The sequence below is a fragment of the Lutra lutra genome, chromosome 8 (genome assembly GCF_902655055.1).
Source record: "Lutra lutra chromosome 8, mLutLut1.2, whole genome shotgun sequence".
Taxonomy (NCBI): domain Eukaryota; kingdom Metazoa; phylum Chordata; class Mammalia; order Carnivora; family Mustelidae; genus Lutra; species Lutra lutra.
Window position 1 is genome coordinate 10154463 of NC_062285.1, and position 121896 is coordinate 10276358.

General features: G+C 48.9%; 1 protein-coding gene and 1 long non-coding RNA gene across 14 annotated transcripts in view; one reads left to right on the top strand and one right to left on the bottom strand.

The window, feature by feature from the left end:
- CELF2 (CUGBP Elav-like family member 2) overlaps positions 1-25648 on the top strand; it is a 508648-nt gene extending 483000 nt beyond the window's left edge. For 4 of the 12 annotated variants that reach the window (XM_047741384.1, XM_047741375.1, XM_047741378.1 and 1 more), the window contains 5 exons: positions 7979-8110; positions 13391-13588; positions 18271-18414; positions 21607-21778; positions 23173-25648. In XM_047741384.1, the coding sequence (XP_047597340.1) occupies positions 7979-8110; positions 13391-13588; positions 18271-18414; positions 21607-21734 (602 nt within the window). In that variant the 3' untranslated portion in view covers positions 21735-21778; positions 23173-25648. The other 8 variants (XM_047741377.1, XM_047741380.1, XM_047741376.1 and 5 more) reach the window with 6 other exon arrangements.
- Positions 25649-59387: 33739 nt separating this feature from the next.
- LOC125107867 (uncharacterized) lies at positions 59388-116086 on the bottom strand. 2 transcript variants are annotated; one of them, XR_007129678.1, is made up of 5 exons: positions 114855-115132; positions 114171-114263; positions 80268-80460; positions 67741-68244; positions 59388-60131 (listed from the first exon to the last, which is right to left on the bottom strand). It is a non-coding gene; the product is annotated as an uncharacterized LOC125107867 (long non-coding RNA). The 2 variants fall into 2 exon arrangements; XR_007129679.1 differs by lacking the exons at positions 59388-60131; positions 67741-68244; positions 114855-115132 and adding an exon at positions 116053-116086 and having other exon boundaries at positions 78797-80460.
- Between the last annotated feature and the right edge of the window lie 5810 nt (positions 116087-121896).

Here is a 121896-nt window from a genome sequence, read left to right on the forward strand (position 1 = left end):
GTCATGTCACCTGACATAGTCACAGATGCCTAGAATTAGGACACAGACATCTTTGGGGGGAACCATAGAGCACGGAGTGGTAATTCTGGTCCTCTCCCCAGACATAGCTCTAGGACCCAAATAAACTTAACTGGCCTCCCAGTGATGTAGAAATTCGAATGAACAGGAAGAGGAGAGAGAATAGGAAGGCCTTCGTCAGGCACCTGCTGATGTCTTGTGTTTTCATTCAGTGGTTCCGTGGAGGTCAGGTCCTTACCAACCTCTCCAGCCGCGTTAGGTGCCCTGCCTCCCGTTGGGAGGTCAAGGCTGGTGGGGACTGGAAGGGTAGAGTCCCGTTTATCCATACAGCAGAGAGAGGGGGATTTCTTCCTGGAAAGAGAAGTGGGGTGCAGGGTGGGGGCTTCGTGTCTCTGCCGTCCACGTCTGGGGTCTCTGTTGTGTGTCTGCTGGATATTTGGTTTTAAAGCACATGATTGAGATCGGTTGTGTGAGGAATTTGAGGTTTTTTGCTCGAAGTGGGTACTCTGCTGGAGTTCAGCAGGTCCTCAGCGGCGGCCAGAGAGGCAGCGGAGATATCTTTTCCAGCTGAGGCCTGATCAGGGTGAATTTTCAGATTCTGCCCAAAGCCGAGGGCACCTGGCCTCCAGGCCTGGCCGCAGCCGCGCGGAGCCGCCCAGCCTCCCTGTATCCGTGGTCCCGGGCTTGAGTAATAGCAACCAGACCTGGAGGCCGCCGCTGTGCCTACTGCCGGTTGCCGGTGACGAAGCGGCCTCCTGGATTCCCAGGCCCCCTCCCCGCCCGTGCCCACCCACCCACACCTCCACTGGGCGCACGTGTCTGTGTGTCTGTCTGTCTACAAAGCCCGCTCTCCAGGTTGCCGTTCGTCGTCGTAATTGGGAATTAGCCACACCAAGCGGAGTGTGGCCTCCCCCACCTCCTCCTCCAGCCCGTCTTCGAGAGGTGGGGGCGGGGCAGGTCACCCACGAGACACGGGGCGAGCCCATTCTATGGCGGGCTCCTTGCTCCCCCCCACCCCGCCACCACGGGAAGCTCCCGCGAGAAGCGGGTGCGGGCGCGGCTCCCCGCTGCTGCTCCGGGTGCCGTGGGCGAGCGCAAGCAGGCGGGCCCGCGGCCGCCGAGGCACACGCCGTCCTCCGCGCCCCGCCGGGAGGAAGGACAGGGTCACCCCGTGGCGGTCCAGGCGTCGGGAACGGAAGCCTAGTGGACAGCTCGCCTCCCTTCTCGTCGTGGTGGAGGTACCCGCCGCAGGTGCGTCCCCTCCGCCGCTCCGCAGCCGGCAAGCGACGATGGTCCGGGTCCCGGCATGGTTCCAGGCACCGCGCCCAACCCGTTCTGTACGTCCGTGACCCGGTCCTCCGTGACCCGGTCCTCCCGGCCTTCTCGGTCGGGCGTGGCATTTGGTTTTGTCTTTTCTGCTTACAAATGATGACACAGAAGCCGGGGGAGAGGAGGAACCGACTGCACCGCGGCCGCAGGCTCAGCTCCAGGCCGGCTGCCTCGGGTTGTCTGTCGGAACAAGGGGGTGAGGAGATGTCGCGGTTTTACTCAGAGGGCGAGCCTCGCCTCGCAGCCGCCGCGGCCCGGCTGGCAGCGTCCTCCGGTCCCGCTCAGGGACGCCCGCGCTAAGCGACCTGCGTGCCCGCTGCTGCCGCCCCGCCGGGGATGCAGGGTGGCCGCCCAGGGGGCCGCGGAAGGGACTAGAGGCTGAGGAGGCCTGTGCTATAGACAGCTCTGAAGGCCTTGCCCCGTGACTCCCCCGGCGATGACGAGGACCCCCCGCCGCGCGGGGACGGCCGCCCAAGTCTTTCGGGAACGTGCGGGCGACCCTGGCTGCGCGCCCTCCAGGCGGCCGACCGCGAGCTCGGGCACCGCCGGTCCTCAGTGGTGGGAGCAGCCGCCGAGCCTGCGGCCCTTCCGGCAGGAGCGGCTTGTGCTTCCCGCGGGAGTGCGAGAACCTTCTGAGCCAGGCACTCCGCCGACCTGACCCCGCCGCAGCCTAGCCCCGTCTGCTTCGCACCCGCGTCCCGCGCCGCAGGACCGTCCTGCGTCCCGCCGCTCCTTCATGATCTCTTGGATGGGAATGAGGAGTCCCAGGGCGTGGAAAAAACACAAACAGCGCTGACAAGGGTTTCTGACCGTCCGCACACGCGGGCGCCGGAGGTCTCTTACGAGCTGTCCCATGGGGTCGAAGACCGGTTTTCACCGAGGGCCGTCCGGTCCCGCGCGCGAGCAGCTGGCGCGGCCTCGACCCCGCTCGGGCTGCGGGAAGCCTCGGTCTTGCGCCCGCTCGGCCGGTCGGGCCCCGGGGTGCGCGCGCGCGGCCTGCGCCTTGACTCCGAAGTGTGTCTGCGGTACACGGCACCGGGGATCCGGGTTTTGTGGGTTTGTCCTTATTTTGCTAACGCGGTCTGACAGCCGCGGCTTCCGATCGGTCCGTTCGTCCACACCGAGTGCCCTTCTAGGGCCGCCCGTGGGTGGGACATGGTGCCTCCTGTTCCAGCGGGTTTGCTTGGTTTTGTTTCTCCTTGACGGCTTGATTTTGCATCAAGTGAATATTTCCTAGTATAACCTTTGAACTTCTTCAGGGACCTTCCTCCATATTTTAAAGTGTGTTTTCCTGGTGGCGGCTGCCCGGCTTTCCGCGCGTCCTGTCTTCCCGGAATCAGCGGCTGAGCGCCGGTGGGACACACAGCCCGTCCTCCCCTTTGTGCTGTTACATACGTAGTGTGTCTACGTGGGTCACAAACCTAGTATGTAGTTTTAATTACTTTCTCTATTTTAAATAAAGAGAAAAGGAGAGCAGGCATATATCTGTAGAGTCTGTCTGTAACCTTCTTATTTACCATCTCTGGTTCTCTCCGCCTCTGGTTCTCTGGTTACTACCTGGTATAGTGTCCCGGATGCAGCGCAACTCTGACTCCCCCACCCACTTCCTTCGTGTTTTTACTGTCAAATGTATTTCTAGATGGTAGAGGACCAAGAGCACAGTTATATACACGCTGCTTTCTGCAGTTGATTTTTCAGTCAATTAAGAGAAAAAAAGAAAAATGCTATTTTACTGTCTTTTCTAAGTATCCACATAATTACCTTTCTTGGTGTTGTGTGTGTGTGTGTATTTATATTATTTTGGGGGTATTGATTTCAGCCTGAATAACTTCAGTATTTTTTGTAACACAGGGACTGCTGGCAACAAATTCCTTCAGTTTTTGTTCATCAAGGAATGTCTCTCCTTCAGTCTGAAGCATAGCCAACCGAACCCAGTTTAGTGAGGTCTATTGGTTACAAAAAAAAAAAAAAAAGTCTGAGCTTTTACATGACAATCACTTCTTTATTTTGTCCTAATTTGTGAAGTATATTTTTGTTGGATATTCTAAGTGGACAGTTAGTTTCTCTCCGCACCTCTAGCCTGTCTTACATCATTACTGTTGAGATGCCAGGTAGTGAGGTGTCTGTCACCTCAGTGACATTGAAGGCATTTTTTCTGGCTGGTTGTTTTTAAGATCTTCTCCTTTGGTATTCTACATTTTTGTTTGTTTGGTTTGGTTTTTTTTTGCCGTGGTGCATCTAATTATGTGTTTTTATTTTTCCTGAATAGAATTCATTGGAATCCCTATACGCATGGATTTTGGAGAGGGGCAGGGCACCTTACCAGTTTTGGAAAATTCTCAGTCATTAACTCTTCCCATACTGCCTTCTCCCCATTTTTCTCTTTTCCTCCTGAATTTCACCTAGCCATGTTAGATCTCTTGTGCGGTATTTTAACATCTCATGTTGGCTCAATTTATCAGTTACATATAACTCCTCAAAACTGTCTTCAAGCTCCCTAAATTCTCTCTTCTACTGTCTCTAATATACTATTAAACCTATGTATCCAATGAATTCTGTATTTTATTATACTTTTCATGTCTAGGACGTTTTTAAGATTTCACTTTAGAGAAAGAACATGAGCAGGGGGAGGGGTGGATGGAAGAAGATGGAGAGAATCTCAAGCAGACTCTGCACTAAGCACGAAGCCTGACACAGGGCTTGATCTCACGACCCTGAGATCATGACCTGAGCTGAAACCAAGAATCAGACACTTAACCAACTGAGCCACCCAGGTGCCCCTCTGGGATTTTCATTTAGTTATCAGTGTACTTGGTCAGTTTTTATAATAATCTGCTTTTTTCACTTTTCAGAACCTTTTAAGTTTTTGCAAACATTTTAAATGCACTTCCTATTGTGTGCTAACAAATCCAATATCTGAAATCTTGGTAGATCTAAATAAGGTATCTGACTCTGTGTCTACTCCTGCTTATTCTTGGTACTTGGTTTAGTTGTATATTGTGGTTTTTTTGTTTTTTGTTTTTTGCTTTTTTACTGTCAGCTTAACTATCTTGGACTTTATTTCTGGGAATTCTTTGGGGGTGAAAATAGGTCCTTTCAAGGATGAGTTCTATTTGATTCTGAAGATGCTAGAAGTATAAGGCTGGGATCACACTAAGTTCTAGACATTGAGCTTTGGACCACTCAGATGAAATAAAGTTGGGTTGCAAACCCACGTGAGGGCTTGATTAGTGTTAAACATTATCAGAGAAATTGCCCTCATCCTACTTAGCACTGAGTTTTGAAACAAGCAGTTTGCCCTATAGTCTGCGAAGGGGGAGTATTCCTCGTTCATCCTAGATTGCTTGTCTTAGCTTTTGGGGTTCCAGACTTACGTGGGGGTGGTGTCAGTCTACATGTGACAGCCCTCACCACACTGTTGTACCAGGGAGTGAGGAGTAAAAACTATCCGTAATGCATGTTCTGATTCTGAACGGGTAATAAAAGCCTGAAGAATTTTCACACAGTTTTAGGTGACACCGGGGAACTACTTCTAGAACAGAAATATGAGGATATCTGTGAACTGCTTCCCCAGTGAAACCACCGTAACTGGTGAAAATTATAAAAGTCGACCACTTAAAATCTCTAGATGTTGTCCTAAAAACATACACAGATGGAGAGGCATTCTGACAAATGTTCTGGCAAAGGAAAAAAGACAATGATTACCTTTGATTTTTATAAGTTACATTTGACTGTTAAAAATGTTAAAGTAGCATATAAAAGAATAGAAATAGTATATATTACCTTCAGAGTAGTAGAGGAGAAAATGGAATGTGAACAGAGTAATAATAATAGTCCTAAAGGAAGGCAAGAAGAGGGAAAATGACAGGACATACTGCACACTTAAAATGTGTGTGCTGAAATACTGAAAGACTATTAAATTGTTAGGCTATAGTTTTTGAAACCTGTGTATATATTCATTATAAGAGATACAGCTGAAATACAGACAGAAAAAAGCAAAACCATAACAAAAGAGACATTTTAAATAACCAAATCCGGTGCTTTTCTTTTTTTAACATCATACAAAAGACTTGAAGGTAAAGTAGAAATAAGAAGATCACCACACAAAGTTTATTGTACCAGAAAATAGAATAATTTACAAACGTCTATGCAAGTAGAAACAAAGCTAGCTTCAAGGTATATTCCAAAACATTTCCACATTTACCTGGAGAAACTGATTTTACCATAGTGGAAGATTTTCACAGGCTTCTCTCAGTAACGGACAGCTCAGGCAAACCAAAAAAAAAAAAAAAAAAAAACCACCTTAAAGGTAAATGTTCCTGATTTTAAAATTTTATTAAGAGCATATTATGAATAATTTTATGCACCTATAAATCGGATAAGTATACATGTTCCTAGAAAGCTATGACTTAATAAAACTGGTTAAAGCAGTTGAACAATCCTATTTATTAAAGAAATGTAATCTGTATTTTAGAACCATCCCATGAAGAAATATCAAGTCCACATCATTGTTACTGGCATATTTTCCCAGACATATAAGTTATAAGTAATATCAAACTTGCACAATTTATTCCAGAAAATGCAGAGATAAAGGCACTCTCTGAGTCCTTTTATGAGGTTAGCAAAAGCTTATTAGCACAACTAAAGACAGCACAAGAAGAGAAAATAAATGCCCATCTTACTCATGTTCATAGGTAAAAAAAATCCTGAACAAGATATTATCACATAGTAAAGCCAAGGAGCCACTGTTCTTTTTGTGGGGTGTAATAATGGTTTGGAGACTTTAAAGACAACATCCACAATTCTTAAGAGTTGCGTACTGAAGTATATAGAGGTGAGACAACATACGGTGTGAAATTATGCCTTAAAATAGAGGAAACTGCTTCTCAGATATTGTATAGACCCAAGTTTACAGGAGTCTGTCATGTTATTGTCTCTCGTGTGTTTTTGAAATGTTTTCTAATACAAAAGGATGAAAACATTGGATTATATATCATTTTCTTTTTAATAAAAAGAAAGAAACCACATTATGAGGTGTCAGAAGCTAATGCCATGTGTGGACGGAAATGTGACAAGGCGGGGAATTCATTTTTTAGGCATTTGATCTGGCCTCATCCAGAAGGGATCCCAAGCAGGGTGCATTTCAAGCAATGCTCTGTATGTGGCTTCTGAAGGCAGAACAGGGATGAGCTCCAGCTGAGCCGGAACATTCCAGAAGGATGGATAAAGTTCCGGGCCATCCTAGATTTCACAGCCAGAAATGGACCAGGTGCTGCTTTTAGCATTGGCTGAAGTTCAGTTTAGCTCTTACCCTCCGTCGTCAGGATGAAGGGAAGTGATATCCATGGAAAAAGTCGGCGGAGTGTAAAGCAAACAACTGTACACCAACGTAAGATACTTGAAATACTATTTGCAGAAGCCGTTGTAAGTGTAGCAGGGACAGGGAGTGCGGCTGCTCCAGAGAACAGTCTGGCAGTTCCTCAAAAGGTCAAGCATAACTTCATCCTATGGCCCCGCAATCCCCCTCCTGGGTGTGTGTAGAGATAAAGATCCAGATACACACACTCAGGAGCAAAGACAACATACGGCTACAGACAGGACCGCTCGTTCGCGGGTGCTCCCAGCGTCATCGTTCATAGGGACCCAAAGTCGACACGTACACTCTCCGCCCGATGAGCGGGTCGCCGGTAACAGCGTTTCTGTCCGGCGGAGTGTTACTCAGCAGTCAGAACGGGGCCCAAGCTCCGCGACTCGCGCCGCGCGGACGGACCTTGGGAACGTTCTGCTGTGAAGGAAGCAGTCACAAAAGCTCACGATTTGTATGATTCCCGTTATGTGAAGTTATCCAGGCGAAGCAAACCCAGAAACAGGGAGAGACGAGTGGGGGCCCGTGTCGGCAGGGGGGAATGGGGAATGCGTGCTAAGGGGGTTGGGTTTCTTTGGGGGTAGGAACATTCTGCTAGGTGGTGGCGCTGGCCACATACCCCTGCGGACAGATGAAAACCCATGAACTGTGCACTGGAACAGGATAAATAAGTGCTCACCTAAAAGGTGGGGGGAGGGTGGGTAGTTAAGAGAGAGACAGTTTGGGGCAAAGTGGTTTCGTCTCCTACCCCTCCTCACCCTGTCACCACCACCACCTGGGCCCTAAAGTCTTCTGTCAAACTCAGGAAGATGTAGGATTTTTTTTTTTTTTTCCGAAATTTCACTGAGGAAGGAAAAAGCTGAGTCTGAAGCAAAAACAGTGAGAAAGCCAAGAAGTGTCACTTACCACCCCCCCCCCCCCCGTGCCCCCACCCCATGTGCTGGTCCCTGGTGAACCTGGGTAAGTCCCCAGCCTGGAGGACGGAGGCTCCTCCTGCAGCTAATGGGGCTTGCCCCAGAAGACAGCCGCCGCCTCACAGACTCACCGGGCCCACAAGCGTGGAGCTCACCCACCGACGGGCCAGAGCTGTGACGGCCTCTTCTAATCACCAAACCTCAGGGCTGGAGCAGCCACGAGCGCGGTCCCGCACGTCTTTCATGGCAGTGCTCCGTCCGTGACGGTGAGGGTGATCACCTTCCAGGCCGGCTGGCTTCCACTCACCTTGTGCTTTCTCTCCCCGTTTCCCTGTCTTGTGTTGTGTTTCAGTGGCGGCTTCAACCCCCAACTCCACTGCTGGTGCAGCCATGAATTCTCTGACCTCTCTTGGGACTCTGCAAGGACTGGCAGGAGCCACTGTCGGACTGAATAATATTAATGCACTAGCAGGTACCATAAACAGTGAGTATTTGCTGCTCTGGTGGACAGCCTTCCCCCAAATTCTCCCCAGCAAATGGTCAGCCAGTAATGACCTGCAAAGGAGAGGGAACGGGGAGAACTAAAACTTGGGATGGAGGAGCAAGCGCATGCCGTTCCAGGCAAATGCTGACTGTGCTCACTTTGCCTCCAAAACCAGCCCCCCTCCCCGCCTGGTCTCCCAGTGTGGATCCATCCATAGGCGCCTGGGGCTGACAGAGAGGTGCAGGTTTCACAGCAGGGTGGTTTGGGTTTTGCTGTGGTCTCTTCTTCTGAGAGGCAGTGTGTTTTATTAGAAAAATGAACTAGAAGTCAGGACGCATGGGTCCAGTTCCCAAAACTGCAAAACTCCTGAGCAAACACCGGCCACCCACCCCAGGTTTCAGAGTCCCACTTGAAAACTGAAAGTTCTGGATTAGATGATCTCCTTGGTGTCCTCTTGCTCTAAAGATCTATGACATATATAGAGAAGGAAAAACGAGGCCCTGGAAAGAAGGAAATAGAGCAGAGTGTGGAGCCCCGCCGGCCACACCCCCAGACAGGAATCCCTCCACAGCACCTCCCTCTCTGAAGAGAATGTCACCATAGCATGGCAGAGCCGGGCAGCTGACGTACAGAATCCCTTCAGCCTGAAAGCTAGGGACTCAGTGAGGAACTCCAGGTTCTGTCCTGCACAGCTTGCCCATTTCTGCCATTTTGGATCTTAGGAGGGTTTAGGGGGTGGGTCGGAATAGGCCCCAGACAGAGAATAAGTCCTATTTTAGCCTTGTGCTTGGCACTGGCTCCTACAGTGGGGGAAAGTGATCCTCTGCCCACAGAGAGGGACTTTTGCCTTTCCCTCAGTTCAGTCCTGAGTCGGGAGTAGCCCAGCCTAGGAGAGCCCAAAGAGATTCTGATTTGGGGGCCCAGTGACTTACCATGCAGCCCGGGCAACCCAATGGCTGCCCACTTTCAGCTTTCAGAAAGGGGTCACCGTCTTTCAGAAAGGGGTCCTTGGCAAGTTGGTTTCAGCCATGATCCAAGCAGGGAACAGTTTTTAAGAAGTGATCAGATGGTACACTTTCTTAAAAACAAAAAAATCCCAATGATTATATACTTTAAAATCTCAAAAAGAATGCCTTGTAGTTTATTGAAAAAAAAAATCTAGAACTTAACAAATTTTCAAGTTTTATTAAACTCTTTTATTCAGATGCTCTGAGAAAAACAGAAAGTGGGATTGAGTTTTATCAGCCCATAGGCCAAAAAAAAGAAAAAGATAATTCCTTCCAGATGGGACAGTCTTGATTAGCAAATAGTACATGAAGTGGGAACCATGTGACAACAGAATGTTCTATTCCAGTAAAACTGCCTCCAGCTCCCCAGTTTCCATCGGCCCAGGAGGAGCCCTCACTGCCTTGACTCCTGTTTCTGACCTTGTTCTGCAGACGCTCCAACCCACTTCCTTCCCCTCGGTTGCAGACAAGTGTGTTTGCCCACATCCCTTCATGCTGCTTCTCTTGCCCCAGGACCTAGTTCCCCTAAAACAAGGACTTTGATTTGATCGCCTGCCTGTCCTGTCCTTGGTCTGCAAAGTAACAGGCCAGTGGGAATGGCTGTCCTCCTCAGCACGTGCTCATGACTGCTGTGTGCTGTCCTCCTGTCTGTGTGGTCCTGTCTCTCTCCATCCCAGTCTCTGGTGCTTTGCTGGTGTTTCCCATCGGTGCCATGAGGGACTAGAGAGGGGCTCTGTTGAAAGGCTGAGAAACCAGGACTAGTTCTCGCGTGGGCTCTACATCACACCAGTTTTGCTTCTGGCAAGGACAACGGGCTTAAATTTTGTTTTCTAAATTTTTTGCGATTGGGGCACAGTAAGTACGGAGAGCTGACGGGGAATGGAGACGGTGTCTCATTTCAGATAGCCCCTACGGGAGGGTGTGACCCCAGAAAATGTTTAATTGCTCATTTACGAAAATCACAAACAAAACGACATTCCTTCTGATTTGGTAAATGTTACTAGCACAGAGCTGTTTAACAAGCCCAACATTGGCTTGGAGCTGGTATTTATTTTCTCAACTACCAAGAGGAATCCGAAATACACAGAGGATCCTCTTTCAGGCCGTTCTGCCTGAACGCAATCATGCTGTCGGTCCCACTGGATGATTCTCAAGGTACTCGAGAGGTCACCGGAACAGAGGCAGCTCCTAAAATAGTTGGCCACAGCTTCCATATCACTGCTATTTCCTACCCTACTCCATCCCAGGAACAATGACTCGCTACTGAGAGAAATCTCTGGTTGTCCGAATAGAGCCATCTCTTTCCCATGGACAAAGGAGCCAGGAAGAATGTAGGTAGATGGAATCCAATTAATTCCCAATTAGCTCATCTTTATGTAAATGTTACTACGCTCTTCACTGCCAAAGGGCCCCTCTCCTCCTCCCAAAATAAAGTTTTAGCTAGAAGACAAGTAACTCAGTTAAACTCAAATTCGATATCCCATTTCTCCCCTTATATATTCATGAATGGAGGGGCTAAAAAAAAGTAGAGTGGAAGCCTAAAGCTAAAAGCAAAAGTTGTCAAGATCAGAAGTAAGGCATATGGGTGACTCCCTAACACAGCTTTCAGTTCTGGATTATCTGAGGGTTCCCCAGACATGCTCTGTATCTAAGACATGTTTTGTACATCTGAACTAAGACAAAATATTTTTTGCAGGTATGTCCACTCAAGAGTCCGTATCTAACTTTATGTGTTGAAATACAGGTCAGGTGATGTACTTGTTTTTCCTTGTTCAGATCACATCGTTTTTCCAAATGGCTTACCATATAGTGCTTAAAATTAGGACTGTCAGAATATAACCAGCACTTGGTGAATAGTGCTCATGGAAATAGAGTTGACCTTGAACAACACAGGTTTGAACTGTGCAGCTCCACTGATAGGCAGATTTTTTTTTTTTTTCCAGTTAAAAAGGTGGACAGAAAATTCACCTGACCTGGATGATTTAAAAAGGGGCGGGGGGAGTACTGGAGAGGAAGGGAGTCAGGGGCCCCAGTGACCTCTTCAATGAAACACCAGCCATGTGTCTGGTCTCCAGTGAAGCTGCAAAGCCCAGGGAGGCACACTCCTAAGGCTCCTACGTGGCAGGGGCTGCCAAGAGCCAGGCCCTTAGCCGACAAGGTTCTAGAGACATGGAGCTCCATTCCGTGCTGGCGGCCGAGCGCCCATCTTCAGCGGTGCCCCGAGCAGCTCCGTAGGCTGCGATGCACACCTAGGCTCTCACGCCGTGGGGTATAAGTAGAGTGGCAAGGCCCCACTCACTCTCCCGCTAGAAGTCCTTCCTGCGCAGGGATCCGGCTTCCCATCGCCGAGCCCCATGGCGTGCTGGTCTGTGTCCCCAGCACCTGCGCACAGCCCAGCGGTAACGAAACCAACAGCACTGAACTGTGCCGGGCTCTCCAGACTCACCGTACACCCTCCCCTCCCCTTCCTAGAAAAGAACAAGGCTGTTTCTTTGCATTCACACAAATACTGGGAGATGAGGCTAAGACTGAAAGGAGAAAAGCGAAGTTACTCCCCACCCTTCAGCAGCCCTAAGAACACCAGGCTGGAGGAGGAGAGAGGCCTGAGCGGGGTAAATGGGATTAGCTGGTGTCTGGGGGACTGTTTAATTAGGACACACTGGGTCAAGCTCTTTAAGGGCATTTATTGGGGTGAGCGCAGACTCCTTCGCAGTTAAGAAACGTGAAGCAGCGTCCCCAGGACCTCTGCCGGCCGGCACCTCGTCAGTTTATTGTGTGTCTGCTAGATCTGCCCGCAGGGATTTCGGGTTTCAAGAGGCCCGTCCTTCCTTTCTCCTGTCCTTCAGCCGCTCACCCCCGGGGCCGCGCAGGGTAACTTCATCCAGTGCCCACTCCTGTCCCCGCAAGCCCCCAGGAAGAAAACCGGGCCTGAGGCCCGACGTGTTTCCTCTGCTCTTAGGCCTCTTGTATGTATGTAGTCCTTCCAGCCTGAGGGAGGTCGGTCTCCGAGCGACAGAGGGACGCTGAGAGGAAGCAGAACCCCCACCGGCTCCAGGGTCTGGGGCGGGTGCCCAGGTGACCCGGGTTGGATTCCTCCGATCATTTCTAAGCGAGCTCATCTGGTTCCTCGACCCTCGTCAGGCTTCTGGCCGGTTTTGTTTTTCACTTAGTCGGTTTTGTGTTTCCCTTAGTCATCTTTGCTATCTTAATAGCCCTAATCAGTTGCCCTAATCCATTCAAGAGTTTCCTTCATGTTTTCAGTGAGTTCTTCCCAGAATCGGATCTCTCTTTTGGAAATGTTTCAATCGTAAGGGCAACTGAAGGCAATGATGTCCCCGCTTCCATTTGTTGAGCTCCTCGGAAGGTTCGCACTCTGTAAAGCGATGCTGGTTCTGACCCCGACTCGGGGCACCATCAGCAACCATTCTAGAGCCAGAGAGCAGCCAGGCGACAGGAAAAAAACCAAAGCGTGCTGGCCAGCGGCTCCCCTGCGGGAATGGCCGCGAGCCCGCCCACAGCCGGGCATCACTGCAGTTACGTGGAACACACGGTCGGAGCGCTGTCGGAGCGCTGTCGTGGCCGCGCCACCGGGGCACGGGCTGATACTGGCACGTGTCTGCTGCTGCTGCCCTTGGCCCCATGCTGTTTTGAGCCTCTCCTGCAGTTAGGGTCCGGTCCCCATTTTGTCCTGTGCCTTCACGGCTTCGGCTAGACGATGCTTCCGAAGGGCCTAGTCTCAGGCGCCCTCCCTCGGCTGTTTGAGGGCCGGCGGGGCAGTGGCCGCACACGGGCTCACTGGGGACAGAGCTGCCTCCGGGACCCTCTCATCCGCCTGCTGAGAGAGCGGTTCTGTCCCTTTCTCCGCGAAGCCCCGAGCCGTCCCATGGCTCCTCCAAGCGCCCGTCCCGCACGTCCTCATCCACGCAGGGGCACGACCCCGAGAGACCTTCCTTTGAGAAGGACGCGCGTTCTTGCCAGTAGCAGCGTGCATGGAACCGCCGTGTGCCGTCTCGCTGTCGCGCCTCGTGCCGTCTGCTCGCCGGCCTCGGGAGGGGCGGCGTCCGCGCGCAGGGGGTTTCTCGGGTCCTGTCGTGTGTTCTCCGTTGTGACGACCCCTCACGTCGCAGTCGCGTCTTCACGTCGCGTCGGGCTGTCGCTGTGCTGGCTGCATGCACTTGCTGTTGTACTTGTGTCAAATGACTCTCTGACTTCCTTCGGAAAGCACTAATGAAAAGTGCTATTTCTCTTCTCTATTGTTGGGTTTTTTGTAAAGTTGCTCAAATGCTCTCAGGTATGGCGGCTCTGAATGGAGGACTTGGCGCCACGGGCTTGACGAATGGCACGGCGGGCACCATGGACGCCCTCACGCAGGCCTACTCAGGGATCCAGCAGTACGCGGCCGCGGCGCTGCCCACGCTGTACAGCCAGAGCCTGCTGCAGCAGCAGAGCGCCGCGGGCAGCCAGAAGGAAGGTAGGTGCCTGCCCGGCCCGGGGGGCGGAGGAGCCTCGCGCGGGCCCCGCGAGGCCGAAGAGGAAGCCAGTGGCTCAGTCCCGCTCTTCACGGGCTGGGTCCTCCTGGTTTGTTTCTGTTGACCCAACACGGCTAAGCCTGCGGTCGGCGTCGCCTCCTCTCCTCGGACTTGAACTTGTTTGATCTCGCCACGGTTCACGAGTCTCTTAATTTACCTCCTCAGACGTGTTTCTCCCGCACTGCGAGCTTCCGTGCAGTTACTAGTGGCCGCTGCCCCTAAAGCCTGCCGGGAGCCCCCGCCCGGGTCAGCAGGGCCCGTCCCTGACGCCTCCCCTGCCGCATCCAGCCGGGGTCTTCCCAGGCATGTCGCAGGCAGCTCGGCGTCCCCACGCCCTGCCCCTGGCTGGCTGGCCTCTCGGTAGGCGACGGCGGCGGGGTAAGGACGGACTCCCCCGGCAGGATCAGGGGGGGTCTGTGGAATCGGGGGTCTCCTGAGGAAGGGAGTGCGTGACTGATGGGCTTCTCTGCCTATGAGGCAGAGTGAGTCTCAGGAGGTTAAGGCTAAGAATAAATTCAAGCTAATTATAAAACAGTTAATGAGCCAGTCCAAAGAGGGAGAGCATGTCTTTCCCTTTCTTGCTTTTGGTCTCTTCTCCTTAGTAGAAATTGTGTTAAAGCAAACTCTGCCACATGGTATTTTTTCTCTTCCGCACCTGCTGGGAGTGTGGCAGAAGAGGCTAGAATAGGAAGTACGGCTGAGGAGGTTTTTACAAATTTCTTTCCCTTCTTTACCTTCACCTTACACTTCCAAAATGTTCTTGTCTGCATACTTTAAATACGGTGTTCTAGAAGAATAGAATATTTTAAGTTGTGAACTTTAAAAGGGACAAGAGCTCTAAAGATACTCTTGTAAAGCAAAAAAGTCTTGCTTCCATTTGTAAATAAGGGATCGTTAAAAATGAAAGATACATGAAATTCTAAATTCTTCACTATTTCAACTTTCTCTTTACTCCTCGCTGTGACGGCTACTGTAGATTTTTTAAAACCCTGTATAGATCCTCAGGCAACTGTGTTTCCCTAAGCATGTGAGACCCTAAGTCCTAAATCCCATGCCTTCCCGAGGGAACACCTGCACGGAGGTCCCTCCGTCTGGGGTCTGACTACCGTGGTGACTGTGGCAGGAGGGGGATCTGTGACAGGATATTCTTGAGAGAGAGCATAAATGCCAGTTCCCTACAGGATTCTTAAAGAATGCTGGCCACTCCTCCACTGTCCAGCAGAGCCTGGGCACAGGCAACGTGACTGTCACCGAGAAACACCAGCCACCAGCGGAGTCGCCATGCACTGGTGCAAGGATGAAGTGTGGGCCCTGAGACGACTTTTCTCTGCTGCTTCACCGCAGCCCACCGCCCCACATTTCCATGCCCTGACTTTGGGGGATTGCCTGTGCAGGAGCTAACCCTCTAGGATTCATGTGAATAACGGCACCAGCCCGGGATCACTGACATTTAAGTATTGGGGCTACCAGCAGCATGGTTTAGTTTTGATTTTTTGTGTGTGTGTGGTGGTGGTATTTTTGGTTTGTTTAGCAATTTTAATCATCTCCCACCTTCTCATACCTGTCTTCTGATCACCTTTCACCCAGTTGTGTGCTCAAGAAATTTAAACTTAGTATCAGTTAACCACAATACAATTTTCAAAGCAGGTTATACTGGGAAGGGGGGAAAAAAATGAATTCCACAGCTAAACAGATTTTTAGATTTTCTGCTCCACAGTTTTATCCTTTAGTTAAGAGAGCTGAAAGTCAGGTTGATGCACTTAGTCATGTACCCTAATATATATTTTCCCACAGGAAAATGAGCCGGGCTGGCTTTGGTGGTGGTATTTTAAAGCAGCTTTGATACGTTCCCCAGCTAAAGGGTTATGGCATCCCTATTGACCTCAATCCAGAAAAGCTGACCACCTTTCCTGTCACTCCTGAATAGCCTCTGATCTCTAATTGATTTGCGGGAGGCAGTCACACACACACACAAGTAGGCAGAGCCTCAGGAAGGCCACCAAGCAGTGGGGGTGCAGGGGGGGGGGTGCTGGCCATTGGCCACAGATACGCCAGTACTCTATGCTAGACCTGGTGCCCTATGAAAAATAGGAAATGGGAGCACCCAGCCAGCTGGGACCAACACTCTAACAGAGAACTCCAGTAAGTTAAAATGACAGGTACTGGGAGAGATCCGAGGAATGCATATTTGTCAGCAGGTTCTTACTAAAGGGAAGGCTGAGGCGGACACATAGGTGGACCCCTCAAAAACGTGTTCTTGTGTTTCTACCCTTGGTGTCTGTTGCAGCAGCCGCCTTCATTGCACAGAAGAGAGGTTCTCCACATCGAGTCACCTTTTTCTCATTTTAGTGTTCACAACTTTGGCAGTTTGCAAAATCATACTCTTTCTGTGTGATGAAAACTGGGGGGGGTCTAAGCTAGGAGATGCTGGTGGCACTTTTACCTGAGAAAATGGTGAACAGAGGACAGAGTCTCCTTAGATTGACCTTTTCCCTATTTTCTTGGCCCCCCTATGTGGCACAGATACAATCGGAACGTACGGCATTCCAGAATGCGAGGACTATCCAGGTGTAGCCAGTAATCTGACAGAGTGCATTAAATTGCATTTTCTCCCCAGGCTGCAGGAGTTGAGATTGGGTCCCATAAATCCTCATTTGTACATGTGGATCTTTTATTGAGAAGGAACACGCAATCTGGATGGTGCCAGATTTGCCCGGTACATACTGCGGAAGCCGGGCCTGGCCCAGTGGGGCTCTGTACAACCCTTTCCGGTGTTTTGGTTTTGCACCTGTTCATATTAAGTGTTGATTTTTTAAGTTTTTTTTTTTTTTTAAAGATTTTTTTATTTATTTATTTGACAGAGAGAAATCACAAGTAGGCAGAGAGGCAGGCAGAGAGAGGAGGAAGCAGGCTCCCCACTGAGCAGAAAGCCCGATGTGGGGCTCGAACCCAGGACCTGGGATCATGACCTGAGCCGAAGGCAGCGGCTTAACCCACTGAGCCACCCAGGCGCCCCAAGAATTTTTTTTAAAGAGTTTATTTTTGACAGACAGAGATCACAAGTAGGCAGAGAGGCAGGCAGAGAGAGAGGAGGAAGCAGGCTCCCTACTGAGCAGAGAGCCCAACGTGGGGCTCGATCCCAGGACCCTGAGATCATGACCTGAGCCGAAGGCAGAGGCTTTAACCCACTGAGCCACCCAGGTGCCCCTTAAGAATTTTTTTAAACCAGGAAACATTTGGGGACCTAAGACCTGCAATTGTGTCCCTTGAATTACAGACTGCCTCCTTGGCACTAGAATGTGGGTATGTCCATGGGAATTGTGAGCAACACACAAAGTTAAAGTGGTCAGGTTGACCGAGAAATGCTTCATTTCCGTGGCTTCAGAAGCTTGCTGCCAGAAGACCTCCTCAGGAAAAGTCCCACACGTTTGTGGGGAGAAACTTGGTTTGACTCTTGTTTACAAAGATGCTTCCTCTCTTTTATTTTTACAAAGTTATTCTTACCCTAGCTTTACTCTTCTTAGACCCAAATATTAGCCACCACACTCAGCCCTGCAGGAATGCAGTGCAGGTGTTCCCTGGGCTGCCCTGGCTCCTCCCCCGGAGGCCAGTTAAGGGTGCAGGAGTCCACTGCCAAGGTTGCTTCACCAGTTTCGGGAGCCCCCTTCCCTCCCAGAACTCTGAACATCCAAGAGACATCCAGCCCTGGGGCCTCCCCAGGCAGCCTTGGACCTGGCAAGTTGGATGATCACCTTGCATCAGGTCATTCAGATTCCCTCCTTTTCACGTTGAGATGGCTCCGTTCAGGTGGCTAGAGAGAGGGGAATGAGATGGGCAGACGAGGAGGAGAGCTAACCTCTCTAACCAGTGTAGCTAAGAGGACCTTCCGTACTCTGCCCTTTCTTCCTCTTTCTCTGGAAGGTGATGGCTGAGCGTGAAGAGCATGGCTGAGCCTGGTCTCTGACTAGCTTCTGTACCTCATGCGTTCATTTCCAAGGCTAATCCCCAGGGGTATAATTCCTATCACAGCTGTGAAACTCTAACGACCTATTTTTTCCTGCCTTGACTCACTGCCAGTCATTTCTAATAAAAATGATTATTAGACTGTGTGTTAAGAGATTTGGCAAATCAAAACTGGATGGATAATTAGGTAAATGATTGAGAAATCCAAGCAACATTACTGCTATACCCATTATTCTAAATTGCTACAGTTTGCTAGAATACGCAGGATACTCTCAGCTCCAAGAGGTCGTATATACACATACCACAAAACACAGCCACCCGGGAAAAACCCAGTCCTGCATTCTCCTTCCCACCTCTACCCCACGGGGGCCACCCTCACCCCCATGAAGAAGACACTGGACACTAAGCAAATGTGAGCCACAGAAGATGATCCCTGAAAAGACCCTGTTGCCGACCAGTGTCTTTGGAAATCAGGAACATCTGAGGGATGATTCCTGTCTTGAAAGACATCCCAGCACTTGACATTTACCCATCTATCTCCTTCCCTTCTAGTATGAGAAAGGCAATGCTTAGCCTGTCTGATATTAAAGCAGTCCTAAGAAGAGGCCTTGGGAACTAAGAAGCGAAGAATACCTTACTCTGATTTTTTTTTCCTCTTTAGGTCCAGAGGGTGCAAACCTCTTTATTTACCACCTTCCACAGGAGTTTGGAGACCAGGACATTCTGCAGATGTTCATGCCTTTTGGAAATGTTATCTCTGCTAAAGTCTTCATTGACAAACAGACCAATCTGAGCAAGTGCTTTGGTATGCAAAAGAAACCAAGCCAGAATGTTACAGTAAATTGCCACGTGAGGAGGCATGGGAAGGAAAACGTAAATGGCAAATATTCGAGAAGTCCAGATAGGGCCTTCCCTGGGTGGTGCTGTTCCTTGGCTTTTTGGATCCATGTGAGCAGATCGGGCAAAGTCATTTAATCCAAAGCAGAGGAAGGGGCTATATAAAGGAAGCATCTGGGAAACGACAGTAAATGCCCGCATGTTAGGTAACGTTGTGCGCTGTGCTACTAGTGTCAGACTACGCGCATCCAGTTCTCTCTCACTAGAGAGCAGCGGTGGTTTCTTCAGGCCCCACAGCTGGAACCACAAACCTGAGCAGGTGGAAATACAGCCAACAGATGGAGGTGGTTTGGGCTGCCTGCTACAGGGCGGCACTGTAGACACTTTGCCACGGATGCCGTAGCCTTCTAGGTTCGGGAGGCGTCGGGCATTTGTGGAATCAGGTAGCACGTTGTATGGGGAGGCTGCCCGCACTCTCACAAACCTTCAGTGAGACCCCGTCCCTTCACAGCAGGGGTGTAGCCAGGCCACCCTCAGCACTGCAGATACCCCCCTACCCGGAGCACAGGACAGGGAGCTGGTGTCTGTCACGGTCCCGTGGAATGCTGTGTTATGCTGATTCGGGAGCCGGGATTTGGGCTGATGGGCTCTGCACAGCCTGCCCGAGTGGACGCAGAGCCCAGGAAATGCAGGCATTCAGAGAACGCTGGAAAAACCCAGCTCCTCCGTGGCCTAGGCTGTCATGCCCTCTCTCCTCACACAGCCCGGACTCTGCCTCCTGAGGCAGTCTGTGCTCCCCGGGAAGGCACACTCTCCGCCTGCCCTCATGTTTTAGAAGCAGGCGCACAGAGCATTCGTTAAATCTATTTCTTGTTTTGCATTTTGAACCCCTTTAGTCTCCAAAGTGGTTTAGAGGCTAGACTGTTCAGATTATAGATTACCTGCCTGGCAAGTTCTGGGCCAGTCTGAGATCGAACATTTGCCTTCCTCCTTCCTCCAATCTAGTAATTCATGTAGGTGGTAGGCCGTAACAGCACGAAACAGTGCAACAGATGTGGACCGGAGGAAGGACAAAGAGAACTAAATGCGGTGGAGAAAAACATCAAAGGTGGTAGGAATGGTACTCAAACATAGCATCTGGCTACTGGTAATGGGCACTGGGTGTAAAGAGAATGTTTTGGCTTCTAAAACCCCGTTATCGTCATGTCTTTCTAATCTCTGTGCCATCACCCAGGAAGGTCTGAGGCCTCTATTGTTAGGGGAATTAGTATGTCCGCCACTGAAAGTCACTGTTTTTACCCAACTGGAAAGGCTGTCTCCACTGTCACTGCTATGACAAGTGCATACTCCCCTCCCCCGTGATGGTTCACCAACGAGTGAAATGGAAAGGGAGCTGTTCCCCTGGGGGTGGGGGTGTTGTGCACTCGGTGGGAGCTTACCATGCCGAGCTGCCCTGCACAAGGTTCTGGGCCAGACTTTTACTCCTCATCACTAAGCAATGCCCTGGGCTTATCTGGAGATTGGAAAGGGGCTGTGCTTCAGGGTCTGATTTTGAGAAAAATAGTGCCTTGAAAAGAGATATCGGTCCACACACCACTCCTCCAAGTGTAATAATGCAGGCTGCACCCAGGACTGTCGGCAACTGTATTTCGTACTCTGAGCTGTTTTCCGTTTTTATCAAAAGCTGCAGCATCCCAACCTACATTTCTCAGTGAGCCGGCCTAATCTGGTGGGGGGGGTCCCCAGATTTGCTAGTCTTAGGTAGCCCATTCCTTCATGCTCACCTCTTGGCCAGGTTTCGTTATCCATTTCACCCTTGACCCATTTCCATTCTTTCATCATCTTGCTGCTCCTGGATAAAGACCTAGAAGGAAAGGAGAAAATCAGAGCCAAAATCTTGGATTCGAGAGCACACACACTGGGAATTAGATTTAGTAAAAATCTGTTCCACCGTTTTGCAGTTCAGCCTGCCGACGGAAAGCTTTTCTGCATTATACCATATGCTCATTTTTATCAGCTGAGAACTCTGCTAAAGATATACTGATGTCCTTCTCTTCCTCTAGTTTGTAAAGGATTTGCTCTTTAGCAGATAGGTGAAGAAGCTTAGTATAGAACCTTCTGAACAGCTGATGTTGAGAAGGGAAATTCACCCAGTGTAATCGCTTCCTTTCAACACCAGAAGTAGGGACAGCACAAGCTCAACCCCTAAACATGGGCATTAACTGCAGAAAAGCTGTGTGTCCCCTCCCACCCCCACCCCCGGGTTAGAGCAGACTCTGCGATCAGAATTCTGTTTCTGGGTCTTTGCAGACCGTCACTGCTCTTTCTCAAAAGCATGCGCTCCCTGCCATTTTGGTGGTGTCAGTACAGAGAAAGGTACTGGGAAGTCTGTGAGGATGGCTCTTAATCCCTAAGCTGTTCAGACTCTTTATTCTAAGGGGGTATAAAGGCAGTTTCCAGTCTGCTGAATGCAGTGGCACTTTGAAAATGGAAGTTGATATCATGAGAAAGGGCCAGCATTTCCCTTGGGTCCCTAGGTCCCTCTCAGAATTCCACAATGTTAAAAATCAAGTACAAATACCCTAGAGTTAATTCACTAGCGGACCCCATCCGACAGTCGAGCAGGTGTGGGCTGTGTGGGTGCAGGTGGAGAACTGGAATGAAAGTCAGCATCTCTGCAGTGGGCGGTTACCAGCCCTGCATTTAAACTGCACCTGATTGGGACACGCGAGCCCCTGGGGACCCTGCGAGCCCCAGAGTATCTATGCCTCCGCCTCTGGGAACACTTACTTAGGCACCAGGGGTTTTGTCAGAAGGATTCCAACACAAACAGACCTGACTGAGATCAGTAAACAGACCAGGAGTCTGAGAGTCTGAGATTTCGCGTTTCACAGAGGAGGGGTTTGCTCTCGTGATCCCCAATTCCCGGTCCGACCAGCTTTGTTCACCGCTTCTCAGTGGACGTACCCAGGGTGGCCGTAAAACACCCCCGCCCGTCCACAGCCGGCACCCCCAGAGAACTGAGCATGCTCCGAGCCCACGCTACCCCCCACGTACAGTCACACTCTCCAGCCACCCCCCCAACGATGTCCTGCTTCTTCCCGTCTACTCCCCTGCCTCTCCCTGGTGACCGCCGTGTCCTTCCCCTTGTGTCTTCCAGGCTTTGTTAGCTACGACAATCCGGTGTCCGCACAAGCTGCTATCCAGGCTATGAACGGCTTTCAGATTGGCATGAAACGCTTGAAGGTCCAGCTGAAGCGCTCCAAGAACGACAGCAAACCTTACTGATCCCAACCCCAGAGGCTCCCTGCTCTTATTTTAGCTTTCTTAGGGTAAGTCCCACAAGCCAGCCTGTTCTCAACAGGAAAGGCAGAGGAGGACCACATTGCCAACTTTTACCAAGAGAGACGGTTATTTTTACAATAAGGCCTCCATGTCCCCTCCCCATGCCCCCACCCAGTTCGCCATAATTAAAAACTTGGGCTACCTTGTTTCTATCGAGTAAAACTCCTCTTCCAGTTGTGCCACTGTATTTTCCTTTGTTTTGCAATTTGAATCTCCTTTTACCTTTTCTGTTTTGTTCTCATTTTTTGGCTTTTTTTTCTTTTTTTTAAAGAAAAACACACATGAATAAATGACATCTTGAGAGTTTAAAAAAGGCAAACAAAGGCTAACGTGCAATTCTAACTCTGAGACCCCTGGTGCCCCAGAGCACTGCCTGGAGAATTCACCCCTCCTGTCCGCGCCCACCCCCTAGGAGGGCGCCAACCGTTTAGAGGTTAAGGTGGTGGCATAGCACGAGAGAGAAGCCAGGAGAAGCACTTAAAACAATACAAACGTCTTTCCACTACATTTGGTTTGTTTTAACAAGTAGGATATTATTTTAGGGTTCAAAGAAACATGACATTTATCGGTCAGATTATTACACTGGTTGTCTATTTTGTTATTGTTTTATTTTAGTTTTTAGAAAGGATTAATGTAAAAAAAGATTTAGAGATCTGTTTCTTAAAGCTACAGGGTTTAAAAATAAAATAAAAATGAGTGAAAATACTTGATGTTTCTTGAAAGATAAATTTAATAATAAATAAATAATACATAAATACATAAAAAAGAAAGCCACAGGCCTGTAAATTTTATTTGTAAAAAAAGCATTTCTATTTTTGTACAAAATTTTTACTGCCTCAGAAATAATGGAAGTTATTTATTGCCTATTGTTAACTTATTGGGTACCTAAAGAGCAGTTCTCTGTGCTAGCTAGAGCCTTTTGAAGTAGTCTCTAGAGGAATCGTTCTAGGAATGGGCTTTTTTTCACCGTTGAACCCTAGGCCTACAGTTCATGCTTTTCCCTCTTGTTGTTTGTATCTGTCTGACGATTTTGTTCGTAGCTTCCATGATCTATCTAGTTTATAGTTCGGTCGTCTGACTCTCCCCCATATGTCACATCCGTTGAAACTGGATCCTCCCCTCCCCCCCCCCGCCTTGTCCCTCCCCAGCCCCCACCCCAAAACTCCCGGAATCCATCCCCTCTCCTCCTCCGGATGGATTCTCTTGGGGTTCCATTGTGCTGTGGATAAATATCGTAAGAAATGCAAATTACGGGAATGGCTCGTAGACTCCCTGATGACCTAAGATTTGCATTAGTTTTTCTCCTGCACCCTTAAGAGTGATTTTGTTGCTGCTGCGTAGATTCTGTGTAACTTTTTACTCTCCCTTGTTTTCTCCCTAGACATCTTCATGCCCGTTAGTTCACCGTTTGCCTAGCATGTCCCTGTGGCGTCTCAAAAAAAAGTTTCATCGTCCCGTCATTGTTTCTGATGTCTTTCTGACCTCACATCACATTTGGTTCTCCTACTGACCTTTGATCTAGTTTGACCTTTGAAATTTGCATGTGACCTCATCTAGCTATGAATTCTGGGAAGTCAATGTGAAAAACATTGCTGCATTCATGCAAGACTGAAATTTATTATTAGACAAATTAATTATAGAAAAAAAAACCTGTGGCAAAAACGTTTCTTTCTTATTTTTTTTTCTTTTCATAAAACAGACTTGAAAGTATTATACAGGGATTGGCATTCTTCCCGGTCACTGGTAACAATAGCAATATGTGTCCAGGGACACAGAATGTTGGTTTCTAACAGACTACTTCCAAAAACAGTTTGAGAAAAAAACTGTCTGATTTTAAGTCTCTAGAGGTCTGTAATAGTTTTTACATTTTTCAGGCAGTGTAAAGTTTTTTGATAAGGCCATTTTAGGTGGCTCACTTTCTCATTAAGATATATATATAGAACCACTTTTTGTAGATTAGTATAAGAAAAATATTTACCCTGTTTTGGGGCAAATGCTACCTATTTGTGTCACCTTTTGCTGAACTGACTCACAGTTAGACAATCCATGGTTTAATGCACATGAAATTACCTATATTTTATACTGTTTCAATGTACAGGAGAAAGGTTACTGTAAACTGTGTTATGTTGGTGCTTCTGTGAATTAAGTTGTGGTTTCAATCATGAGTCTTATGGTCTTAATGTTCTCTGTTGATAAGACAAGTTTAGAATTGGTTTACTTAAAGAATTTCAAAAAAAAAAGTTTGCTTAAAAAAAAAATTTCATGTGAGGGAAAAAAAAAAAACCCTATTCCAGAATAAGTTTTGTGTTGGCTTGTAAAGCATTGATGTCATTTTTTTTTTTATTGTGGACTATTTAGATGTGTTTGTGTTCAGCAAAATGTGATTTTTTTCTTTTAAAGAAAAAAAGTGAAAATATATAGTGCCAAATTCCAAAGGTACTTCCTTCCTAGAGCTTCAGTGTGTTTCTTGTGAGAAGTAATTTGATAACATGGGTATTTTATTATGTGTTTTGTATAAATCCCTAATATTTAAAAAACAAAAAACAAAAAAAAAAAAGAGGTTAAAAAGTTTGTTAACTTGCTACCCTGTGGTCTTGTTGCCTGAAATTGTTATTGTTTGTTATTTCTCTATGATGTTTTTTGTAAGACATTGTATAAGTGCCCATGTCTCACTTTTTTAACCGCTCTGCACATCAATGCTGTGACGGCAACCTCACGATGTATTTCCTTCATAATATATGGAAACCTCTAAGGTGAGAAAGTTTTGAACTTCTAACCCTTTCTACCCAGAGCTGTCTGGAGCGTTGGTAACTTTTTATACCATTGTCATTTTTGTTTGTTCCAGGGTGTTTCTAATTTGGATCCCTCTCCCCTCCCCCCCCCATACATCTTTGAGGTTTTGGGGTTTTTGGGGGGGGGTTGTTTTTGTTTTTGTTTTCTTTCTTACCTTTTTTACCTATTGGTTGAGATCCAAAAGAAACAAAACTCCACAAAGCAAATCCGAAGGGAAAAAAATATATTTTCACCATCTCTGTTTTTGGGGTTTTTTTCTCCCTACACCACTTTTTTTTCTTTTAGTTTTGATTATTTCTGGTCATTTAAAAAAAAAAACAAAAACGAATGTGCTGTTGAAATTCCTTCTCTGGTTTTAATTAAAAACAGTTGATTGAATAAAACTTCTAAGGGGGACATTAGGTAGATTCAGCACCTACATTAACCTTAAATTCTATATGCTTTTGAGATCAGGTGTAGGGGTATGTTCTAGTTCAGAGTATTTTCATATACCTTCCAGTTAAAAGACTTTGTGATGAAGTAGTGTTTTGAGGGATTTTGTTTCTTAAATACTCTCAGTTAATGATGTTTCTAATCAGCCACTGTGCTGGGCATTCTCTGATCCCAGGAGATACTTCTGATTAAGCAAGGTGTCTGGGGTTAGAAGATGATAGTCCTTTCTTTTCCTGCCTTTTTATTAACTTTATTAATTGAAATCACTGAAAGGGGCCTGACCATCTAAGTCCAACTCTGTTCTTTGTCACAGTTACTGACCAAATACCTAGCACTAGCACCAGATCCTGCTGCCACTCTGTGAAGTGCCATATTACTTTGACTTCGACTTCACGTTGAACAGATCTCTTGCTGTCTTGACAAACCCCAGTGTCATCCCGGAAGCCCCAACACAAACTCCTGCCTTCTTGAAAGCAGGCCCTGGAAGCTTCTTTATCTCTAAAGGAGTTCAGAAACTGCTGGCTCCCTTTCCTTCCTCCTCCTCCCACTCACTACTCTGTTCAGTAATAAGTGTATGGATGCGATAGCCCTGGGATGGAAAGGACTAGCCTCTAATGATGCAAAAAAAAACACACACACAAAAAAAAAAAACACAAAAAAAAATAAAAATTTTAAAAAAAGACACAAAAACTAAACACAAAACAAGTTTCCTTCTTATAGCACATGCACTTACAATGAAATGATTTGTATTATCCTCACACGTGTTTACTACTGCTGGGGCCTTCCTTCATCCTTTGAGGGCTATTTTGTACTTCCTGCAGCCATCCGCTTAATGCCAGGAGTCCACGCACATCTCTCTCTCACACACAGCATAGGGTGGTTTGTGGACGCGCAGCACACAAGAAAACACCATCTGAATTTCCAGCTGTCCTCCTCTCACTCACCCGCATCTCCCCAAGAGGAGCCTGAGTGCCGGTGACAAGAGGCTCAGGATGGGCATTTCACATTGGGTGTTTCTTATTTTGCAGGTGACCAAAACAGTACATGTTGGGGGGAAAGTCGGGGTTTTTGTTGGTTTTTTTTTTTTTTTGGCATGTTTGCATTGTTTAAAAGCTGACCCTCCTCAGAGACAAATTGTCCTTTTACTCACTTTATCTTTTATTATCAAAAGGAAAAAAAGCTGCAAGAGTGCAAAGGGCCTGTGCCAGAAGGAAAAACACACAGGGAAACTGCTTTTTTTTAAATCAAGTGTAGAGAATAGTCGTTTTTACACTAAATTAGAGAATTGTGATAAAATGGCAGTCCTCAAAGGCGTAACAAGTTCATCTTTCTTTCACCATAGGGGTTATAGTTCTTTGGCTTGTGCTACTCTGGACTCATTTTACTGTTTGTTTTTATTATCTTAAGTGCTAATTAACAAGAAGAAATAAAATTTTAAAAAAACCTGTAGTTTCATTACCTTTTTGAATAATGTCATACAAAAAATGTATTTGTGTTTTTTTGTGCTGTGAGAATTGTTGTTTGTAGATTAATAATATCATTTTGTTTAGAAATTACAAAATAGTTTTTAAATATTGTCTGAGAAAAGCCAAAGTTAATGCAACCTAGTGGAAACTGTAAGACCATTTGAGTATTGTTTGTTTTATTGATGCATTTGGATTTTGTTGTTTGATGGAATTTGAGCCAAAAAAAAAAAAAAAAAAAAAAAACGCAGGCTTTCCTATTTCTACAACTGATTGTACTTACGCATTTTGTACCAGTGGAACTTTTTATACTGGAGATTAAAAAAAAAAATGGAAATTTTTGTGGCTTACTCTAGTGGGCCCCCTGACAATGACTGATTTCAAGTTTGATTTCTGACTGATAGAAAGAAAGTTGCTTTTCTTTTGAGAATTAAAAACTTTGGCTTGATTTCTTTTTTCCCTTTGCTTATATCTAGCATTAGAATTTTGTCTTAAAATACAGCGGTAAGTTTCACTTTTTATTCTGTATTGTGCAGTTACACAATAAGGTAATTAGATTTAGAAGTACTCAGTCACTTTAAGTGAATAAATGTATTAGTTACAACTTTAGGGGTTTGCTTTTTTGCTGTTTAGATCAAAGTTTTTTCTGATTCTTCTGTCCTCATTGTGAACATAACCGTGTAGTTGAGACAGTCAAACTTATTTTTGTAACGTATGTTATTGTGTGATGCAGTTTTTTGCTTCTGTCTCCAATATTAAACCATTTTCCTAATACTTGTTTCTCTCTCTGCGTGTTGTATTGTTGGTAGTCATTATGTGTTGGTGATACATCTACACACCTCACTGTTTCACGTATCTGTTTTTTTTCTCTATGTTGTGTAAAAAGATACAGTCGATTCCACCTAAGTGAATATCTGATTTGGGGAAGGGGGAGCCTGCACACCAGCCACCTCTGATTTCCGGACAACAGCCCGTTTTGGCCGCTGCTTCCAAGGCCGCTGCTTATTTCTCTCATTCACCTAAGTAACCGCCTGCAGAGTTGGACTTGCCAAGGCCTCTTCTGGTCTTCTGACCCCACTGGGACTGGGCACCCTCCCTCCCCTCTCCCTCCCGTGGGTGGGTGGGTGCAATCCCGAACGCTCGCCCACAGCGGCCGCTGCTTTGCTGCATCCCTTTAAGAAATGTAAGAGGAGCAGCAGCAGAGCTGGGGTTCCTTCTACCTCCCCACAAGTCTAAAGGCATATCGTTACCAACTCTTCCAAAAACGAACCACGTTTTTTAAAGAGGTGAGCTCGGAGGGAAGAAACGAGACACTGACCCAGTCAACCGAGATGCGAAAGGGTTAAACTGAAGTTTACACATTCCTATCCATCACTACCTACTTATAGAAAAGTAATTTAAAGTATTTCTTTTTTAGAGCTGATTGAATCCAGGGTCAGCTTTAATTATTGAAAATAACAAAGGGACTATTTCCAAGTGCTCAAAAGGAAGCTCTTACTCGGTGAGGTGGGAGGGGAAGGAGGTGAAGGTTCTCACGCTCATGTCTTCACGATACATCATCCCTTTCTAAACGAAAGCCAAGAATGCCATAAGCACCCACACGACTCCCTCCTGAGTCAACACCTTGTCCCTCACTATCACCCCAACCTCAGTTACCAAAAGAGAACTAAAGCCCTCTGAAACCGAAGCTCCAGGCCCCCTCCCTTCTCGGCCCATCTCTTACGCTCAGGAATCTGACTGCTCTCCAAGTGCTCTTAAAAGATTCCATTGATGTCTGCTCCCTCTGTCTTAGCTCTCCTTCCAACTTTTCAGCCGCACAAACTCGGTCTGACTCAGGCCACCCAGCACCGGGCAGCCTTCCTCCCGCTGCCCATGAGATTGTCCCCGCAGGTGCTCAAGCCCTTCACACTCTGGTGTCAGCGGCCCCTCTGACCCCTAGATTGTCTTTTCCAGTCGGCTCAACCACAGAGGGACCTGGTGAGGTGGAGAAAAGGAGGCTCTTTCTCCCATAGGCTGAACACCTCAGTGAAGTGACTTCCACCAGCTCCAAACCTGCAGAGATGGGAGCTGACTTCCTGCCAATACTTCTGCTTTAAATCTCACAGCCTCCATCAGATTGCCTCTGAAAACCCACTGCTTACCTTAGTGGGGCAAGACGGCTAAGGGTGTGATTTCTTTTTTCTTTTTTCTTTTTTTTTGATGGGAGGGGTGTGAGGGAGGGAGAAGGGGGAGAAGAGGGTGATCAGTTCTTTCCAAGATGCAAGTGTTTATTTTTAAAATCTGTACATAAGAATGAATGAAAAAATATATATATATATATATCTCTACAGAGATATATATATATCTCTCTCTACCATTTGGCACAAGGCAAAATACTCATGCTAAGTAAAAGAAGGGAAAGACAAAGCCAGTTTTTTGTTGTTATTTTTTTAGAAAAACAACGAAAACACTAATTCTCCAAAGAAGGGGACAAAACTGCTAGTTCCCTTAAGCATTCATGACTGTACAGTTGGTCCCTGCTTAAATTCATACTTATCATTTTGATTCTGTACACCACCACTGCAGTGTTAGTTAGCAAGGTGTATGTTTGCCACCCACGGATCACCTGGGGAATGACGGGACTGTCAACGTTTACAGCGCTGACAGCAGCCACGCCTCTGCCCAGCCCACGACACTTCCCAACAAGCCTCGGGCCGGGCCTCTCAGCTGGCAGGCTAGGAAACACAGTGAACATCAATGTACTGTGAATCGTTCCTGATAAGTGAATAAAACATTGTGGCCAAACAATCAGCTTATTCACTTATCAGGAATCGGCTGTTCCGCTAATTTGCTGTTTTTGTTTCTCATCTCTGTTGTAGCTCACTATTTTTGCTGTGTTCTGTTTTCTCCTCTCGTGCTTGGGCAAAAATCACTGGGAATATTACATGTGACCATAAAACGTTTATATCGAGTGAAATGATATCTTAACAAAATCTATGCACTTGCTATCAGGAACACAATACTGGATGTGTCTTATATATATTGAACTATATAGTACTCGATTTCTTAAATAAAGCTTAAGAAAGGACTCTGTTGTGTGTACAGTTAATGTGATTATTTTTCAAGGCAGTGTTTCTAAGGGGTATTTTTGTTCTTTTAAGTCTTGAGTGATACAGGATATTTTTCATTAAAATTATATCACTGGCTTTATGACTTAATATTCAATAAATTTTCTTTGGAAACAAAATGGAGTGGGGGGAAGTTCTTCTGAGCACATTTTAGCAACAGACATCTGGAAAACCATCCCCTCCCCGGTGACCATGGCAAACCTCTACCCAGGGCACGATGGGTGGCAGGAGAGAGCAATCCCTTCACAACAGCCCAAGGCCCCTGGAAAGCGTCTAGAATCTGCCCTAAACTAAAAAACCCAACTGCCTTTCTGAATGTGATCCCTTCAGGCTCAGAAGAAAGGAGACAAAAAAAAAGAAAGGTCCGGGAATAATGCTGACTTGCCCTCAATGCTTTGTGGGCACCAAATGTGACACCAAAAACTCTCTCTAGGCCGCTGGAGCGCAATGGCCGCTCTATTCAGGACCGCAAAATGGGAGAGAGCAAGAGAGGGTGTTTGATCATTCAGGATAAGAAGGGAAAAATTTCAAAGCCATATGTGAGGGAGACATCCTACAACAGCTGCGGTGCTTAAATGGGAGTCCTGCTGCTTAGCCCCTTGAAGAAATACTTTTGAAAAATTTCCTACAGGCCATAAGTCTGAACAGAATGGAGCGTTCTCTTGGATCTTTTTGCTTTGGGGTTTTATGGTAGATTTGTTTTTCTTGACTGATGTTTGATTCTAGGAAAAACTCCTAAACTTCTACTTGCAAAACAGCACAGACATCCTAATCCTTTATAAAACAAATCTTAGTAATCCCTGATAACGATGGACGCACTCTCTGCGGCTAATGGAAATCCACAGAGGATGGGAAATTCTTCAGTCGGTCTCTGCCTCCTCCCACCCCAAACCTCCTACTCATCAATTGGGCACCAGAACAAAACAACTTCTAGTGACAGTGAAGGATCAGAGAAATAGCCAAGGGTAGTTAAATCAAGGGGTCTAGATAGACTTTGCTGGCTGGAGCCACGTAGTTCGGGGTTAGAGGAAAGAGGTTCTCTTTAAAAAATTAAAAAATAAAAAAAAATTAACGTTTTGAGAACCACTGCTCTGAACGACCCAGGCTCCCGCATTGCAGAGCAGGCTCCGTGAGGAGGTGCCGGAGGAGAGAACTTTCCTCATACATACATCCAAGGTAATAACGGCAAGAGAGCTCTGAGGCTCAGTCAGGTAAGAAGGGACAGCAACAGATGCCCTCTCCATCCGAGCCCCAATGCAGTGGCCCCCCGCCATGGACCTGGCACCCAGGGGCTGTGCGCTGGCAGACGTGGCCCCGAGTGACGCTTGAGGGTCAGGTGCTTTATGGAAAGGCCACATTTCTTTTCCCCTTGTTCTGTGGGGCAGCAAAGGCTGGTACCGACTCATACCTGCCCACACCTGTAGGATGTTTTTAAAAATAAAAAATACACAAATACAGAGATAATCAATATATAAATCTAAAAGACCGGTCAATTATAGTTAAAGCCCCAAATAAAAGTCCCCTATTTGGAGACTGCATGAACTTTCTACCACAAAGCTGGTGTTAAAGGAAGAGGAAACACTTGGGAGCACTCCCTGGTGACTACTGCCTCAGTCTGAGTGCCAGCTCTACCACTAATTATCCACGTAACCTCTCTGTGCCTTAACGTCATTAGCAAAATCGGGGTTAAAAAAATACCTTCCACATGGGGTTATGATGAGGATTAATTAAGCCGATACACAGAAAACACTCAGAGCAGGGTCTGTCACAGTGCCGATATTCAGGAAGGTCAACCAGTTAGCAGCAGTGGGAGAAACTACCGACCATCAGCCCCGCTCTGCCGGCCTGGCCTATTACTCTCTCCTACCATGCGTCCCCTCCGCCAACCCCAGAGGGCCCCCCAGCTCTCCCTGGGCTCTTGGGACAAATATGGACAAGGTGCAACCAGATGCCACTGCTCCTCAAGTAGAGCTCTCCACACAAACACGCCTCGGAAGAGGACTTCTCCTCGTGAGAAACTATATTAGACGCTCGCCCACCCTTCCTCGTGGGGTAACACACCCACACAGCCCTGCCCTAAGTCCTGAGGACCGAGAACTAACTCCATTCTCAAAAGGGGCGACTGACCCCTCATTCGGATACACCCCTTCCTACCTCTAAGTATTATATTTAGGTCTCTCTTCCCCACACGAGAAGCCCAGCTATCCAGTTTGGGTCCTAAATGGGTGTCAAAATCACCCAGAGATTTGTCTGTAACTCCTATAGGTTCTACGCCCTTCCATGGCAAAGGTGTGTCCTCAACAAAAACCAGAATCAAAACAATTTGGACCACCTGGGAAGAGCAGAGGGCAGGGTTCCGAAGGCTGGATGCGGCCGGGCAGAGGTCTTTCTAGACCGTCACCCCCATCTCTACCCGACCCCCAATTTAATCAAAGGCTCTCTGCTTTTGCTTGCTTTATTTATTGGTTGTTTCATGTAAAATTTTGTTGAGGAAAAAAAATTTTTTTTCATAAAAGCAAAAAAAACCCAAAAATTTTAACACGGCTTCAGAAGAAGGTAATTCTGAAAGAGGCTTATCAGTACTTAAGCCTTATGACAAACAATCACTGCTTTGGAGTTACTCTCTCCTTCTTTCTTCTTTCTTCATCTCTCTACCCCTCCTATCTGCTCATAGTTCTTTGTCCACAATGCATCGTTACATTCACTATTGTGCGCTGTTTGCCCGTTGCTTATGTGTCTCCTGAAGCTAGAACTTGAGCTCTTAGCCGTAGGAGCCTGTCTCTCATTCATCACCATATCCCTAGCGCCTCACACAGTCCCTGCCATACAGTCAGTGTTCAAAAATGCTGGATGGAGGGACGGCTGACTAGGGAGACGAGTAGGAGAGGGGTGGATGGAGGGATGGGGAGGCAGCTGGGTAGAAGGGTCAAAGAGTAGGGGGGTGGATACATAGATCGATGGATCAGTGTAGCAGGTGATCTTGCTGGGGCCGGGGAGGAGCATTCCTTACTAAACAGACAACTCAGGAAATCCGCTTGGACAGGGAGAGGTCTCATTATGGTATGGGGTGAGGATGGTGGAAACTGGAGGCCTCTGGGCAAAAGTCAGGAGCCACTATGGGAGGCCTGGGACACAGGCAGGACAAAGAACACTCATCTGTTTGTGGGTCCCAAATATGCAGGCTTTTCCTTGTTGTCACAGGGCTAATCAGCCACCAGGGCCTGAATGAAAGGACACTGCTACCATTAAGCCATGCCACCTGCAGCATACTGTCATTTTTTTAGGTCAAATTTTGCACCCTCTCCAAAATATTTTAGGGCTGTTCCTAGAAAGGTTTTTAACATCTAAGGGACCAGAAAAGCTACAGAACGGAGTACAAATCAATAAGAAAACAACTACAAGTACAGGCATATGACCCCAAGGCATTCCTGAGCAGCAGGTCAACTGCCACTTGCAGCCACTGTCCCTTCGGCCAGCTGAGTACCTCGAGCAGGATGGGGCCTGGACCAGCCCACGGGCAGCATGGTACGACTAAGTCACAAGAACAGCTTTGAAAAGGCAAAAAGTTGATGCTGCTACTGGGATGCCACTCAGCCCCGGCATCCAGGAAACGTATCCAGTAATGCGTCCCAACTTGTCAGTAACTACCACAGCAATAGTGCAAAATCAATTAATCGCTCATTTATCTAAAACCTATGTATTAGGCAGCTACTCCTCGTGAGGCCCTCTAGGAGGGGGAGGGACCGCAAGGAGAAGTACAGGATCCCGCCTCTGGGAAACTGCCGTAATCAGCATATGTGCCAGGTAAAGAGAAACCCTTCAAATGCGAAAGAGTAGATGGGCCAGACAAAAACATGGTCTCTGCACAGCACACGGTATACCCCACAGTGCCTGCATGGGATTATGTACTGAAGATCCACAAAAAGATGGCAGCTCTTCCAGGTTTTTCACGCCTTGGCAGAGCTCAGCACTTATCAGACACAATGTCTCCCTGGCTAGGGCTTAAAGGTTTGTCCAGAAAGACAATGATTAAAATGGGGGATTGGGGGCGCCTGGGTGGCTGTGGGTTAAGCCGCTGCCTTCGGCTCAGGTCATGATCTCAGGGTCCTGGGATCGAGCCCCGCATCGGGCTCTCTGCTCAGCAGGGAGCCTGCTTCCTCCTCTCTCTCTGCCTGCCTCTCTGCCTGTGATCTCTCTCTGTCAAATAAATGAATAAAAAAAAAATCTTTAAAAAAAAAATAATAAAAATAAAATGGGGGATGGAGGTGGAGGAGCCGGCCCTAAAGTCTTCCATTAACCTAAGTCCCTACAAAGGGCAGAGCTGAACCAAGTGGTTGTGTGGGCTCAAGTGTCACAACTCCGAACCAGCAAGCCATGGCACATTCCCACCAGTCCACAGAACCAGTTCCAGCCACTAACTCCATCTCTTTAAAAACTCTGACCAGACACAAACGAGAACCTTCCCATTAAAAAGTATGATGAGACTGGGAGGGGACCGGTAGAGACAGAGCCTTGGCAGGAATGATGGACGAGGCCATGGCACGAGATGTCGTGCAGAGCTGACGGCGCAGTCACCATCCACCTGTACGCAGTTCCAAGGTGCACAAGTTCGCTGTCCACCCAGATCTGACTCTGCCCCCCTTCCCAGCCCCCTGTGAGTGTGTGCCCACCACCCAGGAGCGTCCTTCAGCTCTCCGACAGCACTAGCTGCACCCCCGTTCCTAGGAGCAACTTCAGCCCAGCACTGTCAGATGCTGCCGGCACAGGCCAGCTTCCCCTGGTCCCCACCCTCTGCAGAGCGGGCTTGGGAGAGAAAGGGCTTTCCAGCTCAACTCGACTTCCCGCTCCTGCAGTGAACGGTGAGCAAGGCGGCCCCTCGCGCTGGCTAGAACAAGCCAAACAAGGAAACACTGGGGACTCTGCCACTAAGGAACGAGCCAAGGCTGCTCTCACTAAGGCTGTTTAGGTTGTTCCAGACTCCACTTCCCCTCACAAGAACCACTAACAACTACTCACGGACAGGACAGCACTGAGAGAATCCTAGAACTCGGGCGTGAGGACAAAGCACTCCCCAGCAGCACAGAGCGCAAGAGAGACCACACGGGAAGGGCAAGAGGAACACCACGCACTGCCCACACCGGCCCGGCCCCAGGCCGGCGCACACAATGCCTCCACGTCTGCTCTGAGCTTATGCTTCCTCCAGCGGGAAAACAGAGCCCAGGGTTTCTCCTTCCCCAACCCTGCCCCCGATTCTGTGGGTGGCTTTGTGGGAGCCCCTACTCTGGTTTTGCTCCATGGGGTACCCAAGAGATTCTGTGGGGCTTGATCCCGGAGAATGTGACTGTAACAGAGAAGCCGGGAAAGGTGTGCAACAACTATCACTCAGGTCTCGGGAGACTAAGTTCGCCCTGCAGAGCCTGAGCAGCACCACGAATCAGCGGATCTGCTCATCTGCAGAACCAAGTCGGCGACACAGTCTGACCAGGAAACGCAGCTGCGTGTGCATCTGCAGGACTCGGGTCCTCAAACAGAGGGTTCTGCTGGCCCTGGAGCCTGGACTACCCAGGTCTAGACAGAAGAGCTGAGTCAACCTCTGCTACTACAAAGGATGGCTCCCAGCCCCTCCCAACCAGAAAGCCCGTTAGGGAAAATTGAGACGTTGCCCTCCCAATGCCACCCAAGCAGAAGAGCTGAGCCACAGCCCCATCTGCAGCTGAGTATGGCCCCCCCGCGCCATCTGACAGAGCGCATGGAACATCTCGAAGCTGCTGCATAACTCAGCAATGCTCCAGCCAGGAGGGAGGTGGGCAGAGCTGATGACCTCCAGAGCAAAGCCAGGGGTCTTGCTTGGCCAACGAACCTGGGCACAGGTCAGCTTGAGCTAAGCCCACAAAGAGCCTCAGAGGCCTTGGAGCTGCTCCTCCGGCTATGCTTGAGCAGGAAAACGAATTCATAACTCTACCTGCTGCTGAATACAGCCTTCAGTTGGCCCGACGAGAGACCCTCACCAGGAAGCGCAGCCTACGGCTCTCCCCGTCTGCGGAGCAAAACCAATGGCCTCACCTAACCAGGGTATTCCGTGGACACTCGTGGTTCCCAAACAACAGAAAGCTAACTCGTAGTCCCACCTATTGCTGAGCATAGGACCCGATGCAGAGCAACCAGTGAGCCTGACCGAAGACTCCAGGCAACCAAGGAACCCAGCCTACATCCTCACTTTGGCAGGAAACCAAGATAACAGTCCTACCCAGCTCTTCTCAGCAAATGGCCCAACCCTCCACTCTGACCTCAGAACTCACAGTTCCTTCCCCCAAAAACAAACCCTAAAAGCAGGCCCCACCAGCCCAAGGACATTACTAACAGACACATCCAGAAACCCAAACTGAACTAATGCATGAAAACTACCTCTGCGAAAGCAAACTGGCAAAAACTTAGAGGAGACACTTACTCAGATGTTCAGATACCAGTGGAAGGTAGCAAAGATCACAAAAAAAAAATTTTCAGGTAAATTTGACACCACCAAAAGAAATTAGTGGATCTCTAGTAACTGACCCTTAAAAAAGACATCTATGAACTCTCAAAAATTCAGAATAATCACCTGAAAGAAGTTTTGTGAACAACAAAAAAAACACAGAAATATTAGGAAAAGGAAATATTAGGAAAAGCAATGCATGAACAAATGAGGACCCCAGAAAGAAACAAAAACAGTAAAAAAAAATTCTAGAGCTAAAACATACAATACTGAACAAATGAATTCAAATCAGAGCCTTACAAGTGGATTCGACCAAACAGAATAAACAATCAGTGACCTAGGAAATAGGACATTTGAAATTATTCAGTCATTAGAACAAAAACTTAAAAAGAATGGAAAACAGTGATAAAAGCATATCAGATTTATGGGACAGAATGAAAAAAAAATATTCATATTATAGGAATCCAGGAGAAAGGAAACAGAGAAGAAAAGTATATTTTTTGTATAGATTTTATTTATCATTTGCCAGAGAGAGAGAGAGCGAACACAAGCAGGGAGAGGAGCAGGCAGAGTGAGAAGGACAAGCAGGCTCCCCACCAAGCAGGGAGCCAACATGGGACTCAGTCCCAGGACCCTGGGATCATGACCTGAGCCAAAGGCAGACGCTTCAACCACAGAGCCAAGCAGGCATCCTAAGAAAGCATATTTAAAGCAATGACTGAGGGGTTCCTGGGTGGCTCAGTGGGTTAAAGCCTCTGCCTTCAGCTCAGGTCATGATCCCAGGCTCCTGGGATCAGGCCCTGCATCCGGATCTCTGCTCAGCAGGGAGCCTGCTTCCCCCTCTCTCACTCTGCCTGCCTTTCTGCCTCCTTATCATCTCTGTCAAATAAATAATAAAATCTTAAAAAAAAAAATTTAAAGCAATGACTGAAAACTTCCCCAACCTAGCAGAAAAAGAAGACCTCCAGATCCAAGGAGCCCAAAGGGTCCCAAAAAGGGTGAACCACAACATGGTGAACCACAACAGGTCTACACAGGCACACACTATGATTAATATGTCATAAGTCAAAGGAAGAAGAAAGAATTTTTAAAACAGCAAGAGAAAAGAGAGAAGTTACATACAGAGTAATGCCCATAAGACTAGCCACAGATTTCTCAATAGAAACTTTTTAGGCCCAAAGGGATGATATAAGAGGGTGGGAGGTTGGGGGAACCAGGTGGGGGGTATTAGAGAGGGCATGGATTGCATGGAGCACTGGGTGTGGTGCAAAAACAATGAATATTGTTACGCTGAAAAGAAATAAAAAATTTAAAATAAATAAATAAATAAATAAAACAAATATATTAAAAAAAAAAAAACTCAACTAAGCATGCCAAACCCAGTGAAACTGTCCTTCAGAAATTAAGGAGGGATAAAGCCTTTCCCAGATAAACAAAAGCAGAAGAAATTCACTAGATCTGCCTTACAAGAAATGCTCAAGGGACTTGTTTGAGTGGAAACAAAAGGATATTAGATAACATCATAAAAACATAACAAGGCAGGGGCGCCTGGGTGGCTCAGTCTGTTAAGCCTCTGACTTTGGCTCAGGTCATGATCTCAGGGTCCTGGGATTGAGCCCCATGTCTGGCTCCCTGCTCAGCGGGAAGTCTGCTTCTCCCACTCCCTCTTCTCCTCTTCCTGCTCATTCTTTCTCTCTCTCAAATAAAAAAAAAAAAAAAAGAAAGAAAGAAAAGAAAAACATAACAAGGCAGTGTAAAACTCACTGGTAATGGTAAGTATACAATCAAAATTAGATTCTGTAATACAATAATGGTAGTATGTAATTCACTTCCAACTCTAGTTTAAAAGTTAAAAAAGTAGAAAAAATCCCATAACTACAAAAATTATTAGTTATATAATATAAAAAATTTGAAGATGTTACACCAATCCCTAGAATGTAAAAGGGAGAAAAAACAAAGTATAAGGCATAGAAATTATATGAAAGGTAATTTATTGGTAGTTTAAAATAGGGTTCAGAGCTTTAAGATACTTTATGTAAGCCTCATGGTAACAAGGGAAAAACCTGTATAAATTACACCAAAGAACATGATAGAGAAGTCAAAGCATATGGACACCAGAAGACATGAAAAAAAACACACAAAAAAAGGCACCACAGTAAGAAATAAGGAATAAGATCTACAAAACAATTAAAAAAAAAAACATTTTGCAAAATGCCAATAGTAAGTCCTTACCTATCAGTAATTAATTACATGTAAATGGATTAAATTCTCCAATCAAAAGATACAGAATGCCTGAATGGATAAAAAGACAAGATCCAACAATATGTTGCCTACAAGAGATTCACTTTAGCCTTACAGATAAACACAGTCTGAGAGTGAAGAGATGGAAAAAAATATTTCGAGCAAATGGTAACCAAAAGCAAAAACTGGGCTAGCTATACTTCCATCAGGCAACACAGATGTTCAATTAAAAATGGCTCAAAAAGGGAAAAGGTCATTATATATGATAAAGGGATCAATACAACAAGAAACCATAACTGCTTTAAATATTTATGCACCCCGTATTAGAGCAACTATATACATAAAGCAAAAACTAATAGAGCTAAAGGAAAAATAAAAAGCACTTCAATAAGAGTTGGGAACTTTAATATCCCACTCTCAACAATGACAAATGAACTAGGTAGAGAATAAATAAACCATGGATTCAAACAATGATAAAGACCAAATTGTCCTACAGACATAATAGAACATTCAATCCAACAAAACAACACACATTCTTCTCAACCGCACTTGGAACAATTTCTAGGATGGACCATATGTTAGCCACAACACAAATCTCAAAAAATTCAAGACTGAAATAATATCAAGCATCTTCTCTGACCACCGTGAGATGAAACTGGAATTCAATAACTAGAGTAAAACTGGAAAATTTACAAATACATAAAAATTAAACCACACTCTCCTGAACAAACAATGAATTAGAGAAGAAATTAAGGAAAAATTAAAAAAATATTTTGAGAAACAAAAATGAAACCACAGCATACCAGAACTTGTTGGATGGAGCAAAAGAAGTTCTAAGAAGGAACTTCGTAACTAAACAGGCATACCTTGTCTCCCAGCACTTCATCTGTGCCTCACAGATAGTGGGTGTTCTACAAATCAAAGGTCTGTGACAACTGCACATCAAGAAAGTCTGTCAGTGCCATTTTTCCACCACCATTTGTTCACTTCATCTCTTTGTGTCATATTTCGGTAATTCTCACAAAGTCTCAAACTCTTTCATTATTATATTTGCTGTGCTCATCAGTGATCTTTGGTGTTATTATTGTAATTGTTCTGGGGCACCACAAACCACACCCACACAAGATGGCACACTTAACTGACACGAGTTATGTGAGTTCTGACTGCTCCACCAACCAGCTGTTCCTCCATCTCTCTCCCTCTAGTTAGGCCTCCCTATTCTGAGACACAACAATACTGAAATTCGGCCAACTGATAACCCTACACTGGCCTCTAAGTGTTCAAGTGAACTCTCTCACTTTAAATCAAAAGCTAGATATGAGTCAACTTAGTGAGGAAGGCATGTCAAAAGCAGGGACAGACTGAAATCTGGGTCTCTTGTGTCAAACAGTTAACCAAATTATAAATGCAAAGGAAAAGTTCTTGAAGAAAACTAAAAGTGCTACTCCATGAACAAACAAATATTAAGAAAGCAAAACACCCTTATGGTTGATACGAAATTTTAGTGGTCTGGATAGATCAAACCAGACACAACAATCCCTTAGGCCAAATCCTCATCCAAAGCAAGTCCTGAATTCTCATCTACCCTATGAAGTTTGAGAGAAATGAAGAAGCTGTAGAAGAAAAGTGTGAAGCTGGCAGAGGTAGGTTCATGAGGTTTAAGGAAGACAACACCTCCACCACATTAGAGTATAAGGTGAAGCAGCAAGTGCGGATGCAGAAGCTGTACCAAGTTCTCTAGGAGATCTACCTGAGCTAATTAAGGAAAGTGGCTACATGAAACCAGAGACTTTCAACGTAGATGAAACAGCCTTCTGTTGGAAAACAATGCCCCATCAAGGACTGTGATAGCTAGAGAGGAGAAGTCAATGCCTGGCTTCAAAGCTTTAAGGACAAGCTGACTCTTTTTAAAAGCTAATGCAGCTGGTGACTTTAAATTGAAGCCAAGGGTCACTGACCATTCCAAAAACCATAGGGCCCTTAAGGATTATGCTAATTCTACTCTATGTTCTAAAAATGGAACAAGAAAGCTTGGATAACAGTGCATATGTTTACAGCATGGTTTATTAGATATTATAAGCCTACTGTTGAGACCTACTGTGTACGGGGGGTGGGGGGGACTCTTTTCTCAAAATATGACTGCTCATTGGCAATGTACCTGGTCACTCAAGAATTCTGCTGGAGATGTGCAATGAGATTAGTGTTGATTTCATGTCAGCTAAGACAGCAGCCATTCTGCAGTCCCTGATCAAGGAGATATTTCAACTTTCAAGTCTTACTATTTAAGAAACACATTTCACAAAGCGTACCTACCACAGATAGTGATTCCTCTGATGGACCTGAGCAAAGTATACTGAAAACCTTCTAGAAAGGATTCACCATTCTAGATGCCATTAAGAACATTCATGATTCACAGAAGAGTTCAAAATATCAACACTCACAGGAATACGGAAGAAGTTGGTTCCAACCTACATGGGTGACTTCGAGGGGATCAAGACTTTGTGAAGCAAGTAACTACAGATGGGGTAGAAAGAGTAGAAGAACCAGAATTAGAAAGGGAGCCTGAGGGCATGACTGAATCACTGCAATCTTATGCTAAAAATTTTAACAGATAAGGGGTAGCTTCCTATGAATGAACAAAGAAAGTGTTTCTTGAGATGGAATCTACTCCTGGTGAATATGCTAAGAATATGTTGAAATGACAACAAAGGATTTGGAATATAACATGAATTTAGTTGATAAAGCGTGGCAGGGTTTGAAAGGAATGACTCCAATTTTGAAAGAAACTCCACTGGGGAAAATTGCTATCAAACAGTATTGCATGCTACAGAGAAATCATTCATCAAAGAAAAAGTCCATCTATGCAGGAAAATTCACTGCTGTTTTATTTTAAGAAACTGCCTAACCACACAGAACAAGCAGGTGGTTACTAGCAGGGGATGGGCAGGAGAATGGGTGAACTAGGTGAAGGGGATTAAGAGTAGACTTAATCTTACTGAGCACTGGGTAATACAGAATTGTAGAATCACTACACTGTACACCTGAAACTAATAAAACACTGTATGTTAACTACACTGGAACTAAAAATTTTTAATGAAGTTAAAAAATTAAATAAGAAATAGAGACAACCCAGCCTTTAGCAGCCACCACCCCAAAGAGTCAGCAACCATCAACATCAAGGCAAGACTCTCCACCAGCAAAAAGATTGTGACTTGCTGAAAGCTGAGATGGTGCTTAGCACTGTGAGCAACAAATTATTTTTTAATTAAAATAACAAAATTTTGATTACATTTTTAAACATAATGCCACTGATTGTACTACACAACAGTGTAAACATAATTTGGATATGCTCTGGGAAAGCAAAAAATGAATCTGAATAACTTTATTGAGATATGCACTTTACTGTGGTGGCCCAAAATCAAACCTGTAATTTCTCCAAGGTATGACTGTAAACACCTACAGTGAGAAGCAAGAAAGATCCCAAATAAACCACCTAACTCTACATCTTAAGGAAATAAACAAAGAAAAACAAATTGAGCCCAAAGTAAGCAAAAGGAAGAAAATGATAAAGATGAGAGCAGAAATTAACAAAATAGAGAACAGGAAAGCAAGAGAAAAGATTAACGAAAGTAGAAGTTGGTCCTTTGAAAAGATGAGCAAAATTGACAAAACGTGAGATAGACTAACCATGAAAAAGAGAGCGAGGACCTGAATTAAGAAAATTATAAATGAAAAAGGAGACATTACAAGCGATAACAGATATGCGAAGAATCATAAGAGGCTACTATGAACAACTATAGGCCAACGAACTGGACAACCTAGAAGAAACTGAAAAATTCCTAGGAATATACAAACTAATGAGATAGAATCAGGAAGAAACATGAAGTCTGATCAGACCAGTACTAATAAAGAGATTACATCAATAAACAAAACTCTGACCCCTCCAACAAAAAAAAAAAACAACAAAAACCACCCAGGACCAGATGGTAAATTTTACCACACATTTAAAGAAGAATCGGTGTCATTCCTTCACAAGCTCTTCCAAAAAACTAAGAGGAGGAAACTCCCAAATTCACGTCACAAGGCCAGTATTACCCTGATACCAAACCCAGAAAAGGACACTACCAGAAGAGAAAGCTAATGACCAATGTCTCAGATAAACACCGATGGAAAAATTCTCAATAAAATACTAGCAAACAGAATTCAGAAACACATCAAAAGGATCACTCCCCATGATCAGCTGGGATTTTCACTTGAGATACAAGGGTGATTCAGCATATGCAAATCAACTGATGTGCTCTGTCACATTAACGGGACAAAAGAAAAAGTCAGATGATCATTTCGATAGATGCAGAAAAAGCATCCGACAAAATTCAGTGCCGCTTGTGGTGAGAACTGTGAACAAAGTAGGTACAGGGACACCTGGGCGGCTCCGTTGGTTGGACGACTGCCTTCAGCTCAGGTCATGATCCCGGAGTCCCGGGATCGAGTCCCGCCTCGGGCTCCCAGCTCCACGGGGAGTCTGCTTCTCCCTCTGACCTTCTCCTCGCTCATGCTCTCTCTCACTGTCTCTCTCTCTCAAATAAATAAATAAAATGTTTTTTTAAAATTAGGTACAGGGCGCCTGGGTGGCTCAGTGGGTTAAGCCGCTGCTTTCGGCTCAGGTCATGATCTCGGAGTCCTGGGATCGAGTCCCGCATCAGGCTCTCTGCTCAGCAGGGAGCCTGCTTCCTCCTGTCTCTCTGCCTGCCTCTCTGCCTGCTTGTGATCTCTGTCAAATAAATAAATAAAATCTTTAAAAAAAAAATTAGGTACAGAAGGAACATACCTCGATGTAATAAATATCATATATGATTTAGTTAACAACAAACTCAACAGTGAAGAGGTTGAAAGTGTTTCCTCCAAGAGAGGAACAAGAGAAGGATGCCCATTCTCACCAGTCCTATTCAATATAGTATTAAAAGTCTTTACCAGAACAATCAGACAAGAAATAAAAGGCACCAAAACTGGAAAGGAAGAAGTAAAACTGTCTCTGTTTGCAGGCAACACCCAAAGCACAAGCCATGCAATAAAACATAGACATATGGGACTGCATCCAATTCTAAATTTAGGGGACGCCTGGGTGGCTCAGTGGGTTAAGTAAGCCTCTGCCTTCGGCTCAGGTCATGATCTCAGGGTCCTGGGATGGAGCCCCACATCGGGCTCCCGGCTGAGCAGGGAGCCTGCTTCCCCCTCTCTCCCTGCCTGCCTCTCTGCCTACTTGTGATCTCTCTGTCAAACAAATAATAAAATCTTAAAAAAAAAAAAAAGAAAAGAAATTCTGAATTTAGTTTCTGCACAGAAAAATAATCAACAAAGTAAAAGGGCAATCTACAGAATGGGAAAAAATATTTGCAAATCATGTATCTGGTAAGGGTCTAATATTCAAAATATGTAAATAATGCATACAATCCAGCAACAATAATAATAACCTGATTAAAAAGAGGGCAGAAGACAAGAGAGAGTAAAGAATGCAGAGCAGGAGGATCCTGAGCTTACCACCTCCCTCCCAGACCACCAAGGCAACAACTAAATGTATTACAACTAACTTTGAAAACAACCTGAAGAGTGGCAGATCAGATCTCCCTAAAGTTGTAAAGAGAAATCCACATTGAATAGAACAGGAAAAACAAATATGGTCAGGAACTAAAACACCAACCGGGCTACCCACAGGTGGAAGGGATAGCACACACGCAGGAGCAAGGGGACCAGGCCCCACGCCAGCCCTGAGGCGGTGCACTGAGATGATGAGGCCCCATGACATCTGGTTTTGAAAATCAGTAGGTACTCACTCCTGCAGCTTTAAAAATCCACAGGGCTTAACTCCAGGAGAGCTGGAGAGCTACAGGAAACCAAGTCTCTGCTCTTGAAGAGCCAGCATATAGTGTCACTCAGCATGAGACCCAGCACGGAAGTAGCAATTTGAAAAGTGCATAGGTTATACATAAAGAACATTTACTGACGAATTTTAGGACATGTGCCAGAGGGGAAGGGAACTGCAGGAATGGTCTTTAAAAACAGAAGTACTGGTGGGCACCATTTTTCTTACCCTCCTGCATCCTAGATAGCTAGACATTTGCAGGAACCAGTTTTCATGCTCTCCATCTACCTTGTTAACAACCACTTGTCAGGGCCCAGCATTCCCCTGTGGACTGCCCACACCAAGAGCCCACCCAGACAGGTGACCCTCCAACGTGGCTCCCATGCCATGACACCCAATGGACAGCCTGCCTCAGGACTGACGACCCCCACAAAGCAACTGCCACCCCACACAACCTAGTGGGCAGACCAAGCAAAAACAAGTTGCCGTCCCAATCAACTCCTGCCTTGAGGAGTGGAGGAGCTCACCCCACACACAAGCATGCCAGGATTAGCTACAGCCAGGCCTCTCAGCCAGGTGTGGCACAAGCAGACACTGCCCAGCAGGAACCCCACGGTAGCTACAAAGAGAGCTGGTTTCCCAGACACCTATGGAGGGGACAGGCACTGCCCAGCAGTGCCCCCACAACCAGAGAGGCAGATCACTACAGACAGCCAGGCTGACAATCAGCCTTGCCCCCCAGCATACCCACAGAAGCTGCAGCAAGACTTCTCGGCTAGCCACAGGGGGAAAAAACCCCGCCCACCAGTGGGCCTACAGCAGCCACAGCTCAGCCACAACAGGAAGGCATACACAGCTCACACAGGGGACACACCGGGAGCACCTGGTTCTAGTGGTCTGAGAAGACGGCAACACCTTCCACAGAAGGCCACTACTATCAAGACCAGGAGGTGGAGCTGACCTACCTAATACATACGGGAAAATGGAGAGTCAGACAAAATGAGAAGACGGAGGAATTTGTTCCAACCAAAGAACAAGATAAATGCACAGGAAAAGGGGACGCCTGGGTGGCTCAGTTCGTTAAGCAGCTGCCTTCGGCTCAGGTCATGATCCCAAGGTCCATGAGTCTCCCATCTGGCTCCTGGCTCAGCAGAGAGCTTGCTTCTCCCTCCCACTCTGCCTGCTGCTCTCCCTGCTTGTACTCTCCCTTTCTGTTAAATGAATAAATAAAACCTTAAAAAAAAATCCTTTAAAAGAAAAAAAAAAGCACAGGAAAAAAAAAGCTCAGTGGAATGGAGACACACAAAACACCTGATAAAGAGTTGAAAGTAACATTCATAAAGTTACTCACCACACTTGAGAGAGGAGTGGATGAACTCAGTGAAAATTTCAACAAGGACACAGAAAATATAAAAAAAGACCAGTCAGAAATGAAGAATACAATTATTGAAATGAAAAACACACTAGAGAGAATCAACAGTAGATTAGAGGAGACAGAAGAAGGGATCAGCAATCTGACAGACAGGGTAGTGGAAAGCACCCAAGCCGAACAGCAAATATAAAAAACAATTTAAAAAATTAGGACAGGGGTGCCTGGGTGGCTCAGTGGGTTAAAGCCTCTGCCGTCGGCTTGGGTCATGACCTCAGGGTCCTGGGATTGAGCCACGCATCAGGCTCTCTGCTCAGCAAGGAGCCTGCTTCCCTTCCTCTCTCTCTGCCTGCCTCTCTGCCTACTTGTGATCTCTGTCAAGTGAATAAATAAAATCTTTAAAAAAAAATTAGGATAGGTTAAGGGACCTCTGTGATGACATCAAGCATAATCACATTATAAGGATCCCAGAAGAAGAAAAAAGGGGGAAGAAAACTTATTTGAAGAAATAATACCTGAAAACTTCCCTAACCTGGAGTAGGAAACAGACATTCATGTCCAGGAAGCACAAAAAGTCCCTAACAAGAAGAACCCAAGGAGATCCACATCAAGACCCATAATAATTTAAAAAGCAAAGGTAATGACAAAGAGAAAATTTTTAAAGAAGCAAGAAAAAAAAGAAAACAATTACATATGAAGAAAGCCCATAGGCCATTCGCTCATTTTTCAGCAGAAACTTTATAAGCCAAAAGGAGTTACATGATACATTCAAACTGCTGAGAGAAAAACTACAAGAAAAATCTACCCAGAAAGATTATCATTCAGAAATGGAGAGACAAAGAATTTCTCAGCTAAATAAAATTTAAAGGAGTTCATCACCACCAAACCAGCCTTACAAGACATATTAAGGAAGTTCTTTAAGTAGAAAGAAAAGGCCATTAATTAGAAAAAATAAGAAAGAAATTTGACAGATAAAAGCAATCATTCTATAAATGTAGTAAATTAATTACTTATAAAATCAGTGTGGAGATTAAGACACATAAACAGTAAATTCAATTTCATCTGCAAAAATTGGTGGAGGTATATGCAAAACAAAAAGATATAAAATATAACTTCATATACATAAAACATGGAGGGGAGAGTAAAATTTAGTGCTTTCAGAATGGGTCTGAACTCAAGTAATCATCAACTTAATATAGACTGCTATATTCATAGGATATTACATACAAACTCAATGGTAATCAAAAATCAAAAACCTGCAGTAGATGTACAAAAAATAAAAAGAAGAAATCCAAGCATAATACTACAGCAAGCCATCAAACCACAAGCAAAGAGACCAAGAGAAGAACAGAGAAAAAAACCACAAAAAGAACCAGAAAACAATTTTTAAAATGGCAAATAAGGGTATCCCTATTGATAATTTCTTTAAATGTAAATGGACTAAGGGCTTCAAACAAAAGACACAGGATGACTGAGTGGATAAAAAAAAAACAACAACAACAAGATGCATCTGTATGCTGCCTACAAGAGACTCACTTCAGACCCAAAGACATATACGTATAGACTGAAAGTGAAGGAATGGAAAAAAGAAAAAAAAAAAATCCATGCAAACAGAAGCAGAAAAAAGCCAGGGTAGCAATACTTACATCAGACAAAACAGACTTTTATGAAATACTGTAGCAAGGACAAAAAGGGATATTAAATAATGGTTGAAGTATCAATCCAAGAAGAGGATATAACAATTGTAAATATCTATGCATCCACAATAGGAGCACCTAAATACAGAAAGCAAATGTTAACAGACATGACAAGAGAAACTGACAGTAACAGAGTAGCAGTAGGGGATTTAATACCCCACTTTAGATTGATGGGTAGATCATCCAGACAGAAAATGAACAAGGAGACGATGACTTTGAACAACACATTCGACCAGGTGAAACTAACAGAAACAAACAGAACATTCCGTCTAAAAACGCAGAATATATATTCAAGTGCACGCAGAACATTCTACTTGACGGATCCCGTGTTAGGCCAAAAAACAAGTCTTGATACATTAAGAAGACTGAAATCAGGGGCACCTGGGTGGCTCAGTCAGTCGAACATCCAGCTCTTTGTTTCAGTTCAGGTCATGATCTCAGTATCACCGGATTGAGCCCCACAACAGGCTCCATGCTGGGAGCAGAGTGTGCTTAAGATTCTCTCCCTCGGGGCGCCTGGGTGGCTCAGTGGGTTAAAGCCTCTGCCTTTGGCTCAGGTCATGATCCCAGGGTCCTGGGATGGAGCCCCATGTCCGGCTCTCTGCTCAGCAGGGAGCCTGCTTCCCTCTCTCTGTCTCTGCCTGCCTCTCTGCCTACTTGTGGCCTCTGTCTGTCAAATAAATAAATAATCTTTAAGATTCTCTCTCTCCCTCTCTCTGCCCCTCCCCTCTGCTCTTGCACACATGCTCTCAAATAAATAAAATCTTAAAAAAAAAAAAAAAGAAGACTGAAAGCAGATCAAACATCTCTCTCACCACAATGGTATGAAATTAGAAATAAATTACAAGAAAAAAATACTGGAAAAAAAACACAAACACATCAAGGCTAAACAACTACTAAACAACTAATGAGCCAACCAAAAAATCAAAGAAGAAATTTTAAAAAAATACATGGAGACAAATGAAAACGCACTGATCCATAATCTCTGAGATACAGTGCAAGCAGTTCTAAGAGGGAAGTTTATGGTGATATAGGCCGACCTCAGGAAACAAAAAAAGTTTCAAAGAATCTAACCTTCAAATAAAGGAACTAAAAAAAGTACAAACAAGGCCTGAAGTTGGTAGAAGAAAGGAAATAATAAAGATCAGAGCAGGAAAAAATGAAATAGAGACTAAAAAGATAATGAAAGAGATCAATGAAACCAAGAGCTGCTTCTCTGAAAAAAATAAAAGCACTGGCAAACCATTAGCCAGTCTTTTGACAAGAAAAAAAGAGACAGGACTCAAATATATAAAATCAGAAAAGAAGAAGGAGATAACAAATGACACCACAAAAACACAGAGTTATAATACCAAAAAAAAAAAGTTTATGTCAACAAATTGGACGACCTACCAAAAAAATGGATAAATTCCTAGAAACACAGAATCTTCCAAGACTGAATCAAGAAGAAATAAAAAATCTGAACAGACCAATTACTAATTAACAAAGTTTAACTGATAATCAAAAAACTCCCAACAAACTAAAGTCTAGGACCACGTAACTTCACGGATGAGTTTTACCAAACACTGAAAAAAATTAATAATCACTCTTCTCAAACTATTCCAAAAAAATAGAAGAGAAAGGAAAAATCCAAATTCATTCTATGAGGCCAGCATTACTCTGGATACCAAAACCAGACAAAGACATGACAAAATAAGAGAATCACAAGCCAATATCCCTAATGAACACAGATGCAAAAAATCCTCACCAAAATATTAGTGTAGTGAGGTATTCAACAATGTGTATTAAAAGGCTCATCCACCACCAGTGGGATTTATTCCATGATGCAAGGTGGTTCAATATTTGCAAATCAATGTGATACATCATATTAACAAGAGGAAGGATAAAAATCATATGATCGTCTCCACAGATACACAAAAAGCATTTGAAAAACTACAACATCCATTCTTGATAAAAACTCTCAACAGTGGGTTCATAGAGAACATACTTCAATATAATAAAGGGACTGTATGAAAACCCACAGTTAACATCATATACTCATTGATGAAAAACTGTAAGTGCTTCCTCTAAGATCAGTAACCAGACCAGGATGCCCTGATCCAACATAGTGCTGGAAGTCCCGGCTGCGGCAATCAGACAAGAAATAAAAGGCAGCCAAATCAGTAAGGAAAAAATCAAACTGTGACCTCCTGAGGATTACAACTAGATAGAGAGAACCTTAAAGACCCCACCAAAAAAACTATTAGAATAAATGAACTTAGTAAACTTGGAGGATACAAAATCAATATATAGAAATTGTTGCATTTCTATACGTGACTAATGAAATAGCAAAAAGAAAAATTAAGAAAACAATCCCATCTATAATTGCACCAAAGAGATTAAATACCTAGGAACAAACAACCAAGAAGGTGAAATGCCCCTACTGTGAAAACTATAAGACACTGATAAAAGAAACTGAAGATGACACAAACAAATGGAAAGACGTAACAGTGCTCACAGCTTGGAGGAATTAATATCATTACAATGTCCATACTACTCAAAGCAATCTACAGATTCAATGCAATCCCTATCAAAATAACAATACCATTTTTCACAGTAGTAGAACAAATAATCCTAAAATTCATTTGGAACCACAGAAGACTTCAGATAGCCAAAGCAATCTTGAAAAAGAACAACAAAGCTGGAGACAGCACAATCTCACATTTCAAGTTACATTACAAAGCAGGAGAAATCAAAACAGTGGAGTAACTGGCCAAAAACAAAACAAAACAAAACAAAAAAAACAGACACACATATCAGTAGGAACAGGACGCAGAGCTCAGAAATAAGCTCACACTTACATGGTCAGTTAATCCACAACCAAGGCAAGAACACACAATGGAAAGAGACAAGTCTTGGGCTCAGTTGGTAAATCAACTGTGTTTGGCTCAGGTCATGATCCTGGACTCCTAGGATCATGTCCCGCATCGGGCTCCCAGCTCCAGGGGAGTCTACTTCTCCCTCTGACCATCTCCCCTCTCATGCTCTCTCTCACTCTCTTTCTCTCAAATAAATAAATAAAATCTTAAAAAAAAAAAAAAAAAAGGGAAAAAGACAAGTCTTTTCAATAAATGGTGTTGGGAAAACAGGACAACTACAGGTAAAGGAATGAAACTGGGACACTTTCTTATATTATATACAAAAATAAACAGAAAATGTATGAAAGATGTAAATGTGAGATCTTAAGCCCTAAAACTTCTACAGAGGCAGTCATCTTTTGGACATCAGCCTTAGCAACATACTTATGGATATAGTTTCCTGAGGAAAAGGTAAGCAAAAGCAAAAATAAACTATTGGGACGGTCACAAAATAAAAAGCTTTTGCACAGTGTAGGAAACCATAAACAAAATGAAAAGGTAACCTACTGAATGGGAGAAGGTATTTGTAAATGATATATTCAACAAGTGGTTAATATTCAAAATATACAAAAACTTATACAACTCAAGGCCAAAAATACAGACAACCAAAAAAATCTGCAAAAAAGGTGCCTGGGTGGCTCAGTGGGTTAAGCCTCTGCCTTCAGCTCAGGTCATGATCTCAGGGTCCTGGAATCAAGCCCTGAATCGGGCTCTCTGCTTAGCGGGGAGCCTGCTTCCCCCTCTCTCTCTGCCTGCCTCCCTGCCTACTTGTGATCTTTCTCTGTCAAATAAAAAATAAAATCTTTAAAAAAAATCTGCAAAATGGGCAGAAGACCCGAACAGACGTTTTTCCAAAGAAGACATATAGATGGCCAAGAGACACGTGAAAAGATACTCAACACCATTCATCATCCTGGAAATACAAATCAAAACCACAATGAGATCTCCTCACACCAGTGAGAATGAGTAGTCTCAAAAAGATAAGAAATAAAAGTGTTGGTGAGGATGTGAAGCAAAGAGAACCCTTGTGCACTGTTGGAGGCTCCTCAAAAAATTAAAAATAGAAATACCACAGGATTCAGTAATTCCACTTCTGTGTAATTACCCAAAGAAAACATAAACACTAATTTGAAAAGATATATGCACCCCTATGTTTACTACAGCATTCTTTACAATAGCCAAGATAGGGAAGCAACGCAAGTGACCATGAACAGATGAATGGATAAGGAAGATGTGGTGTATACATATATGACAGAACATCACCCAGCCATAAAAAAAATGAATTCTTGCCATTTATGACAACATAGACAGACATAGAGGGTACTAGGCCAAGTGAAATAAATCAGACAAATACCACATGATTTCACTTTTTCATGTGGAATCTAAAAAAACAAAACAACCAACCAACCACAAAAATATAAAAACAGACTCATAAATATATTGAACAAAACTGGCGATTGCCAGAGGGGGTGGGTGGGAAGATAGGCAAAACAAGGGAAGGGGATTAAGAGGTACAGACTATCAGTTATAAAATAAGTATGTCACAGGGCTTAAAAGTACAGCATAAGATATATATACATATTCGATAATATTGAACAATTCCGTATGGTGACAGATGGTAACTACACTTAATGTGGCAAGCATTTCATGTTTGTAATTGCCAAATCATTATGTTGTACACCTGGAACTAGAGTTGTATGTCAACTATTCTTCAATTACTTAAAAAAAAAAAAGTGGGCAACAGAATAGACATTTTTCCAAAGGCGATATACAAATGGCTAGCAGGTACATGAAAAGATGCTCGACATCACTATCGTTAGGGAAATGCAAATCAAAACCACAATAAGATATCACCTCACACCTGTCTGGATGTCTGTCATCAAGGAGATACTGAGGATGTGGAGCAAAGGGAACTCTTGGGCACTGCACTTGAGATTGAAAACTAGCACAGCCGCAATGCAAAACAGTATGGAGAAGCCTCAAAAGATTAAAAACTGAACTAATCTTTGATCCAACAACCCACCTCTGGGAATACAGCTGCCTCTTGAACATGGGTGTGAACCAGGTGAGTCCACTTGTATGTGGATTTGTTTCAATAAATACATGCACAGGACTGTAAATGTATTTTCTCTTATGATTTCCCTAACATTTTCTTCTCTCTAGCTTACTTTATTGTAAAACTACAGCATAAAATACACATAACATGTAAAATATATGTTAATCAACTGTTTATATTAACAGTAAGGCTTCTGGTCAACAGGAGACTATTAGTAGTTAAGTTTCAGGGGAGTCAAAACTTATACACACACTTTTAACTGTGCAAGGGGTTGGTATTATTCAAGAGTTAATTGTATACACAAAGAAAAGGAAAATGCTAACTCAGAAAGACAGCTGCCTCCTTACATCACAGAAGCATTATTTATAAGAGGCAAGACGTGGAAATAACCTAAGCATCCACCAATGAATGAATGGATAAGGAAGTTGCAGTGTACATATATAATAGAATATTACTCACCATAAAAAAAAAAAAAAAAACTAGAAAATCCTGTCTTAAGTGACAACCTGATTGGACCTTGAGGACATTATGCTAAGTGAACTAAGTCAGGCAGATAGTCAAATACTATCTGATCTTACTTATGTGTAGAATCAAAAAAAAAACAAAAAAACAAAAAACCAAAGTGACAGATAAATCGTGGTTACCTGAGGGTTGGGCATAGGGACTGGGAGAATTGGAGGAGGACAGTCAAAACATACAAACTTCCAGTTATAAGAAAAATAAGCACTAGGAATGTACTGTACAACATGATGACTAGAGCTTACACTGCTGTATAATACATAGTAAAATTTTTATGAGAGTAAAGCCTGAGTTCTCATCACAAATGAAAAGATTTTTTTTTTTTTAGCTTTTTCTTTTTACTATATCTAAATGAGATGATGGATGATAACTAAACCTACTGTGGTCATTTCACAATAAATGTAAGTCAAACCATGATGCTGTACGCTTGTAAATGATACATGTCAATTTTATCTCAATACACTGAGGGTGGGGGAGGGGAGAAAGTGATAAGTATATAATACACATACACAATTACAACTGTCCAGTTTAAAATTTGGATAATTTATTAATTACAATGTGCTATGAATTTGGAAACACTGATCTAAAGCAACGTTTTCCAAATTATATTCCACAGACACTGACGTGCAAGATAAACTAGTGCAAGATAAGCTACCGTGGGCGGGGGATAAAGTTTGATAACCAAGAATGGGTAAGGAATGCTGTTAATTCTATACTCCCTTTGAAAATTCACAACGTGCATTAACGTACAAAAAGCACTGAGAAGTCTCTGTACCCTGCAGCAAAGATCCACCTATATGACTTGGTTTAATCTGGTGTTTATTAAATTGGGCATTCCTTCCTGAAACTCTGTATCACATAATCCCTATTTATCTGAGAGGCAATATGCCTGCAGCCTGATGGAGAAGACAACGCTGCCTGTGCCTGTCTCTGAACCCCGATGGCTCTGCCATTTCGTAGCCAGTGTTTTCTTCATCAACACAATGGATATGGTAATAACAATACCTACCTACGTGCAAAGTATTTATAACGCCATGAGTGGCTTATAAGTGTTGATTAACAGCAGAACCAGTGTTCTGAGACACACTTTGGGAAACACTGGCAGAGAAACTAACCCGTTAGTGTTCTGGGGGCTCCTGTCTAAGAGATAATCACAGACTAGTTAGAGGTATGTAATTATGACACAATCCGGGGAACCTGGGTGACACAGTCCATTAGTGTCCAACCCTTGGTTTCAGCTCAGGTCATGATCTTGGGTCACGGATCAAGCCCACATCTGGCTCAATGCTCAGCATGGAGTCTGTTTGGGTTCTCTCTCCCTCTGCCCCTCCTCCTCGACAGAGCCGGTGCTCTGTCTCAAACAAATTAAAAAAAAAAAAAAAAGACTAGGCTCAAGGATATTGCAATAGTTCAGCTAAACAGAGAAAAAAGGAGCAGTCAACACAAGAGAAAAGAAAAACAGGTTTAAAGGTACTTCAAACATAGCTAGATATCAGGTGTGACATTTACAGAAAGTTCAGGCATGGCAAAAAGGGGAAAAAAAAAAAAGGACATTAGGTGTGTGGGATGAGAAAGCCAAAGGTGGCAGCAAATACCCTTGAGATGAACACAAGAGAAGCAGAAGCATATTCTGCGAGGGGACTTGGGTAGTTAAATCTCTCTTGATCTCAGGAGGTGGGGGCCAGAAACTGCTCTGGGAGACTTGAGTAATGGGTAGCCTTTAGAGTTAGTTACAGGAATGGTTGGGTTCACCCTTGGAGAGAGTCAACAGGAGGGAAAAAGGCCTGTACTAAGATGCAGGATGGGGTTTTCTCTCTCCCCTTCCCAAAAGATCAGTGTGGGGACTCCGGGAAAGTCAGGCTGTGACACGGCAGGCTCCATTCCATTCAAAACCCTATTTGCTCCCTCAGCCTTCCTCCTCTCCCCACTGGATGACAGAAGCCTGGGATTTCTATCAGGTAGGAAGGTTTTAGTCGCTTCTCCCTCTTCCGTGCTGGCCAGAGGACTGCCGAGCTCCACACTCATCCATGAGACTATGAAATGGCTGCGTGACACAGGAAAATCTTTCATAGCTATATTTATAAACCCCTACATTTTCATTTTCAACATTCATTATGCTCAAAAGCCCTCACCCTATCCCTGATGCCCTTCACATCCTCATCCCATTCTTGGCTTAAGCGCACCCCTGAGCTTCCCTCACGGGTAAGAATGAAGTTCAGGACGGGTTAAAGGCCAGAATGTGTGAATATGCAGACTGCTCACTGCTCGGTAGTAAAGAACCCTTTTTTTTTTCTTTCTTGCTATGCCCATGTCAAAGTGACTGCCTCAAAACCACCACAACAAAATTTCCTACATGGAGCAACGACTCTGTCGGCTGAAATCCCCAGGTCCTGTTACCTCCTCGAATTAGCTGCCTTCTCTCTCCTGCAGCTGACCACGGAACCAGATACACATCAGCCATGTCCCTCCCTAGGCGAAGGCCTTCTCTTCCTGCTGACTTTCCGCTTTCAGCCTAACTGTCCCAACCCAGAAGAGACATCCGCGGCAGTGTGACCCTGAAAGCCCCCAGAGTCACAGCTTGCAGTTTAGCCCCCAGGCATCTCCCAGCCAGCTGCCGGACACACAGGCGCGTCACCGTTTGCCAGGACCAGGGCCCAGCCCAGGGCCCAGCATTTGGACACCCTCTTCCTCTCATGCTGCGCCCCCCATCTACTACGATTTCCACAGCAGGGGAAGGCTCCCTGCTCCAAAAACTCCTCCCTTAACAAGCTTCACTCAGAAAATGAAGCCGCGCTTCCCACAATTAGATAAAAGGCAAAAAGGCAATGATCCTGAAGACGGTAAACAACGTCTTCTCACCTGGAAGCTTGAACGGCCCTTCGCTGAGACGTGATTGTAAACCAACAGGGCAGACGGCCTAAAGAGCCTGGAGGGAGGAGAGAGGGGGCAGTCAGGGGGCTGCCCAAAGACAAACTGCTTCTACCCCCACGAAAGCGACCTCCGGCACCTTGGCTATGTGCCAGGCACTGCACTGTGCTGGCTCTATAGACATCATGGCCTTTCAGACTCACAAGTGACCCAGTGAAGGGGCATTACATTTACCCATTACAGAGACGCCAGCTGAGTTTCAGGTGTTTGCCTGAGACCACACCGCCCACAAAACAGCACGGGTTTCCCGTGGTTTCCCTGATAACCATGGCGGCGCACAGGTGCTAGGAGCCTGGCTCAGGAGGGCAAGTGTGGCTCGTTCCCACCGCCCACTGGACGTGCCCTGGCGGCCATGGCAGCGACGCAACAGTGCGCTGATATATTGGGGGGCAGAAGGACACGCTCCCACAGGGGAGAGGCGAAGGGCCAGCCCCACGTACCTGCGGAGCCCATCTGGGACACAGGTCTCCCCTCCGGAATGCGGAGTGGATCTGTAGAGCCGCAAGGAACCCCGGGAAGTTCCTTGCGCACTGCACTCTGGAACGGGGCGGGGCTTCTCTAAGCCACGCCCACACCCTGTTCCCTGGGCAGGGTGCCCCAGGGTGCCTCAGGGTAGTCTGGGGAATGTATTGTCTTGTGCAGAGAGAAGAGAAGCCTGGGCAACAGCTACGCTAACCACTGCGTCTTTCTTTTCTGGCTCCAGCCTCTTCCCTTTCCCCACGCCGGAATTGTTTTCTTCTCATGCAGAAAAATAAAACTACCCTGCAAGTAGTCTTCCTGGTATTTTTATTTTACACGAACCCCACAGTTTTTAAACTTAAAAGCCAAGCATTTGTTAATTCGGGTTCTTGATTTCACCCAACTTCGGGGTAGGGCTGCCAGAGAAAATCCGAGTCATTTGAATTTCAGGTAAATGACAAATATTTTTTTAGTATACGTCCCCAGAACTGCAGAGGGTGTAAGTATGCTAAAAGTGCTATGTCCTTGATCTGATTCTTCGGATTGAGCTGAGCATCCAGTATATTTATGTGCTAAGTCTGGCCAGCCGCACGCTGGGAACGCAGGGGCCTGTTTTCTGATCTCCTCAAGCAGGGTAGTGTCAAGGGGGGAAATGTGTGTGTCCCTGCGAGATGGGAGACTACGTTAATATTTCACATCATCTTCCCCCACACACAAAAATATGCACACATTTCCTAAATGTTTTTAAAGGAAGCATAATAGGGGCATTTTATCTGCACAATTCGTGGAGTTGGATACTGTCAGGAATTGATTTGGAACAAATGAAACTGTCATATATTGTGTAAGGTGGGAAGCACACATTTCTGTAAGAACGGTTACTACAAGCCTCTCTCTCGTAACTGTGTTTCAGTCACTGACATTCAGACCATGTAGACACCAGGGAATTCAACCAAAGAAAATTCAGCAAAGCTCCAGTGGTCCCTCGTCACACACAGACACGCTGGCGCTTGTTCAAGCAAGCAGAATGGCGCAGTGCTCTGAAGGGAGGTACCCCCTCTTTGTGTGAACCTGGACAAGTTACTTCACGCCTCTACACCTCAGTGAAGGATCTGGCACGAAAATAAACACACCGTGATATGAACTCTTTTGGTCATAATTGGTGACTGAACTGAGTGGCGGATGTGACAGTTTCTAAGCAGTTTAGATCTACAGGGACAGGTCTGGCCTCTGCAGCACACCGACTAGATCCACTGAGACAAAGGAATCGGCTACTCCCCCTTCTGAGACAGACATGCCTGAGTGAGAACATGGGACCGCAGAGGAGCATTTCCAACAGGTTATTCATAAAAGCAAAAGGGCCATGTTTGGGAACGACTGCGCCTTGCCTCATGTATGTCGTTAGCCCCGTTCTAGAGACGTTTCTGCCCTAGACTCAGGAGGGCACCCAGGCAGAAGAGCAGGGCCCACTGCAAACAAGGAGATCTAAACTGTGTGACAGCTTTTCCCAAAGATGCACCAGAGCCAGCCTTACCCAAACGTCTGGGACCTCCCGCCTCTCCCATCCCTTCCCTAAGCATCTTCCCTGCCCCCGAGCTGATTAATATTCCTTCCATTTTGCACTTCTCCCTCGGGATCGAAGTTGCCATAGTCACAGCAGCTGCCTCCCGCGTGATAATACTGTGACCGCTCCCGTGCTGACCTGGACCTCCAAACCCATTTTCATTCTCTTTATCCTTTCTTTTTAAGTGTGTGTTTGTGTGTGTGTGTGTGTGTGTGTGCGCGCACGCGCATGCACATGCACACCCAAGTACAAGAATCTAAGACGGAAAGTAACTTTAGCCTTGAGAGAAACGTTGATTTTTCTTAGAACTAATGGGCTCTTTTTCTCCTGTCTCACCAACACAATCAGGGCCCATTCTAAGTTTGCCTCTATTGTGCTCAAAGAGAGATTCACCCAGGAAAGAGCCTTTAGGCCTGATTCAAGGTCCCCCGGACAGTAAAGGACAATAATAGGACATTTTTTAAAATCTGTCATCAACTAGGGCCTCTCTGGCGCCCACTTTCCTGCACAGTGTCCAGGTGGGGGTTCCCACGTGGCCCCCTCTGCCCACGTTCTACCCCAACAAAGAAGAAAATAGACAAAGATCCTCTGAAGGACTGACTCTTCTTTTTTTTTTTTTTAAGACTTTATTTATTTATTTGTCAGAGAGAGAGAGAGAACACAGGCAGACAGAGTGGCAAGGAGAGGCAGAGGGAGAAGCAGTCTTCCTGCAAGGAGCCCGATGTGGGACTCAATCCCAGGACGCTGGGATCATGACCCGAGCTGAAGGCAGCCACTTAACCTACTGAGCCACCCAGGTGTCCCTGGACTGACTCTTCTAAGAAGGGTCAGAGATATCCCCTTGCATTCTATCGTCCCTAGAGCCGCAGGTCCTCTAAGGTGGGCATCACACACCAAGATCACATCACGCACATGTTTAAACGAGCCTCCCGCAGGACCAGCATATCTTTAGATGTGTTACAGTGACCCAAACAAGCAACAAACAAAGTTCCAAAGTCTCTCGCGTGCACCCTACATTTGTCTAGGAATTGTAGGCGGATACAAGGAGCAGGTCAGCCTCCGCCTTCAAAGAGCTGATAACACTAGACAGTCCCCAGTGGGCCTCCGGGTGGGTAAGTTTATCTAGTTTGTGGGGAAGAGGGATTTCCCACCATGTCGGCTTCACCATGGTGGCCACCCTGTGACCCAGCAGACTGCAGCCTGTGTCAGCTGGAGGGGAAGGACCTCAGTCAGAGAAGGCTCTCCACAGTTGAGTATTTAACCTTGGGAATCTCAGGGGACCGGCACCCCTGATTCGCCACTTGTAGTCCTGATTTCCACGCCACCTCTGAGAGGCATAAATTCCTCCAGGTCTCCTTTTCTCAGTTCCTCAGTTTCTCTTCATCCCTGTTCCTGGAGAGCTGGGCCTCCTATTCGGGTGCAGAGGACAGGAATGCGGCAAAGAAAGGAGGACAGCTGACTCCGGGTCCTGCTTTGTTTGTAACCAAGACTCCTGGCTTAACCATTGCTCTCGGGACTGGGGAGAAAAGGGAAGGAATAAACGTAAGGAGTCACGACGTCAGGCATCTGACCCCAACTCCCTCTTCCTTCCTGCTCAGAGCTATAGAAAGAGTCAAGGTCAAAAGCAAAACCAGGTTGGAAGGGCGAGCAGAAGAAAACATCAGGCAAAAACCAGAAACAGTTAACCCTCCTTCAGCAAATGTTAAATACACTTATTATAGCAATAAATAACAACGCGGACGGAGTGTACATGGTATAAACACCTTTAATACAATTCTAATTTTGTCTTTGCTTCAAGAGCCACCGATTGTTATGGCAACAAAACAGAAAAACAGATCACGGTATTAATTTCATATCTGGGCTTCATTTGCTCCACATTTGCAACACAACACACGCATAACAAAGAGGCCGGGCCCAGCCAAAGCAGGGAAAACACTCCTGCCACACAAGGGCACGACAGAGCACCCTCTCGGCCTTGAGTTCTGTTCAGCAAAAAATAAATAATAATTGTCTACCAGGAATAGACGTTTGGCGGCCCACACAATTCACCATTTGGTTGCTAACACTTGAGCGACGTATGGTTCTGTCCTTGCCAGCCCGATGATACGAGGCACAATGGGAACAGGCAGCCGAGCCTCTCCCCCAGAAAGTTGTCCGCAAGTTTTTTAACTGAGGAACCTTAAACTTGGCTGACCTGGCTCCTGGCTCCCATGTGCCTGGGCCCCCATTGCAGCCCCCAACCCCCACCCAGCTCACTTTTTTGTACTTCACGCCCAGAGTGATCTTTTCAGAACAAAAATCGGTAGAATCTTCCTTGGATAGAAACTTGACAAGATCTAGCAAAGCGGAACATTCTCAGGTCCTGTGACCCAGGCACGCCCTTCTTGACTATGGAACTTTTGCTCGTGTCTCCAACGAGGTACGTCTGAAACTCATCCTTCCCATATTGTTTACAGCAGAAAAAAATTTAGAAGCCATCTACTTTTCTATCAACAAGAGAAAAGATGGATTATGAGTATTAGAAGTTCTACTTTGTGTATCTTACCATAATTTTTTTACAGTAAATAAATTGAAAGGACAACCCAGGAGTCCCTGTGGTGCTGGGACTGTTCTGCATCTTGACTTCATCAGTGTCAGAATTCTGGGTGTGACCTTGTGCCATAATTTTGTACAATTTAGGAAAATAATCCATGAAGAGGAATAAGTCCGGGAACAGGGGTGAGTGGGGGCAATTAGATCAATCAGAACACAGGGACATCGAGCAGCCTTCCATGTTATACATTCTTGACTTGACGCCTGGCACTTCCTGTTCAGTGATTACTGGATCCTTGGGGTGGTGGTCCCCTACAGATGTCTGGGTCCTAATCCCTGGAAACTGCCAATATGATATATCACATAGCAAAGGGGAATTAAGGTTGCAAACGGAATTAAGGTTGATCATCAACTGACCTTACTTACATAAGGAGATAACCTTGAATTATTTGGGCAGGCCCTGTGAAGTCACGGGGTCCTTAAATGTGGAAGAGGAAGGCAGAGAAGTCAGTGTCAGAGATGTGCAATGTGAGACCGACCGCCATTGCTGGTTCTGAGGATGGAAGGCGGCCATAAGCCAGGGAACGTGCACCTTCTAGAAATTAGGGAAGGCAAGAAAAAGATCCTCCCCAAGAACCTTCACAAAGGAATACAACTCTGCCAACAGAGTTTAGCCCAGTGAGCCCTATTTTGGGCTTTTTACCTCAAAACTTAATGTTAACAGTTTCGTGTTCTTTAAGCCACTGAATTCGTGGTAATTTATTACAGCAACAATAGGAAACTAGTAGAATCTTTAATGGGTAGTAGGGCCACTGGTTTGGGAAGGAGCTGGGCCAAGTCCCTGTCAAGTCCCAAGTCTCTCACTGAGGAAGGGAAGGCCAGATGGGTCATAAGGAAATTAACGCAAAACTAGAACTAAAAAACAAATCAGAGAGTAAGCCTATCCCCACCCCACTATCAACATCAGACAACAGGAAGCAGTAGAAACCTCCCTTACAGGGAAACATAGCAACTGGACACCAGGAATGTTGGGCAAACTATTGTCTTCTCTGGCCTCACATACTGAACGACTCCACCCACGGCCCAAGATAGACAGGCCTGAGGCCCTCCCTCTTCGTGGGTTGCCTCAGTAGGGCCTCACTTTGGGAAAAGAGATCTGACCATCCCAAGAATTCCCTGAAGATGGAAGTCCAAGCTATTTCTTTCACAACAAAGATAGCATTTGGTATCGCCATGTATTTTCGCATTGTGTGCCCAGGTAGCATTCAGTGAAGGCCTGCTGGTTGGATAGATCTTAGTGTGCTTGTCGTAGAGGGAGAGAACACCAATTTCCCATCTCTACACATTTCTTTAGGACCCACCATGGTATATATCCCATATTCATGCCCAGATTGGATCTAGAGGCCGTCCATGTCTGGGGAAAGGGGACAGAAGTGGGAAACCAACACTTAGAATATGGTAAATCCATAGATCACAGAGTTTTGAAAGGTCTGGACTCAGTCTCAAAGTGGTTGGCTCCAAAACTAGGAGATCAGAGATTAGCGTTCTGGGTGTAGGTCAAAGAAGCTTGGGTGATCTGTTCCTCCGAACGTCCTAGTTTATGAGAACCATCATAAATGCTGGAACAAGAGAACAAAAACCAGGAGTGGATGAGAAAGAAGAAACAAAGGCAAAGACAAATGAGTAGAGATAAAATATCAGCGGAAATGAGATGAGAACCCCAAATTCAATTCTACACACTCTGAGCTATGGAGAAGCCAATGGGAGAAGGGACACTTACCCAGATCAAATCAGCCACTCAGTAAAAAATAATTAGACACTATTCAAGGATAAAACAAAGAAATCCTCACAAGAGAAAAACCTACCGATCAATGTCCTCAAAAGCTTCCTTCTAGGACACAGTAATGAGCTCCTTTGGACTTAGTATAAGCTGGTGGCTTCACACCAATATGAAATTTGGCCACTCAAGAGCCACAATGCACTGGCCTTCTGGTATGCAGTTTCTAGTGGCTCTGGCTAAATTCTAAGAACTATTTTAGCTCATTTAGATGTATGGAAAGACCATGGATCCATCAGTGATCGTTATTGAATATTGTTTCCAACTAGCTTCAAGACACCACATAAAAATTTTTCTGACAACTTTTCTTTTTACATTCATCCCAAATAGTAAAAAAAGAAAAAAAAATAGTAAAGAAAGAAAAAAGAAAAAGAGAGAAAAAACCAGAAGTACAGACTTCATCTTCAGTGAAATGAAAGGATTTTTGTAGCAGAATGACACAAAGCAAAGGCAAAAAAAAAAAGCAGATGGAAATGACCGAGCTGGGAGCTTGAAGGTCACACCTAAGGGCTCACGGAAAAGAGCTGGATTAAGAAGAAAGATTTACCATGAAGCCCAGAAAGCCCCCAGGTGCAGTGAAAGGCAGGGAAAAGTGAAAAAGTGAAAGCAAGAAGTGTGTTTGGAAGTCTGTAGGAGGAGAACTTAGACTCCCAGGCCCTAAGTCCACCCATTTTGGTAACAAATGCTCCCCACCCCCAAGGACCTTGAACCAGAGAGGGGAAGCCCGGCTGCTGGGCCTTTTGGAGGGGGTGGTGGAGGGCCCAGCTCCAGACACAGGGAGGTGAATAAAGCTTGTGTACTGGCAGGGGAGACAACCTACCCTCGGTTCCTTCCTGGCTCTAGAACTCCAGAAAATAGGGGGAAATTCCATGGGAGGGAATAGAAGATCCTTCTCTTGAGAAGTAACAGGTACACCTTGGAGAAAAGAAAGACCCACAGATAATGACACATGGGGGGCTCCAAGGAGAAAGCCCACTGGCCACGGATCCCACCCCCAGTACAGCTCCCAAGGCAGGCAGCCCCACAGGGGCCCACAGAGTGCCAAGCAATGGCTTGTACTGCAGTCACTCTTAAATATGAATGGACGGCAAGGGGCTCCCGGGCTTTGGAGGAACATCTTCAACATGACAGCAAGGTAGCCAAACAAACAGAATTTGGGGAAAATAGAAATTTCAAGGCATAGAATAAAACTTAGGGGAGAAAACTGCCTATAAATAAAATCTGCAAGTGGATAGGAAAAATCTAAACAGACGACAGAATAACGCAGTTATTAACTCCAGGAAAAATAAAAGTTGAACGACAAATAAAATATTGTCACGGTACATTACTTGACTCAGCAATGAACAATATTCACAGAGTCACCCCAGAAAATATGGAAGAAAGAGCTAATAAAACATGTGATATAACCAGAGTGGGAGGATAGGAAACGAGACAGGCGTAAGGAAGTAAAATTCCTCGTCTTCCATGAAGCTGATGAATCAGGATACAGAATATTTATATTATTTAGGAATGTGGCATTAAATACTAACAGAAATAATAAAGACAATGGAGGTGCCTGGGTGGCTCAGTGGGTTAAAGCCTCTGTGTTCAACTCAGGTCATGATCTCAGGGTCCTGGGATCGAGCCCCATATCAGGCTCTCTGCTCAGTGGGGAGCCTGCTTCCTCCTCTGTCCGCCTGCCTCTCTGCCTGCTTGTGATCTCTGTCTGTCAAATAAATAAATCAAATCTTTAAAAAATAATAATAATAAAGACGAAAAGTATTCTTTAAGGAAGAAGATAAAATGGCAATAGGAACCAGAGGACTCCTTTTTCTGATTTAAATTTTTAGTTTTCATTTAACTTGTTTGACAATGTGCATGCTTTCCTCAGATAAAATAAAAATTGATTTAAGAAACCTAATGTGTCTCTCAGCCACATGTGCAAGGTGTTAAGTGATGGTCAATTTACAATCGTGTCACCCAGGATTCAGCCCTTTGACCCAGCCAGCGCGGTAGGGACATGGAGTTGCCACAATCCACTGAGCTGGGGAATGGAGGGCACGTCTTGTAGCACTAACTGGAGGCTCCATGAAGGTGGGGATCACGCCAGTTATGTCCCCTTAGCACGACCGCCGCACCTGCCGCAGTAAATAATCATAGCGAACGTTGTTGTTATTTGCCACTTGCTATGTACCAAGCATTTTCTACATAGCAAAGCCGTTTAATCCTGCCAACAGTCCACTGTGAGCCCCCATTCTGTAGCTGAGACAACTGAGGGACACAGAAGGCAACTAATTCATGCAACATTCCCACCTAGTTAAGTGGTGAAGCCGGGATTTGATTGCAATCTGACACCCTCCCTCTCGATGACTGTGTGCTCAGTAAATACTTATGGAAGGACGACGGTGTGGCTGAAGGCAGGAGGGAAGAACAATTAACAGGAAGGGGAAAAAAAAAAAAAGGAAAAGAAAGGCCAACTCTCCATAGAAAATAATTTGGAATCTGATGCAATGCAAAAAAAAAAAAAAAATCTCCAAAATTCCACCCCAGAGAGCAGGGGTGTAGTCACTGTAGCCTGGAAAAAGTTGGAGGCACATCTCTGCAAAAGATGCTTCCCGAGGATCAAAACCCAACACCTGTAGACTGGCTAGCTTTGGGCAATGCTGCTTCCTGGCGTCTTCTCCAAAATCACCTCACTGCAAAATGTAGCTGAATTAATGACCAACACAGCTCACGCCATGAGGGGGAGGATGGTAGGACCGTGGGCACCTGACCTCATGGGACTTATCATCTAGACCCCAAGACAACGTCTGCGAGCGTAATCCCAGACTTCACTTTCAAAAATAGTAATCAGGGGTGCATGGGTGGCTCAGTGGGTTAAGCCTCTGCCTTCAGCTCAGGTCGTGATCTCAGGGCCCTGGGATCGAGCCCCGCATCGGTCTCTCTGCTTGGTGGGGAGCCTGCTTCCTCCTCTCTCTCTGCCTGCCTCTCTGCCTACTTGTGGTCTTTGTCTGTCAAATAAATAAATAAAATCTTTAAAAAAAAATGTGAAGATCACATTTACATTTTAAAAAAATAGTAATCAACACGCAGGTGATAAAACAGGAATTCTTGGCTCCACTCCACCTGCCATCCTGGACCTTGGCAACCCCAGCCTGAGAACCTCTCTCACGCACTCCTGAGCACCGTCCTCAGCCACTACGGGCTGGCCATGGTCCACCTCTCCCACTCACCTCCAGTGACCACCAGGTCAGCTGCTCACTAACTCCCCCGTGTCATTCTGCTGGCGTGGGAACCACAGGGTCCGAGCAAGTTCTCGTCTCTCCTCCGTCTGCCCCCCACTGCCCCTCCCAGGCAGGCCCTCCAGCATCCATCCACACAGGGACAGGGGGCTGAGCACCCCAGGGGAACACTTTGGCTCCTGTGCCCCTCAGATACACAGCAAAACTCTTTTTCGCTGCTTTCTACTTGCAGCCGTCGCTTTCCAGAATGTGGGCACAAATCCGCAAGGCCTTGTTGGAGAATAGATCCCACCTGGCTGCGAATGGCAGGCTGTCACCCTGTTGAGCCCGGGGGCATGACCTGCTCTTATTTGCTGATTTTTTTTCTCCTTAGTTCCTTGGGCCAACAGAGCCCTGGAAAGAATCCTGGGAGAGATGGGGAAAGGAGGACCTTGAAAACAAAAACACATAGACTCTCCTTTGGGGAAAAGACGACTCTCACCCGCGGAATTGGCCAGGGGCTCCGCTGAGAAGACGTGAGCGTAACTGAGCCACAGAGGAGGATGGGATCTGGAGAAAAGTGGCGTGGAACCTTCCAGGAGAGCGGGCTCCAAGGCAGGGGTGTAATACAGCATGCAGTACTGGGTATGAAACTGGGTGTGCTGAGGGACAGAGGGACAGGGAGGAGAGCACGAGATGAGGCTCCAGATCTTAGAACTGAAGTTCTTTTTCTCTTTTTTCAAAAAAAGATTTGAGATTTATTTGAGAATAAATGTGAAAGACAGAGCCCGAGCTGAGGGGGCAGGGCAGAGAGGGGGCTGGGAACCTGATGTGGGACTCGATCCCAGGACTCTGGGATCGTGACCTGAGCTGAAGGCTGACGCTTAACCCACTGAAGCACCCAGGCACCCCTGGGTAAGTAAGTTCTAAGTCTCACTAAAATGAACAGAGTTAAGTGCTTTGGGAGGCCATCCTCTCGAGGTCTAGGACTCTAGAATTTCAAACCCCTCAATCAGTCCCCCACCACAGAGACAGACGGCTGTGTAGACTGGAAGGCCCCTGGGACTACCACAGTGACAGCATGACCTCTGGGCTTCTGCCCTCTAGAGACCTAGAAATGGAGTTCTGACACCCCAAGCAAATAAGCACTTGGGTTAAAGAGCTCATTTTTGACACCTGAATCCAGCCAAAATGCCCTGCCCGCTTCGGGTCGGGGGCTCTCCTCAGCCTGAGCGCACCTGGCCCAGGCCGTGTGCTATACCTGTGGTCGGAGGAAAATCCCCCTTGGACCCCAGTCCTACCTCCTGTGCACCGACCTAGGAGTCTGGATGGAGACATCCCCATCACTTCTCCACAGCGCCAAGGAGTGAACGGTGCTAGGGCACCGGCCTGCTTCCGACCTCCCGGGCTCTTCCCAGTGCGGGTCCGCTGCACGCCATTAGCAAGCGAAATGGATGTGACCGGTGAGTTTCACAGCTGCTCGGAAGGATAATCGCTCTAATCTAAACCATAATGGGTGTGATGGAGAGTGTTCGACAGTGGCCACCCCGCGTGCCTGAGGACGTCCACAAGCATCTTGTGGCCTTGTCCCTGGCTGGGCAAGCGAGGGCTCGGGGTGGCCAGGGCACTGCAGGGTCGGGTCCAGGAGGAAGGATCCACGGGCCGGCGGATGCAGGGAGCTGACCAAGTCCTTCAGGGGCATTATGCCAAGTGAGCACAGATTAATAACCGTGCAGATCACGTCGGGGAGAGGTGTGGGGCAGACAGTTTCCCATCGAGGACGGTGGGGAGCCTGTGGGAGAAGCACAGGTCTTGCTCGTTGTGGTCCCTGCAGCCCTGTCCCGCTGGCTTTCCTGCCTCTTAGGGCCAGCACACACTGGCGTTGGCATCTCCACCCACTCCCTGCCTACTGTGTGCCCAGCCTGGTGTCTTCGCTTGCTGGACGGGGCTGGGGGTGGTGGACAGCTCGGAGCCCACGGGGGAGCCCAGAAGGCCGCAGAGGAATCCTGCCTCTCCACCTTCCACTGGGGGAGGTGTTCAGAGCCCCAACGGCACAGACTTCCATCTGCGGCTGAACCTGGGGGACTGGAGTTCCCTCTGGGGCTTTAGCAGAGGCTGAAGGGTCCCTGGGAAGAATGTGATGGGGTGAGACGGAGGTGCTGGGGGTTCCTCTTGAGGATAATGTGTCATTGCACTGCACCCCTTCATGGCGGTTCCGGAGACCCCAGGAATAACCCCCCCATCCCCACCTCCTCCTGGACTCCTCCCCCATCTCCCTGACCCTTCTGCACCCCAAGCGCCACTCCTGCCCTGGTAGGAGGAAGAGGGGCTCGAACCTCTCTCACCTCACCCCTGGCTCCTCCCCCCAACTTGCAGCCCTGAGGAGGCTGAACCCCCTCATTGGTCTCTAGTCCTGCCCGTCTGCCACCTGCACCCCACCCCCCGCCAAACGGGTGCTTTTAAAGGAATTGGCTTTAAAAGGGGGAGGACCCCAACCCTCCAAGTAACAAAGAATCATATAATTACTTTACAGCTACTTGTCCTTGGTAATTTGATGCTCGTGTTGCTATAATCACACATTCATGCAGTTAGAGAGTCACAGGGCGTGTGTGGCCCATCCTGGACATCTGTTCTCAAGTGGAGAGAACGTCGGAGAGGGCACCTGGCTGACGGGGGGGCCCCAGACCCGGGCGGGGCAGGTGGGGGCAGGAAACACAGGGTGGGAGTGCAGGTGAGGCTGGGGTGAGCCGGGAGGGCCTGGAGCCAGTACTTAGGGGGAGCCCACAGTGGGGACATGCAGCCCGGTATCCGGAGTGCACACGGCCTGTGTGGGACCCCCATGCCTGGCAGCACCTCCAGTGCCCACAGGCTCCCGTCCCAGTTCAGCTCTGAGGCCAGCCCTCACCTGCCCCCCACTTCTCCACACCCCTGTGGAGGATACCTTTCACTGGGTCTCAGCACACTCCTGCCTCCACCCTCCTCGGGCTGGGCCATGTCCATCCGTCCTCCACACGACCTTCAGACGATCTTCTAAGAAGGCAAATTTGGTGCCATTACTTCCCGCCTGGCACTCACCGGCTTGGCATCGGTTTCAGGGGAAAACGCAGGGCCCTGGTGTGGCCCACGCGGTGGTCCAGCTGCCCCCACGGCACCTTTGTGACCCACACCGTGAGACCCACATCACCCACGTCTCCCGACAGCCCCGACCCTAGACCCACTGCCACTCCCTCCTCCCCTCATCCCTGCAGGCCACCACCAGGAAACTGAGCGCCGCCCTGAAGGGACCCGCTTCTGAGCAGCTCTCACCCCTGCACAGCTGTCCACCTCTGTCCACACCTCCCTGCTCTTCCCCGAGCGGCCCCCTCCGCCCAGAGCCCTCTGCGCTGCCCTCCCCTGGAGGCCCCCTGCCTCCCTGACCACTGGCCCCCCACTGGGCTCCTCGCTTTCCTGCCCCCCCGCCACGAGGACTTTTCTCAGCATCCTCGCCCCAGAACGAAAGTTCCACGAGCAGGGGACTCTTCACGGCTTTCGTGCTGGGACGTCTTGTCCTTGGTTCTCAGGGAGGACTCGCTGAGTGGCCGACTGACACGGGTCCCTGGAGGGTCTGTGTGGACTGAGCCCGTGCTCAGGGATACGCTGCAAGATTCAGGGGTGGCCTCGCTCACGCCTCTCTTCCTCGGGCCCTCGGGTCAAGGGGTGCTTCTGTGGCGACGCGGCTCTGAGGACAATGAGGCGGGAAGGGGTGCACAAAGGAGGGACGGACAGGAGGTGTGTGCATGACGTCCGGCCCTCAGCCTGTAGGTGAACAGCAGGGCAAGCAGAGGGGCTTCTCGGTTCAGGTAGCATCTGGGTCGGGTCAGGGGGCGAGCAGGGGCTGGGGCTCCCCGGCACAAAGCTGTGGCCCCAGGAAGTCTGGCTGACAGGGCCAAGGAAAGCCTGTGGCAGATGAGGGCCAAGCTGGGGTGGGGGGTGGTGGGTCGGGAGGGGGTCCCCGGCTGACCCAGATCCGCTGGCTCCCCTGGGGCACAGGTAGGATGGGGGACAAGTTGACAGAGGTCCCAGGGCACTTTGCCTGGCTACAAGGAGCGAAGGACCCCTGGTGGTGGGGCTGAGTTTTGACCTTCGCCAAGTTGTGGCCAAAGACCCCTCCTAGTCTGCGGGCGCTTCTCCAGCTCCTGGGGCCACTGCGGGTCCAGGCTTGCTGAAGCCACCGCTGGAGATGGTCCGGTCCTGGCTCAGAAGGGCCTGGGGTCTCTGGGAGACTGTGAACTCTGTCCATAGAGTCCCCACCCCCGCCCTTCACCCCTCCACCCCTACCATCTCCCCCCGCCCCCCCCGGGTGAGTACAAATGGGAAGATGGGAAGGGACACGGTGAGCTTTCTGCAGAATTCTCCACCACACCTGCCACCAGGCTCTGCTCTGCCCCATGGGACCCTCCACCAATCACCCGCCAGCCTTTTGGGAGGTCTCCCTTGAGGGATGCCCCTGCTCCTCCCCCCAAGAAGCCTGTGGACACAGTCTAGGCTACTCTTTAAAAGGAAGACGGTAATCCCTCACTACTTTGTGACGAGCAGACGACTCGTTTCCTAGGGCTGCCGTAACGAACAGCACAGACTTAGTGGCTTAACACAAAAGAGATTTCTCTCTCCCAGTTCTGGAGGCCAGAAACCAAAACTCAGGGAGTCGCCACACTCCCTCTGGAGGCTCGGGGACACAGTCCTTTCTTGCCTCTTCCGGCGTCTGGAGGTCCCTGGCATGCCTTGGCTTCATCTTCCTCCGACTTCTCCTGTGTCCGTGTGTCCTTTCCTGCCTCGCAGAAGGACACTCTCATTGGACTTAGGACCCCCCAACCTCAAATGATCTCATCTCCATTCTCCCCTTCATTACATCTGCAGAGACCCAATGGCCGAATAAGGTCACGTTCTGAGGTTCCAGGTGGACGTGAACTTGGGGGTCCCGCTCTCCAGCCGGCTACGGCTACCGTGTGTGGGCATCAGGCTGCGTGTTCGCCTCGTTACCTGACCAGCTTCACAGGCCGTGGTTCATGTTCAGTAAGAAACTGAGGCCAGAAGACACAGGTTGTCCCAGGAGCACCCCCCCCACACACACACACGCACGCGCACACGTACACACACTGGGGCTGCCTCCAGCATCCTTGCTTATCTTCCCCCGGGCTGTGCTGTGGCTGAGATGGGGTCCTTCCAGGAGGGGTCCACAGCCAGGGAAACGGCCAGGCTCTGCCCGGCGCTCTCAGCTATGGAGCTTTCTGGGTCTGTGATTGGGTTGGGGAGGGGCTAGCCAACAGCCCAAACCGCTAAGTATTACATAAACCCGGACAGCAGAGAGGCAGGAACCCCAGAGAAGCCAGCCCCAAGAGTCGGCCCCTCTGCCAGCCACAGAGCATGAAATCCATGGAAAGGCCGCAGTCGGCGGGGTCCGCTTCTCTGTAGAGGCCTGCAGCGAGGAAAGGGCATTTTCAAAGGTTCCCTTCGTTCAAATAGCAATCGTGTCCCATCCTATGCAGGCGGTGTTTTGAGTCCTGGTTTCGAGGAAGTGTTCTTAGCGCATGGTCCTCTGAGCTTTAAAGAGGGGTCAGTCACCTGGTGGCCGCGCAGAGCGCACCGACGTGAAGAGAAATGGGAGACGCCGGCCGTGCCCCAAGCACCGATGCGGAGACGTGCGGGGGTGGGAGGCCAGAGCTGCTGCCTCGGAAACGCACCCAGAACACCACACAGTGGCCCTTCGGGGGAGCCTTGTGGCTGTGGTGACCGTGCAGAAGTAAAATGAAATGAGGCCAGAACTTTCCATGTGTACGACCACCCGAGGACAGAAGGGAATGGCATCGCTGGTTAAGAGAAGAACAAGGTGTCTGACCACTTAAGCACTGAGGCCCTTGGTCTGCATTTCCCGGCTTCACGTCGAGGATGAGTCTCATGTTTCTGGAAGGAAGGATCGAAAGGAGCTCACAGTGATGAGGCTGGAGAGGGCTTCTGCGAATGGCTCCTCTTGAGGGCGAGCGATGAGGGGCCGTGGGTCTGGGGATACCTGCCAGGGTGGGAGCAAGGAGCGTGAACAGCCAGCAGGCAGCCCCCCGCCCCGACCCGGTGCAAACCAGGCCGGGCCACCCGCTGGTCGCCCCTTTCTTTGGGTTCTGGTTCTAAAGTGCCAAGCGGTCTCTCAAGAAAGTCAGATACCACTTCTTGCATTTCCCGAGGAACCCAAGGGAGGCTGAGGGAAGGAGACGTTTGCCCAGAGGTGAACGGCCGTGGAGTCCCGTGATCTTACCTGGAAGGTGATTCTGTCACTGTGCGGGGTTGGGGTCAGTCAACCCAGGGGTCTTCCCTCCAGAAGCCAAAGTCATCTTTTTTTTTTTAAAGATTTTATTATTTAATTATTTTAGAGAGAGTGTACATGGGAGCAGGGGGAGAGGGAGAGGAAGAGGGAGAGAAACCCAAGCAAACTCCAAGCTGAGCACAGAGCCCGAAGCCCGGCCTGATCTCACAACTCTGAAATCATGACCAAAACCAGGAGTTGGATGCTTAACGGACCAAGCCACCCAGGTGCCCCAAAGACATTCTTTTTCAATCTTTTTTTCTCCTAGAATCCTTCTGTTGCCTGATATTCCGATAGATTTTTCAAAACAATTTGCTCTCCTAGAAGACACTCACGGCCTTTGGCTAGCACGTGCTAGGTGCTCCGTAAACAGTGCTCAGGAAACGCAAGAATCCTGTCACTGTCTCCAACTTCAGCCCATCTGCTAATCACTTGGTGTGCATTCATTTGTGTGCAAAGCTGCCTGCCAGACCGTATGGGGACACAGAGATCCAGAGCACGGTCTTTGCCCTCAAGGGGCTTAGAACCCAGGTTGGTGGCAAGACCCCATCCTGGGACAGGTGGTGTGACCCAAGGCAGCATGCCAGAGGGCCAAATGAGTGGCCTGTACAGGCGCTGTTGGAGGCGCTCATGGGAGGAGCGAGTCCACTGAGCTGGAGGGTTCCAGAAGATGCCCAGAGCAGGGAGAATTTGAGCTGACTTTGAATTATGATTTCCAGTGGTTTTTGTTTGGAAAAGAAAATAATTTCTTTCTGCTTTGGTGGTCACTCATTTTTCTGTCTTCTTCACATGTCCTCAGATGGCAAACACAGAAGCGCCCGAGGTGTGGTCATTGAGTCCCTCCCGTATTCTGTCTACACTCCTTCCTCTGCTGACCCCGAGTTAGACCCCCCACATGTGGACAGTTGTCCCCTGGGCTTCTGCTGTCTGGATCTCGCCTCTGAACCACAGACTTGAACACCCAACACTCTGGGCGACATCCACACTAGGACTTCAAAGAGAACTTTCAGACTTATGTCCAAACTCGGTCTGATCCTGCCTCAGTTAAGAACACCACCGCCCTTCCAGCGAGTCAGCCCAAAAGCCTGAGCACTGGGCACCTGCCTCCCTTTCCCTGGGATCCGACATCTGATTTGTCAGCATATGGCGGGGAAGTTACTGCTTCTCACGCGGTCACCATGATTCTCCCCCTGGTGTTCCATGGTAGCTTCCACTCCTGTGTGCTACACCATCTGCCTCTCCCCTTCTCTGCTTCTCCTCTCCCCCTCCCCGCCTCTCCCCTCCCGCTCTGGGACCCGCTCTCCTGCCATCTTCCTTCTTGCTGACTTTCCGCAGCCACCTTGACCTCCTGGCTGGGCCGCTGGCTCTCCAGGCACGTTCCCACCATGGCTGCTTCCTTGACGTGGAAAAGGTGACCCCCTCCCCCACCCCGGTAGCCTTCCAGTCTCACTGGAGCCCACCGTGACCAGTCCTTAAGCCACGGAACCCCCATATCCTCCATTCCTCATACCCGCGATGCTCTCCCAAATGTGGGACAACTGGTTTCCCAGCCGCTGCTCGTTTCCAGGGGTGAATACCCCTTGGGGCCGGTTCCCACCTCCCCTCCCAGAGCTCGCCGGGTGCACAGTTGGGCCGAGACGCACACAGCCCCTCCACACACACTGCCTGTACCCTGCTCTGCCTCTCGACAGCACGGCCTCCCACTTCTAGCATTCCGGGCAGACAGACTCATTGTGTTTACCGTGTCTTATCTGGGCCCCAGCCCCCCGCCAGAATGTAAGCTTGGGGGAGACAGGGTTTCTGTTTCTTCGTTTGGTCTCATTTATTGTACCCCAACAGCCACCCCAAGACCCCGGAGCAGGAGCCGGGTGCTGAGCCTGGACGGCCTCTCCCAGCCCATCAAGGCTGGACACACTTTACCCAACGACATCATTTCCTCTGCACGCAGAACCCTCGCAAGTTCAGTCCTTTAATTCCCATGTGACAGAGCGAAAACAGAGGTTCCAGAAGTTTAAGCTGCACCCTCCAAGTCACATGGCGAACGTGTGACAGAGTGGGATCCAAGTCAGACCCGAAGCCCCAGGCTGTCCCTCTTCTGCCTGCTTGTGACATGTCTGCCTCCGCGGGGGCCATGGGACCCAGGGCTCAGCCTCCCATGCTGGAAATGAGGGGACAGGCTCAGTGACATTTCAGGGAGACTTCAATCCTTAATGGGGCGGCATGAGTTATTTTTAAAAACAACAGAAGCAGAACTGAAATTCATTTCACCCTGAAATAACAGTACCAGGAGGTGCTAACAAAAACTGAGGGTGGAGGAGGTTTCTCTGCAGGGACCGCTGGCTTCAGACATCAGCCCCAGCCGCGGAGGAGGCCACATGCTCTTTTGCCAATGGGGTGAGAAAGGGAAATCGGTGTTTCTGTTTTCACAGAAAGTGGGCTGGCCCAGGGCCAGGACCAAAACTAGAGATGCTGCGGGGGCACAGTCCATTAAATGTCCAAGTCTAGATTTTGGCTCAGGTCATGATCCCTGGGTGGTGAGATCGAGCCCCGTGTCAGACTCCACACTGGGCACGGAGCCTGCTTGAGATTCTCTCTCTCCCTTGGCCCCTGCCCCTCCCCTGCTCGCTCACCTGCTCTCTCTCTCTCTCTCTCTCTCTCTCTCTAATAAATAAATATTTAAAAATAAATAACTAATAAAAATAAAATGGGACATCCAATTCCAAGCCCCAGCCCCCATAATACAGTGACTCCACACACGTTAGTCTCCTCGCAGTGCTGGTTCTAATTCAGTTCAAGGGTAGATCATATGTTAAATTAATGTGACTCTGGAATGATAGTAGACACTCAATACATTATAAAACCCCAGTAATCTGGAACTGGCTGGGACCCTGGAGGCTATGGGGCTGGTGGCTCTCAGCTGTGTGCACATCTCATTCACTCACAGGCCGAGTGGATTGGTCTGGGGAGGACCGGGGCATAGAGACATTCTAAAAGCTTCTGAGTTTTTACATGAGGGTCTGATGTTGGAGATTTTTTTTTTCCTAAAGATTTTATTTATTTATTTGACAGACAGATCACAAGTAGGCGGAGAGGCAGACAGAGAGAGAAGAGAAAGCAGGCTCCCTGCGGAGCAGACAGCCCGATGCGGGGCTCAATCCCACGACCCTGAGATCATGACCTGAGCCAAAGACAGAGGTTTAACCCACTGAGCCACCCAGGCGCCCCAATGCTGGAGATTTTTAAGGGCTATTCCTCCGTTAGCACAGAGCATGCAGGAATGACCCAGGGACCCAGGCATGACTCCCAGGCCACTGATCATTGTTCTGTGCCACGCTCCATCCTGGCCAGGCAATCCACTAGTGAAGAAATAATCATTGCAAGGGGATGGCAAAGTTGAGCCTATTTGGAATTTTCTTCCAAAGACCTTAATGTCCCCTTGGTCCCCAACTGTCTGTGTAAGAGACTGACATTTTTGGCTACTTTTACTGTTCTGGGTAACTGAGGAGCTGACCTTTTAAGTCTTATGAGGCAGCAAAGCCTGATGGTAAAGCCCGCTGGTTGTGGACACTGACGACCTGGGTTCTGTGTGGCTCTGCCCTCTCTTGCTGTGTGATCTTGGGGAAATCACTGAACCCCTCTGAGCTCTGGATCTGCCGTGAGTTGCGTGGGAAATAATGGAATAATGAGTTCCGTGAGCATTAAGGGGCCTGGCCCAAGTGAACACTTGCTGAACAAGGACTGCTTTTAGGACCAAGTGCTTCCCTATCACTTGTCCATTGAGCAGCCAATGATGGTGGTAGATGGAGAAAGCTGGAGGAGAAAGCTGACACCAGAAGTCAAGGACTTCCCCAAGATCACACAGCAGGCCAGGAGACGGGTCTGGGACCAGCACCCTCCTGGACACTCCCATCTGGCCCGGGGCTTCCCACAAGCACTCCAGGAACTCAGGTGTGCAACTGCTCTCCCCAGGCCCTGTTCATGCTAATGGGCTACTTTTACCGAGACTGGGAAATCAGCACTTTGTGGAGACTCCTGTGTGGCGAGCACATAAAAGGCGAGACGGAATCCACTGGTCCCATAAACTCAGGCCCCCGGAAGGAACGTAATTAAAGTCGTGAATCCTGGAAACAGTGGCTGCTTCACACAATCCCACGATCGGGGGCCAGGACAGAAAGAGCTGATTTGCAGATGAGTGCAAAGTGCTTAGCTGCGGACTTACTGTCCGGTAAGAGACCGTCCATCGTGTTTATGGGGGGATGATCACCCCCGATCACCTGGGCCACCATGGGAGGCTGGCCCACCCAGCCCCAGCAGGGCCTTGGGACAGCCGTGATGAAGGGACCGCCTCTGGAGTCAGTGAGAACGAATGTGACGAAGGCCACCAGAGAAATGGGGTGGGGGGAATGGCCTCCCATTCCCCACGGGTCTCTCTTCCAATAAGATTTGTTCATGCTGCATTCATTTCCCCTGACAAGCAACCGCCAGAGACACTGGAAAGAAGCCAGAGGCGGGGGAGGGGAATATTCGACCAAGGAGAGTAACCAACACGCTCCCAGCATGGCAGTGGGAGGCCGGGCCAGTAACTGCCTGGGTGATAGGAGTGTGTCCCTGGCCCTCCCTGGACCTGTCTCCTTCATAAAGTGACCAGGTTAGACCAAGCTCTGAAGTTCTGTGAGGCTGCGGCCCCTGGCCGGAGAGCGAGGCTGGCTGTTGCCGGGGATGGGCCCTCCAAGGAGCGGCATGGCACCCAGGGCCCCCCATCCGGCCCACAAAGGGTTTGAGGATGAGAGCATCACATCCCCCTGGGAAGTTTTCCTCTAGGAACTGAACTCAATATTTGGGGTGCCCGGGTGGCTCAGTCAGTGAAGCATCTGCCTTCGGCTCAAGTCATGATATCAGGGTGCTGGGATCGAGCCCCACATCGAGATCCCTGCTCAGCCAGGAGTCTGCTTCTCCCACTCCCTCTGCTCCCACCTCATGCCCCACCCCTGCCCCACTTATGCTCTCTCTCTCAAATAAATAAATAAAATCTTTGAAAGATTTTAAAGAAAAAAAAAGGAAGGAAGGAAGGAAGGCAGGCAGACTAAGAAACTGGGCCTCTTTTGTCTTGGAAGAGTGGGAAATCACAGAGGACCTTGGATGCCAGTGAGGGACCTTTGGATCCTACAAGCACTGAAACCATCCAGCCTGTGTTTAAGGATGTCTGTAACAAGGATACCAAAGGAGAGAGAAGAGTCAGGGCCCAGTGCTTTCCAAGGCAAGGTCTGGGGCCTGGGAGCCTCTTGGAGCCCCTCTGTTCAGCCCTGTGTGTTCCCATTACATCTGAAAATTGGAGCCTACCTAAAGGCTTATCATTATTATTATTATTAGCCAGTCTTTTTAAAAAGACTTAAAGGCAAGAAAAGCAAAGAAGGAGAAGAGGGAAAAAAAAGTGCATCCAGCCATAGTTTGACTTGCCATTCTGAAATTTCTACTTCCCGTTAATTAGAGGAGCCAAGAAATCACCCTTCAAAAACTGGCTCTTCCACCAAAAATGCCAACTGCTCCACATTTTGTGGGAATGCGCTGCTGGCCTCCCTCTGGAGCCCAAGCCCCAATGGCAAAGCATCCCAGCCACATGGTTGAAACTGCCACTCGGGGCCACCTTTGCGGGTTAACTGCCACGTGGAGAGTGAGCCTGTCTTGACCTCTTTGTCTGTCGCCTCAGAAGTAGGCCCCTCCTCGGCGCCCCTCCCCGGGGCCCAGGCAGGCTGAGCCGCCCCCTGCCCCCCAGAGGCCCAGCCCCAGGTGCAGCAGCAGCTGGATGCCTTACTCCTCCACGGGCTCCTGGCTCCGCTCAGGGCCACGCAGAGCAGGGGAGCAGGGTGGGACGAGGCAGTGGCAGGCAGCAGGAGCTCCGGAGCTGGCCCCCCACACAGGGCGGCCTCCTCAGCTGCTCCGCTGCACTGGGTGATCAGAAAGGGAAGCAGGTGACCCTCAGTCCTCTGGGCCCACCACATGGCACATCTGGAGCTTAACCCCACGGACACTGAGAAGGGGACCCCTGGGGTGAGGCTTTCCACCATGGAGGACTGTGATAGAGCGATTTATAAATTATAATAAACACATATTGGTCTTTGTCCCTGTTTCTGGCACAGAGCTCCTAAAACCCTTGGAAATTCCTAGGTGGCAAGAGCACTAAAGGGGTCACAGTCAGTGTTAATGAGGTGACTCTAGAAAACACTGAAGTTACCTAAGGACTGGGGTTGGTCACCAGGGGAGCCAACCATGTGATTGGTTGGTTGGGACTTTGCGTCCCTCCACTGACCTCTGAGATGGGGAGAGGGGCTGGAGATTGAATTAATCACCGACGGCCAATGATATAATCAATTGTACCTATGTAATGAAGCCTCCATAAAAACTCAAACAATAGGTCCAGAGCGCTCTGGGGTCGGTGAGCGCGTGGAGCTGCTGGGAGGTGGCGCGCCTCGACAGGGCATGGAAGCTCGGTGCCTTTTCCCCATTCTTTGCCCCGCACATCTCTCCCGTCTGGCTCTTGCTTTGCTATCCTTTCTCATAGGCCAGGAGTCTCGTGAGTAAAATGTTTCTCTGTGCTCTTTGCCCCACACAGCAAGTTATTTGAACCCAAAGCCAGGGTTGCTGGAACCTCTGATCCCCAGGCAGTCGGGAGCACAGGTGACAACCTGGACTTGGGATTGCGTCTGAAACGGGGCAGGGACAGAGTGGCAGGACCCAGCACTTACCCTGTGGGATCTGAGGCTACCTGCAAGTAGGCAGTGTCAGAATCGAGCTAACTGTCTGGTGGGGTGCGACACACACACACACACACACACACACACACACACACACACACACACTGATATTAGTGCCGGAGTCATAGACAGGAAACAGAGTTGTTTCCCCAGGAGAAAAGAAAACAAAGGGATGGACTGCAGGCTTCCCGCAAGAGCTGTCATCGCCATAGGAGGGATCAGAGCGACTCACGACCGACCCTGAGAGGTAGAAGCCGGGTCTCTGATGCAAGCAACAAAAAGACAAAATTCCATTCTGCCAAGGAGAGACGTGTTCGTCGAAGGTGTGTGGGCTGTCCCAGGAGATGGCGTGTTCCCCCATGAAGGGGTGGGAGAAGAACCCGGGCGCCACTGGCGGGGGCGCTGGAGGGCTGCACTCCATCTTATTACAAGTCCCTGGGGCTGTCCCAGCCCAGAAAGCGAGGGCACCTGGGTGCCAGGTGGAGGGGAGGGGAAGAGCGGCTTCCACTCCCAGTTCTGCCACCCGTTTGCTGACCGTGGGATTTGGCAGGTCACTTAACTTCTCTGAGCCTTGGGCTTCTCATCTCCAAGACAGCAGGTCTCAGAGAAGGTCTTCTCCCGGAGTTATTTCCAACCTTAGGTGTGGCCGCACTGCCCCGCCCCAACACCCGCCCCAACGCCCCGTCCTCTGGCCAGAGAGGGGCTGGGCATGGGGCCCTTCAGAGCCAAAACAACGGAACAAGTCTTCACAAAGCCAGGAGGCACAGTGCGGGGTGCGTCAGGTGGGACGTTGGGCAGAATAAGGTCAGTGACTCCAGCAGAGAGGCTCTGAGGCTCAAGTGTGAAAGGGATGGGACTCATGGCGGAAAGCACCCCTTGCAACTCGAGATGTGATGTGATTGGCTTCAAGGAAGTAAAATAAATAAAAGGGAAAGACAGCTGTCACTGGGAGCAGATGACCACCATCACCCCCTTTTATTCCGCCAAGCAGCGAAATGGATGGCGTCGCTGGCTCACGGATCTATCCAGAGGCAGTGAAAGCTCACAAGATGGTGGGAGAAATGTGAAATTCCTCAGATTCTGGTGGAGGCCTGTGGTGGGGAAGGGCGAAGGAGAAGCAGGGGTCTGTGGGAAGGAGTTAAAAGGGCAGAAAAATCATATGGGGAGGAAAGAAGTAGCCAATAAAGCAGAAAAGGTGGCCTAGGGGATATCTATGAGGGGTCATCCCATGACCCATCCCATGGATCTGATGGCCCCATTCTTTGATAATAAAAGGCACAGGATTTCTAGACCAGGCCCAGGATGGAGGATTCAGGGGAGAGGGGGAGGTAGATATCTAACGCCTGATTTTTCTTCTATCCCCACCTCTGAAGTTTAGATTTCTCACCAAAGACCTTAAAATCTATCTGAACAGCCTTGGTATCTCCTGGGCTCATGTCTGTTTGCTTTAGTGGGATGGTGGCCAAGTTGGTCATAGCCAAGGGCTTAGAGTAAGTCTCAGTTCCAGTCAACCCAAGCAAGAGACTCATCTTCAACCATTGTTAATGGTTGAAAAAATAACAGGATAGAGTCCTTTGGGTTGTCTCTTACCCACTCTTTACTTCATACCCTGGGAAAGAGATAAGGAGCTGGAATGACAAGAGAAAAGTGGGAGAGGCCGCCATCTTGGCTCTCCAAACTTTGATGCATGGTCTCACAGTGTCAGAATCATATGGAGGGTCCCACAGACTGAGAGACTGAGCCTGCCAGGCTGCAGAGATGTTACAGGGGCCAAGGGTATGGGAAGGAAGATTGGAATGGCCTCTCAGAGTGCGAAGGTCTTAGAACCTTAGTTCTAGAATCTGCTTGGGAGGGGGGTATGAGCCTCTTCTTCTGATTCAAAATTTTCAAGCAAAGGTATCTTCCAGAAAGCGGGGGCAGGTCTGTTGGAGAAAAGAGTTCTGGGAAAAACCAAGGTAATTTCTTACCTACTGGCAGAAAGGGGGTGGGAGGCCTGGAGTTGGAGATGAGACTGGAGAGGTTCTTGGACGAGGCCGTGAAGGGGAGGCAGGGAGTCTTAGCACGGCCCAGCCAAAGCCTGGCTGGAGACAGTCACAGTGTTAACAAAAAGCCTCAGTTTCATGAGCTTCCTGAGGGTCTTCCAGAGTCTTCATGATCAGCCTGGGCAGAGGAAGAGAGAGTAGAGGCCAGAGGAATTTTAAAGAAAGAGAAATGTTACAAGCTCAGGTCTTGTAGTCTTTTAGAGACTAAAAGAGAAATGTCACAGAAAGAGAGGGCAGTGGACACCCCAAACAGGACAGAGGTGGGGAAACTCCCAACCCTCCTCTTAGGACAGAGAGCCAGGCCCAGCTCAGGGTGCCGCTGTCCCATTCCGGCTCCCCACGATAAGGATCAGGTGGTATTAAGGTGGTGTGTGCAGGGTGTGTACAGCCGGTGATGGATGCCTGGTGTGGGGGAAGGTGTGAGTCAGGCAGAAAAGACAGAGCTACATTAAGGACATCCAGTTGGTGGCATTATATGGGAACCCCCAGGTGGGTGGAAGTAGAGAAGAGCGGTGGGAGGTACCTGACTGCCACGGGCTTTGCAGGCCAGGTCAAGAGGGATGAGCTTTCTCCTACTAGCAAGCGGAAGACGTTGACACGAGGCAGGAGATGGACAGATTGGTGAGACAGCCAGTGTGTGCGTGGGTCTCCTCTACTGTCCCAGATGGCCACTCTCCCTTTGTGCCCCGAGTTTTCCCCAGCCAGCTTTCCACACCAGCGTTTGGCACAGAGAAGGTATTAAAAAGAAATTACCGAATGCATTCATGGACAGCGTGGTAGTTACAGGAATCCAAAGGAGTGGTGTCTAAGGAGTGTTAAATACGACACAATGTTTACAACCACCAGATAGAAAGCCAGTGATGAAAAAAGAAATTTTTTTCCATTATTTCTCTTAGGCAGAGAAATCTCTTTGAAATGAATATTTGGATAAGTCACTTATGGAGAGTGATGTAATTACTAAGCGATCGCCTAACTGCCTTTCATGGGAAGTGGGTCTAGTTAATCGTGTAACCCTGGCCCAGGGTTTTGGGGCAGGTTTCGGAGAAGAAGATGGGGCAAGGCTGCTGTGCTCTGTCTGAATGCAGGAAGGGCGACCACAGAGGTCGCACATTTCCAGAGAACAGGGAGCTAGAAAACACAGAGAGAAAAGATTTAGAGCAACGAAACATCAAAGTGGATCTTTAAGTGTTTTGCTGTGATGTCAGCGCCTCTACCCGTCTTCCTGCAAGAGCGTCTATAAATCCTATGGGGACACTGCTGCCATCGCGTGCAGCAACGAAAATGTTTTGAGTTCTGCTCCCAAGTTGGTGCAAGATAGAAATCGAGGCCATTCCCCCAAATGCTGGGGCCAGAGGACCAGGGAGACATGTGGCACCAGCAGACGGACCATGGAGTCACCCATACTGGTCATAGCTTACAGACTCCTGAAGACATTCCCTGGGAGGAGACAGGGTGATGGATATGAAACAGTGGTGGACACGGGTGTCCTTGGGATCATGGCGGGTCAGGTCCAAAGACATGCTGACCGGGGGACCACCAACAACAGCACCGTTGGCATCCCCCATTCTCTCCGTCTGCATGGTGGTCTTTGAGTCTCACAACCCAGCAGGGACACAAAGAGGGCAGGAAACCAATGGGACAAAGACTCAAAAGGTTGTTTTGTGGTGGCCTGGGGGGGATAAATGGCAGTAGGCTTTCACACCAAGCGGCGCTCTGGGAATCCACTTCACCCTATATTTTCAGTGTACGTTCACTGAAAAAGAAAAACAGAGCTTCATGAGAGCCATTGGAACCCTCCCAGGAGGAGGGCTTACCCTGCTCCCGCCGGTGGCTCTCCGGAGCCGGGTGCGGCCCGCCACACCAACGTTCTGTGATTAAAGCAATCCTGGCCAGTGCGGCTGTTCCAATTAAACTCCTTAAACACACACACACACAACATTTTCAATAAAGCGAGGCCAAGCGCAGCATGCCTGAGTCATTACTGTAGTCCTCTTCTTCCAGGAAGATGAACGAATATGGAGTAGAGAGTTGAGAAATTTTGATCAAGCAATGTGTTTTAAAGGTTTTTATTTCCTTCCTCTTTCATTAAAATCACACTGCTGTGATCCTCTTCTATATAGAACGTAGCTATATACACGCACAGTGTGGGGCTTCTACCCACTGAGGACAATAGGACCCTCCCTGGGAACTCATATCGTCTTTAAGATCTGTTGGGGAAAAGCAACACATACAAAAATATAAATGAAAATGGCCCCAGATAGTACTATATAAAAACAAGTGCTTATTCCCATTGCTAGGGTAGTGGCTTTGAACTTGGGAGCACAAGAGAGATATACTTATTAGCTCCAAGAAGCAGACTGAGATCTGGGGGGTAAGTGATAAGAGGGAAGCCAATGGAGCCTACAAGCCCCCTCCAAATGGCTAGGCTGACAGGAACTAAACCCAGCACGATAGTTCTGTCCCCAACACTTCCCCTCCCTTCAGTTCAGTGACCGGAAGGGAAGGGAGAGGGGAGGAAAAGGGGAGGCCAGCTGGGGAGAGAGAAAAAAGGAGCAGGGAGCAGAGCAAAAGGTCCCAGGTAACTTCGGTCGCAAGGATAGAAACCAAATGATACCAGCCTAAGAGAAAAGGAGTGGCAGACCACAAGGACAGAGGGGTTAGTCATGGAAATGCACTTGGGTGGGCCTAAGGCAAGTTCTGAAACAAGGACCCAGAAAATCTCCAGAAACCAGGCCTCTCCCAGTTTCTTCCTGCTTCTCACCCACTCTGCCTGTACCTTCTTCCTCTTCTTCTCCACTCCCCTCTCTCTGCAGCCCTGTGCCCTCCACCTCTCAGCCACACAGCTGGTCGTGAAGGCCCACGCTAGGTAATGATCCCACACCCCCAGCTCCTTGTGGAAGACAGCTGTCCACCTCTGAACCCCAGGGTGAGAATCTGGCCAGCCCATGGGCCCATCTCAGCCCAAGGCCAGCAGAAGGGGTCATGAGATGCACACGTGGGACAGAGCCCCACTGCAGAAGGGACAGATATCAAGGAGGGGTGGGCTTCTGGGCTAGAGGGGTCACCCAAAAGGTTAGATGACAGGATGCTCTGGAAAGGGGAATATGGAAAATGAGAAAAGAAGGCCAGAGCTGTCTCTTTATCTTCCTGTTCTGAGGAATCTTAGTCCCTCTCCCACCCTCAGTTTGAAAGGGCAAAATACTACACGGAGAAATTTAGTCTAAACAGACACATGCTGGGGTATGTCTCATGGAGCCTTCCGGAATCCCTCCCTCCACATCTCTCTCACTTGATAGCTACCAAACAGGAGCGGCCTGTTGGACCCCTCTTCACTCCAGGGAGACCACTCAAGAGAGTGAGTGGTAGCTGAAGGGTGTCTTCCTTGCAGAAACCTACCTTTCCGGCATTCTCTTCCCCATACACCCGCCATGTTTCCAACCCTCTGGCTGCCTTCCCCGACTCCATCTCCTCTCTGTCATACCTTCCTCTCTCCTGTTCTTTTGCGGATAGTTTCTTCACCAAAGAGGTGACCAGGATCTGACTGTCAAATCCACACTGCCATTCTAATAATACCTTAAAATTTCACTATCGTTTAGCTCACTCCTACACAAAGAGGTCAAGGGACACAGACAAGACCAAGGAATCAGGGTTCCGCCTTGCCTTCCTCACAGCCCCCAGGTTGGCGTGCAAGAAGCCCATGGTCTTCCAGCTCAGAGGATCCTCCCAGCAATGCCTTGAAATCTGTCCACTTGTCTATCCAGTCAGTCACTTGTCTATCCAGTCAGCCATGCAACCACTACTTGCGTCTTCTAGACACCAGACAATGAGCTTGACTCTGACCGCACTTATACGTAGGACAAACACAAGTTCCTGCTCCCGCAGACCCTCGAGGACTTGCCAGGAACACAGCCACTGAAGAAGAAATGATTCCACACACGTAAGAAGGGTTGCAAAAGGGAAAAGGACGGTATGGGAAGAATTTACGAGAGTGAGTCAAGGAAGGCCCCTCCCTGCGGAGGTGACATTGAAGCACATTTAAAAGCTTATGTCTCAATCTGCCAGGGCTACCAGAACAAAGTACCACAGACTGGGGGGCTTCCACATTTATTTTCTTCTACTTCTGGAGGCCAGAGTTTGGCCAGGTTGCTTTTTTGGGGGGCCTCTCTCTCGGGCTTGTAGATAACCACCATCTCCCTGTGTCAACACGTGGTCTTCCCCCTGTGCATGTCTGTGTCCAAATCACCTCTTCTTACAAGAACACCAATCACATCGGAGTAGGGCCCACCTAATGACCTCACTTTAACTTAATTACCTCTTTAAAGACCACGTCTCCAAAGACAGTCACATTGTGGAGGTTAGGGCTCCCAACTCAACCCCTGAGAGCCTATGACTCGCTAACCAAAGCACCTGATCCTGGAAAGAGTGTTCCAGAAAGAAAACACGGGCAGAAGAGCAAGTGTGATCATGAAGGATCCAGTAGGTACGGTGAAATGTCATAGACCTTAGCTTCAAGGTGACCTTGAGATTACAGAAGAGTTTGAAGCAGAAGAGCGGCGTGCCAAACTGGACGTAAGATCATTCTGGTGTCGTGGTGGAAAATGAGGTGGAGGGGTAAGGGTGGTGCCTCTGGTGGTCCGGGTGGCAGATGAGGGTGACTGGAGCAGAGGACAGCTTCGGGTCTGGGGAGCCGTGGGGATGTGAACACACACTGAAACAGCAAGATGGGGCTGGAGACAGAGGCAGAGCAGAGCCCCAGGGAAGCACCAGGATTTTAGGACCTCAAAGAGATGTCAGGAAGAGCCAACCAGGTTGGTGAGAGCAAGCAGAGCCAGGGGGCCAGTGGGAGCACTAGGGAGTGCTCAGCAGGGTAGAATGGCCAGAGCGGCAGGGACAGAGGCCGTGAGGGTCATCTACCTTGAGGCCATGGCTCACGGGGTGAGAACACTTACAGGGAGTGTAGGGCTGAGAGCCCAGTTCCCACAGGCAGAGAAGGTGAGGGGACAGTCCTAGCACGTTGGGGCTGGGTGTGGGGGGAGAGGGATGGAGTCACACCTGGAAGGGTACGGACCCCAGTGGAATTCTTTTCATTAAAATTTTAGGTACTTGACATAGAGTGCGAGATTGGTTTCTGGAGTAGAATTCACCACTTACACACAACACCCAGTGCTCATCGGGACACGTGCCCTCCCGAATGCCCATCCCCCAAACACTTACATGATGTCAGAAAAGAGCCAGGACAGAAGGGGCTTTGGATCCTGAGGAAGCCAGAGGGAACACTGGCTCTGGGAAAGAGAAGGTCCAACTCTCCCATTTTAACCCAAACGAAGGAGGAAAAGAGGACCTAGGCCAGAGGGTAATCACAGATGGGAGCCGGGGACGTGGTGTATGCAAGGGAGCACCCGCGGGAGAGGGCTCCTCTCCGGAGGTCAGGAATGTGGGTTGAACTGATGAATTAATGAAGAGTATAGTGATGCAGGAATACACAACAGGTTTGGTGAGATACATAAAAATCAGAGCCTGCTTTTTTTTTTCTTTCTAAATAAGGTTTGTCCCCAGATTGTCACCTGTAACCCATGGCCATTTGGGCTCTAGATCAGCAGACAGAACCATCCCATTAGCACATGGAAGTAGGCCATCAAGCTGCCCATAGGCAAGCCACATTTTTTCTCTGGAACATTTTGAATCGACTATAAAAGCTGGAGGAGTATGATTAGACCCCAAAGCTGTGAACCACAGAGCGTGCAGGAACCATGGCCCGGGCCTGGGTAATTTTAAGGGTCATTGTTATTAGCAAAAACAACAGGCAGTACTTCCTTTGAGTTTGGCTTCTCTCCTCCCTCCTTCTCCTCTCTCCCTACTCCTCCTTTCCTCTTCCCTCCCTGCCTCAGGACCCCCTCAAAACCACAGCAGGTGCTGGATCTGGCTGTGACAGGACACCCCCACTCTGTGGGCTCTGGGGTCCAGAATAAAACTAGACCGTTGAGTTTCAAATGAAATCACCCCACAGGCCCTTTTTCTCCAGTTACTGGGCTCATTAGAGCTCAGATAATGGAACATCTCCTCCCACTCATGGCCCATGAGAAGTGAAGGAGAGACACCAACCCCTGTACCACGTCACTAAAGAGAAACGGAGAGGAAAAGGTCACTGACGATAGCCCAGTTTTTAGTGTTTTGGAAGAACTTTCTCCTGACCATGAGAGATCTGGAGCATGAAGAAAGGATTTACCAGGATGTGGTGGTTATAAACAGAAGAGACATTCATTTGTGTGTCCTAGTGACTAAGCCAGAGTTCTGGAATTTATCATTCCAGAAGGTTCCATGGCTAATTTCCTTGGTAGGCAGGGGGCATGTGAGATCACTGGAGCCAGAAGAGGCTTTTAGAAGCTGTGGGGGCTGCTTGCCAGGAAAAGGGAAGACAGCTCGGCACAGCCTGGTTTGCGTTGATGGGTCCCGCAGGAACCTCAGGGTCTGAGCACGGACGCCTTCTCCCCGGTCAGGGAGGGATTTGACAGCGACCAGCTAACCGGGATATGGAAGTTTACCAAGATGCTCTGAGCACTCAGCCATGTGTGCAAACCGGCTCCCACGTGTCTGCAGCTGCTAGAAAGCAGGGACCGTTCTGGGGCTGAAGTGTTTCCTGGCCAGGACTCTACTGTGACCTGTGCCAGGGGCCATAAGAAAATGGAATGCCCCTTACTGTCCACCCGTCCGAGCCTGAGCCCCAGCCCCCCTCCACTCTTCATCACTTGCTTAGAAACTGGCTGACTTTAAGAAAGCGCATACAGCAGAGGAGCTCGGTCCGGGGGTTCCAGGCACGACAAAGCCAGGAGCAGTCCCTCATGGCGGGCTGGCCAGCAAGACTTCCCTTACAGAGCAACTGCGGACGGTTCTCCCCACACAGGAGAAGTGCGGTCAAGTGCTTTACACACACAACGTGGATTGTTTCCAATCGGTCCCATTAAAATCACTCACACGAAAACAAATGCAAAGAGACTCATGGTTCTGGGCCTTTCCGAGCCGTCAGGCTGGGATTATCTCCTGCCGGTGAGTGGTGTCCCCGGGGGGGATCAGGACCCCTCAAGCAAATTCCCCTTCAGTGCCCTGAGCAGTGCTGGCTGTCGTCTGAGGGGGAGGTGCCTCTTTGAGGTGTGAGCAATACAAGGACCCACCTAAGTCTCATCTCCCCACCTTCCCATCCGTCTTAAAACCTGCACAGGGAGGAATCCCAACGGCCTGCCATTTGAAAAGAAGGAGGATGTGTGGGGCGTGGGGTTCTAAGCGGGACAGGAAAGTGTCACAGCCCGTGGCCTCGGCTGGCCCAGTTACGTCACACCATGGGGGACCAGGAGAGAATCATCACTGTGGCAACCAGAGGGACCACAGTTAGGGTTCATGAGGCCCCTGTGACCCTGAGAGCTCTCCTACCGAGGTGCCCCAGCAGATCTCCTCACTGCCCACCAGGCAGGGAAAGGGGGGTCACTGAGGAGACACCCCACAAAGACTTCCTGCTCCTGCACTCTGGCTCCCTGCTTGCCCTCTCCACGTCCTGTGGGTCCTGACACCGCCTTCTCCTAAGTCCCTGGGCCCCGTCACTCATCGTAGGGGAAACTACTGATGGATGGGTCATGTTCAAGACGGTAGGAGAAAGCTGCCATTGGCCGGGCAACCACTTTGCGCCAGGCACTCAGCTTTCCTCCACAGAGGACTTCATTTCAGGCTCCAGTGAGCCCAGGGACATGGGCCCTGCTATCGTCCCATCTTACAGACGAGGCGACTGAGGTTCAGAGAAGAGAAGCGGTCCAAGCTCACGGCCGTATGTTTGACCCACCACCTGTCTCCCGCGCCTTCACTCCTTCCTTGTTCATTTCCACTCCCAGGAGCACTTGAGATCTGGCGGGGGCCACTCGGGAGGAGGCACCGGTGGGCCTGAAGCCTTGAGCACTACTCGCGATTCGGCACAGGGCTCCCAGATAGGAAGAAGACCTTGGGGACCCTCTCACACCTTACCTTCTTGCCAGGCGATCACTGATGCCCCCCATCGCTAACTGGGCACTCCTCCTAACCTCCCACTTCGTTCATTCTTGGGACTCCCACGGGCTCCTCTCCCAGGGTCCCAGGAGCTATGGAGGACTTGCCATCATTACCGTTTTGGTGGGTGATTTCCTAGTCTTCTGGGAAACTGAGGGACCTTTAGACGGTGGTATGTGGGGGGAGGACTGCTAGGATGCCCTCCAGGAGAACGAGTGGCCAGACCTCCTGCCCCCAGGCCTCACTGGGTCAGTGGGAAGCAGCCGTCCCTATTTCCAGATGCTGAGCCCCCTGCCTGCAGGGGTCCAGGGACATTCCAGAGACTTACTCCAGACGAGTCGGGCTTGTCCTGCTGATTTACTCAAGTGTGGGCATTCGGATGTGGTCTTTCTCCCACTGGGTGCACCATCACTGAGCCAGACATGAGGATCGAGCTCTCCTGGGCTCCAGGCCCTCATACCCATGACGCCGCACAAGAGGTGCCCAGCCCGAGACAGTGGGCCCCGCTGTAGGTAATAGGCACCCCTGTGGGCCTGCTCACAGATTCAGGGGTGCTGGAGGATACAGAAGGGGGTGTGGCTGTGCTGCAGGAGAACGCTGGACAGGTCATGAGGAGCTGAGGGAGTTCTGGTCCTGTCTCTGCCCATCACAGGCGTGTGACCTCTGTTTCCCACATGCACAAGGAGGAGGTTGGATTTGGACAGTGTCTTTGGGCCATGCTCTGAGGGGCCCCAGGATTCTGCCTCTGGGTACCCTGCCCAGAAGCCCCCATGAGCTGCACCAGGCATGAGATTCAAGCCCTGAAGGGTGGCAAGGAGGGCAGGGGGGTGGGAAGGGGAATGAATCAAACAGCCCCGCATTGCTCTCTGCTACACATGAGTTGCAAGAAGGGTTCTGTGTCCAGGATGCCCGAGCAGGACTGGGCCGGGTACTCTCCAGATCCTTCTGACCCAGGGGTCGGGGGTGCTGTGCCTGCGGGAGGGACCTGCTCTGCTCATTCTGCCCCCGCTGGCCTGCCATGGAGCCAAGGGAGCCAAATGGTCGACCTGGAGATAGGTGACCTGATACCACAGACCAAAACAATTCCAAGACTCCAAAGTGCATCCCGTTCAAGTCAGGAGATGGAGACGTGGCAGTGGAAGGTCCCACTCAGACATCACCCCCCACAGAGCCAGGTGGGACGCTCAGGACTGTGACCCAGGTGGACCCACGCTGGGTGTGTGTTGCTCAGAACCACAGGCCCCTTGCTCTGCCCCTTTGTGAGCTGAACAGGACAGGCCGGCAGGAAGGCCCCGACACCACCTGACCCCAGCCACCCACGTTGGTCCCCGAGGTGTCTCAGACCCCAGCAGTGGGGACAGGGACCAGAGCTCCGGAAGCAAGGCCCCTGGTTCTGCTCCGTGTCTCCACCTCGTGAGCCTGCTAGAGGCTCCTGTACTCCTAGCAGCACAGGCCGCGGACGTCACTCTGGAAGCTGATTTGAAAAAGCAAACGCAATGACAACAATATCCAATTGTGACTGCAGAGGGAGTTTAACAGGCAGAATGTAATTACTCAGCCTGGAACAGGTCCAAGACCTGTTTGCTCCCTGGGAGCCCACGAGGTCTCAGCATCTCGGGCAGAAAGCGGCGCCCCAGGCCGCCCCGCCCTCAGAAATCTGCGCAGAGACTGGGATGTGGCTGGTCAAGGCTGCCTGTAATGGCAGCTTCTGAACTCCCGGAGCAGAGTGTGGGCACGAGGGGTACCTGGACCCTGAGCGTGACCTGAGGGGAGGTACCTTCAGGATCATTTTGGCCCTAGGTCCTCAATGCACTTGACTTCAGAGGGATAGAGGCAGCTGCTCATGGGGTCGTGGAAGGAGCTGAGGATCTGGATTTTGGCTGAGTATCTCCTGGCCAGTGTCAGACCCCACGAAGGGCCAGGCTGCCCTTTCTTGTCCGGTCTCCTCCCTCTGCTTTCAGTTTATGGTCAATGCCTGCCTTGCTTCGCCTGCCAGGGGAACGAGGAGGCCAGTGGGCAGGTTTTAAATGCCTCCCGTGTGGAGTTGCTCTGGGCTCCCTCGTGGGCCCTGCCTCAGGGGGACGCATGGCAGTGGGGACACGGGACCGAACACAATCTACCAAAATGCAAGTGACTGTCATCCGGGCAAGTCTGGATGGGGAACTGGGGAGCTTGGAACAGGGTATGATTGCCCGCAGGAGATGTCACAGCGGAGGTGTTCTCGGAGCTGGGACCGCAGCAGATCCTGAACAGCTGGGTTGGGAGCAGTTCTCAGCTCTCCCCGGGCAGAGAAACTTGTGTGTAGTCAGGAGCCTGGGTCCTCCCAGGCCCACTGCCAGGGGTACAATGTTGGGGGCTGGTTAAAGGCTTAGAGCCAACCACGCCTCTCCCTCCCCATGGCACCCTGCACGCAGCTCTGGCTCATTCTCCCATCCCTTCGAAAACCTCCTCGCCATACACGCTGCTTCCTTGGGCAGAAGGCATCATCACCATCACCCACCGGAAGCACATTTTAAATATTTGCCAATGCAAAGAAGATCATTCCGTGCCCTCCCATCTCCTAAATTCAACAATTTCCAACGCATCGCCAGCCCCATTTTATCCCTAACTCCCCCGCCCACTTCCCCAAATCCCATCCTTAACATCATCTCATCTCATCTGTAAATACCTCAGAAGTTTTCTTGAAAAGATTAGAGCTTTTTAGCACAAGCCCACAAAACCATTATCATTCCTTTTAGCAATGAAATCAATTTCTGATTATGATCAAATATCCAGTCAGCAAGGCCACGGTCTGCATTTTGCTGGTTGCATTGCCGAATGTCACTTAATACGTTTCTCTGTCCTTTGAATGTCCTACGAGTTCATATTTAGATCGAGAGACATAATCCAATTCAGGTACGACTGGTTTGGGCAAGAAACTCCCGAAGCGGGGATGGCCTTTCAGAAGGAGGCTTGGTACGCCCCTGGTTAGCTCTCGTGATACGGACAGGCCCTGGTGCCAGATCCATTCATTCGCTCGACACACGGTGTTGCCCGAGGTCTCCAGCTCCTCCTCCACACATCTGCTAGTACGCTTCTACAAGGAGAGACTGCACAGGGCAAAAAAGGGAATGAACCCTCGAGACTGCCCCTTCTCATATGCGTTTCCCAAAGAACGAACGGCCTCCCTGACATCAAGACTTGGCCAATGAGTTTTCTCCTTGCAGCTTGTCATAAAGGCCTGGAGGGGAGCACATTCGATGTATTTTAATCCCTTGCAGTCAATCTCTTGTAGTTATTACCCTAATTGATGTTTGAACGGCCTCGTCCTCAGCCAGTAGGAACCACTTTGGCTCCCGCATCCACTGTGACAGTTTCCTCACTTGCCGGTGTGACAAGTTGCTCTGGGCTCATCTTGCACATCCGTCTTACTTTCATTTATTTCAATGGAAAGTCCCCTGACCCCAGCCTCCAATCTGTCTGTGTCTTCACTGCAGCCAGATGAATCTTTCCCTAAATTAACTTTAGCTCCGTTGCTCTTCTTGGGAGGCAGCGTGATGCCAGGAACAATCAGGAGCTTTGGAACTGGCGAAACGTGAGTTTGGAACTGGCCATGTCGGTTACATGTTGCACCAGCAGAAGCTGGTGAGACCATCTCCCTGAACCTCAGCCGCCTCGTCTGTAAAACTGAGAATAATCATGCTTTGCCTTGCAGGATTATGGTGAAGGCTAAACCAACACGAAGCCCCCGGCATAGAGTCCGCTGAGTAGGAAGGGCATGTCAATATCTATTCCTTTTCCTCTTGTTCTTTTCAAGGAACACCAATGGCGTCTAATGTCCACCCCACTGTGCAGACTTTTAAGTGCCTTGTCTGACCCACCCTATCTACCCAGCCTCGTTTTCATGGCTGTCCTCCCCAATCACCTGCCATTGGTCCCACCAGCCTGCTCTCACCAGACATTCGAATGCCCTCCACCTTCATTTGCATGGGCTCCTTCACCTTAAATGTTGCATGTCCTTCCATTTCTTCAACTCCTACATAGCTGTGAAGACCCATCTCAGATCCTTCTTCCAGACCTCATCTTCTTCCCATCCCCTGAAAGCCTGTCTGCCCTCACAAGCCTGATTCGAGGTGGGAGGGGCTACCTCTGTTGTACGCATCTCCATCCACCACCTATAGACTTGGACAGAATACGCTTCAAGAACTCTGCTTTCTGAAGCTAACTTGGTCTGCACACAGATCCCTGGGCCTGGGATCTATGTGTGTGACTGTGACCACAGTGACATCACTAGGGGTGGGCTTGTGATGTGTACATGGGTATGCAACTGTTTGTGTAAATATATGCATGTATACACATCATGTCTGTGTGTGCATGTGCACACATGTGTCTGTGTGAGTACATGCACACTCCTGCACACCCGAGCCCCTCCGGAAGCCGGTGTCCTGGCCTGTCCTCTCTGACTCAGACTCACCCAGAGCCCCTGAGGCTCTGCCCCACCCTCGGACTTCAGCCAGGATGTGGGAGGACACCTGGACCCTGATCTTTATAGAGATCCAATGATGATCTCCTTGGGGTTCTCGGTTTTCTAAACCAGATGTGTCCCCCATCTGGAACATGGAGAAGAGCCACTGATGACTAGGGAAACTTCTCTGTCCAGATCACAGCTGGAACCAAGAACAAAGATGATCTCAGTGCAGAACTTTTCCATGGAAGAACCATCCCCCCGAGCAGTGATGAGTAAGGACGCTTCACAAGACGGCCTCCATCCCTAAGCAGGATAATCTCATCGGCCAACTTGACAAACCACTCTGATGCACCACAAAGTCAGGGAGGCTCCTAGGACGTGGGACGCCCCCTCCCTCCCTGGACCCTAGCATCTGTCTCGGGATGGCGCCCACAGGCAGATCCTAATCCCTGCTGTGTAGGGAGGGGGGAGAGCTGCAGGGAGGTGGGAAAATCCTGTCTGGGCTTTCTGCTCCGTCCCTCAAAAGGCATCACCCAGATAAAAGGGATCTAGCCAAAGCAGGATTCAAAGCTCAGCATAAAAAAGCAAGAGCTATGCAAGCAGTAAAAGTAGAATTTCCCTGGAAGATTGGAGAGAGGGGGAGCTCTGGAATGAAGAGGGGTTGGGCAGCGCCCCAATAAAAAGATGGCCTCCAGAAGGACTGGCCGGGGCCCCCTTAGCACAGAACAGCCACATTTTAAGTAGCTGCCCATCGGCTCTGCGACGAGTCCACCTTTGCTGTCCCAAGCTATCAGGAAGACACCCGGACTGATGTGCCCCAGAGGACAAAGGAAGCAGGCAGATCCCCGGGCTGGTAACTCTGTGCAGGAGGCCTTGGAAAAGCCAGCCGCAGCAGGGCCATTTCTGGAGCCGAAGTGAGACAACCCCAATTATTCTAGAAGAAAGTGGCCTTTGTAGTGAGCGGGGATGGGGGGTGTAAATGAGGTCTCAGGTTGTTTTATGGGGTGTTAAAGGAATGGTGCCATCCTCCCCGCCCCCCAGCTCTGGAGGAGTGAGTGAGGACGTCTTGGTGGCAGCAGACCATTCCGCTGGCAGGTGTTCATTGATTAAAGGAAGCCGCGCTGTGTGCCCCCCTCTCTGATCCCAACCCACTTCCAGGGCTTTGTGGGGGTTGCGAGCAGGAGGAGGAGGTTCCCAGCGAGGGACGCGGCTCGGCTAATCACCACGTGCCATCACATAATAACATTTAATAGCAGCACACAAAGCACCAGGTTGCACTTGAACATCAAACATCGGCTTGAAAATGCAGCCCCCTTTCCTCCACGGGCTTGTCAGAGGAGCAGCATCTGGGGGCGTGACGATGCGGCCCTGCCCCAGCTGCCAGTGCCCCCCCACCCCCCAAGAGTCCCCGTCCCCAGCCCTGTGTGCCACGCAGAGCAGGGAGGTTTGCCCACGCCCAACCTCCTGGGGGTGGGGGGTGCTGATAGAGGCCAAGGCCGGGGCACACGCCTTTCCAAAATCCTGAGGCTGCTTTCCGTTTCTAACATATAAAGAGAACGTGCTTTTGTGCGTCTTTCTGGAGCAGGTCCTGTGTGCAGGCTCTCTCCTCCCACCGCTCACCCCACGTAGGCTGCTGGACCAGAGCGACTTAAAAGAGGCAGCGTGCCCTGGGCCAGGCCTCCCAGAGGCTCTGCGGGTGGGACTCAGAGCCCCTCTCCCTGCTGCAAGCTCAGGGCAGGATAGGGTCCTCCCACCAGGGTGCCGGGACACTCTATTGTCAGCTTGCTTGCTTGATTCAATTGCCTTTAAATGACCCGAAGGCCAGGACCCTCCACGGGTCCTTTGCGCTTTTCCCCACGGGAACAGAGCTCACAGTCAGGGTGCCCGCTCCCTGCTTCGCCCCGGGGCAGGCTCCCTGAGCCCCAGAAAGAGCCAGGCACCCTTTCTCTTCTTCGGCAGCTCTCTCTTCCACCTCACTTTGCTCCTTATTTTTTTTTTAAGCCTGATCTCCCCCATATTTTGCAAGCTCTGTTAGAGGAATGAGTTTCACAAAACTTTCCATAAGCATCACTGTCATAACGCGTTTTATCTTCCTTATAGCTGTCCCTTTCCTTTTCACTCAGTGTCCACTGGGTGCAAACCCTGGGTCAGGGCTCTAGGGATCCACATTTAGCAAAGTAGATGGCGGGACTTAACCAACTATCAACACAGGTGTCCTGTGTTTCTTCTGATTTAAAAAAAATGAAAATTAGGGTCGCCTGGGTGTCTCAGTTGGCTTAAATGTCTGCCTTCATCTCAGGTCATGATCCCAGGGTCCTGGGATCGAGCCCCACATTGGGCTCCTTACTCAGCAGGGAGCCTGTTTCTCCCTCTCTCTGCTCATGCATGCTCTTTCTCAAATAAATAAAATCTTCGAAAAGAGAAATAAAAATTTTGTTAAAATATACGAAACCTAAAATTCACCATTTTAGCTATGTTGAAGTTCCGTGGCACTAATTACATTTACATTATCGTGGCCACCTTCTGCACCACCCATCTCCAGAACTTTTTCATCTTCCCAAACTGAAACTCCGCCCCATTGAACACTAACTCCCCACCTCCCTGCTCCCCAAGCCCTGGGCAGCCACTGTTCTTCCTGTCTCTGTGAACGTGACGATAATCGGTAGCGCATGTGAATCGGATTACACCACATTTGTCCTTCTGTGCCTGGCTGATTTCTCTTAGCCTACTGTCCCCAGCATCCATCCATGCGCTGGCAGGTGACAGGGTCCCATTCTTCCTTAAGGCTGAACGATATCCCATTGTGTGGACGAATCACACTTTGTTTCTCCATGGGACTCTGCCTCTTTGGTCCCCTGCTATGCTACGGGACCTGGAACCTTGCTAGCACATGGGGGGTGTGCAAGTAAGTGTTGCAAGAATGGCTTACATGAAATTATCCATGGAAAGCACTACTTCGGGGCACACAGCAAGCCTTCCAAAAGCACGAGCCATTGCTGGGACCAGCCACCTTCATTCTACACTTGTGTGTATAAACAGAAAGCACGCAGGAGAGCGGGTCTGGGTACCACCAGGAAGCAGGTGACCTCCTTGCTGCCTCCCCCAGCAGAACAAAGCAAGAGAAGCCACAGAGTTGATCATCACTGGTGCTTTTGAGCTTGGAAGTTATAACCTGACGCTCAACCAGCTTCTGCCTGAGGATGTGCCACCTGGAACCAGGCCCTCCCAGCTTGGTGACTTTTCCCAGGGTCCCTTCGGGGCGGGAGCCCCAGCTATGAGCTACCCTCCATCATTCTCCGTCTGTCTCAGGGACAAATTACTCCTTCCAAGCGGGCCCAGTGCAGCCCAGAGCACACTGTCAGCAGCCTGCAAGCAACAGCCTGGGACGTGGCGGGAGGTGGCAAGCGATGGTGTCGGCTACCCCTGTGCAAACTCAGCAGCACCTCTGGGGTTTTAAATAGGTCATTTCTCCTTAGACAAGAGAGCACCCTCTCCACTGCCTCTTGGAACAGATTCCAGAAGATTCAGCTTACTTGCCCTGCAGATGGTTAGCCGACAGCCCCCGGCCGTCCTTCTCATCCCATTTTCAGTGCATGGACCCGGGCCCCAAGTCGGTGCCACAGCCCGAGGCCTCTGCTCCAAAAAAGGAATGCCACAGTCCGTTGAGATCCTATTTAGGAGGCTAGCACAGGAAAGGCTGTTATGCCTTCCCACAGAACATTCCAGAACCTTTAACCCGCCACTGGAGCCTTGCGGCCCAGAGTTTGATGGGGGCTGCTCTATCTTTTCCCGTCAGATTTAGACAGCTCAGCACGGCGCCCTTTTGACATGAAGTAATCATTGTCAGAGAGGGTCAGGGCTTCGGCAGCTGAGAAAACAGCAGAGTGACCCTTGAAAGGAAAGCAGGTCCTGCTGAATCAGGACACAGCCCATTAGTGGGTCAGAGGACCTTCCCTGCTGACATTTGCGTTGACGCTGCCTCATCAAGAAATCTGACGTGGGGGGCATCCTCTGGGTAGTCACCTTGACGGGGGGCACGTGGGAGCTCGCCTTCAGAGCGGCACCCGGCAGATGGCTTTAAATGCCACGGCGGAAACACAATAGAAGGCATTTCACGGTTACTCCTGCCTTAATACCAAGGAATAAATAACCATAGAAATGGTGGCGAGAACCACACAGATGGATGCCCCCACCCAGAATTTCAGCCCAGGAGGCGAGAGCTGCGGCGGTGACATCACCGAACCCTCCAGTATCAGTCCATGCTTATCCATGTACATACACCTATGTGTGCACACCTATTACATCTGTGTGCATGTGTGCATGTGTGTGTGCGTGCCCCCATGTGTCGTGTTATGTGTGTGCACATGTGTACAGATGTGTGTATATGTATATACATGCAGGGCTATTTTCATGAGCAAATGCTTTGTAACAGAAGCCAGTCACTGGTATAAGAAAAGATGTTGTGAGATCAAACGCATTTTAACATTTAAAGCTTTAAAACTGAATGTAGGCGTTTTTCCTGTTTTTCAGCTGCAGCATTTTCCAAACTGTGTTCTGCCAAACAAACACATGAATTAAAACAAAAGCCGGGACCCGCTGCAAGCCACAGAGAGATTCCCAGAGCGCACAGGGACTGAGGAGCAGGGCAGCAAGGAACCCCTTTAAACACGGTCTAACCAGCAATGTTGACCATGGGCTGCTTTTTCTCCCACAAGAACGCAGATGCACAATGATCTACATAACAAGGAGAATCCTGCCTTCTCACACCCTCCCTGAAGCCAGTGTACAAAGTCTCTCTGGTCCTTCTGGGTCTGAGGAAAGGCCAGTCCAGGATCAAGGGGGACTTCTGAGAGCAGAAAAGACAGGGAAAGTGCCCGTAGGTCTTTGTTGGTTGCAACTGGATGCAGCTCAGTAGTAATCTCCCTGCACCTTCTTCCCAACTCCTTCTGGGTGAGGGATGAGGCAGTTGACAGAAAACAAATTAAAACCCTCCATTCTCCATTATGCGAGGTGGCCGTCCCTGGCCCACCTGCTTCTGACGTTAGCATTCTAACCAGATGACGGGAAGGGGTAGGAGGGGGGTTGATAAGCAGTGGGAGGAAGGAAGAGAAGTCCAGGAATCTTTTCCTGTGAAATGAAGAGCTTTTCTCTTTTTCTTCCTCTGTTTCATAAATTTAGGGTTCCATTGTACTATTCACTTTTGTAATTTGCTTTTTTTCACTTAATGTATGCTCAGGGAGGTTTGTGAGGGTCCCGCATGTGGACATGGCCAGGGCAGAGTCCGTGGAGACATGGGGGTTCCAGGCTCTGGTCTCGCCTTCATCCCCCCAGACCCTCCTGCGCTCCATTCCTGCCTCATTGCCGTGAGGGTTTCCTCTCTCCTTCCTCAGGCCCAGGCTTACTCTCTCCAAGCGGGGAAAATGGCCATGGGAGGGTTCGTCTCTTGTCTGTGCAGAACTGGTCTAGTCTCAGAAAAACTGCCTTGCTCCTGGGTGGTCGCAGACGGTGAGCTGCTCCCAAACCCAGAACGACGACTATGTTGTGCCCACATTGTGAAGGTTTTTACAGAAAGAGTCACACGAAAGTACAAACACTAAATTCTATGAGGTTGTTCATTGAAAAGGGTAGAAAAATAAAAAATCAAGGTGACCTCAGGAATTGCGGATGCAGGATCCCTGTCCCACGTGCTTGGGCTGCCTCAGCCTCTCTTTCTACATCTCTTCAGGGAAAGCCTCCACTCCTCTGGGGAGAATCAACGGCCATGGCCACGGAAACTTCTAGGCTCACGATCCTCTCGATTTCCCTCATGAGCTCTGTTTCTAAATTCTCTGAGACTTTCATTTTCTCTGCTCCGAATCCTCTCTTTTCTCCAGTCCTGGGGCTGGAGGTCCTCGGGTGAAGGAGGCCTCCACCATCACACTTGTCCCGTCTTCGCGGGGCAGCAGGAGCCGTGGGCAGAGACGCACGGCCACGTGTGAATTCCACGGGAGCCCGTCTCCCACTGACTCTGGACCCTCGAGCAGTGACCTTAGCCACGTGTGCAGGGGTGCTCGCCTTGCCACCTGGGCCTGGTACTGGTGACAATTAAGGAGTTAGCGCTCATACCAGGGGTTTAGTAAACGTTACTGTTCTCTGACAGCCCATCTCTGGGGCCCAGCTGTCGTAGTAGATCTGCTCAGTAAACATTTGCTGTTTGAATAAATATGTCCTTCGCACTATCCTTTCCTGGTGCCCAACTTCAAATTAAAAAGTGGCAGAAATCATGCTTAAAGCTTGGTCCTTGCCAGGTGTCTCAGTCTGGGTCCAATGAGGAGACAGAAACCACACAATAATGGGGCAAGGGAAGTTGAATATGACAAATTATCAAGCAGTGATGGAAGAGTGGCTGATATCTTCCTGCGACGTCCCCCTCCCGGCCTCTATGGCGACGCTTAGCATTGCACTCACGACAAAGGAGAAACGCTGGAGGGCCACTCCTTGTCACCACGCAGGTTCTGAGGGTGAATCTGGCCCCACCAGGAAATACATCGACAGCTGGCACATGGGTAAAGATTGTGGTGTTTATCTACCAGTTAAAATTATATGAAGAAATTAAAAATCATCTTTTAGAAGACTATTTGATTCCTTTTTTCCTGGTGGGTGGGAGCCCGGACGCCCCCCACTGACGGGCAGACGGAAGCCCTCGCTCCCTTACCAAGATGGGACGGAGCCCAACACGGCGGGGACTCCACGGAGAGCAGAGTGTAGCTGTTGGCTAAGGCTGCCATAAGGAGCTCCGGGACTGAAGCAGGTCCACAGGACAACCTACTGTGTCCCAGTTCTAGAAGGCAAAGGCCAAGATCAAGGGCCGGCTCCTTCTGAGAGCAGCGAGCGAAGCCCTTCCCAGGCCTCTCCTCTCCGACAGCCTCTGCTGCTGTGCTGGTGATCCGCCGTGCTCCTTGGCTTTTCGAGGTCCCCACCGGCATGGTCCCGTCAACTGGCCATCTGGAAGAGAGGACACCACCCGACTCACACCCCTCCCCCTGGTGTGAGTTAAACCAGGAGCTGTGTGACAAGATGCTGAGCGGCAGAAAATGTCCATCCTGGGCAGCACAGATTTAAGGAAAAACACCCCAGGGCGAGCTCTAATTCCAAGGGCAGGCTAGGTGTGGCAGAAAGGTCTATTGTACCCCAGGATCTATTTGGCCCTTTGTCCTTTTAATAGCAGAACCCCTCCCCTTAATGTGGCTGGACAAATGGCCTCTCATTTAGAAGTGACATTTCCCGGGCTCTTGTGCATGTGCGTGGGACTGTACGGCTACATTTTGACCAGTGGACTGTGGACAGAATGGTTTGTGCAAGTTACAGGTTATTTTCACAGGGAAATTCTTTGCACTCCACTTCCTTCTCTTCTGCCTACGTCTGGGCTGGAACGCAGATGGGATGGAATGAGTCAAGTTCAATCCTGAGGTCAGACAGTGTTAGCAGCCGGGCAGCAGGCAGAGAGAAAGTCACCGTACAGGCCAGAGAGCTGCTGATCTGTGAGATTAGACGGCAAGATACTTGGCAAATCAGTTGCCTCCGATAACTCAGAAGGTGGACCGGGTACCTCAGGAGCCTGCAGTTCTAGGAAAAGTAACTTTTCAAATGGGTGGGACTGTTCCTTGCTTCATTTAGCAAGGCGCTATACGGAGAGACATTAAGTTGGGTATGTCTGCAAGCAAAGAGGGAGAGGGACAGCTCTGCTAAGGGGATAGCTCCGCTAAGCAAAGGCCACTCTGCCTGTGGCCTGCAATCCAGATTGACTGGAAAAGCCAGCTGCCTCTGTACCCCACAGCACTATCTCCCGAGGCAAGCTCAGAGCTCTTCTCAAAGACGTCTTCTGGAAGCTTCTCAAGCCAGCTCACAGGATCCAGTCTGGAAGCACCAGTCAGAGGAAGGGCGTTGCTTTCCACTCAGACTTGCCGTTCCAGATGCCCCCAAGAAACCTATGTGAAAAGGAACAAAAGGGGGCTGGCGGGGGGGTCTGCTTCTCCCTCTGCCCCTCCTCCAACTCGTTCTCTCAATCTCTCTTTCTCAAATAAATAAATAAAATCTTAAAAAATGAAATACACGAGTTCATGTGAAAACTTCCAATTCAAATTCAGGATTATGGGGTTTTTATTTACATCACTAAGTGTGCCTGTGCCCTTCCTTCTGGAGCAAATTGTCCTGTCTCCCTCAGTGGCACCCACAAAGACCTCAGCGTCTCCACTCCATGGCGTACACACTAAAGTCTCAGAATAAAAATGCCCAATATTAGCACAGACAATAGAGTCCATGAATATAGTTTTTAAAAAACGTTTTACAGTTCTTTGGTTCTCAGAACGCAGCCCAATGTGGGATGTGGAGTTAACTCCTGTTGAACTAGTTCCTCTCTAACGCCACCGGTTCAAAACCCAGTGCAGCTCCCTTGTTTCGCTTTGCCTTCTTCTTAATAAAATTAGTTTCATAAATGAAATCTCAGTTCATGTTATGTAAAATATCTACATGATTCCAAAGTCAAATGAACCAAGCAAGGTGAATTTAGTAGACTGCCCGTAACACTTGGGGGACCTGGGACAAGGTAATAGAGGTCCCTATTACATAGGTAGTTCAAGTTATAAAGCAAGTTGCCAAATTCTTAAATGGAGTACATCCTCTTCCCCTACTTAGACAGTGTTTCTTTCCATGGACAGGGAGACCGATTCCCCACTCAGAATTCTTGGTTCAGAGTTCGGCGCTGGAACAGGTGGCCTGGGGAGAGCCTGCCCCAACTTTCCCCCGACTCTTCCCATCTCTCATGCCCTCCATCCCACATGAGGACTTGCACACACACCTGTGGGTGTGTCGGGCCCGGGCCAGCCCTCAGGTGGCAAGGCATGTGTCCCTGAGGTGCTGTTTGCCCATGGGTGGAGGGACCTGGGATGGGCCCTCCGAGTGGGCTTGGAGCCACGGAGGTAGGAAATTTGAGTTCCAGGACCTAGAAGGGAAGGTGTCAACTCCACTGCTCTCCTGTGCCCTGCAGACCCCTTACCTCAGGGGACCGGTGGGACAGATGGCTAGAGACAGGCCAGAGCAGGGGTGCCCTCATCCAGACCCATGGGCAGCCCTACCCGAGGAACCCAGCTTTTCTCCCTGTCCCCGGCACTTCTGCAGTCTGGACTTTATCATTACTTCTTATAAATATAAGCAAATTTCATGCACACACATACTTCTCTCCATAGACACAGATACATGCATGTGTGTACATGTAACCACACACGTTGGCACACAGACCTTCTGCTCCAGGGTCAGGGTGGGAGGCACGGGGTGGGAAGCGTGCGGTTACACACCTGAACCCACCCAGGAGGGACGGCGGCGACCCGGCTTCCGAGCACTCTATGGTGAGTCCATCAAAGAAGTCAATGGGCCTGAACAAGAACCAGTAGGAAAACAGAGCCTTCTGGACAGACCCCCAAAAAGGCAAATTGGACATAAGAGGAAAAGATCCAATTAGGTTCCTGATATAAGAGCACCACGACCTTGAGCCAAACCGTGGGCAGGACCCACTTCTCTTCCCTTCGCAAATGCCTCAGCGTTGATTTTTGCCTGTTGCCCTTGCAGGGAGTGGGAAGTCAGCCCCCCTCGCGGCCCCAGCCGGAGGAAGCCTGCCTCTGGCTTCCTCAGCTCCATCTCCCCTCTCCCCCACCCGGTCAGTGCCGGGCTTCCCCCTGCCACAAGTGGCCACTTCGCTCCTGAAGGGACCATTTCCACAGCTGCCCAGGAACGAGGTTTGCACCTGTCCTGCTGAAGAGTACGGAGCCACCAGTCAGCATCTAGTCACACGAGGGGGGGGACGTCAGGAAAACAGAAATCAGAATCCCAGGTGCAAGTTGGCTTTCGTGTCTTTTCCATCACTAAAAAGGAGATGCATCCGGTCCACACCACCCCCGAGGGGCCACAGTGGTTTGCCGTGGACCCTCCCGTGAGCCTCCTGGCTGCTCCGTGGCCTGGCGGGCCCCGGGGAAAGCACCCTTCCATCCAGAAAAGCTGAGAGATGACAAAGCCTAGGAGCCAGTGAAAGTTGTTCTTTACCCCCAGACACCCCCAGAGCGTATATACTGTTTTAAACTTACCATAGGTTTTATTTATAAGAACAACGTGATGTCACTGAAAACTCTAGCTCTCATAAACCACTGCCTAACTTTGTCTTGGGTTGAAAAATCTTTCTGGCCTATTTTTTTTTTTTTTTTTAGAATTAGAAATATCAGCAACAGTGGCCTGTCCCAGGTCTCTCTCCAGTGGCCTCCAGGGAAAGAAGCCTCCATCGTTGCCTCCCTGGGTAAGAATCAGTCAGAGCTTTGCCGGAGGCTGTCCGCAGTGGGCTCTGATCCCCTGGCCTTGGTCTGCTCCCCCTACGTGTAATTAAAGAAGAAATCTATAGGGAATCGTGCCAATACCCTCTTCACCATCAGCTCCGCCGCCATCCCGAGGGGATAGAAAGTTCACGTTGGTTACTATGGGCAACCCCACTGGTCCCTGGGCTCGCTAACGAACCCTTCCTGGGACTGAAAAGCTTTCCTTTGTTAATGAAGGACTTCCCTCCTTCATACCTTCAACTTCCTCCTGAAGCCTCAGACTGATCTGCTTTATTTCCTTCCTAAATACTCGCACATTCTGAGCAGAACAGCTGGTAAGTAGAGGGGATTCAGCAGTTTCCCCTAAACTGGCAACGGAGGTCAAACCACCGGGCCGCTCGGTGTCACCTGCAGAAACGACATCATCTACAGAACACAGCCGGTGTGGAGACTCGGTTGTACACTGATCTCAATCTAAAACATTCTGCCTGGAGATGCGACTCTCAAAAACAAGCCCAGGGGTGCCTGGGTGGCTCAGTGGGTTAACCCGCTGCCTTCGGCTCAGGTCATGATCTCAGGGTCCTGGGATCGAGCCCCGCATCAGGCTCTCTGCTCAGCAGGGAGCCTGCTTCCTCCTCTCTCTCTGCCTGCCTCTCTGCCTGCTTGTGATCTCTGTCAAATAAATAAATAAAATCTTAAAAAAAAAAAAAAAAACAAGCCCAGACAAAGCCGCCTTTCGGTTGCCCCCGCCCCAACTTTCCTCCTCACCCCTTCCTTCCTCGGTGTCCGTGGTGGCCACATGCCCAGCACCAGATCCGAAACCACGACAATCCTGTTCCTCAGTGCTCCGGCTTCTCTCCCAGCCGTGGGTGGCCCCATGATCCACTTCTAGCCGATGAGTTGAGAACGAAAGTAGGTTGAGAACGTTTTTGGGAAAACTCCTACTTTTCCTGTTAAAGGGACAGACTCGGTGGGTTCTACTCTTTACGTCCCTTCCTTCTGCCTTGAACACAAACATGATGTCTGGGGCTATAGCATCGATCTTGCAACCACAAGGCAAAGAAAGACCTTGGGTAAGCATTGCAGATTAGCAGGGCTCATGGCAGCCGACGCCCACCTCTGAACCTCCGGTTATGGGGGAACAATAAACCTGTATGTGCTCAGGCCATTGACGGCGGCTTTCTGTTGCTTGCAACTCGACAAGTTCTGAACGAGACACAGCACGCTTGGCATGCTCCCATTAACCCTGCTTTCTGAAGGCATCTGAGGCAGAAGGAGCAGAATCTGCACCCTCCTCCACTCTCCACCACCTCCCCTTTGTAGGACAAATTCAAGGAAAGTCAGGTTGGGTGGATGGGACTGTGAAATGTTCCAATCTGACCCAGGGATTTGGATCCTAAACAGCTTTCTCTGTACCTATCTCCCTGCGGCTCTGCTTCTCTGCCCACCACAGCGTAGCGAGAGCCCACATTGGAAGCCCAGATAGGACCTTGTCACTTCTCGGTTCCCAGTCCCTCAGTGACCCCTGCAGCTCTGATGGTCGTGCTCTGAGTGTGTGTCCCCTGAACGCATATCTGAAATCTAATGACCGGTGTGATGGTATGAGGAGACGGGAGTTTTGGAGGGGGCTTCGCACCCTGACAAAAGAGATGGAGCTAGGAAGCCTATGACCTTGAAGAGACCCTCCCCCAACCATGCCAGCTCCTTAACCTTTGATTCCCAGTCCCCACACCTGGGAAAAATACATGTCTGTTCTTCGAAAGCCACCCAGTCTGTGGTGTTTTGTTAGAGCAGCCCAAACAGACTAAGTCACCATTTAAGACCAAAGACTGATATATTGTGGGGTTTTTTGGTCAAGACTCTAGACTTAGAGTTATGAAAACCCATTTTCACCATGAAAAACGGTTTGGTGATTCCCTCAAAAAGTTAAACATGGAGTTTCCATATGAACCAAGAATTCTGCTCCTAGGCATATACCCAAGAGAATTAACAACGTGTGCTCAGATAAATACATCTGTACAGATGTTCACGGCGGCGTTATTCACAATAGCCAAATGGGAGAAACAACCCAACCATCTGTCACACCGACAACAATGTGGGTAAGCCTTGAACACATCAAGTTTTCAAGGGGGAAGTATTCAAGAGACACAAAGGTCACGTGTTGTATGGCTGCATTCATATGAAGCACCCAGAATCGGCAAACCCATAGAGACAGAAGGTGGGCTGGGGGTTGTGAGGGGCTGGGGGGCGGGGGGCATGAGGAGTGGCTGCTCCACGGCTCTGAGGTCTCCTTTTGAGGTGACAGCACGTTCCGGAACGAGACACAGGTGGCAGTTGTACACCATGGTGAATGAGCTAAATGCCAAGGGTTGTTCACTTGGAAATCGTTAATTTCATGGTCTGTGAATTTCACCCCAACTTAAAAAAGGACTGAAAGGTGAGGAAGGAAGGAAAGGAGGGAGGGAGGGAGGAAGGGAGTGCAGGGGAGAGGAGGGGAGGAGGGAGGAAAGAGGGAAGGACAGAAGGAGAGAGGAAGGAAGGAATTTACTGGCTCATAGAACTAAGTGTGCCGTTGAAGGGGGGGCTGTCCTGAATGAGGGACAGAAACAGAACGAGAGGGGAGGGCATTCCTTCCCCCATGCCACGGCGCCTGGGACGGCTGCACTCCACCTCAGCCGCCACGAGACGCTGGCCTTCCCCCCAGCAGAAAGGTCCTTCCTGGGTCACCCCCACCACACACACCGGAGTCTAAACAGTCCGTATACTCACACACCCCATAGGTGATAACAGAGAAGTTTCTCTCAGTTTCTCTGAGGGCTTCATTTCTTTAAGGCATTAGGAACGAAGAAGGATTGATTTGGGCCACTTTCATTTTTCTGCAGGAAAGGGAGGCATCCGCAGAAGAAACAGACTGCCCTGGGTACTTGCATGGGGACATTTAAGATAAAGAATTGTGACCTGAAACTATGGAAAGGCCGGAAGGGGACCCAAAGGGGCCCAGAAGGGGGCGGAAGCAGGAGTGGGATGACGTTGTGGCAGAGGGAGACTGGGCACAAGGGAACACGGAGCAGGACGGGGGCCACCCAATCCCGAGCCTGGGACCCCATCAGAGACACCAGGCTGGTGGGGAGACCCAGCAAGAAGAACTTGCTAGAACGACAGCCTTCCTCCACTGGCAAAGGAGAAACGCTGACAGGGTCCAGCTCCAGGGCTCCCAGCAGGACAAAGCAGGACGGACTCGGGGCTGACAGATGAGGGACTGACTGAAACCAGAGATCTCATTTGCTGGGTCCTCAGGTTTTCTGGCAAAACGAAAATGGGAGGGGCGGCTGCTGTTTGGGGCACTGTGTCTGGAGATGCTGTCCAGGGATCACCACATCTCTTGGGTAAGGCGGGTTCGCAAGGAGCGGGGCCTGGGGGGCCTCACGGAAAGTGCGTCCTTGGCTTAGTCAATGTCCGTTCTGACCTGTTTTGGGGACAAGAGCTGACAGGTCTCATGTCACGGATTCTGTAAGGACCTAGGCATCACAGGGTAATGAAGAGGAGGCAGGGCTGCCTCTCTCCCTCCCTCCCAGGGAGAAGGGAGACGAATTTGGGCCAGGCCTCGAGCACCACCAGGTGGTTTCTTCCATCTGGACTCGGTGCATCTCTTTTCAGACTCCGGAGGGACAAGGTTGTTGGCTCTACCCGGGCATTGTGCCCTTGCCTCCTCCTTGCTGATGTACTGGGGTGTAACCTGCTTTGGTCTCCTGCCTGAGGCCCCAGAGCAGAAGGTGATAAAATGTTGCTGGTCTCGACCATGTTTGTGGGTTCCCGCAGAATCCAGCCCAGCTTTGGGATGCTGACCTGCGCCACGATCCCGTACTCACTCCGCTGCTGCTAATGGGGTCCCTGAGTCCCCACTCGCTCCTGCCCCTTCTGACTCAGGATCCCTTGAAACAAGCCAGGCAGGAAGGGGCCAGGACACAGCCCCACGTTCCGAGCTCCCTGCAGGTTAGAATATCTGTGACAGTCACCCTGATTCCTCCCCACAGCTCTTCCAGCAAGGTCCACCGCCCGAACCCGAGCCCCGCTCTCCGTGGAGGAGACCAGGCTACCGAGTGTCTCATCCTACACGGAGAGCACGGAGATTGGCCTCCAAACAGCCTCAGGCCTTCTGTAGCTCTCGGAGGGATCCCACCCATTTATCTCAGCGAGAAAAAGCACAGGACTGTGACACACGCCTCGGAAGGAATCTGGCGCAGAGCAGATCCTGCGGAAAGCACGCGTGGAGGCCCCGACTCTGAGTAAGCGGGGGGCTTGGCGACCCTGGGAAGCACATGTCCAGGTTGGAGTCGAGCTCTAAGTAGAAGAGGGAATGCTCCGCTTGCATCCATCCTCGAGTCAGAAGGCAAACGGCTCCTTTCCCCAAATGGCATGTCCCTTGCACACACAGCGGCCGTCAGAGCAGAGGCTCCGGAAGCTGGAGAGGTCATGAAGCCTCCAGCCGCGGCGGCAGGCTCAGAGAACACACGCATGCACAAAACCTGAAGCCACGCTGAGATGTGGCCAAGTCTGGGAGGACAGAGACCCACAGACCACAGAGGAGGGACACGCAGGCCACTCCACCGGGCATCACCGTGGCCTGGCCCCAGGGGCAGCCCCCCACAGAGCAATGCCCACCCTTCTTCCCCAGCACGAAACCCATGCCATTTACTGTCAACCAAATAATGACCTCATCCAGGGACCCACAGGCCCGCAGACACAGTGCCCCAGGGACAGAGAGGACAGGGATCCGTGTCTGGGCACGCGGACGCCCAGTGCCCTGCACCACCAAGTTCACATTCAGTCGCCCAACTCTGCTTTCCGGCAGAAAGAACCACCTGTCTGGGCTCTGCACTCAGTGGTGTAGGCGGGGGACGCTTTCCACGTGTAAAGTCTGACGCTGAAAGCTGGATTTCTCTATTGAGAGTCAGCTGCAAAGGCCCCAAAGCTTTGTCCTCGATTTGAAAACATGCTTTTCCCCCGAGGGCCTCTGAGCAGGCCCAGTAAAGAATTGCAACGAGGCCCTTGAAGGCAGACGGCATTAATGTGACTCATTCGTCCAGCTGGATCTCGATAGGACACTTGAAACCCAGGCCACATCCTTCTTTCCCAGGACCGCACGGCAAGGCTAAGCTCGGTAAAGCTTCAGGGATGATTTGTAATAGGATCAGAGTCAAGGGTTTGGGGTTTTGTGTGTGTGTTTGGGGTTGGGGGGGTCTTCTTTTCAGCTGCAAGCACACCTTTCCAATGAAGCACCCAAATACAGGTATTATCAGGACAGAAACAGTGCATGGAAGCCAGGACTGGGAGGTGGCCGGACAGAGGTGGCTGGATGGAGCTGGAGGGGGAGAGGTTCCATTAAAGGCCCTGGAAGGAGGCAGAGTCTGGCCCAGAGAAATCTGTGCTTTAGTCCCAGTGGTGCCAGGTGGCGGAAGGACAGAAAACAGAGAAGGCAGAAGGAAAGATGAACCTGTGGGAGTCCCTGCAGTTTTCCTGAGCACTGATTTACGTGCCTACAACAGGCCGGGTCCCGTGGATATAAGCGATTTAGGGCAAAGGGAAAGAACACTCAGAGGCCACAGGAAGGCCGTTTCACCCCAGGAACGATGGCCCAAGGTCCTCCGAGGGGCGGGCTTAAAGACAAGTCTAATCCTCCACCTTCCAGGTAAAGAAATGGAGGCACAGAGATGGTAAATTAAATGTAAACTTCCCCCCTTCCCCCCAAAAATAAGGTCTATGACTGCTTCGAAATCATAGGAATAGTGTGTCAAAAACCTCTGATTTTATCTTGGTTCTAATTAGCCATGTGGACTTAGTCGGCTTCAGCTGCGGTAACAAAATATGACAGTTTTGGGGGCAGAAAACGTGCATTCACCTCTGCGGCTGGAAGGGCCAAGATCAAGCCACAGGCAGATTGTCCTTCTGGTCAGAGCCCGCTTCCTGGCTCGCGGGCAGCTCCGTGCATGCTTGTCCTCACAGGACAAGGGGCCGGGGCTCTCTGGGGTCTCTTTATAAGGACACTGATCCCATCATGAGGGCTCCCTGCTTATGACCCAATCACCTCCCAAAGGCTGCATCTTCTATTACCATCACCTTGGGATGACAAAGTCTACATACGAGTCTGGTGGCAGGACACACGCATCCGGTCCATACCGTGGCCTCAGCAAGCAACACGACCCACAGACAGCCTGATACTACACAGGAGGGACCCTCACTGCTCTTTGGTGGGGAGGCACAGAATTTCATGTTCCTGCAACGTTTTTTTCTATATTAAGCTGAGATGACCTAATTTTTTGCTTACTCCTAAACCCCACTTTTTCCCAAATAAAAACCTCTTCTTTTATTCCTAAATGAGGAAACATATTTTTTTAACACCTCCAGTTTGTCCAACATGGCACCAAATGCTTGATATTTAACCCTTACAACACTGCTAAGATGTTGGCATCCCACTTGGTGGATGAGGACGCAGAGGCTCAGAGAGGTTAAGTCATCTGCCCAAAGTCACAATGTGGACTGTGATCAGGTTGACTCCAAAGACCATTTGTGCCTCTCCAATATCAGTGATGCCCTCACAGATCTATTTGCCACTGACGAGTGAGCTGTCATGCCTCCTCCCACAGCGGCGGAGGGTGAGAATGAACAAATCGCACTCCGCTGGCCCTTCTCTGACCGAGGCTGATCTCGGCGACTGAGATCAGGTGCTGCTCCCTCCTGTGAATGGGGCGGGGAGGGCGTGGGCAGGAAGCAGGAAACTGTTTCTAGCAAGGGCCACGATGGGGCAGTGCCAGTCTTCTCTGGCTGCCACATGTGAAGGTGACACAGACGTGACTCCAAGGGGCCACGTGACAGAGTGGAGAGATGCCGGTTGTGGTGGCGGCCATTGTATTCTGGGTGTCACAGGTTCCTTACAAATGCCTGGACTCACACTCTGATCGCAGCAGAGATGGGACACCTGCGTTGATCCCGTGTGACTCCCCGAGCGTACGCCTGGTCAACCTGTTGGGTCTGGTAAGTCACTGGCATTGAGCTGACCTTCCCCATTGTAAGCACCTGCAGAGGACAGCAGTGTGTCTTTCTATCTGTCTAACTGAATCCCACCCCCAGCACCTGCGGTTTCCACCACAGAACCTGGGGACGTGGCGGAACTGACTCAGAGAAACCCTTTCATCTATTCAAACATTCTTTGAACACTGAGGGGCCCCTTAGACAACACACTGTTGGATGTGACAGAAATGTCGTGGGCTTTTACAAAAGACTTGTTTTCAAATCTTGGCTCTGTGACAACCTGTGTGCCTTTGAGATAATTTTGTGACCTTTCTATCTTCTCATCAGTGAAAATGCTTCATACGGGCTGTCAAGAAATGAACTGGGACCACACCTAGATGGCAGGTGGCATGATCGGGCTCTGAATGACAGCATGACGTGTTCATGGGTGAGAAGGCTCCTGCTCTCCCCTTGACCAGGGACCCCCACCTCTTCCACAACATACAAGGACCTGCAGTGGCTTCAATGCTTGCCCCAAATTTTCAGAGCTACGGTCTCTGGGTAAGACAAAAAGACTAAAGTGTATCTGACCAACGAATCACCCCACCCCATGAAGGAGGGAGAGAGAGAGGAAGTGAGCGAGAGAAGAAAAACAGAAGAAGGTTGGAGGGGAAGGGGTTTGCAGAGAGCTAATGGGAGCAGGTTTTCCAAGAAGGACCCCTCATCTCTTGGTACAGAAGTTCCAGATAAGTTTGGGGACATTCATGGAAATTTCCCTTGTGGTTTGGAACCTGGTCCTGTAGGACCCTGAGGGACACGTCACTGAAAAGTTGAATGACCTTGAAAGCCTGACCACAGAAGCATGACTGTCTTCGAGCGGGGCCTCCAATAAGGGCTTCAAGGACAGAGAAAACTCAAAGATGAAACAGCAGTGGTGGCAGGAAGCCTCCCAGCCTCACTGCCTAAAGGAATAGGGAAAATAGAAAATGTATCCTACACCCGTGGTCATCTGGCTGAGGAGATGGTCCACACCGAGAGTGGGAGACGCCATCTGCCTTCTTGCTGCTTCTGGTAAAAACCAGAGGGAGAGGGAGCTAAAGGAAGGGCCCTTGGACAAAAGGGAGCCACCGTCCTGGTTTGGGAAATTCTTGACCTCTCTGGATGCCAAATGGTGTCAAAATTAAGAAAGGGCTCCCTGGCCAAAGACAAGTGCAGGGTGCTGTCCGGAGAATCGGATCCAAAGATGAATCCAGAAGTGTGACTGGTCTGCATCTGCTTGGATGACATGACAAATAGCAGTAAGGCCCACAGACAGGGACTAGAACAGCCCTGTCCTCTGAAGACAGCTGAGGCTCCTCTTTTTCCAGATGGAATGAGCACCGAGGAGACTGGAGACCCACAAAGTCTGCGGAGGATTGACACTGGAGGAATGTGGCCAGCTTGGGCTAAAAGGCACAGATAGCACACACTGAAATGACGTCGTTGGCCCCAGGACCCTGTACAGGCGGGAAGCTGGCTGAGAAAAGGAAGCCCCAGGGAAAGGAAGGATGACCCAGAGGGAGAAACAGAGGCCGGCAGAGTGAGTCAGAGAGCCGAGGAAAGTATCCTGGAGCCGCCCACTGGTGCCCGCCTTCCTTTCATAAGTGCTCTGAGCCCATGACCTGGGTGTATTCCCACCTTCCATTCAGGCCGAACAGGAAGGCCCACAGCGTCACCCTTTGCTTGTCCCATCACTGCCTGTTGTTGAGTGTGGGAGGGGGCGGATAGCTAGTGTCTCTAGTTCACAAATCTCAGATCAAAGAGAACTGGATTTGAGAGCTCAAGGAGCCTCATTAGTATGGATCTGGTTTGGACAAGATGAGAGTTTGGGGGCCTTGGGAGAGGCTGAGCACATCTTGCCCATGGGAAGGCCCTGAACCACGGTGGGACAGAGGGCAAGTGTGACCACCTGCCTCTCAGATACCCCTACTGACCCCTCCCTCTGGTGTTCTCAGGCCTGTGTTGTCCTTCGCTTCTGGAATGGGACTGACCTGAGCCCAGGGGCCCGTGCTCTGGGAGAAGGCAACAGTCACGTCATGCAGACACCTGAGCAGGTCTCTGCCAGGCCCACCTGGTGAGAGACTGAAGCCTCTGCCCACAGAGAGCATAGACTTGCCACCGTGCGTGGGAGCCATCATGGCAGGCCGATCCGCTGGCCTCCTTCAGATGGCCGCAGGGCCCGGGCTGGCTGGCCCTTTCACTGCAACCTCAGGAGAGAACCCAAGCCCCGTAATTGTATGAAAGTGCTCTCCAATTCCTGCCCCACAGGCACTACGTCCAAATCATAATAATACATTTAGTATCGGTTTTGGCCGCTATGGTGTGGGGTAATTTGTTACCCAGCAACAGGTAACTATTACAGGATAGAAATAAACATGTTGACAATTTCATTCAATTCATTAACTAACGATGATGAAAATAGGAATACAGTTCCCAGAGTATCTGAGGAACTTGACGTTTATGGGCAGTTTAAGGACACACTGTTAGAGTCCAAGGGCTGGCTTCATACAAAATAATACGAAACCAGTTCCTGTCCTACGGAGTAATGAATGGCCACCTTTGGGTTATCTTTTCCACCAAACAGAAATTAGTTTCATCTGTGTCAGTCAAACATCTATAGTTCACGCAGAACTTCTGACATCTTGAATCTACAGAAAGCAAGGAGTAGAGTCATTCTATGCAGGGAGAGGCTGCTCCGTGGCTTCCGGCACATTCAGCAGCATCACTGCCTTATGCACTACTTGTCAGTGACCCCCACCCCCCAAAACCGCGCTCTGCGCCAGTCGTGACAATCAAACATGTCTCTAGACATTGCAAATGTCCCCTGAGGGACCCAGGGTTGAGAACCACTGCCTCAGATCATTAAGTATCCTTGGGCAGACCTATCCAATGATGCTCATTCTGACACTGACATGATATGCCTCCACTTTTTGGCCTCATTTCCAAGTTATACATACTCTCTCATAACAAGCGTCTGTGAGCAGAGAGCCGAGAGACGATGCTCCCTTCCAACTGATGCTTCCAAGGAAAGGGGGTTCCAGGCCCCTGATGCTGCCTCCAGCTAAAACTGGACATGTGACATGGTCTCCTTCACCCCCATCCAGAAGGGGCCAGGAAAGAACAGGTTATCAGGGCAAACACAGTCAGAGCAGGGCACGGGGTCAGAGAGTTTCTGGGGTAAGCCACGCAGCACTATCGATAAAGACTTGTCTCCAAGCACCTCAGGCAGAAAGATGAGTTGTTAGCCAATAGAAAGGTAAGGAGAGGAATAGAATTCCCAAAGAGAACCCCAGACCCTAATGAACGTTTTTTGGGTTTTGTTTGCTACCTTTTCAAAATCATTTTAAACAGGCAAGCCGTGTTTACCTAATAAAAATAGGTATGATTTTTTTTCCTCTCTGAAAAAAAAAGAAAAAGAAGAAATTTGAATTCACCTTTGGGGGCAGATTGATTCTTTGTTTTGAAAGGAACCATTACATGAATTCCTTAAATGAATTCCCATTTAAACTGATGAGGGATAGAAGCAGAAAAATGTTCACTCTTAGCCCAGAAGGCTGACCTACAGCCTGCCCAGCTCTGGTAAGGATCAAATATGTGCTGGTTGCTACATTCTTAAAGGGTCTTGTGACTGCCTGTACATCTCAACCCTAGTTAATGTTGAGCTGATTGATAAGCAGCAGAGAAATCATGCAAAGGTAGTTCTATGAGCAGAAATTTGAGGAAGATATTTATGATCTAATACTCTCTGCCCTTCCCCTCCCCTCCCTCTTGAGCACCAAGTATATAACCACCAGCCTCACACAGCAAAAGTGCAGCTCTTTCTGCCCACGGGCCCTGTCCCCACACTACTGAAATAAACTTACTAAGTTGCACCATACAAAGTCTCAAGAATTCCTTCCCAGCTGTCACATGCTGCAATCTCGCAGGAAAACCATGACTTCGATGACGAAGAGTAAAGCAAATACTCACCATGCTTGTTGAGTCTGTTGGCCTGTAGGTGGATGTTTGAGGCTGAGAAGCTCCACATTCTGTGCAGAGTAAATGGCAGAATCAGAACTGGACCTGGGGGAAAAAAATTGGTCAGTAAGGGGTAGAGGAATCAGTTGTTGTGACTGTACCTATAGCCTGTGGGGTGATGTGTCTGCTGGAGGCCAGACTGGGTTGGAGAATTCCCCCGCAAGGGAAGGAAGGAAGGCTAGGACAGGAGTTTGGGTGGGGCTTGTTTCACTTAGCCTTTGTGGATGCTATGGGGCTAAGCTTAGTTTTAAGGCCCAGTTAAGACTCCTGTTGGATAGTTATGTTCCGATGGGCTAGTTTCATCAGGGACCAGAAAGCAAGGGAGCTCTCCAGAGGCCAAGGGGGTATCCCTCAAACCTAGGGCTACTTCTGGGTCAGTCATCTTGGGAATGGGCTGGTCTTGAGCTAGGGAACAAGGATCAGGGAGGCCAGCCTCTGACAAGAGAGACAGTCCTTCTTTCTGGGCATCTGAGCAGCTGGAATCAGGGACATCCACAAAGCCCTTCTGGGGAGGGGGGACCCCTCCTTCCCATGAAGGCCATCTGGAAGCCAGGTGGGGGAGCCCTGGAAAGGACACCCAGACAGATCCACTTAGAAACTCTAAGAGTAGCCACATCCAGTAGGCTTATCACTTACCTATACTCTACCCTCTTTCCCCTCTTTCTTCCTAGCTCGTCAACCCAGTCTGGTTCCTGTTGTGAGGGAAGAATTTAAGGGAAAAGTCTGTTCTATGCCTAAAGTGCAGTGCCAAGTGCCCAAGCTGGCTTGCTGGTAAGGACAGCAGCCTGAGGAAGAGGAAGCGTGGCCTGGCCCAATGACAGAGCATGTATGTACCACCACAACCTCCAGATCAGACCTCTGAGAGATCTCAGGAGGACTGAGAATCTGGGCACAGAGGGGACCCAAGGTTAACAATTCCCAAGACTAATGTGCCCCTGAGGAATTCATGGAAAGATGAAGTATGGCTGAGGGGTGGTCACAGACTGGTAAGGCCCAGACATGCAGGCTATTGGTGAATGACGGATAGACAGACAGAGGTGGAGAGGATGGATGGATGGGTGGGTGGGCAGATAGGCATGTAGACAGATAGAGATAAAGGATGGATGGTGAAGTGTTCAGAGCATGTCCCCCATAGGAGGCCACTTTGGTATATTGATGATTTGAGTTAAAAGTCTTGAGAAATAGCAGGTATGGGGCACCTGGGTGGCTCACTCAGTTAAGCACCTGACTCTTGATCTCAGCTCAGGTCTTGATCTCAGGGTCATGAGTTCAAGCCCTGCATTGGGCTCCATGCTGGCCATGGAGCCTACTTGAAAGAAGATAAAGAGAAACAGAGAAAGAGAGGGGGAAGGAGCAAGACGGCAGAGGAGTAGGAGACTAAATGTCATTGGGTCTCAGGAGTTCAGCTAGATAGTTATCAAACCATTCTGAACACCTACACACTCAACAGGAGATCAAAGAGAAGAAGAGCAGCAATTCTAGGAACAGAAAAGCAACCACTTTCTGGAAGGTAGGACGAGCGGAGAAGTGAATCCAAGGCAATAGGTGGGAAGAGAGACTGCGGGGGGAGGGGCTGGTTCCCAGCAAGTGGTGGAGCAACAGAGCACAAAATCGAAACTTTTAGAGTCTGCTCCACTGAGGGACATCACTCCAGAGGCTAAGTGGGGGTGGGGGGGTGGGGGGGTTGGAGACCTTGCAGGGACAGTGTGGTCTCAGGACTCACGGGGTCACTGACAGACCGGGGGTGTCTGAGTGTGGCAGAGCTCACAAGTATCAGAGCGGGGAAGCCGGCGGCAGAGACGGAGCCGAGGAGGGGCTCTCAGCTCAGGCTTACCTTACACCGTGATCTGAGACACAGTCAGGACACTGCTTTTTGTGTAGGGACCCCACAAGTGGTAGATATGGGGAGACTCACCTTCCTCCCCTGGGAGGAGCAGCGCGGGAGCACAGCACAGGAATCTGCTGGGTTTGGAGACTCCAAACGGAACCGTGTGCCAGAGAGAAAAACACTCGGTCACAGGCAGGGTGAGCCCGGAGACCAGGGAGATCGGAGGGACTGACGGCTTTTCTCCGAGGGCGCACTGAGGAGTGGGGCCCGAGCTCTCAGCTCCACCGGGCAGGAGATTAGGTGGCCGCCATCTTCCTTCCCGACCTCCGGAACTCCACGGAAAGCGCTCAGGGAGCAAAAGCTGTGAGAACAAAACCACAGATGACTTAGCCTGGCCCCTGGCAAGGGCGGGTCAATTCCACCTCAGGCAAAGACACTTGAGAATCACGGCAACAGGCCCCTCCCCGAGAAGATCAGCAAGAACACCCAGCCAAACCCAAGTTCAAGGATCAATGAGAACTGCAGAACTCCAGAGTTAGGGGAAAGCAACGCCTAGAATTCATGGCTTTTTTCCCCATGATCTTTAAGTCTTTCAAAGTTAAATTTTTTTTAATTTTATTTTTTCCTTATTCTGTTTTTAAAATTTTTCCTCGTTCTTATTTTAACATTTTTTAAACTACTTGATCTTATCAATAACTTTTTAAAAATCTTTTTAAATTTTCACTGTTATATTTTAATCCCTTCATTGTATTTAACCTTATTTTTTGTATACATATAGGTTTTTTTTTTCCCTAAAAATTTTTGGGATAAAATTTCCTCTAATAGATCAAAATACACCCTAAATGTAGCTCATGGCTTTGTTCTAGTCTCCAGCCTAGATCACATCCTCTCACATGTGATGATCACATTCTCTCCTTTTTTTCCCCTGTGCTTTTTTCAATGAACTTCTTATCAATTCCTTTTTTAGAATCATTTTTAATTTTCATCTTTACAGTCATATTCCATACCTTTATCATGTTTACCCTTCTTTTTGTATATATATAAGTTTTTCCTTTCTTTAAAATTTTGGGAGGCAGTTTCTTCTAATAGACCAAAATACACCCAGAATCAAGTGTGTGTGGCTCTGTTCTATTCACCAGTCATATATATATGACTTTTTTCCCCCTCCTTTCTTCTCCCCTCTGTTTCAGGTCCCTTCCAATTTGGTTAGTGTATATTTTTCTGGGGTCACTGCTACCCTTTCAGTATTTTTTCTCTCATTCATCTATTCTTATCTGGATAAAATGGAAAAGCAGAAAAACTCACCTCAAAAAAAAAAAAAGAACAAGAGGCAATACCAACGGCTAGGGATTAAAAAAAAAAAAAAAGACCCATTGATATGCTGTCCGCAAGAAACTCATTTTAGACCCAAGGACATCTCCAGATTTAAAGTGAGGGTGTGGAAAACAAGTTACCATGCTAATGGACATCAAAAGAAATCTGGGGTGGTAATCCTTATATCAGATAAATTAGATTTTAAGCCGAAGATTATAATAAGAAACAGGGAAGGACACTATATCAAACTTAAAGGGTCTGTGCAACAAGAAGATCTAGCAATTTTAAATATCTATTTAAATATGCCCCTAACATGGGAGCAGCCAATTATATAAACCAATTAATAACAAAATCAAAGAAACACATTGACAATAATACAATCATAGTAGGGGACATTAACACCCCCCTCACTGAAATGGACAGATCATCAAAGCAAAAGATCAGCAAGGAAATAAAGGCCTAAATGACACACTGGACCAGACGGACATCACAGATATATTCACAACATTCCATCCCAAAGCAATAGAATACACATTCTTCTCTAGTGCACAAGGAAACATTTATATTAATTATCTCCCTAAAATGTGGGCAAGGGGCAAAGAAAGGATGTGAAAAACATAAATGAGTGAGAACCACAGAAGGCAAATTACTTGCTTTTGCTTGTCATAATCCAGAAGGTGCTCCAGAGGCCAAGTTCAAAACTCCCCAGGGATCCTCTGCTCTAGGAATGTGTGATGGACACATTTCACAGCAGTTTCACCCAACACCAACCAGGATGTATGAAATAGAAGTTCGAGAACCAAAGGGTGGGCCCATTGTCGTAGGATAGGTGGGGAACAGAGGAAGTTGTCCAGATGGGCCCTGAAGGAAGGCTGGTCCCTGTGGGTGTCACTGCGAGCTCCCTGACGCCACAGCCATGGGGTTCCTTCCGGAAGGTTCTGCTGCCCTTCACCTGTCTCCTATGGAAAGGGAAGGTTATCATACATTGCTTGCTTCCCTATTGTATGTCAAACAGCTCAAAGAACTATTCTAAAGAGTGTGACTATTTGTGGAAAAAGACCTTATGCAGGGCTACCTAATGTCACCTAATAACCACACAAGGCTCCCAGAAACATGACAGCCCAACAGATTGTGGCAGTCTTTCTTGATGAAATGGAGCCCAGTGGGGCATTGAGAGTCCTAATCTTCTGTGAAAGCCTAACTGGGGAGCCCAGTCATAGTTAATGTGTGTATTTTCCACACATAAAGCTGATTATCTCCCCCTACCTGGAAACAAGGGAAAAATTACTTGTAATTATTCTAGACTAAAAAATAGTGCGTTCTGGAAGGTTTTTTTGACTCCCTTCCTACCATGCCCGTTAATAGCTCTAAAGAGGAAAGAACAGGGTGCTGGTTTGGAGTGACGTGATGGGTGACAGCACGCTTCACGTCTTAAGAGGAGGTGGGCGAGAAGGATCTACCCTTAAAGAACTCCAATTACAGTAATTACCATTGTTACCAAAATTACTGTTTTTAAAAGCCTGAAGTCCTCTATTGGAGAACACTTCAGAAAGCTGTGGAAAAAACCCACATGACCAGCACGATTAGGGAGAACAAAAGCCAAGCATTGTTTAAAGCGAGCTGCTTAAATCCTCCCATGCCTCCGTGCTGTGGTGGGAAGTTACTATTCCTGAAAGCCTGTCATAGTTTCTTAAGTTTTCAAAGAGCTATCAGCAATATTCCCAAGGTGGGAGGCCGACCGGCACGTGAGCGGAGCCGCACGCCTCCTTCTGGCACCTCCTGAACTTCTCTTCTGATGGGGCACACACCAGGGCTCCTGTTCTGGGCCACGGGGCGGACGGGCCACAATGGGCAGTGACAGGGGATGCTAGGAGGTAGTCCAGATTCCATTTGGGATCACCTTTGCGCTCTTGGTGTGGTGCCGGAAAGATCTAGATGCTGGTGGGGATGCTCTCAGATTATGAGGACGAGGGCTATTTTTGCACATTTTCAGTGTGTTGCAGATGGATGTTTTCTGTCAAGAACCCTAAAAACCTAACTACTAGGAACATAAAATTAATAAAACAAAGAAATATAAAATAAAAGCCCCGTGACGTTATCAGGCTCAACAGGCAAATACAAATTACTCTGTGCAATTGCTAGAACAGAGGCTAAAAGCTTCCCCTTGCTGCAGACCACCGGTCCGGGGCTACCCTCGAAGCAGCTCTGGTGTAGGAAGCACATCCCGACGTCATCGCTTGCCGACTAAGTCACCCAAGGTGGTCACAAGCAGATGGTTCCGCTGGTCAAGTGAGGTGTGGAAAATGCTAGATCTCTTTTTGGGCAGTCACAATGCATAAAAGGCTCTGGAAGATCTGGTTTCAAAAGAAGCAAACGTTCCCTTTCTTGAGGCCACCTTTCCAAATTTATTTGCTCACTTTCTCTTTCTCTCTCCATTTATTGTTGACTAATTAACTTATTTCTGCAGAGCACATGCACTATTTGCCTGACCACATCCCACCGATCCCACACTAAGAAATGCTTGTCCGGGGTCCGGCCTTATGGCAAGTCATAATGCCAGACCTGGACCCCAATGTGGAGAATCCCCAGTGTCGGTGGGTCTCTGCCAACCTGGGTCGCCCCGCAGTGGTGATGTCTGGAGCCATCTGCAGACAATGCCAAACTGTCCAGGGGATCGCTTGTGGTGACGGTCAGGTTCCTCCTCATTCAGCAGCAGCTGATAGGAACCCCAGCCGTTAGTGCTACGATGCTTTGGCAATGGCCTAGCACGCTGGGACACGGTGGTCTTCGGCAAATGTCCGTGAGCAGAGTGAAGTCGATCAAAGTAAGGAGACTGCGAGCTACGCTGGGGGACGCCGACGCACCAGCAACAGCCACTCTGTTTATCCTTCCCTGGGCTCATTCTAGAGAGGTCCACAATGGCTTTTCCTAATTAGCTGGCACCAGGCCAAAGTGTCCTTCCACGAGGCTTCCAAATACTGCTCGGAAATATATTTGAACGCGCTAAGCCTCCCAATTCCCCTCTAACAAAACAATTATCCACAGTCTAATTTCCGCCATGGAACCCCATGTGCCATTCACACGGGTGTCAGTAGCATGAGGGTCTGGTGGCGCCAGGCCTCGCTTACCAATGGCTTTAACAGTCATGGAGACAGCTGGTGGCTGCCGCGGGTCTAGGGTACCACCGTCTTCCCAGGACAGACCTTCTCCGCTGCTGTATCACACATCAAAGCCACACTGAAGCCAAGGCCCCTTTTTTGGTTCCTGCTCAGTCTCTACAGTTCCCTACAGTTCCCTACGTCCCTAACACTGTCTTGTACCTGTGGGATCACTGCTTCACAGTGTCTACTCCAACACAAGAAATCGACGCTCCTTGTCCACATGTCCCCTCGTCCCTCCACACACCCGATGTCAATCTCCAGCCCCTGCAGACACCGAGAGACTTTCCATTGACCCGGACATGCCTAGGAGGACCCCAGACTATGTCACAGGCTTCTGTGCAGTAATGAAACATGCCAGAAATTTCTTAAATACGCCCCCCAGCAAAAGGTGGCATCTGATTCCCCTTCCTGTGAAGAAGGGCCAGTGGGGGGCCCTTGCTCCCAACAGACTGCAGGAGGAGAGATGGCTGCCTGTCTCCCAAGGCAAGGTCAGAAAAGGGGGACAGCTTCTTCCTAGTTGTCTCTCTCTCTCTCTCTGGGGACACACAGCTTTGGAACCCTGAGCTGCCACATAGGAGGGGTCACCACCTGGAAGACGCCATGCCGGAAAGACAACGAGAGGAGACCACATAGAGAGATGCCTGAGGATAAGGAGCTCCGGCTCATTCTGCCCAGGTGCCACCGAGCGCCCCCACCTGCTGCTCCTGCACTGGGTGAGATGATACACGTTCATGGTTGTCTCAAGCCATGAGGTTTGGGGTGATCTGATACTTGGCCCTAGAGAACTAACACATTCCTTGAGTGGGAAACTGTTGGAGCCCTTTCTACTTCTCTTTTCCTCGGCACACCCTATTGGCCTCTTGGAGACTCCCCCAGCTAGAGGAGCTCACCTACACTTAGCCTTGAACTGCCTCCCTGCCCCCATCACTCACACCTCGCTTCATGCCACTCACCTCCTTGGGGTTGACTCCTACTTTCTGAGACACCTGCAGTTATAAAGCCCAGCTGGCCCCCTGGTCGCTAACTGGAATGCTCTGTTGTCTTGAGTTGCCAAGCTCAGCTCTCTCCTGTGCCCACCACGCGCCTGGTGAGCCGCTGTCTCCCATCCCTGGGCTCCTCCCCGCACAAATGCGGAGTCCATCGGGTCCAGGCAGGGCCGGCTGGCACCGACAACTTCCACCTGCCACCGCGCTCCCTCGCGCTGCTGTTTATGGAGAGTCCACGAGCTCCAGGAGCAGAACGAAGCTGATAATCTCTCACTGTTCCATAGAAGCGAGGAGAGAAAACTCTTCCTTTCATTAGCAGGGGGATGAGCCAATGACAACCAGGAATTTGTGCGGCCAGGACAGATAATTTAAACTGGAAAGATCGGCCT